Here is a 121,896-nt window from a genome sequence, read left to right as displayed (position 1 = left end):
GGAAAACTCTTTGTAATAAAGGTTAGATAATCTTCTTTCTCCTTTAGAAAATATGACTTCAGAAAAAGATTTTTTTTTTCTCTTGCTTCACATTTCTTACTTTTTACATCCCCTCCTCTGCTTCCCACAGGCCCTCACTACCTGTTGCTGATTTTGTGGACTAGCCATCTTACTTGGCTTATAAACAATCACGTGCTTTTGCCCAAAAGTACTGTGGATGCCAGCAGTGCTGTGAAAATAATACTCTGCTTAATGCCTTATCAGTAGTTATGCCAGACAGAACTAGATCCCAAAAATTAAATGGATGCTGGAGGTGAATATACAAAATACAGTGGCACCTAGGAAAAAAAGGTGACTTTTACAGAGCTCTGCTTGGGATCAGTGGATGCAACGGGTGTGCTTCCCCATGTACACAATTAACACATCTCTCTATGGATGTGATGTGTTTGAACAGGGACTTACACAGCTCTCGTGCCTTACACCAGGTCTGATGCTTGCTTGTGCAACCACTGCCTCTAACTGTGCACAGTGTAAAGATGAGGAAAGGAAAAATTAGATCACTGAATCCAGTGGTACTTTTGAATACTTTCTTACCCTCTCTCTGTGCCACATACCAGAAAAGTTTTCCCCCCCTCCATACTGTAAGGTATTTCTGAGCAATCAAGATCCTTACACATCCGCTGGCTCAGTGTCCAGACTCATCCATTTCTTCGACACATTAAAATATAAAATCACTTGGATCTTGAAGCAGATAACACGCAAATTCAGATGCTGTATCCAATCAGCTTTGATGCCACTGCTGAAGCTGTCAGCAAGATGGTAATTTAATTGATTTTAAGTGTGCAAAATGTTAGAAGCTCTTTGTTCTTGCCTTGGTGTCAAAGCAGATGGGCTTCTTGTTTCCTATGAACTGTATTTAGCCTGCCTCATTGCATGCACACCAACCACTCCATTGCATATGGCTAGGTTTTGCTATTGCTGGTTAACCAAAGCTAGTTTCACAAAATTCTTAGTGCGTTGCCATAATCAAGCACTTTGCAGATGCGCATTATATGTAGTAGAACTGCAACCTACATGAAGAAGCCCCATCACACATGGTGGGTCAAACAGGGCTTCCCAGTAGGTCCTTGTGAAGTAGTGAGATGCCAGTGTGTTGTGCAGAAAATAAATGCAAACAAGAGAGGCAGATCTTTCCTTGAGTGGTGGAAGCTGAGTTTCCTGTTCTTGTTTCAAGGGTCATTATTGTGTTTTAAGCAAACTGCCTTTAGAGCAGAGAACAAAACCCAAGACTTTATGTCTCTTTCCTTGACATAGGACATATTCTGTGGGACATGTTAAAGACATGCGAAGAGCTGGGCTTGAGTCTCTCTGCAAGGGAAGGGAGCTAAACACAAAATGATCAAGAGGACATTTCCCATTTTGTTTTGAAAGACACCCACATCTGCCAAAATATTTTGCGCAGCACCCAATCCTCTAGGCAACCTCAGAGCACACCTAGCAGTGAAGACGCTTGGTATCACAAAACACCTAATATGTTCTCAGAGTTTGACCAGGACCTTACAGCCCTGTAGCTGGATTTTCTAGAGGATTTTCCCTTCCCTCACAGGGGGCACGGTGGAGAAGAGTTGTCAAATCACTTGCAGATGGGGCAGCATGACAGCAGACACAAGGTCATGGGGGAAAGAGGGAAAGGTTAGAGGCCACCCATTGCTCTTTCCATTGATGAGCTGGTGCTGGCCTGTGAAACTCTGACAGGGTGCAGGTCATTCTGGTTGTGCCTGGATGTAGCGTCCCCAGCACTGAAGACCTTCAGTGCTGGAAACTCACCACATGCAGCCTCCTTGTGCCTGTTGCAGAGCAGGGTGGTAGGTAATGGAGGATCCTAGGATCTGAGTTTGGATTGTCTCAATGTTGTTCAACATGTCCATATTGTAGGTACAGTCATTTGCTCACATTTAAATCAGCAGTAGCCTTGTGGGGTTTTCAATGCATTTCACGGACTATAACGTCCTTCCTACCCATCTGTCTTATCTGTGAGAAGACCCCTCCTTTTGAGTGTGATATAACCTGTTCTTTCCCAACAGCTATTGATTACGTTTTTGTCTTCCTTCAAACATTCGCATGTCAGTTGATGCCTGTGCTCTTTCAATTAAGTAACAACAGGCTCTGTTATTAGTTCGGTGACCTGAGAATATTAAAATACATATTGGCAAAAGGTCAGTTGCAATATTATACCACCAAGAGTTTTATGATGCCTAGTTCCAGAGAGTAACTAGGTCTCCCACGGTCTTTATCAATACCTGTTGTTTATATGCCTAAAGCTGTCTTAAGACATACTCACAACTCCACTATCTTTGCAAGATAGTGTATCTAGAAGCCATGCCACACAAGGCAATTTCAGCCTGTTTCTAATCCAATACTGTCTGTAGTACTTCAGCCTCTGAACATAAAACATCCTTTTTTATCTCTGTCTTTAGCTTGCCAAGTACACTGAGTGTTTGAATTCGGAAAGCCACCTCCTTTCCCCCTCGTGTTCTGCTTCTCTGGATTCCTAAATCTTGCAAATGAAAAGCTACAGTTTTCATCTTTGTCTGAACAGTTCTGTAGGAAAGGATAAAGAGGTTAAAATTCACAAGATAACCATTTCATACCACAGCAGAGGGTTTGGGGAGCAGCGGGGAGAAGGCTCTGGAGAATGATATTTCCTAAAGATTCATCTTAGTAGTTGCAATTAACTTCCTCAATACACTTTTGGATAAAAGTTATCTGATAAGAGATCAAGAGAGAGAACATGATTTAGCTCTAGCAAGTCTCGATTTACAATCTGTCTTCTCTGATCTGAGTTCATTTTGTGCAACTCCTGTGTCATGTTCCTCTCTCGCAGAGATGGAAGAAAGAGTTTAAGTCAAAATAGATAAGTGTAGAGCCTCCAGAGGCCAACATGAAATGTCTCTTAATGGCATCTTTATGGCACTCCCAGGATATCACCATATCCTACAGAGCTATTATGAGGGGATTTTCATCTGCTTTACTCGAAAAAGCTTTGGTGACATTCTGAAAAAATGCATAATGCAGCAATTGAAAACAGCTAAAATATTTGGTTCAGGTTTCCTGGATTTCAGCCCTGCGTGAGAAAAGACTGTGTGGGAAGGGAGGTGCAGAAGGGAAAGTAGAGAATTAGAAATAACCTTCTGTCCCTCTCTCCTTTTGCTCTCTTTTCCCTCCACTCTCCGACGTTCAAAACCAACCTGAGGGTCGAGGGGGAGGATGCTGCTGTTGAAGAGCTCTCTCTGCCAAGCGGCTCTATGGAGAGGTCTGATTTTCATAAGCATGAATAGGAGACCTCTCCCTGATCATGTCTGCAGGCCTGGATTATTAATGGTTGTATTTCCAGCCCTTTAATTGCTTTCTGTTCTGCTGATGTGTTTTTTAGTCTTACCTCAGCTAATACATGCTCGGTACCCATTAAGTAATGAAAATGCACAATCAAGGCACACATGCCTTGCAACTGCTGTTTATACTCAAGGATTTAAAACTGGTAACAAGGGAGGTTAATGTTATTCTTAGGAGATAACACTCGTTGCTATGGTGAAGACGTCTTCTGTCACTCACCGTTGGGAAGATGGTGCCTGTGCTATGAATGCTTGACGGTATTTTTTGCTTTCAAGATTAGCAACAGTAATTATTCCAGTGCAGATACTAACCTGCCTGTTTCTGTGGAGATTCTCATATGGAGGTTTTCTATCTAAACAGGCTCCTCTCTGCTTGCTCGGTGGGCTCAACGTGCTGGTATTGAGATGGTTTTTCAATGCCTGAAGAAACAATGGAAAACAGCAATAGCTTGTGTCTGAAGATAACAATAGTCTTGCCCAAAAAATAAAGCAATTTATTTTTTCGTTTTTTTAATGTATGTTACTGTTTGCATCATATTCTGGAGAGCCTTCAGCTTTTTGAAATATATAAGTTTTCATTAGGCCTGATCTGCTCCTCACAACTTCATGATCTGCTGTTCACAATTTCACGATCTGCATTTCCTACTAAAATTTATTCAGGCAATAATCCACAAGAAATTGGTTGTTTTCAGCAGTTTATGACTTGTTATTTAACATTTAACAAAATGGCAGTTTATTTTGGTAACAACCAATACTGAGAGGTTTATTGCCATTGTAAACCATAATCAGCCATTTGTATCATTACTAGTTTTTCAAGATACAAAAGTGGCCAGCTGCATTGGAAAATTGTTTAGCAGCTATAAACATTTGCATCAAAGATTATGTATGGGGTTATTTCACCTTAAAGGTCAAAAGTATTTAGAGAAACCACTCACTTTAGTGTAAATTATTTAGCGGATAGGTAAAACCCAATCCTAGAAAGACAATACTGAAACAATTCCCAGTAATTTTTTCAATTATGGTCAAGAAAAAGGCATCTGTAGGATATGGGCAATAGAGAAGATTGTACTTTATCACAGTATCAGGTCAGAAACTACTGCTTGTTGCCTTTACAGATGTTGCAGCTGTTTTGATGAATAATTTATTGTACTGTACTCACAAATAGCTTAATCAGCAAGGTTTCCCATTTCTCTCTTAGCATCAGGCAACTGGCCACAGATTTCATAACAGACATGTTTAGAAAAAATCAAAATACTTCCAGTTTGATTGGAAGAGGTTTCAAATGAGAGCACATGTTTTATAACGGTATACCACTTCTTCATCTTAACCCATTATAGTGGGCCAAATCTGAGTAATTCACAGTGAATAATTCAAGCACACAAATTAGTTTCTATTTTTGCTCTCAAAAATATATCTACAAGCAGACTTCAATTTCCTTTCATCTACTTATTTCACTAATATTTCTTTTCACTCCATAGTTGCACAAGTAGTTACTGCAGAATATTTGAGACTAGTTTAATCGTAATAGCTCTTCTATTGCCACTATCTTAGTGGATATATACATTTGCACAGTTCATGCAAATGTTTATTTATGGATAATAAAAAAATTGTTTCCTCTTAACACTTGTGCCTGGCTGTAAAGTTAATTTTTCCAAACTGTTTGTGCTAGTAAAACTTTCACTAAGCACAGCCACTGCAGAGAGAGGAAAAATGGATAAAAAACACCCATTTAAACCTTTGAGCAGGTAAGAGGAGTGGTTTGGGTTTTTTAAATTTATGTTTAGTAGTATTCACTCACCTCTTATCTTCAGTGCTGATTGAAATTTCTGGCAGAAACCTTTAGCTCTTTTTTTCCTGCAGTCTTCAAACATTATGAAGCAAATTAATCCCTACCTATAACTCCAGTGAATTTGAGGACATTATAGCAGAGATGACTTTGGCATTGCATTTCTTGTGTAAAGTGCTTACCTGCTCACGCACAGTTTTTATACAGTCGAGAGTGATGGCTGCTGGATTTCATTCTTCACATTCAAATGATGTGAAATACGGGAGATGCCACCGCTGTAACTCTCGGATAATTTTTGTGCGTTTCATCTTCTGTAACTTGGAGTGCGTTATTGGTATTGCCAGATACATGCAGCTCTTGCCACGCTGCCTAACTGGAAACAGAAGTTTTCTGAACTTCCACAAAGGTGCCCAGCAGGCTGATAAAGAAAAGAAAACTGAAGAGACATCCCCCTTGGAAGTGTGGTCCACCATGTCAATCTCTTTTGAAGGGAGAAGAGAATGTCTAAAAAAAAAAATCAAAAGAACAACAAACACTTATTTTTGATTCCCTCACAAGCCTAGAAATAATATATGATGTGAAAGAAACTGAAACAAAGTCCTCAGGAAAAAAATCCAAACCCAAATCTACTACCTAGTCATATTCAGCCTGTCTTTCGTGCTGTTAAAATTCTCTTCAGCCCTGGGCGTTGGTGGCAGAACTGCGGCAGTGAGGATCAGGCAATCTTGCCTGCTTGTCAGAGGCATTAGCAATTTGCTGGTGCAGAAAAACTAAAAATAAAAGCGGAGTATTTCATAAAGCAGCAAAAACAAGACAGCCTTCTTTCTACCAGGCTGCATCAGCATAGCTATAGGCTACCAGGTATCAGAGATGAAGAGCATTTAGGCCCGTTCAACGCTTTTTCACAAGTGCAAGCAGGGATACAAAAGGAGGTACAAAGGTTGATGGAAAGAACCCGTATTCTTCAGTCTACCTTTACTGACTCAAGTAAAACTAGATACTTGCAATCAGAATCATTTCCAGCCTCTGCTGGATTGATACAGTAGAGGAAAACGTGAAACCGAAGGTGGCTTTTCCAGGCATGGATGCGTTACTTAATTGAAACGATGCCTTTGTCTTTTGTGGAATCATTTTCTCCTCCATATTGGTATGAAACACTGAGTCAGTAAAAAATCTGAAAGCATTTATGTTCACACCTTTTGCTGAATTTCAGGAAATATTGTAAACTAGTGATGTTGCCTCTGTCCCACCCTTTTGTAAGTGCTCACTTACTATGGCCTTTTTCTTCTTTGGTCCTGAATCACACAGGCTAGCCATAGGCATCATTAATAACTTTCAAGTTGTTGTGTTTTCAACTTTTAAATTGGGCTTTAAGACTACACTTGCATATTTATTAAGGGCTATTTGTAACATCAGCTTGTATCAGTAGACTAATTTTCAGAGCTGTAAAGTCATTTGCTTACTGAGTTCAGCATCCTCACCTGAGGACATCCCAAACCCATGAGCTCACCAGGCAGCAAGGACATCTCAGCGCTCTGCTTTTTCTGTTAACCTTGTTAACTAATTTGAAATAAGTCTTTAACAGTGTAGAACAAAATTATGTGCCCTCCCCACCTCCACTCTCAGTCCAACAAAACCCGTGTGTTTTTTCAGCTAAGCTTCAAGTCAACCTGAATAAACAGGTCAACTTTCCCAAGCACTGGCTGCTCAGCAGCTAACACTGAAGTAGCATAAGCTAATTTATATTCTGTAGGGTCACTTAAACTCTTGAGTGTTAAGCTAAATTGTCAGCCAGGTCCCAGTGGGGCAAGTCTCTGCAGCTCTTGGAGCACTTTTTCTTAGAGGAGGGTTTTGTCCCTCATTAGAATTCGTTTCATATTATGGATTCCTTCCTTCCTTCCTCCCAGAAGTGGAAGGACTAATTAGGAATAGTTATCACTGCTGACATTCAAAGCATTATTAGAATTGCAGCTCACTGAAACAAAAAGGGAATTCATATCTATTGTAGGAGATCCTGACAATTCGGGCGTTGTTAGATGCCAGTAGGGTCACCTTTAAAGCTTTCCTCAGCTTCAGCTCCAGCAACCTGGCTTTCATTACAAACCAGTGAGACTGAAGTACAACTGATGCTGTCTGGACCTTTGGGCTGGTTGTTTTTTTTTTTTTTTGCAGCGGGGGAAAGCTGTTCAAGCCAGTAGAAAAAGCTGAGGCAAGTTTCTGTGTTTCAGAGCCCACCTCCTCATGCTGTTCTCACTTACTGCTGCGGCACTAACCTCTGCAGAGGTCCTTCATTTGCTTCGGTTACTTGGCTTTTGTAAGGTGTTATCTCTAGTTTTGTCACTTCAGAATTTCACCTGAGCATAAATAGGCAAGCATCCATTGCTCTGGCGAGGGGCTTGAGGCAGGGGAGACATTAAACCCTCACCAAACCTGAAGCACGTGGAGGATGCTAGTTTGTGATTGGCATAAGCAGATCTAAGATGTGCCACTGCAAAGGCAGCTCCTCTCCAGCACCTGTGCGTGCCCCTTTGCATTCACATCAGTGCAAGCCAGAGACCATGTGCTTATGTGGTTCATTGAAATTACAGCCCCATCACAAGCGCTAATGCAAGGAGGAACCACGTGCAAGCCAAGGGGGCCTTCAGTAGCTACATGCTATTAAGTTGGTAGAGGCAGATCATGCTGCCACAACCTGTGTCCACAGAAAATCTGATGGAGACTCCTAGGAAGAGGTCTGACTGTTTCATTCTGCCTTCAGACTCTGATAGAGGCAGAAGAGTCTAGCTTCACACCTTTTAAGCCACATCCCTTTGGGGTTGGGGGGTGTTGCTGAGGGGAAGAAGATAACCCTGTCCTCTTTAATTCTCAGCAGCTGGTAATCTAATCAATTTGCTGACCAGCTTTACATATGCAACTGCAGTGCTTAGCAGTAGATAGATTCACAAGTGTGAGGAAGGGGAAAAAAAAAACCAACCTGAAAATAAGTCACATTTAGAGATTCCAGGCAGGTTCCAGTATCAAAATGGAAACAGGGATAAAGTGTCCAGAAGCTTAGGAGAAAAAAAGAATGCTCCTGAGTGTTGCTGAAAAAGGTTTGTAAAGTCTACAGGAGTCTTCATTATAGTGTAATCCTTCTTTCTATTGCCCCAAACATTTTAAAGTTATTTTCGCTGTTCATGATTGCCTTTATATTGTCATTGACATTACGTTGCATTAAGTCAGTCTCTAATATTAGATGCAATTACGATATGTGACATTGAAATCCTGCTTAAAGTAAGATTCCACTTGAAGGAGTCACCTTAGATCTATGCCTTTGTAAGGCTGTTTATTGCTTTTGTGATTGCTCTATCAAATATTCTTTGTATACAAGTACCAAGGTGCTAACAGTCAGATCCAAAATAGATAAAAGGAACCAAATATTTGAGTAACTTGAATTCCAATGTCTGCAGTTAAGATTTGTACTCTAGAAACCCCTCCACAGTTGCTTCCTCACCTCAGTTTTGAAAAGTACTGCAGCTGTACTTTTGCTTGATTCAACCTCTGGTTCCCCAAAACTGTTTTGCCTCTGCATATTGGTAGAATTAAGTCTATTAGTGTTAACTGCCCCTATGTCCAACAGACATCAAGAAACTTGGAAATTAGATGAGCTACAGATGCTGTTGGAGCCGAAGAGATTCTGCACCCACCACTGAACGTGCTAGCATCTACACTGTAAAGTCCAGTGGAAATTAAGAGTTCAAGTAATTTTGTGGATTTATCTCAGTGTTCTCAGTTAACGATTTTTTTCCCAGACTTACAAGACTGTACCACAGACTGATCTTTTAATCTCAAACATCACACAGAAAGTTTCTGAGGTCAGATTGTGCCTCACTTGTGCCTTCTGTCTTGAACAACTGCCTATAACGCTGCCTCATCAGTGGCAACACGCAAGTGGCAGTTCACTCCACGAGGACTCGCATCCAGCTACTTCATGGTTAAAATCATGACAGCAATACAGTTAACAGCAGAAAACAAATTTAGAAGGAGAAGAAAAAAAAAAATCAACAAAAATAAGATGTGACAAGTGCTTATTTACGTAGTCATTTTTCAGGAGCTGAGCTGCACTTTAACACATAAATGCATTGTACCTTTAGTGAAACCTTCCTCCTGAATAGCTAATAAGTTTTATTTAAGTGCTTTCACCAATGAACTGACTTACTTTAGTTACTGTGAAATCATTTTTATTATCCTTCCACCCAAAAAAGTTGGAGATAGCTAGAATAATTTTGGGGCACCTCCTGCAAACTTATGTATTATTGAAGACTGGAGGTAGAGTGGCTGCACCGAGAAAAAGATGGATAGTGAGGGTATTTTCACCGTTACTGAGAAGACAGCTTCAAGGGAAGGTAGGAGCCCCAGAAACATCTGCAAGATTGTCTTCTTAATGAAGGGGTTCATGGAAAAGACCGAAGCTGACTCACCAAAGATTGAAATATTTAATTGCTTAATATCAGCACATGGAGATGCCAACCAAGCATGTAAGCAAGTTGCAGATGTTGCTTAGCGGCGCAGCACCTGGCTTCTCGCTCGCTCTCCCAGGTATATAAGGCCCCTGTTGAAATGATATCAATGTGCTGTTGAGAGCGATGTGGGCTGGGTCAAATAATACACTAAGAACAGGAGAAACCCAACAAATAGGAGCTTGCAAAAGACTCTTTTCTCAAAGGGGAATCCCACTGCTTCTTCCCCACTTGTGAGTAAAGAAAATGTAACTGGGAATCTTGTAGCCTTCTACTTAATTCAGAAAACCTGAACTGCTGTCAGTAACCTCAGCACTCAGATCTTTAAGCCTCTCTTAGCTGATCAATTTGTCCCCTACAGCAATTCCTACCACAGTAATTCCCACTGACGCCAGCAAGGGAAGCACTAAACAATTACAGGCTGGCCGGCTGTTGAACCCGCTAACTAGGTGCTCATGATTTGAGGAGATATTTCTGTCTGTTTAGGCCACTGGCAGTTTTACAAGGCAGAATGTCTTTGCTCTCGGCCCAGTGCAGACTTGAAGGCTTCCCACCACCTGGTATTAAGAACAAAGGACTGACCTGACCAGTGACACCAAGACCGGACTCAGACCTCTGGAATATTGGCTGCAGGACACCACCATGGAGAGGTATTAAAATACTAATATTTTGTTTTGTGCAGCTCTCCAAATATTCAAGGCTATTTTAACTATGCTTCTAAGTTCAGCTGAGGCCACAAATGTTGTACTTCAGACTTTCTAGAAAGCAAGCAAACAAAATCCACCCATAGAAACTTTTACAGGATACTTCCCTGATATCACTGTTCTGATATTATACCTCTGCCATCTGACTGTCCCACTGGATCTCATAGGACAGGACAACACAGCTTGAGAAGCACCTCCTACCTGGTCCTCAAAGCAGGGCCACCTGAAGAGTCAGAGCAGGTTGCTCAAGACTTTATCCAGTGGCTCTGAAAGACTCCCAGGATGGAGAATGCAGAGCCTCTCTGGGCAACCTGTGTCACTACTGGACTGTCTTTGCGGTGAAAAACAGATTATGCCCAGCGCACACCTCCCGTTCCAATTTGTGCCCATTTTCACTCAACCTCCCACCACGCATGACTCTGGAGAGCCTGGACCCATGTTCTTTATGACCTCCGTGTAGATGCTGGGGAGGCTGTCATGAGGACCCCCAGCAGCTCTGTCTTCTCCACGCTGAACAGGCTTTCTTGGCCTCTCCTCAAAGGGTGAGTGCTCCAGCCCCCAACCATCATGGTGGCTTTTGCTGGACCTGCTGCAGTTGGCCAACATCTTTCCTGTACAGGGGTCCCAAAACTGGGTGCAGCAGCTAGATGTGGTTGGCCAGGTAGAGAACAATAGCTGCTTGTGTTGACCTAGTGACCATGCTCCCTCCCATACAGCCCGGGAGGCTGTTGTCCTTCTCCGCTGCCAGGGCACCCCATTACTGCAGCCTCTCCCGGTCCCCCTGAACATCAGCCCTGCCCTCCAGCATATCAACTGGTTTATGCCATTTGGTGGCATCTGCAAACTTGATGCGAGTGCACTTGATCATTCTCTCCTCCTCCAGATCACGGACAAAAATGTTGAACAGGAGAGGTCCCAGGATAGATCAGCTTCTGGGTAGAGTGCAACTCCTTAACCACTACCTTCTCATCTCAGCCATCCAGACAGCCTTTCACCCATGGACTTGACCACTAGAATTTTGTTTAAAAAAAAATATAATGAAAGAAACCTAAACTGCAATGTTTAAGATCTTTAATATTCTTTGAAACACAAACTGTCCACTCACCTGCCAGATGTGAGGAACAAACAGGTTGCCCACATCAGTTCCAAATCAAGAGAAATCACTATGTCCAGAAACAGGCTCTATGTAGCGTTTAAATCAGACAAACATCTTGGAGAGGAACCATTTTGAAGAAGAACTTTGCCACTATTTAAAACTAGAGTTTATTAGATGCAGTATCTGCTATATTAAAAAAAAAAACAACTAATTAACTTCTCCTTGTATAAGTTAGCATATAAATAAGGAAACTGTAATAGCACAGTAGGGTTATTTTAATGTCACATGAAGTTGTATGGCAATTATTCTGTGTACCACGACTAACTCTTGGAAAAATCTTAGGAGTATTAATCGGATGATGCTACCGTATATGGTAATACCATCAATATGGTATTTCTCATTCTAAGTATAGTTTTGTGATTTCCTAGTATTAAAGGAAGTAGGTGTATTGCTATGTAGGCTGATAATTCAAGTTATTAATGAAAGGAGTTTCCCACCCCCCCATGGATCACCAACAGTCAGCAAGACATCAAATAATGATCTAAAATTCCCTACTTCCTATTCAATGCCCCAAGTAAGTGAATAAACTTACAAAACAGAAGAAAGTAAAATAGAAAAGTCTATTTTAAATGTAGCTGAAATTTTAATAATTTGCAAATAGAAAATTTTATTTGGGCAACATCCCAAAAAGCTCTAGCACTTTTTTTTTTCCCCAGAAAGTTTTATATTCTAATTTAAAAAAAGTTGGAAACATGGATGTTTGTGCAAGCTATTTTTTTGGCTACAGTATGATGCTGGCAGAAGTACAGTGCCACTATTGCTTTAAAAGACTCATAACTACATTGTATGTATTCATACCAGAGCAAAACTGGGTATAAAGAACCCCAATAAAGAACATAAATTGGAGATGTTTAGATGGGGTGTATTGTTTGTTGTTTTTTTTAAATTGGCTTCCTATTTATGCAAAAATAATTAAATTAAGACCTATGAATTACTTTGGTATTATTTTTTCTGTCTTTAAAAAAATGAGAGGTATGGCAGAAATTGCATATACCCATGAAGACGAAAGTTTTTCTCTCTCTCAAATTGCAATAATCCAAAAGTGGGATTAAAAAATAATCGTATTTTTTTCCTTTCAAGGAAAAAATCCATGTCATTTGGACATGCACCAGTGGATGAACAGACAAATGTACGTTCTGGTGGATAATTAATTAAAGCATCCAATCTAATATTAACTGCTCTTAGCCACTTTCTTCTGGCTAAATAACCTAGAAAATGGGATATCTACATTTTATATTTGTAGCACTTCAGCGAGTTGTTTGTTGTACCTCAAATGATATGAGTTTGAATGGATACTAGAAAGTTTTTTCAGTCTTGCAATGAATCCACTAGACTGTCTCATCTCATCATCTTAGGAGAGCTAATTCATCTGCAGCCAATTTACTGGTAGAAATTTGCAGCAGCCAAGTGCCCCAAATAGCATCTACTCTCAGCTGTCAATTAAAACATGTTCTCTTTAAAGTCAGAGATCCATGGCTTTAGTATTCCCTGATGCCAGCACAAGGTTGCTAGGGTGCTACATAAGTAGGTGTGCATGATACTTTGGGAAAAGGAGCGTAACGCAGAGAATTACCGGAGAACTAACCTAGTAAGTCCATCCAGAGCCATAAGCAAAGCGACTATCATCAGTGGTACAGCCCTGTTTGTTCCCTGTTATATCAGTCCTACACCAGGCTGACATGACCGGACTGACCTAGACAACCACAGCCTCTAAGATCCATCTAGACTCCAGGCCACATGGACCTATCTTCTTCAGTTCCACTGCCCTGAAAACCCTTGCACCACCCCAGCTGCTACAGAGTAAATGTACTCTCTGGCTTGAAGTAAAAGCATGTCCAAATAATTACTCGACAATTTCAGAGATCTTTTAATATGCAAAAGAACTAACCAAAAGCAAAACTCTTCCTTCCTATCACCAAGCCCCATAGATACAGCTAATGGAAACTGCAGTCTGTAGTCCTGTTAGTCATTTTGTTCTGAGTTGCACATCTCAAACTGCACTCATGAATAAACCCTACTAATTCACAGATGAACCTTCAAATGTAAGGTGATGCTGAAAACTAGCTGTACAGGGTCTGCCATACTTCCTGTGACTCAATACATTGTCACAGATTTTCTGGCAATGGTCAAATCTTCATCAATGAAGAAAAAACTCCATATTTAAGACTATTTTTTAGATTTTAAAAAGCTCCAGAAGTTTAATGAGAGAAGCAACTACTTCTGAAGGAAAACACAGACAGTAGGAGAACATTTTCAAAGCTTGTGATTCATCATAATTCAGTAAAAATACACTAAAATTGATACATAGTATCGTAGAATATCTTGAGTTGGAAGAGATCCATAAGGATCCTTGAGTCCAACTCCCTGCTCCTTGCAGGAGCATAACTGTTCATAACTTTACATAACTGCAACAGATTTCAGCTTGCTTTTAAATAATCTTAAACTTTTAATTATGACAATAAATAAGAACAATCAATGCAGTGTTAAGAAACTGTGCAGAACAAGTAGATATGAAAGCTGTTGTACAATGTATCTGCTGAATCTCTTCTGACCCAAGGCTTCAGATTTCAATTTTTGGCAGTGGATTCCAACAAGTCTTTTGCTTCATTGATTTTTGTTGCTAAGTAAGGTGATCCACCTGAGAAGAAAAAGGGGAAAGGAATACCATTTACACATCAGTATTAAGTACCAAACTACTTCACTTGCAGCATCCCCTTATTACTCACTTTTATTAGCTCTTCATTCCTAAATATATCCTTTTCATACAACTGATTAAAAAAATGACATTGATATGAAGTAAACTAATTGATAAGGAAACATGAGAAATGTAATCAAAACTGAAGTCACTGAAGAATAACGCTGAAAATTTGTCTCAGAGTGAAGACTGAAATCACTTTACATCGGTGCAAATTAGACTTGTAGTGCAACGTTCCTGCAAAAGTATGCAAGGTCAGCTGTCTTGAACATTCATGCAAAGCTAATAGCTCTTATTTCCACCCACTCTGAAATTTTATAAATAATTTTGACAAAGAATCATTAAGTGTGTGTACATGCTCGCACGCACACCTCAAGCCTCTCTTGTGCTAGATGCCTGGAATTACCAGCCAGAAACCATAACATTAAAGCTATTTAAACATGGTACGCCTTCTAACTTCTAGTCCTGAACACTGTCATTGCTTTACGCTCCATCTAACAATCTGATTACAGTTCAGCAGTCTTTTTGTGTTTGTTTTTTTTACTCTCCCCTTGAGTGCCAACCATCTGCCTACAGTCACCAAAAACAACATTACAAGGTCTGTACCAGTAACTTACCATTCACTATAATACACCTATATTTTTTACATGAAAATATGATTCCAGCAGTGCTGTACACTGAATAACCTTTTCCAAGGCATCTGTTCAATCATAATTTTTCATTCATCATTTCATTCATTCTATTCTATTCAATTCGTAAGAAAAGATAATGATAGAAGAAACATGCAGAACTAGTTGTAGACACATGTGGCAAGGATTGCTTAAAGACTTCCTTAGGACATTCCCTAAATCTAAAACATTATAAAGTCATTTCATGGTGTAATAGAACAACTGGGAAAAGTAATGGAGTTCTCTTGTTCATGTTTTAGTTTTGTTTGAATGTAGCCTTAATAGGTAAGACACACCGGAGGAAGGTGAGGCAGGGCAGGGAAAGGGTAGAGAACTGTCTACCAAAAAAATGTATTTTTTTTTCTTTTTTTTTGAACCAATTGGCTTTTTAGCCAGGAAGAGGAATTACTACATTGCACAGTGCTTCTTTCAAAGAGCGGACTAGAGGAAACGAGTAGAAACAAACAGTAACGACTAAAAACTGCAATAAACAATGTATTCCAAGTAACTTTTAAATGTGCGTTGATCTTCTACATGTCTAGAGTGCAGGATCTTAAAGTAAATTCAAATCTGCTGAAGTGTTTTCACTACATTTACATCTGTAAGTGCCCTATTAATTTTGTAGCCCTCCAACGAAAGAAAAGTCAATCTCATGATCGCCCAAGTGTTTGTTTATAATTAGAGCAAGTCCAAGAGGCTTCTCTCTTTCTCTTTTTCTGTGAGCAAATATTCTTTCATCAAATTAGTAACTGATAAATTAACATGCAATGTATCAATATAAAAACACTTTTCAACTGAACTATATAAAGGTTAATAAGCAACCATTTTAGTAGCACGCAGTGGGGGTGTTATTATGCAACCTTGTATATATTTCTTATTTATTTCTTTCTAATAATTCTCTCTTCAACGTTTGGGATCTCAGATAACATATGTAACTTCTAAAATCTGTAATTATTACACTTCCTTCTATCAACTCCATCTGGTAAAATATTATTTTAAAATACTATTCTAATGTTGAACATTATTTTTAAAAGCACATCTGTGCTACCCACAGCCAGAAGAAATCAAGATATATACATAAGCAAACAAGTCTCTCTGTGATGATGCCACATGTTCAAGATCACTCCAGGCACTAGTTCTGCAGCTGAAGACGTTACACAAGATTTTTTTTCTACAGCCATGCCAGAAGAGCTGCAGGGGCAGCACAGAGGCACAAATCCCTTCAACTGGTATTCCTACTGAGAAAACGCTCCATCTTAATAGCACACAGGAGGGCTTACTACATCCATCCAAACCTACACTGTTCCCTGCTGCAGGTGCATTACAGCTGTAAGAGTGGATCGTCAAAATGTACAATCTTCGTGAAGGGAACTGCCTCTTCAGGTCTACTCAACATCCACGTGGAGATTCACCGTTCTGGCTCACATCTCTAAGCACTGCTACAATAGACTTAGAAGTTCATTATCAAAAAGTTTTGACCCCATCAGCACTCTAGTGGTTGAGAGGCCGCTGACCATCATATTAGAAAAGCAGAAGACAATTTCTTTTCTATGTCTGTACAGCTTATACATTATAAAAAGTGTAAAAAATGGAAGTGTGAAGTTTAAAATGGAATAAGCAGGACAACTTTAGAATTAAACTGAGGAGCGAAGACAGCAAAGAAAAGTACCAACTAAACACTTCCCATGGCCAGTGGTCACAGTTACTTTTTAATTTTCTTAAAACGGGGTGCTGGCAAGGAGCCCTGTAATTCTGTCAAAAAGATATAAAACCCCTCCGCTTTCCCCTTTTGACTTCTGAAATACAGTGCAACTCTTCACCATCTGTTATTTTAAAGTAGAAACAGCAATGAACATATGGGCTTTCTTTCTCAGCCAGCTGTAGTGTAGTTAAAGTTATAATAATAGCGTTTCCGTAAGATAAATTTACATTAAAAACCTGGCCAGTAAAGCAACACTGCCCAGCTTTACATTTATTCCAAGTGAATTCCAGGAAGTCTGAAATTCATCAATGATGTCCTTAGTGACTGCAGAACATTTCCCCACAGAAAGTTACTTTCATACATGTGACTGGTCCATCTCAGTTCAAAACAGGAATGTCAGTTTAATGTAAAAATTTTATTCAGAAAGAAGAAAAAATTAGACATAAGTTTTTTTTAAAGCATAGAAGCCTGGTCCCCAACCTCATAGTTTAACTGAAGCAGCACAAGTCTAGAAAACGACATTAAAGAAAGACAGGTAAAACTGTGGTTCATAAAGCCTAGTTTATCTCAGAGAAGACACACAGAAGCTCCAGTCTATAAATAAACAACATACATTCACACTCAGTGTGGTATTTACACAACCAGTAAAGTTGAAGGATTTAATTTAAGCCTCTTCTTTTCCAGCTCTTATTAAGAATAATAATAGTTATTTACCTTTATCAGGATGATTCAAAATCATGATTCTTCTATGGGCTGTTCTGATTTTGGCCTTGCCAGCAGATGGACTGCAAAAATAAGTTAAAGCGCTTACCATAATTTATAACCTGAGTGCAGTGGCATTTAACAGTTTATACTGACTTCAAAAATTGAGATTTTCACCATCTTGTGGACAAAACATAAAACTGCATCTCTGACGAAGTAACAGTAACAAAGGCGTGTAAGACACAGAGAAGGACATTTTAAAAAAGCCTGTGCATTTGACACATATAAATATCGTTAGCGGTTGTTTTGTGGTTTTGTTGTTGTTGTTGTTGTTTTAAAAAACACAACACATGTACTCATTTAAAAGAAACAATTTTTGGGGGAAAAAGGAAAGGAAAAAACCACCAGCTCTAGGGAGTATCTAGCTGGTTATCCTTATCATTAAATGCAGAAAACATTTTTTTCCCCCCAGAAAATAAGTATTTATATGACCCAGTAACAAAACAACAAATATTTAATATTTAATACATTTTTTACTACTGTAAATATTTTTATAGCTGCTATAAATAATTCTTCTTTCTGCTGGGGCCTGAAAAAAGACCTGCATTTGTTATTTTTGCAAAGCTGCTCAATCTGTTACATTCAGGGACATGCTGATTTACAAGTGCTACATAATGTTGTTTCCTTCAATGACAGATACATGAAATACGTACTTGGCCTAAATTAAATATGTACCTTACCAGAAAAATAACCACTTATGGATGCAGTATGCCAACAGAGTAAGGGTATCGTATGCAAAAGGACAGTTTGAATGGTTCAGTTTTTCAGAATTTATTAGCATGCAGAAATGAAGCAGTGTTTTCCACTTCAGGTGACTTCTTAATCAGTGATGATTCAATTAATTAATCTTTTTGTAGATACTATTTGAATGCAAGGTATCAGCCTAACTACATTCTAGAGGTAAACAACCTCTAATTATTATTCTGTCACAGGGAAATTAGGGTATGTTGCAAAAATAGTTCATAAAACTGCATAAGAATACTTCAATGGAACAGCAAGTGACCCAGAAAGTAAGAATTAAACAGAGGGTGAAAGGTCTTGAACTATATAAATACAAAAAAGAAGTTATTCGTTATCAGGGAGATAAAAAATAACAATCATCTGTATTTTGATTTGAAAAACTGTTTTTTAATAATAAAAAGGAAAGTTGATATACCACATTTAGAAACGCAGATGGCCAAAGTGTAACTGTGCAGAAGTTGCAGTTGCATATTATAGAAAATCATGCAGTTCTGCTCCAAGAAGCAACTGTGAAAATGGTGTTTTACATCAAGTTTGCTTAGTTTATGAGATATTGCTTATTCCACAGGTGATGATATTCCACAACGAGATATTGCTTATTCAGGCTAGTCTCTAAAGATTTTTAATAACTACCAAAAAAAGCCCCATTCATGCCAAAAATCACATTCTTCTTGAACTGGTACATCCTCACAACCAGAGTCACACCAACTTCATGCTAGCTTCTAACATCAACAACTATCTGAAAAGTCTATCACCTCGGTGGGAACAGTTGATATGTTGGAGGGCAGGGCTGGTGTTCAGGGGGACCTGGAGAGGCTGCAGGAATGGGGTGACAGGAACCCTTCACGAAATTCAACAAGGGCAGATGCAGAGCCCAGCGCCTGGGAAGGAAGAGCCCCTGGCAGCGCTACAGGCTGGGGACTGTCGGGCTGGGGAGCAGCTCTGCTGAAAGGGTTGTGGGCACAGCAAGAACAAGAGCCACCAGCGTGCCCTGGCAGCGGAGAAGGACAACAGCCTCCCGGGCTGTATGGGAGGGAGCATGGTCACTAGGTCAACACAAGCAGCTATTGTTCTCTACCTGGCCAACCACATCTAGCTGCTGCACCCAGTTTTGGGACCCCTGTACAGGAAAGATGTTGGCCAACTGCAGCAGGTCCAGCAAAAGCCACCATGATGGTCGGGGGCTGGAGCACTCACCCTTTGAGGAGAGGCCAAGAAAGCCTGTTCAGCGTGGAGAAGACAGAGCTGCTGGGGGTCCTCATGACAGCCTCCCCAGCATCTACACAGAGGTCATAAAGAACATGGGTCCAGGCTTTCCACAGTCATGCGTGGTGGGAGGTTGAGCGAAAATGGGCACAAACTGAAACGGGAGGTGTGGGCTGGACATAATCTGTTTTTCACCGCAAAGACAGTCCAGCAGTGACACAGGTTGCCCAGAGAGGCTCTGCATTCTCCATCTTAAGAGTCTTTTTTCACTAATGTGTGCATATAAATAAATAAATAAATATAGAAAAAAAATTATATGTTACATTAACATATAATTAAATATTTCCTATGGAAAGAAAAAGTATGCATCTTGTTTCACCAAGGAAATTCTACAATACAGAAATTTTTATTCATTTTTATCTAAAATTTTATCTTAAGTCAGAACTTCAGCGTTAGGCATTTGGTAGATGTAAACCATTATACTTAGGACAGCTATATTTTGCTAGCATCTATATTGCCTAACGTTTGCAAAACTCTCCTAACATTTTCACATCCCACGTCACCTCAGATAGTCCCCCATCTTTCCCATCAGCAGTTCCTTCTACAGAGTACATAGTTGTTAATATTATTGCTGTGTGTATACTGAACTTCAGTAATCAATGCTTCATAACAACTAATGCAGAATACTAAAACTTAAAACTAGTCAATATTTCCAATACAGTAGTTTGTAGCTTTAGATACCTTTTACATAGTTTAAATACAAATAATGCTCTTGCATGTCTCTACCAAAATCCCTGCAATCTTACAAGATGGTTATTAGAGAATAACATTTGGAATGTGCAATGGGCCGATATATGTGAAATTTAAAAGCTATCGCTAAATGCTCACCTTTATCATGGCTTGTATTTCTTATTTATACTGCCCAGGCATACTCAGCACTCAAAATAATGAAGAAAGTCTTTGCCTTGAAATTGAATGTGACTTGGAACTGATGACACAGAGGACAATAATAAGAATAGGGCCTAGACAGATACAGTTTGCGCATTCATGCACACCCTTGCATTTTCCAGAGTACTTTTAAAACTCGCTTCCCTTTTTTTGGGTGGCATTTTTATATATGTATTTAATACAGCAAGCAGTTAAAACTGGTCTAGAAAAGTGTGTTTAAACAATGTGAAAATCTCCTATAAAGATGATAGTCATGCTTCTACACAGTTAAAGGCTCAATACTTTAAACATTAAGAACTTTACTCAAATCTGATTAAGTCTTGATACTTGCAAGACTCAGCCCAAACCTAACAAGCAGTGTCACTGTTCCCAGTGCAGACTCAAGCTATTAAAAAGGGACCGATTTCAGACGTGATTAAACTTCAGACATGTACATGAGCAGTGTTCAGGCTAGGCGTTGCCACTGTAAACACACTTTAATAAGCTGCCATGTGCTCCTCCAGAATATCACTGAATTTGCCCTTATAAAGTGAAAATGTTAATACATTATAAAACTTAAAGGTCAAAGGAAATATTTCTGAAGAGCATTCCTGTAATTCTCTTTTTCAGTGTGCAAGCATGAAATATTTCAAATAAATGTAGTGTTTTATTTTAATTTTCTTAAAATGAATGCTAAATCTGCATAATTTCCATTCTGTTCAAAGTAAACACAAACAGCACACTGAACAGGATTTTAAGTTCCAGTTTTCACCATTTGAAATAATTTCTTCTGGGGATAATTAAAACCATCCTCTTTTTTTTTTTTTTTAACCTTAGAATTTAGAACTGATCTAAACCATAAATAAGGAATCTACTACCTAAGGTCAGATCTGCTCCTGTCATCTGGAAAGCCCTCAAACTCACCACCTGCTTTACAGAAAACACTAAGATGTGTGCTACCATTGGCCATCCAAATGTTTTTGAAAAAAAGCCACTGAAAAATCCATTGAATACTCAGCCTGGAAATTATTTCCCATACCTAATTCAAATGACAAGTGTCTTCAAGTATTTGTTTAGAATATGCCACAACTTTTTAAATTCAAACAAATCAGAGTGGAGAAACAAAATAAACAATATTACTGACTTATGGAAAAATGCGCAAAATGGATTTGTTTTCCTCGTTTATTAATATAATCTACAATATTACTTATTTCAAGGGTTTTTTTGGAGACTAGGCCATGTGATAGCACTAATTAGCACAGTATGCGCTATTCTGATTATTTCTAGAGCACCAATTCTCCACTGCAATATGTTACCATGCCTTCAAGCCAAAGACAAGTCGCATGTTTTATTAGCATTTTTATTGTTTGCTTTTTTGCTTGAGCAGAATATTAGAATGGTTTATAAGCCATTACAAGTCTTTTAAAAAAAAAAAAGTTACAATTTTGGCAAGAGTATTCCACATTCTCACAACATGCATTTTCTTCATTCAATACTTACCAAACAAAAACATATTAATGCAACACACCTACCTGACACCTAAAATAAGACTAGCTTCTCGCCTACTCATTTTCTGTTCAAATCCTCCTTTATAGTACAATGAAAGACCCTAAAAAGAAAAGGGAAAACAAACAATAATTAGTTTCCTGTACAAGGTGCCAGGACCTAAATCGTATTTATATGACCTCATTCAGAACATTACATTCATCTATAATTTATTTCAAAGGCATGGAATGACTACAAACCAGATAATATGAAAGGACTTCTCCTGAGTGTTAACACATGCAAAAAACAACTTAAAAATAACTATCGGTGTTTTTACAATCTTCTACTGCTAATAAGATATATTAATAGTTACAACCATTGAAATCCTGCCTGCAGGCAAAAGAGTCCAGAATCAAAGTACATACTAGCACAGAATGGTACAGTGTGTGTGTTGGGGAGAGCAGGGGAGGGAAAAGAGGAAACTTGTTTAGAACATCTTTGGTACCACCACAATGGAAAATGGCAAAAGCGACAATACTTTGGCATCCAAGGAATTACGGACAATCACTCTTAAGTCCAGATATTTCTACAATGACAGTAGGTAAAAACAACAATAAAAGGATAGGAACAGATAAATATAATATACTGACGAAGAGTCAATATGTTTTTTCACATGAAGGAATGTTACTTCAAGAAAATATATCAAGAGTACTTGGAAGAAACACTGAAAAATAAACAAAAAGAAACAAAAAAAAAGGCTTAGCATAAAACCACACCCCCTATTTCAGGAAATCACTGAGCTGGAGAAAACTGGAAAGTAGCAGAGCATATGTGGAAATCCTAACCAAATTTTGCCTTGATATCCTTCCCTACTCAGCTATGACTTATGACAATTAGATACAGGATCTGGGGTTAGTTTTTTTAAACTCACTGGCATGTAAGACTTTAGCCACTGCTTTAAGAAAGAGAAAAGAAACCACAAGTGGGAAAAGAACACTAAAAAGAAAGAGATGGAGATTACAGTAAATCATTACAACAATTAATTGTCATAGGGAATGGGCTGAAAGTATATTTGTCAACCATAAATATATTTTAAATGAAAAAAATGAAATTACTGAACTAGCACTGATGGTTAACAGCGATATCCTCAACGTAAATGTTTCTATAAGAAGAATTAGGGACTAGCACATTCTTACACAAATAATAGTCTAAGCTGCACAAGTCCCAGAGGCAGCAGATGTAGCTCCAAGACAGCTTGACTTTGGGAACTGGCACACAGAAATCACTCAACAAAACTGAATTTATTTCCTCAATGCAAAACCTATCAACTGAGAAAAAATAAGCTTCTTTTGTTGCTATCAAAGGGAAGTCTGGCCTGAGAGCTGAGGTTATTTTTAAGTGTAATTTTACCCCCAAGTAAAAATGTGCCTGGCCCTTAATAAAACACTTTTCTCACTGAATATATCCATTCATATTCAGTGAGAATTTTGCCTTATATTTACATAAACACTCTCATGTAATTTCACAAGCATTAAAGGGCTGTCTATGACATCTAAGCAAAGCCTTTAATTAAACTTAGGAGCATGGTTCAGAAATACTTCACCTATTGCTACCATGAAGTCACACACAGCCACAGAAAAGACTTTTTTGGTGTGCTGCTATGATCTGAAACTAATTTTATCTTCCTCCTTCTACCCCAAACCATACATGAAATAACCACTACCATAACACTACAAGTATCAAAGCTGAAGCAACTGTGGACATGTCATACCCAGAACAAAAGTCTGTTGAGTAACCGCTTCTACAGCTACAGGATAACACAAAACAGGTCTGTAAGAGTTCACACCGACATCACAGGTTAGAGCACATAGCACTACGGGAACACACAGGGCTTCTCCAGTCATCTGAGAGGAAACAATGGTAATGATTTAAAGGCTACCAGGTAGCACCCTTGAGGAGGCAGAACTGCACGTGAACTTGCAACAATGCCGAACAATTACTACAGCCAGGAGAAAAAAGCACACTTCAATGTCCCCTGAAAGATTTTCCAGAACTTCTCCCAAAGCAGATTAGGTGCAGATGGATTTCTGAAAAGGTTAATTCTCTGCCCTTCAGCTCTGGCATACAGCTCTAATACAGGAGGACATAGGTTCACTATTCATGTAGAGAAGAACAGTATTTGCATTATCTATAACAGAGCTCATCTCTGCTCTTGGTAGATTTAATCTAAAATACTATTTAAAATAAGAGACTAGGGAGAGATGGCTACAGGCTTAAACTCAGAAATACTTTTTCACATTTTTAAAGCCTACTTCCTTGACACTGTTCTAACCTCGGGACGTCTTAATTCGGTTCACTTCCAAGAGGAATGAAAAAAGAAATTCTGTCTTTCAGCACATAAGCAAAACCACTTTGTTGAATTGGTCATCAAGAAAAAACATTTTCTTCTCAGAAGTGAAGCACCTAACGAGAATAATAAAGTCTTAAGTTAAAAACTTGATCCTAAACAGAATTTAAAGCAAAAGGAAATTACACCTAAAAGCCATTTTTCCCATTGGTTAGAATAAGGGGAAGAACCACTGAGTCTTCATTTTAGGAAACATCTTGGCAAATTTCTAGTTCCTTAATGAAAAAACTTTTGCACGCTATTCAAACTAAACCAATTTTTTTTCTACCTGTAAATTCTAATAACTGCAATGAAATGAAACAATGTTCAAGATATTTTTCTGTTATGAGAACTCCTCAATGAGCAGAAAGTTCTAGACACTTGATTATTTATTAACTCCAGCTATTGTAAAACAAATTCTGTACTGGAAAAATCATCAAAATGAGTTCTCCATTTCTTCACACTATTTCGGGTGACGGGAGGGGCTCTCATTTAATTTACTTCATTTCATAGAATCATAAAGTATTTGGGTTGGAAGGAACCTTTAAAGGTCATCTAGTCCAACCCCCCTACAAGAAGCAGGGACATCTTCAACTGGATCAGGTTGCTCAGAGCCCAGTCCAACCTGACCTTGAATATTGCCAGGGATGGGGCATCTACCACTTCTCTGGGCAACCTGTGCCAGTGTTTCACTACCCTCATTGGGAAAAATTTCTTCCTTCTATCCAGTCTAAATCCACCCTCTTTTAGTTTAAAACCATTACCCCTTGTCCTATCACAACAGGCCCTGCTAAAAAGTCTGTCCCCATCTTTCTTATCAGCCCCTTTTAAGTACTGGAAGGCTGCAATAAGGTCTCCCCAGAGCCTTCTCCTCTCCAGGCTCAAGAACCCCAACTCTCTCAGCCTGTCCTCATAGGATCAGAGGGATGGAACACCTCTCATTTTTGTGGCCCTATTCAGGACCCTCTCCAATATGTCCATGTCTTTCCTGTGCTGAGAGTGGAGGAGCTGGATGCAGGACTCCAGGTAGGGTCTCACCAGAGCAGAGGAGAGGGACAGAATCAGCTCCCTCGACCTGCTGGCCACGTTGCTTTGCATGCAGCCCAGGAGACTGCTGCCTTCTGGGCTGCGAGCGCACATTGCCAGCTCATGTCTAGCTTTTCGTCCACCAGTATCCCCAAGGCCTTCTCGGCAGAGCTGCTCTCAACCCCTTCATCCCCCAGCCTGTACTGGTACCGGGGGTTGCCCTGACCCAGGTGCAGGACCCTGCACTTGGCCTTGTTGAACCTCATGAGGTTCACATGGGCCCATTCCTTGAGCTTGTCCAGGTCCCTCTGGATGACATCCCATTCCTCAGGTGTGTCAAACGCACCACTTAGCTTAGTGTCATCTGCAAACTTGCTGAGGGTGCACTCAGTCCCACTTGTCTGTGTAATTGATGAAGGTATGAAACAGTACTGGTCCCAGTACAGACCCCTGGGGAACACCACACCTCACCAATCTCCATTTTGGCATTAAGCCATTGACCACTACCCTCTGGATGCAACCTTCCAACCAATTCCTCATCCACCCAACAGTCCACCTATCAAATCCATCTCTCTCCAATATAGAGAGAAGGTTCTTGAGGGGGACCGTGTCAAAGGCCTTACAGAAGTCCAGATAGACGACAAGAGTAGCTCTTCCCTTGTCCACTGATGTGGTCACTCCATCCTAGAAGGCCACTAGGTTGTCAGGCAGGACTCGCCCTTGGTGAAGCCATGCTGGCTGTCTCGAATCACCTCCCTGCCCTCCATGTGCCTTAGCATAGCTTCTAGGAGGATCTGCTCCATGGTTTTCCCATTTTCTTCCATGTTGTTACTCTTTAGCAACCTATGTAAGCAAATTCTGCTTCCTGAACAACTGTTATCAATAGGTTTGTGGGGGGAAACAGAAAATGGCTGGACGTGCTCTGCAAATGCCTATTCACTCTTGCAAATTTTCACAAAAGCAGTCAGCAAAGAAAATTCAATCCATTTGGACCATGACATCTTCAAGATACTTTTCCTGGCATAGCACAGGGAAAGCATAGTCACTGGTTCCATGCCAGGTAAGAGATTCCAAACTCCCTGAGACCATCTGTCACATTAGATGAAGTAGTGAATTTTTCTGAAAACAATATGTGTTGTTCCACCACCAATACAGTCCTCCATTGGTAACAAACACTGGTAGGAAAAAAAAAAAGTTTGTTATTATAGTTTGGTTTTTGCTATTTTGAAGCTCTGTTACAACAGAAATTACAATTTGCTAAGATCAACTTTAACTTCCTTAAATTCACTTAGAAAAAAAAATTATAAAATGGACTGTAAATTGCATTATTCTCTTGAAGCTTTATTTTCAATGAAGTACAAGAGAGATGGATGCTACCCTTACCTCTCAATTCCGAACTCTGTGAGTCTGAGCAGCATCAGATCCAATAAGGGAAGCACAGTGCAAAAATCTCTAATGAAGTGCTACAGAAGACACACTTTTCTTCTGGAACACAGAATTTTCAGGATTGTGGGATTCGAGTATTTTGACAGTTCATTTTGCTTAGAGTTGCTGGTTCTATCTTAAATAGCTTCTATCTATATTTCAACCTTCAATATCACTGATTCAACAAAGAAAGGTAATGAACGCTATTGAAATACTTCCTTTTTTTTAATTTCACATTTTAAGGAAATACTAACATTATAATTGTTAATTAAGGTCTGTCTGAGGAAGAAAAGCCAAATGACTACTTAGTGCTATGCACCTTCTACTGGCAACAGACTTTTGTCACTACACAGAGAAACAAAACAGTGTCATTGGCATTTGTGACACCAGTAACAAAACTAGGCTCAAAACTAAAAAAATTGTTTCTCTGAAAATGAACATTATGACTTGTCATAGAGGGGAAATTACAATGTTTCCTCCTAAGTCTTTCTCCACTGAAAAAAAGACAGTAGAAAACATCAGGACTAAAATAAGAAATGTAAATGCTGCCGTAATTAAGAATATATATTTAACTGCTGTAAGTTAAATGAGAGGTAGAAATTCAGGATAAAACAACACTTTTACTTCCCTTTACTTACTATTTTTAACTAAAAGATGCGTGCAGCTATTGACTGTACATATTATTTATTTAGGTAAGTAAATAGAAAGCGTCAAGTACTCAAGATACAGCAAGCAGGCATTTTAAATGATCGCTTCATAATTGCTGAACTTGACCTTACCCAAGTAATTTATTAGTGAGCAGGAAGAAAGGATAAACAGCATCTGGATTACCTTGTGTGACTGCAACCAACATGAACTGTGATTTCTACTGTAAACAGCGGAGGACGGGGGCGGGGAAGAACTGCAAATGGGGTGAGGAAGAGTGGGGGCTTACAGAGAGAACAAGCGAGCTTTTAAATAGGCAGCTGCCGAGAAGGGCAATGAAGCTGGCGAGGGGTCTGGAGCACAAGTCTGATGAGGAGCGGCTGAGGGAACTGGGGTAGTTTAGTCTGGAGAAGAGGAGGCTGAGGGGAGACCTTATCACCCTCTACAGTTACCTGAAAAGGGGTTGTGGTGAGGTGGGTGTTGGTCTCTTCTCCCAAGTAACTAGCAACAGAACAACGGGGAATGGTCTCAAGTTGTACCAGGGGAGGTTTAGACTAGGTATTAGGAAAAAATTCTTTACTGAGAGTGGTCAAGCATTGGAACAGGCTGCCCAGGGAGGTGGTGGAGTCATCATCACCGGAAGTGTTCAAAAAACAGGTGGACATGGCACTTCAGGACATGGTTTAGTGGGTATGGTGGTGTTGGGTTGATGGCTGGACTTGATGATCTTAAAGGTCTTTTCCAGCCTTAATGATTCTGTGATTCACAGTCTCTCAAAAAAAGGAGGTGATGATGGACAGGGCTTGATTCTAGAAAGCTAGAGCAACCACTGAAAATTATAGCGACCAAGTTAAGTGCCTCCAAACATCATAGGAAACCACACAGTAACACCAAGCCTAGACACTAAATGTCATGAGATGCTTTTTTCAGTAAGAAGAGGTAGAAGTACTAACTGCTTGATTTCCTTTGTCAGTATAGTTGAGAGGGCAGTATGCTGTAAAGAAACATGATGAAATTGCTAATCCACAGATTGTTCTCAGCAACTTCAATTTCCCTAAACAAAATAACTAAATAATTTTCTCCCTAAAATAAGTTTGGACAAGAAGCACTTACACAGGATTTTTGTACCTAATGTTTTCTCTATTGTTTTAAAGAAAAATTATAAATAATTGATTGTTAAGGGGAGAAGAAAAAAAAAAAAACTTGTAAAAAATTACAATCCAAGAAATTGGTAGCTGAAGAGTAGTAAACAACAAATAATCTTAGCTAAAAATTATACAAGGGTCTTAATTTTGGACTGTGATTGTAGAAGAAAAACATTATCACTACCCTCACAAATGTAAAGCTGACAAATACATACAGTTAATGGCAAACAGGAAGAGAGAGTTTTTGCTGCATTCAGCCGATCTCATCTTACCCTGAAAACTTCTATTTTCAACTTCAGAAATAGAGCAGAAGATCAACATACAATTCTGGGCTGTAAGGCAGGTTAAGGCAGACAAAGGATGCAGCTCCAGGGACTAAGAACACTGAGAATGCAGAAGCTCCTGGGTTGCTTTTTATGGTTGTTCATGAATTCTGCAGGACTCAAAATCACTGTGATAAAAATGAGATAAGCCTGTACTGAACTCAGCTCAGCCAGTATACCATTATTGAAGAGTACAGTTTCCTAGGAAAAGACACCCCTTTGTGCAATAGCACGCCACATTTCGATGTGTTAAAAAGAGTCACTGCCTGCTTCCTTACATGAACACGTCTGAATTTAGATTCTCTAGCCTACATCTACAAATGGATAGAGAAGAAATGCTGGAGTAAAACTGCTGGGGAGGGAGGGTGAACATTGAAGCACTCCCTTACTGTGCAGCCACATGTCCTTACTGCTACCTACTTCTAGCAAGCCTGCAAGTCAGACTGTATCCATATCATGTGAAAGCAATTTAATTCACAGTACCTAAAGCCCCTCTGCTGTTTTGGCAGGCAACTTGAGAATATCTCCAAAAATTACTTTGAAAAGAAAAAAAAAAAAAGGTGTTGGTCTCACAACAGCAATTCAATAGAGGGACAGAGAGCAAAAACTGATCCAGGAGCACTGTTTCTGGCTGATGCACATCACAATTAAGAACAAGTGTGGGCCAGCCCCAGCAGGAGAGCCCATCTTTCAAGTCTTTCTGTCTCCAAGAAGCTTGCATTCATCAAGCTTGCACCTTTAGCCCATGAACACAAAGTACAGATGGCAAATGAATTTGGACCCTAGCATCTCTCTATAATCTGTAGACAGGCTCTGTGCTGCAACCAGCCCCACATTAATAGCTACAATGCTAACGATCACTTTAAAAAAAACAAACAACAAACCTTTAATATATTTTTCAGGAAATAATGATCTGCAACAACTGCTCCTTCAACACCCTCACCCATCAGCATCAAGAAGGGAACTCCATTCCTTCTACTGTGGATAAATGTCCATAGACTATGAACTCTGAAGGAATACACTGCCACAAGCAGAAATCTACCTCATTGGGAATTACTTTAATCAAACAGGAATGGAACCTATTTATTTATTTATCACAGGACAGTATAGCCACTGAAGCAAAAAGTAAATGCTCTCGAATATTCCTTGCATGTGGTCCTCTCACAACACTCTACCTCCTGATTTTTTACCTCATTATTATGTTTTTAAATATGTAGGGCAAAACAAAGAACAAAAACTCGGTTAAAAGTTCAAATTAGCTGGGGAAGAAAAAAAAGAGACAACTCATATGTGAACAAGAAAACATGCTCCCCCATCTCTATGGCAACCTTTCCTAGAAGTTTATCAATTTGTCTTCTTGATTTTTAACACTGTAGCTGAACGAAAAACGCCTTCTTTCATTTTTAGCTTCTTGAAATGAAACTGCATGTCATCACTTTGTAATTCCTAGGAATTAGCAATTTTCTCACAGCGCACTTCAACAATTTATCATTCACTTACTAGCAAAGAGTTCTGAAACATGGAACATCACCAGGAAAATCATAACTGTTTATTAAACTCACAAACATCTTTTGATATAGCTTCATCCACAGGGATTTAAAATATACCAGATAATATGCCAAAACATACACAGTAAGGAGCACCCCTATCCTGGAAAAAAACACTAATCTAAGTGGCACTTACCATATTTAACATAAAATGTGTCTTTTCTAAATATCTGAAATATAAAATCATAAATTCATCATAAAGTAACCTCTAAACTTACGGAAGTTGAAATCCTCTTTGCTGTCTCTGTAATTGCCTGCTCCAATGGTTTCCAAAGGTGGAAAGCATAACGACCTGAAAAAGATCAAAGATAAATGAAATTACAAGCAACATTCACAAAAAAAAAAAAAAAAAACAAGTCTCCAACTTACGTTCATCAGCTGACAGCAGAAAGAATTTTGGTTTATAAAAACAATAAAAATCCTTCCTTGTTAATCTTTTTGTCTCATTTATTTGTTGTACAGGACCCCTGCACTTTACTGTTTTTCAGGATGTTCCCTCAATAAGCGGTTTTAGATCCTGCCCAGCCAAAGTCCCCTGGTAAACTTGCTATGGTTTACATTTTTTAATCTTTGTACTATTGGGGGAAGTTTAGTATACTTAATCTAAAAACCTAGTCACGGACTGCAAAGATTCATCGTGTTTGCTCACAAAATAAATAGATTTAAATGCATTTCAGTATGACAAAAGATATCTGCCTTGTGAACTTTAAGAAAATGGGCAGTAAGAAACATTAGCTTTGGATATACATTATTTATTAAATACTGTTCAAAGGTTATGTCTTCAAAAAAAGAAATCTATGTACTACATGTTTCTGGATGTGATGTTGTATGCTTAATCACACATTTTGTAAGTACTGCATTTTTTATTCTGTTACAAAGAGAGGATCTTCTGGGATTCAGAGCCATTCAACTCCCCACCAGCAGTGAATGTCTATAGCTAGGAAAGGCTAGAGGGAACTCTATTTGGCTGTGTTCTCAGAAGTACAAAGCATGTCTATCAACTTCAGAATCAAGATTTGTTACTGGAGGATCTTCCCTGTAAGTCCCCTCTCCCCAGTTACTGTTTTGATTAACTATTCATTAGCAACATAACTTACTATTATACATAATTGAAAAACTTTTTATAAAGTGTGTCTCTGCTTCATTCAAATAGCATGTTGCTTTCATCCTTAAAATACATGATGTTTCCATAGGTTATTTTAGTCATCTAAACCTGTGCCTATGTTAACACAGAAGTTAAAAACACTGTTAGAGTATCACTGCTGAAATGCTGTTATGTACTATTACCTCATCTTCTTCTTAATGCTTTCTGTTACCACTTCTTTGCTAGCTGTCATTAATTCTTCAGCTCAACCAACGGAAGAAATTCTAAGAGCATTCCTCTTCTGCTTCTATACAAGCACATAGATAAACCAACTGCTTAATGAGTGTACATCACCAAAGATCTTGTCTTTCCTTCCCTTAATCAAAAAAACCCACCACAGTTGTACCCATCTGAACACCTGCTGAAGTTTGGTGCAACTTACTCATCTATTGCAGCTATTCTTGGTGTATGCATTTGCACATAGCTACCATGGTTGCTTTTATATGCTGAAAATAATGGAAATACATTTGTGTATTTCAAAACCAGAATAGACCACACTTATCTAGTCTGAGCAACCCAGAGTATAAATCATGTTAAGCCCATGCCCTGTGTTCCAACTAGAACCTATTTTTCAGAAGAACATACAGTCGAGATGCAAAGAGTTTGGGTAACAAACAATGTATTATGGGAAGAGTTTAGTATGATAAATCACTGTAGCCATTAAAACCTCCTATTTTTCTGTTTGAATTTGTTGAGCATCACCTTCACAAGATCCTGTTGCACTCTTCTGTACTACAGAGCCTCCACCTTGCAATACGTTATTCACTGAACAAAGTAAACTTTTCACATTACATTTTGCAGACAAAAAGCAGAGGGAAGAACCTTTTAGCTGCTGCCCATAAAATTTGTTTCTCCAGTTGTGACTTTTCAAAAAGAATTTTGGAAAATATGTCAAGGATTTTGAAGGGACAGGAACTATAACTGGACACAATTCTCCACAATACTCAAGTGACTTTTTCACCATTTATATTCATACGAACTTCATTAATCCTTTTGGAAACAGAGCTCACAAGTGACAGTTCCACACCCAGCTGGTAGTTTAGCTTACCTGCAAATGCAACAGTTGCAACACCAAGTCCAACTGCTATCATAGTTCTGGCCTAAAGCGGAAAAAACAGCAATCAGAATAACATGCTAATTCTTATTCGAATAATATGCACCTTTTACTTTAACAGTGCGTATTTCTAATGTCTGATATGGACATTTAATATATAATTTACAAGAAAGATAAAAGTAAGTTTTGTATCCCACAAGCTACATTAGATTTTATAGTTCAGTCCCATTAACCCATGCCAAATGATCATTACCAAATCAGTGAACGAACACCGACGAAACACCTCACAGTATGTAATGATAAAAACAACGGCTGACAACTATTTGGGATTACTTGAAATTATTTGTGCAGACTCGTTCAACACAGTGCATAACAGAAAGTATCAGTTTATTACAAAAACATAAAGAGCTAAAAAAAATATTATTTTGCAAAGTCCTTCACTACGAATCTCATCATGACATTGATTGAAAACGGTATTGGAATAGTAACTTAAAAGCTACGGCCACAAATGTACATTAGTGTCTTCCATCTTTCACACTCTGACTCATGGAAGCCCCAATAAAGATATGAGACCCAGTAACCTGTTTTCACTGCTTAGTGTCAATCACTGCCTGGACTCTTATAGTACAAATATTTGTAAATAGGCAGACTTCTGACAGATTTCAGACAGTGTTCATTATCAGCTAAAATTCAATTTAAGTTTAACTGGGCTCTTGGAACCAAACCCACAAGAGACCTGAACATCTGATTTAAACAACAGTAACTTCTAGCTTTTACTAACTCAAAAGCCCCAGATTAGGAGTATGTGTTTTCCTACACAGTCCTTGAAGAAAGTCAGACATCTCAAGAAGGACAAGAAGTACCTCCATGTTGAACAAGAAGCTGCTTAGCAGATAGGTAGTAAACCTTGAAGAAAGGACTGACTTCTCACACATTTGCAGAATTCAAGAAGGGCAATGAGCATTGCAAGTCTTGGGGGCATCTCTCCATCTGAAAAGCCTACATGCAATCTTTCAAATGAAATAAAGTCATCTGTGCACTATCTGTCTTATCACATGATAGTTCAATAATGCCTTGAACTTTCCCCAGGAAACATGAGAAATTAGATTAGGCCTGTTTTGCTTGAATTCAAAACATATCAACAGTAAAAATGCTTTTATCACCTGACTGTCTCTTCTCTATATGATTTACTTCTGCATTTATCCAATCATTCATTTATACATTTTCTACCAACAAACCTGACAGCAGGATTTAAAGCCTAAATTTCAATGTGAGTCCACTAATAACTGTATTTGGAGCCAAGTTGCCTTTGCTACTAAGATTCCTGGGTACAAACAAGGAGGATTTTTAGCCCCAATCTCATTTCTACACAGCGAGGGAGCAGGGGAACAGTTGGGAAATAGCAATTTTAAACCCTTCTAGAGCTGGCTTAGTAGGGGCTAGAACACAGGCTGACAACTTTCCCAGAAAATGGGCAGCTGTACAAGATGTAGGCACTGCCATCAGACCCAGGGCTCCTATGATTTCGGCTCTGAAGCAAGTGGCTGTGATTGCTGCTTGTAATATTGAGCTCAGTGTGGAAAAAGTGGTAGCCTGCTCTGAGCTCATCTAGAAGCAGCTGTATTCCTCTATACCTAGCTTCTGGATCCTATGCATTTTAACTAAGTACCTATCTCCCGCCTACCTGGACGAGGCTATTCTAGCTATATGCATAATACTGCAATTGCCCAGAGGTTTCTAGTAGGAAAAAAAAAACAAACCACAAAAGAGACTCACTAAACATACTGAAAGTGGAGCTCCAAAGACAAGACTGGGAGGATTTTTTTGCCTTAAAAATCTGCCTATCCCATTTTAGTAACCTAATTCTTCCATTTCAGTGTAGTCTTCAGTCTCAATATTAGCATTCATATCTGAAAGTAAAAATAACGTAGTAGTTTTATGTCTGTTTTTCCTTTCAGTTCCACAAAATTTCCCCTCATTTTTAGACCATGAAAAAAACGTAAGTATGCTACCTTAAATGGTAGAAGATATAAAATAGCAAAGCATACAGTTCATCTCCTCACTAAATAACACTCTTTTCATTTCTTCTCACAAATCGGTTTTCCCAGGCTCTCAATATTCAAACCTTCCAAAAATCCCTCTAATTCCTCTCTTTAGACACTAACCAGAGACAGCCACAACATTTCTGAAGACATTGTAACCCCACAGAAAGTCTATATTATTCTGTTCTGTGTTTTGTGACCATGCATTTATAATCAAGACACTTTCCTTGACTTGTTCAGAGTGACAGCGAGAATCTTCTACTAAATGGTTACAGTCAATTAAAAGCTCAACAATGTGTGAAATAGATCACACTGCCAAAAAAGAAAAAAAAATATTTATTAGCTTGTGCTTCTCCGAATGAAGTTATACTTGCTTTGCCACCAAAAAGGTGGTTTATATTTGCAGTTTGCAACAAGGCATTAGCAGCAGACACCTCATCACAGGTAAGGCCAAGCACAGAGATCAGGCTAATAAATAACACCTGAACTCTGTTAGTTCAGTGCAGAAATAGCTTAAAGTGTTTTTGCACAGTAGTCTGGGAACACGATGTAGAGACCCCTGAGGGCTTTTGATAGAGTCAGCCATGTCCACTGGGATGCATTATTTCCATCTCAGTGGTAGGCACTAGCAGTTAGTGGAAAGCTAGCGCTGCCTGGAAAACAGCAGGTGAAAAAAGTATGGCAGCAGCTCTAGAATGTGAGCAGTACGCAGGATCAACAGGAATATGACAAGCCAGAAAACTAGGTAAAAGCGATGGAAAGCTCAAGCCAGAGAGGCATGAAAGATTGTCCACGTTTTGAAGTGAGGTACAACCACCAGAAAAGATGAGAAATGTTGGTTTTTGGTTATTCACCTTATTTGCATTATGAGCAGGTTAGAGAAGAATCACTTCCTACATAGTACTAAAGAAGCGGCAACTTGTCATATCAAAGCACCTTGAATGTTTATTATGGTGTGAATATATCCTAACTATACACATACAATAAAAACTGGATTTTAATCAATACCAGAAAGATCGCATGATTTGTCTTTTACCGACACAGCCTCTCTCATAAAATTAGTAGCAACTTCAAGTACTAACCAGTAAGTCTTCTTAAGCCCAGCTTGACTCAGTTTCCTTTTCCATGCTCACTTAACTCACTTGATTATTTAGAAGAACAGGTCAAAGTAAGTTTGGTGCTTTGGAATGTACAGCATAAAGTGCAAAGCTTAAATTAAATGCACTCCTTTCATGTCAATATTAAATAAAAGTAACTCATTATCACTGTGGAAGGGATCAGTTAATTTAGAGCATGCTAATATGACTACCACCACAACCATTTCTGGCTCCCACTGCTTGAAAATGCATTTTATTTCAGACTCATAAAGGCTAAAAAAAATAACAACCAAAACTTACTGACTTCCAGTTATGACAGAATTGACCTTCCCCCGCCTCCAAAAAAAGTCATTAAGAAATTTCTAAGATGTAAGTTTTAAATGAAAGCATTCTTCTAAGATCCAAGAGGGAAAAATAAAGAAACAAAAGATTAAAAAGTAACATCTGTCTTTTTCTTTATTCAATGAATCAGCTCACAAAGGTTAGTCATCAACCCTATGCTATTCTGCTGATCTCAGTATCTTAATTTTACTATGTAGTTCAGTTTTCAGTAATAAACTCTCTTATACAGCAAACAATAAAACAAAGTTTTGCTAAGTCAGCAAAACCTGTTTTTTAATTATTTTCAGGAACGTGTATAAGAAAACACACACACTAGCAGGGCAACAGCAAGACCTGACTTCCCAAAGTGTTTGGTAAACAAAAGAGGATAAAGCTCATTAATTAGCATACATTATGTTTGGAGGTATACAGCATATACTGTTAGCATACACAGATCTGTGGCCTAATCCTTTAATACGTAGTTTTCCAGTAGCCTTAATTTTTTAGCAGAAGAAACCGGGAAGAATGAGATATTCTTTCTTCAAATTTCTAATCCACAGTCTCTGCTAACTTAGCCATACTAAAAAACAAAATATAACAACTTCTGTAATTCCTAGCATTGCAGCTTCTCCTTCTATGAGGTATAAGAAAGCTAAACTTATAAAAAGAATTTCAAATGCGTAATTTTAAAATTTCAGTGCAACACTATTACATCTGACCAGAGGCTACAAGAACCACCTTTACCAATATTAAAACATTCCCGCTTGCATAGGATTTATACACTGGTTCTTTTAACACAATCAGTGAAAACACCCTTCTTGGTCAAATGGAAGGTATTTTACTCATAGTTTTCAGACACACAGCAAGTATTTTGCTCTAGTTTTCAGACACACAGCAAGAGCTCTACTGTCTTTTCCCTCAGACAGCTATAGTGAAATGGAATAAAAAACACAGAGAAAATAATCATTTGTTCTGATGGGTTGGACAGCATTTTGTTATTAGACCATGCTTAACCATGGATCACTAAAATAGCAAGTATATACTTACATTGAAATAAGTACATAAGTGTAAGTTGCTTGCTTAACTAAAAACTTTGAAGAAGATTCCGTTTGTCATTTAAGTGCTTGCCACTAAGAAGTAGGATACACCAGTATATTAACAAAGTGCACAAAAATATTTCTGAAGCTACTTTTTCCCTTAAATAAAAATTCTTGACCTGAAATAAATGATTGTTTGGTATGAAAGCTAGACTAAGGCTTCTATTCCTCAGAAGGGTAGTTCCTACAGCATATTGGAGGACTGTTTCAGAGCAAACCAGCTAATTAACTCTATGTGGAGCCAGATACATTTTGAAGTAGGATTATATTATGAACTATCTGCAATAGATTTCATAACCTAATGTTTGCCTTCCAGTCTCACCTTCCTGTGAAATTTCATTTATTTTCCAATAGTGAATAAAAAGTAATTTCATCTGGATGCTGTTCTCCATACTCACCCAACTCTCATGTCAATTTGTATTATCTATTTTACAGCAACTTTTTTGGTTTGTATATAAAACTATGCCTAAAGTTTCTGACAGTTTTTCATAGGATATGGTACCTCAGCAACAGATTCATTAATAGAAGCATTACCGTAAGGTGTTCAAATCAATCTTCTTCAGTATGTATTAATTAACAAGGGCCTCTGTTAATTAACGCCTATGGGTAGCTTTGAGAACAGACTCTTTATGCTTCTATGTTGTTCTTCTGTTGCTCCAAACTCGAAATGCTTTTGTAAAACAACTACAAGAGTAAAAGTGACACAGATCAAATGACTACAGCTAACGTCCAAGACATGTCACAACCAAGATTCAAGGTAGGATATTGAACAGAGCCCTTTCAGTCCTAAGAGACTGACGCTGCTGTTAGGCTTTGTTCCTCCTCCTACTCTTTCCTTCCACTGTGGCAAGAAGGCCATGTTAAACCTGTGCATCAGAGGAACATATGCACAACACCACAGTTGATCTTGCCGTTTCTCTGTGGCAAAATTTTAGAATTTTCTTATATGCAACTTGACCTCCTTCTGAATTCCTTAGCCAGGAATCCAATAAGCATGGGTACTGTCCTTTTTCCCCACTAACTATCTGCATAATACTATCAAGACAAACTCTGAAATAGCTTCTGCAGCCAACCATATGCTAACAGTTTACAATGTATATATGCCCAAAAATTACTGCATTCTCCACTGAAAGGCCTGGCTAAAGAATAAATTTCAACAGAAAATTCCAGCAATCCAGAACCTAGTCCTCAAAAAACCTAACACAGTCTCCAGGCCTTAGTAAGAACCTGACAAAACAACTCACACCAATAAAGCAAGCCATACTAACCCCGGATGCAATTTTTATTCCAGATAGGTAAGAAGACTCAAAGACTCCACAAAATTCACTAGGAATTTCCCTGCTAGCATTCCACGGGGAGAGTGCATGGACGTGACAATAACAAGTTTCAGAGTCAGCTTCTTAAGATTACACAGCTTGCTGTTAAATACACAGACTCTCTCGGGGGAAAAAAAAAATCCTAGAGTCTAGTGACAATGAATAAATAACTGACAGAGAACCATGATTTCAAAAATTGTATTAAAAAAAAAATACTGTAGAGACAACCACCCACGATGAAGTAAGGCAAACACATACTTAAAACCATTTAAAAAATGTGAAAACTTCACCACCCAGCGCCTTAAGCAGCGATCCATCTATTTTTCCCAGTTCTCAATTCTTTTCCCAAGAGAACTCACTGTCCCATGAACTAGCCAAAGTCTTCATGAACTAGGATGAAGGAATGGGATGTAGTTACAGCACGCAGCTCAGGGCACGGTACGGTATAGGAAATTTTGGAGGCATTTTGCCTCCGCTCCAGACCCGTCCAGCCTCTCCCACATGACAAAACTTCAAGTGAGAATTATTCTTCGAAACAGAGCTCCACAAAACCATTACGGCTCAAACCTGCAGCAGCAAAAACCTCGCACAGTACGTGAAAATTTCACAGGTATCATCATCTCTTCACGGCAGGGGGACGAAATTTTAACGCCTTGCCTGCTCATGCCTGTGAAGGCTGGAGCAGCACAGCGCTTTACGCGGGGGCAGAAGCGCTCCCGTGTATCCGGCTGCCCACGCCGCGGCTCCACCCGCGCCACCAGAGCTACGCAAGGATGGGAAGCAGGGCAGGTGGCGGCCTCACGGCTCGCCCCGGGGGGGTGGGGGCAAGCGCCACCCGGGCCCGTAGGGGGCACCCCTGGCGGCACCAGGCGGGGAGGAGCGACCCCCGCCCTGGTTCTGCGGGCAGCGTGGAGGGGTGGGGGCGGAGGAGCCGAGGCGGCTGTTGCCCTCTCCGCTCCTCTCCTCTAATCGGCCACCGCTGGCGGGATGCGCTGCCTCCCCCTCCCCGCCCCTCCGCGCACTCACCAGCCCTCGGTCCAGCTCGGCTTGGCCCTTGCCGGCGCCCGTAGGGACCCTGGCGTACTCGGCATAGCGCAAGCCCTCGGTGGAGGCCGCGGTTCCTTCCATGATGGGGGGCGGGGAGGTGGCAGCGCTACAGGTCGTCCGGAGGGACAAACCAGTTGGAAGGGCGGACTCCAAAACTCCGCCCCTCGCCTAGCATCCCTGTGAGGGGCGGGGCGTGTGATGCGCCAGCCTCGGTCCCGCCCTGCCGAGTCTTTCGCGCGACATGGCGGCGGTTCGGCGGCGTCGTCAGTGCCGGGGGTGGACTCTCTCACCCGGGACGCCCGGCCCTTACGTTCTCCCCCGTGGCTGCCCTTGCCTACCCTGAGGAGCCCGGCTTCACCGCTGAGGTCACCCCCTCCCCGGTGGCTGACACCTCTCTGAGGAAAGGCGGTCGGGTGGCGCATGGCACCTCAGGGTGGGGAAGAAGCTGGTTGCGGAGGGAGGCTCTCGCTGCCCCCCCGGCTTAATGCTGGGTCTGGTCACAGAACCACAGAATCATTAAGGTTGGAAAAGACCGTTAAGATCAAGTCCAACCATCAACCCAACACCGCCATGCCCGCTAAACCATGTCCTGAAGTGCCACGTCTACACGTTTTTTTGAACACTTTCAGTGATGGTGACTCCACCTCCCTGGGCAGCCTGTTCCAATGCTTGACCACTCTCTCAGTAAAGAAATTTTTACTAGTATCTCATCTAGACCTCCCCTGGCACAACTTGAGGCCATTTCCTCTTGTCCTATCACTGGTTACTTGGGAGAAGAGACCAACACCCACCTTGCCACAACCCCCTTTCAGGTAGTCGTGGAGAGCGATAAGGTCTCCCCTCAGCCTCCTCCAGACTGAACAACCCCAGTTCTCTCCTTCTTTTTGTCCTCCTGACTGGTTAGAGGAGCTGGAAGACTGGAGGTGGCTGCTTGTTCTAAATCCCATGACAACCAAGGAAAGGGGAGTGGGGGAGTGGTGAAGGGATGGGAGAGAATTTATGCATTAAAAAATAGGAAAAGAAGAAGGAGGGAAAACACTTGGGAGAATGAAAGGCCACACAGAAATGATTCGCGTCCATTTTCAGGGTTTTGGAAGGGGGGAAACATGCAAGGGAAAGGATAAAGAAAAATTAATCTGAAAAAAAGCCCAAGCAAAACCACTTTTTAATATTTATACATTTGCACCATAGTTGATGTCTGTATATGTTTCAGTGGTGACACTTAAGGTTATAGTTCACCCTTCCGAAAATCTTCGAGTGATACCTCATACGCAGAAGCTGTTAATCACCCTTAGTCCTGTGCCACAAAATGTAAAATGCTCCGTCTCATTCCAGTACAACAGCATAACAGCTCTTCTTTCGCCTTTATGCTGGTTTTCCTTCTCTCCTGCCTGGTAGTACTGGCAATGGAATTGAATTGTCTGCCATTACTAACTCAACAAAGAGAATTACTCTTCTATTTCAAACAATGATTGCTCTTCTGAGGGATCCTTCCAAGCACATGTTTTTTTACACCTAACTGATACTCATCAATCCTATAACACTGAAAAGGAACTGCTTTAATTCATCTCTAAATATCTTTTTAAAGTACAGCTGCTGTTAACCATAAAGGTGAGTTGACTACATGTAGCGTTTTATTAATCTTAGACAGATGTATGAATTCAACTTCCTCAGCACAGATGTCATTGGAAGTTACATGATGATCCGTTTGGGAAGAAACACATTCCTTTTTACTTCTTCATTGAACATATAACATACAGTCATATATGATTCATTTTTTAAACCTTCAGTGGAATTGAATTTCTTGTGATCTTAGAACCAATAAAAATGTCCCCAACTAATAATTTTTTGTTCATTGACTTGCATAGCAGTAATGCAAAATAGCATGTCACTACTTTTCTGATTAGCAAACTCAGTTTAAAAAATAATAAATAGAAAACATTGGAATGTGGGATTTTTTTCCTTTATTTTCCTCTTCTGCATTTTATTGCAACTTGTTTTAAAAAAACAGGTCTCTCCTGATGACATAATGCTCTTTGTTAAAAGATAATCAGCCATAAGAGAATGAACACTGTATTTGTTTTGGGGAGAAAACTGAAAGGGCAGGAAATAAAAAGCCAAACAAATATGACTAGGAAAAAGTAAGAGGCAAATCTATGAACTGAAGGACTGCAGAAGAAAACATCTAGTTTTTCCAGCTACTGCAACGTTTACTCATACTGAAAAGTACCTACTCATAAGAGTAGCATCTTTGAGTCCAATGAGACAGTAAAGTGGATGAGAGTTGCCCATGCATGCCACCATACCAGCCACCATGCATGTTTGGCCAGGCAACTGTAGGAAGTACACATGGGTGGTTCTACACAAAAACAGCTGCATCGTTTTGAAAAACTTGAAAGACTCGGTGGACAAAAATCAGCAGAACATCAACAATAATGAATTTTAACAGTGCTTTGCAATTCTGGACCACCAAAACCCAAAGTAGTTTAGAAGAATTTCTCTGATATCCAAGTATACAACCATAATTTACAAAATCTACCTAAGTGGTACCACATAAAATCCCTGTGAAATACAGGAGGGTGAGGAATCCCAAACATTTTTCTGGCTTATGGTCAACTTGTCCACCAGGAATTATTTGCTTCACCGCCTTCCCTGAGATTGAGGTGAGGCTGAACAACCTGTATTTCCCCAGATCTTCCTTCCTGTGTGTTCAGACAGTGGCTTTATATTCTTCCCCGGTTACCTGCCCCTGCTCCGACCTCTTATACATTTCCCTTTTATATTTGAGTTTAGTCTTGTTCATCCACTCTTGTTTGAGTTCCTTCTGTCAGGGTGGACTGTTCTTAAACTTTTAGGTAGGGATCCTTGAAAATCAAATAATTCTCCTGGACTCCTCTTCAGTACTGTATCCCATGGGTTCCTTCCAAGCTGATCCCTGAGATCCCTGAACAGGTCAAAGTCTGCTCTCATTAAGTCCAGGATTGTGATTCTGCTATTTTGCCCTAATTCTACTGTCTCATGGTCACTGCAGCCGAGTTCTTCCCCATCAGATCCAGAAGACCGTCTCCCCTTGTCAGATCAACTTTGCAAGGAAGTTATCATCAATGCACGCAGGAAACATATTATTATAAGGGCAACAAAATTTGGCCTTTAAAGACACTGGGTCATACTATGGTCCATCCAAATACATCTAGGCAAGCTCTGAGATGGAAAATATTGATGTGAATGTCTCCCTCCTATCACCAGCTGTGCTACTAGTACAACTTTCTGGACAGGGAAACTCAGGAACAGTATCGATTAAGCACAGCAAGCCAGATAATCAACACAAGGAAAAGAAATCTTTTGCTGGAAATGAAAGACCGTAGGTTGTTTCCCTTGGGAGCAAGGAGGGGAAGAACAAAAGCAGCTGGGTCTTTGGTTATGGTTCTCTCCCAAAGCTCCTCTCAGCATGGCACAGCTGTGCTATGCTATGCGCAGGATGGTGCTGGTGGAGACAATCTGTCCATTACTACTTTAATTTAATCCTAAACACCGGTATGTTCCAGCATATTGTCACTATTAATGTGTAGCAATGTTGTCCATATTTGTTATGCCATTTAAGTTAATTGTCTGCCTACTTTTCCTGTAAATGACTTTCCTAAACAGTCTGTGCTACAGTATTCCATGTTGCAGTCAGGATCAATGCTGGCAAGAATATCTGTCAGGAATGAAGGAGAATCTAGAAGCAGATGCCAGATTAAAGCTTGTAAAATTGGGGGGGGGGGCTTTTTGATTTACTCTTTACCACTGAGAATTTCCAAAGTACCTGCAAGTGTAGCACCTGACCAGTGACATTAAAATGATGGGGACTAAAGTTTCATGCTGAAGATTAAAGTTTCTGAGGTCAGGCAGAGAAGAGAGTATAATTGAGAGTTATCAAGGAGATCATAAGGCGTATCATATAAAATGGAAAGAGTCAGTACTTGAGCCTCGCTGAATTGTCATGTGCATACAAATGAATAAAGAATAAACCTTCACAGCCACTGCACCAGGATTAGAGGATGGAAGAGTTCATTGCTGCTAAAAGCATTTGTATATTCCTTTAATTACCACAATACACTATGAAAGCAAAAAGAGGCATGAGCTGTAGACTTCTAATAATTTCTTTAAGTAACATATTCTGAAACATTAAAGAATGCAATGTTCTTTCTAGATACTATAATAATTGTTTGTATGACACATCTTTGGTTGACTAGGTACTACAGGGAAGTATATCATACAAAATCCCAAGCTGGAACTAATCATGGCCTTAAGGAATTACAAGAGTATATAATTATTCCTTGAAGAAGATGGTGTATTCGGCAAGAGGCTCAGGCATCTTTTGTGAATAAGAGTGTTAAAATAATTTATGCACAAGTAAGTCTTCTCTGCTTTAAAAACTGTTAAGAAAAAGATATATTTAGGTATTTTACAAATACTATTTTAATACTGTTAGACTTCTCAAGCACTTTTTCCTTCTGGTCACAATACTGGAGCAAGAGCTGTAAGAGTTCTTTGTTTCTGATAGCATTCGTGTAGTTTACCGGTTAATTTTGCCTTTACCAATAGATCTGTTGCAGGCATTTTTAGTGGTATAAAACATTCATTTGTAGTCCTGATTGGTTTTATAACATCAGACCTTTAAAATAGCCCTCCTTTATTATTTAGTATTATTTATATAGCAACATAGATGTGCATAGCACTCTCCAGGCATAAGAACACTCCTACAATGTAGCAGTAATTTTCAGGCACTACATCAGGACCTCAACATAGCAAGTTCTGGACATCAGGTCAATTATACTTTCAAGCTCCACTTCCTTTTACTGAAGTAGTATTAGCTGAAGGAGAGGTGGACCTGCTCTAATACTGAAGGATACTGCAGAGAAAGCAAGGGTCAATTTTCTTTTAGCTGGTGGAAGATGGCAGTTTTTGACAGGTACTGTCAATAGCAGCTTTTTGAAGTAAAATGGGAAGAGTATGCAGCATTTACATCCTAAATAGATTACCCAAAACACACACACGCACATGTCAAAGTTAATGGCATTCTTTCTGCTGAGCCTGACAAATTCCAGTCTTAAATCTAAACAATACTAAATCTTGGCCAAATGTTGACATTTCACCCTCCTTCTGGGGCTGTCTCTCCAGGGAGCAGAGAAATTTCTCTTCTCCAGCATCCTGAGCTGTAGCAATTAGTGCTATCAACCCTGCAGAATGCAGTGTCCTTACAACAGAGCAATCTTGCTCCTAACGAAATGTTTTCTGTGCAGAAAAACTAAAGGTGATACTACAGCTTTCATTCACATTAATGTTTTGTGGGCATGGTTTGCAGTGAGCTTGGGTATTTTGCTCTCCATAACCATGTTTCGGATCAAGTATTTCAAAAGTCGAGCAGAACATTACTTGTTCACTTTAAGGTTTTCTGTTCACAACTAATCATACACCAAGCTAGAGTACTGAGCCAGAAAAGGCTGTGTGTCTTACCTATTTAGCTGAAATATCGAGGGAAAAAACTATGCATGTGAGACCTTGAGCATCACACTCAGCTGTAGGACTAAGTATTTTAGCTGACGGCAAAGGAAAAGGCAATTCTCCAGCAGTCAAGGCCTTCTGATACCATTTGCTGGCTCCTGGGGAAAATAGAGACTGGGCTGTAGGAAATCCAGCCTGTCCTGGCTGTCTTTCTCAAAAGTCTCCTGCAGTTTGATGCTTTTCTTCAGGCTTTAGGCTTCTAGTCTCCTTGGATTAAATGAAAATCTTAGCTTTTAATGAAAAGTGTCCATGGCTGTGGAAAAAAACTTTAAAATGTAAAACCTTAAAATCCATGCACGAAACAGTGAAATAATGAAGAATGAACAGGTGTTTTCAGGCAAGGAGAGGTAGGGGATATTACATTGTTATAAATACTTTTTTATTACTATTTATTTATTTATTTTTGTCAAAGAGAGTTTTATCCCATCCAGCATTCCCAAAGAAAGGATGAGGTGGCTGACCAGTGTTATAAATGATTTAGTCCCAAACAGGATTCCAATTCAAATTTACAATTTATTAAGCGAATAGAGGCAAGCAAGCAGCACTGGGTGTGCCAGGAGGCTCTGCTCCACCAAGACGCACGCGGTACAGTGCCTGTTCCTGGTTTATATCGTGTTCGCTAATACATATTAATGAACAGGTGTGTCTTCTTCAGCGCATGCTCTCTTCTCCTGCTAGAGTCTTCTCGAATCTTCCTCGGCGTGCCCCCAGGATGACCCCAAACCTTATGCATGCACTTTCTTTACACAATACTATGCGGTCAGTGGTCAAACTGGTTTGAGCTGAGATACCAGCAAAGTAGTTTAACTTTCTCCTGTAAAATACCCCTTTTTATGGTGCAGGAGAAATCCATGAAGGTACAGAAGATTACGCTTCATCACACGAATCAGATAAACATATTTCACACCAGGATTCTGAGTATCCTTTATATTGAGAAAGGATCTGTGACATCTCTCATTTGTGATATGTTCATGTTCATGGTGCTGCTGAGTTGGAAATGCAGGTTCAATACAGAATGTTCCTTTACAGAAGTTACTTTATTATTGTAATTTCATTAAAAACACAGGTCATGGAGGCAATATGGTGATTCTTAATATTTTACATGTCCACTGAAGGATTTTCTCAAAGCAAAAGAAAGATCATTTTCTATCAAGGACTTTCCTCCCACAAAACAAAATAAAAAATTTGTTAACAGCTGGAGGCAACAGAGCTTTGCAGACAAAAACACTTTATTTTGACAGATTAATTTTCTCACTGCTTTTCCTGTTTTTTTCTAACTTCTTTTCCTGTTTTCTCCCCTGTCCCACTGGCAGGGAGGGGAGGAGCCACCAGCTCCATGGGTGCTTGCAAGTGCCAATGCACCACAGCATCGGACCCAGTTAGGAATGTAAGACAACTGTAAACATAAATCACTGGATAGAATAGGCAGCCAATATTTAGTGGGTCTAGAAAAATGTAAGTACTGGGTTAAAATTCTTATGGAGAATTCAGGAAAGGTTGAGATTTGGTGAGGGTTTGCATGTTTCAGGAGGCTGAATACATTGGCATTCTGATACTTAGGAAGCACAGACTCTTTAGCATCTATTTAACATCTACAACGCTAAATGAAATAGGGCCAGAGACTGAGCCTTTGTCCAAAATCCATCTGGCACAGACTTGTTCATATGTATGCTGCTTAAGACTGGCCTCTACTAGGCTAGGAGGCAATATGCATGTCTTTCCTTCATCTGTCATGCTAAAACTTACTTATTGTTTGGCGGAATATTTCAGCTCAATGTGTCTGACGTAATATGAGGGATGTGTTGCAGCTCATCAAAAGTTCTGTTTTAGTAGCTGTCGCGGCCCGAAAGGAGTCGTTCAGGGCCACCTCCTTCCCCGTGAGACCAACGACCAAGTTCGTGATCCCCCTGGGATGAGTGAAATGACACCAGCCAACCAATTTAACAATTTAATAATACAAAATGCAAGGCATGAGGTTACATGAGACGAAGCTGAGGCGATTCACAACTCCCTGCATCTCACCTTTGTGCTCCGAAACCGATCTAGCCAGGTGATATTTACCACTACACCTGCACCGTAGCTCTGCTCTGCAGGCCTCCGCACCAAGAAATGTTTAAGACAAAGTCTGTGCGTCGGTCCGCCACACCACCCTGTGGCTCAAACATTGATTGAAAGCCTCGTCCACGGGTGTGACATGAAGATAAGATTCTTCATGCACATGCAACAGGCAATGGCACATCTGCAGGCTTTGGTGTCTCTCACCTCCACCGTATCTCTGCTATGCGGGAGCCAGTATCTCGTTCTTCTTTGTGGTTTCCTCTGTTGTACCAAGAAAGGTGTGGTTTCCTTGGAACCGCAAAATGTTTAAGACAAAAACCGCATATCAGTCCACCACAGTAGCATGAAACCTAAGGGCTGATGAATGACATACTGTGCAGTACGACACCGTCATGGTTTAACCCCAGCTGGCAACCGAGTGCCACGCAACCGCTCGCTCACTCCCCCATGGTGGAATGGGGAAGAGAATCGGAAGAGTAGAAGTAGAGAAAACTCATGGGTTGAGATAAAGACAGTTTAATAGGTAAAGCAAAAGCCATGCACACAAGCAAAGCAAAACAAGGAATTCATTCGCTGCTTCCCATGGGCAGGCAGGTGTTCAGCCATCTCCAGGGAAGCAGGGCTCCATCACACGTAACAGCTACTTGGGACGACAGATGCCATAACTCTGGATGTCCCCTGACCCCTTCCTTCTTCTTTGTCCCAGTTTTATAAACCGAGCGTGACATCGTATGGTGTGGAATATCCCTTTGGTCAGTTTTGGTCAGCTGTCCTGGCTGTGTCCCCTCCCAGCTTCCCATGTACCCCCAACCTTCTCGCACAAAAAGCCGTGCAGTCCTTGATGGCTTAGCAACAACTGAAAACATCAGCACGTTATCAACATTTTTTGATCCCAAATCCAAAACATAGCCTCACACTAGCTTCTGTGAAGAAAATTAACTCTATCCCCACTGAAACCAGGACAGACACAGAGGTACATTGGGTGTGTTTGAGGTGCAGAGATTGCTGGGACACTGTTGGAGGGTTGTTTAGGGTGGAGGAAACTAAATCTGGTGCAGCCATATTCATACTTTCTGGGGTCATGTCTGGCATGAACCATCCTCAGAGCCAGGCCTGGATGTTGTCCTGGAGACAGATAGTTTGGGTTGTCCACAACAGAGCTAAGAAATAAACTAGTACTGAAATTATGTAAGCAATTGAGCTTCTACGTGCTTGCATTCATTTTACTTCCCTCTTTTTGAGCAATATAGATGTAAACTATTTCGATTCTACAGTTACTGTTTGCAGCCAAAACTTTCTAAATTTCAACATGAAACAGATATTAGATCTGAATTTTACATAACAATGTGGGATTGAAGGTACAGCAGCAGTGGCCACATTAATTATTATCAATTTTCATAATTAAATTTGGGTTATTGAGACATCAATCTGCATGGGTTAAGAAGAATACAGATGTTGAAGCTGGATTTTTACTAAATAAGGTGCCTGTAGGCACAACTGTTATCCCAGAAATATTTTCAGTCCTCAAACATGACTTTGCTATCATTTTGCACTGCTTCTAGTCTCACTGCACCTCATGTATTTATCCTGCTGTCCTACATAGTGACTAAGCTTGAGGCTTACTTTCATTTGCCAGCATCTTGTACAAAAAAACCCAAAATATATTTGGGAAGCGGAGGGGGAACCTGGGTTAATGATCTTCCCCAGGGCCTGCCTTTAGCAGGTGGCAGCCCACATGAAGCAGAGCAGCAAGCCTTGAGCCTTCTGGCCTACCTGAACACCTTCTTGGACAACTTAAGGGATGACTCAGATTGTCAAGTGCCATGCATTTGATTTCTGGTAAGAGCCCAACCATTATCCAAGACAAAATGTCCGTGTTTTCTACAGAGACCAGAGGTAAAGAACAAGCCCACAAAACTGCTCCACGGCTGTGAGGCCCTTTGCTCTTTTAGCAATTCCTGAAGACATCTGGCGGAGGAGATGCTCTCTCCCCCACCAGCCTGGAACACTCTGAAGCAAGAAACTGCCTTTGTTGGCAACATCAAGAGTTGCCTTGCAGCTGTGACGCAGCAATGTCTTACAAATTAGACATATTCCTTTGCCCACAGTCTGTGGCTTTAAACAATATGGGTCAAAGAGGACTATAGCCTGTTCTGGCCTCCTGGGCAGTTTCCAAACCAAGACAGGGGCTGTGTGAGCAAGTACTCTGATTAATGGCCCAGGCAGCTAAAAGGCAATGTGTATCCATCCCCCCCAACTGAGCCAACTCCTTAAAAAATGTCCCAGAGACTAATTCTTCCCCTAAGAAACCAAAAAGAGAGACTGCACTGCCAACCTGGGATGGCTTCTGCATATATCAATGAATGCCGCATCATTGTCTCAAGAGAGATTGGGATTAGAGAGATCAGGGCTTAGCAGAAGGTAGGCAGAGGGCCTCTGGTTGACTTCTGCTATCTGTCTCCAAGAAGTGTCCATACCAGACTCTCCCACAGTGTTCCTGTGCACTCACAGACTAGACTAGACACATCATGGCCCAGAGCAAGACAGTTCTGGGAGAGGTGCAAGGGACTTTGCACTAGCTCATCCCTTTGCAATGTACTGCCATTGCGCTCCAGTGTCTGCACAGAATGATTCATGTACAAATGCAGATCGTCCATGCTGCAGAGCATGTTAGGAGGGACGGCGCGACCGAGAGACCTCTGATGCTGCCTTCATCAGGCAGCCCTAGGAGATACGTGCTACTGGATGTGGCAGCTCTGGGAGGTGTGCTGCTGGTGACAGTGTCCCATACATCACCCCAGGGAGTGTGGAGAACACCAGAGAGACCCTATGGCTCTCCATGTGGCATTTTGTCTTGCTACTTTCCCAGCATGTGTGGGATGTGCTGCAAGACCTAGACAGTCTGGACCATCAGGAAACCTGGCCACAAAAGCCACCCTTCAGCAATGTGGTTTTAGTGCAGCTTGAGCAGCTGAGGACAAGAAGTGACAGGATCTGCATTTATGGAGCTGAATTTCCCTAGCTCTGCTGCATAAAGTTTGAGTAGCATTACTAGTTCTTTTTTTCTTGGGTTAGGAGCTGCCAAAGATCTTTATTTTACTAGTGATACTAAGAAGGTTGCTGGTTTTCCCCAGCTCTGCAGATCCCATAGATACAGTACCACTGGTCAGATGTGTTCACTTGAAGGGATCTGCATTTTCGGTTAAAGGATCATGTATTTGTCCTCTATTCATCAGGTAGAATTAGGAAGGCCAAAGAAAAAAGTTTTCTGGTTGAGCAGAATTGAAAGGCAGAATTGGAGTTGTGCACGACCATTGCCTTAGGATTTATCTGAGCATTAGTTTTTAGTTTCACTTTCATCTTTCTCCTTGATGCTCCGGCAAAACAGAAACCAGCAACCCCCCTAGAGTTATTCCCCTCTGACATAGGCAAATTTGAAGTGCTGAGGTAAAAAATTGTCAGAAATATGGCTTTCAGACAGACCTCACTATGCTTATCCTGAAGCAGTCAGTTCCAAGGCTGCACAAAGTGTTGTTGACTGTTGTATTAGTTTTTTTAGCATAGATCAGCTTTGCTGTCACCCCATGACTCCTGTCTGACTGGGGGCTGTGGTTGAGACGATCAAACCGAGCTTCGGCTGGAGGATGACTCAGAAAGCCGTGCAGGCATTTGCATGTCTTATAGCTGAGAGTCCAGCCTGGGGTGGGACTTACAGGGAATTGAAACCAACTTGCAAGAACTCAAAGTTTTGAGTTAGCTGCAATACTTTCTGACAAGGCAAGGTACTGCTGTAGTGATGTCTGGGGTCAGTGGATGGAGGGAAGGCAGCAGGTACAGGACGCCCGCTGCCTCCAGTACCCCGTTTTCCTCTCAGGGTTATCTCTGGGATGGCAACAATAGAACAGAGGAGGCTGAAAGCCCTCAGAAGCTGACAACACCTGAAGAGGAGCAAAGCAGCCAAGCATCAGTCTACCAACAACAGCAAGAGCAGTAGTAAGTAGCAAGGAGCCTGGCTGAGGTGGTGTTGCACGTAGCAGGTGCCTGTTCTCCACGTTGAGATGCGCACCTTCGAAGGCAGAAGTACTTTATAGAGAGCCTGTAAATGGGACTGGGCACAAAGGTAGCTTGTCCTTGTCCTCTCAGAGCCACCTGCAGTCAGCCTGAACCTACCTATGAACAACGCTTCCTACACGGCACCCGAGTTGTTCTGGAAGGCTTTGTGATGGCATGGCTTACGCTTCACGCGATAGCAGCGGCCGGTTCTGTGTGTTTGCTATTGCCGTGTCTAGTGTCAGTTTCTTGGCAGCTTGTTTCAAAGTGAAATTTCGAATCTAGTTCTAGCGCTTTGTTTTCTGTCTCCTAATATTTCATCCTGGAAAGTCTAAAAATACTTCTTTGGCTTAGGAGGTGGATATAGGCTGCATTCCAGCACTGATCTGAATGCAGTCCAGGACACAGAAAGCTTCCAACAACTTCATACTGACAAAAGTAAAGCCAAAGCTTCAGCCCTCAATTTTATTTTAGGCTTTATTGAGACCTATGCTCATTCCATCTCTGGTTTTCCAGTGATAATTCTTAGATAGCTTGTATAAGCTCTAGCTTGCAGATATAATACACAATAGAAACGGACAGTAGTGTGTGTGTATTTTATGCACATGTGCTTAATACATATATGCTTAGCTGACCAAAGCAAATTGTTTACAGTCTTTTTCCCCAAATGGGCTTTTTCTAAGCTGTTAGTAACAGTGCATGTCACGCTATTATTATTATGTGCTGAGTTTGCTTCAGCTTGCCTTTTTTTTCCCCTGCCTTTCAAAGTGCAGCCGGCAGAAACTGAAGGCCGTTTCAGTTTCCTTTCCCTTCTTTCTGGCTGAAGAAGGTGGAGCCACGCTGTGAAAGAGGTGGCAGGCTGCTGATCACAAGCAGCAATCAGCAGCTTTCCATTGTAACCCATGAACCTTTGCCTACTAGGTGGTAATGATACAGGGACTGTTAAGAGCTGGGTAGCTCTGAAATCCGTCAGCGCTTTAATGATGGAGCTTCAGGAGAGCAAACAACCATTCCTGAGTTACAGTCTATGTTTATTTTCTGCCACTTCCAAACCTGAAAGACCCTCTTGTCTTCCCTGCCCTTGCACTGGCTTATATCCCCAGGGGAGTGAGAGCAGCCCTAGTTAGCTTATGTACTTGTGCTATGTACATGTTTTTGCCCTTTGTCCTCTGGGGTGGGAAAGGGATAGTGGGAGTTTTCCCATTGGTATAACTGTCTTTACCCAAATTTAGTCAGGGTTATGAACCCCTGGTATAGGTTAGGTAAATACTTAATCTGTTGGAGCTCCCTGGTGAATTTAAAGCTAGAGCAAATATATGCACACATATTCTGACCGGATGATGGGATCCCCCCTAAAACTAGGTAAGCTTTTGGGGAAAGAATAATTTAAAGCCCTGTTCCCTTTTTCATCTTGATATGATGCTTACAGAGAGAAAGCTGTTGTGCATCTACTGCGAGGACTGTGCACTTAGTATTTTTTGCTATGTGATGTGAAAGATTCTGTCTTGTGTCTTCATAGAGCTGTAACAGAGAATTAATTCCTAAACCTGGCGTGTACAAATTAAAGTCTGCATTAGTATGTAGTTAATGAGGAGGAGGGATGAGGGAAAGGCAGGTTCAAACAGAAACCATGTAACATGAGTGGGAAACAAACGATCAAAAAAAGAAGTGGGCAAGACTGGGGTTTGCTCCCTTCCCTCAAGGGTCAGTTTGAAGGAGATGAAGCCACTTAAACTGTGATTTCCTTAACTAACCCAGATTAAAGTGGTAGAAGGTCTCTGAAATGCTGAAGTTGTTATTCTTAAAACAAAAATTAACAGATACTTTCATTTTTCTATCTTTGTTCTGTTATTTCAAGTTATGTTTCAAAAAGATCTCAGATAAAATATAATTTCAGCAATGAAAAAGCTGACTCAGCCTTTTAGCCATCAATCCTTTTGAACATGATGCTTAAAACTAAAATAGTAGGACAGGCTCAGACTCGCCCAGGTTTTCAGGCTCTGGGATGACCAAGGGTTGAACCAGTTTGAAAACTAAAGTCATAGAGTTCCAGTAGAAGAAAAAATGCACAGACTAGCATTAACCTGGAAGGCTTTCTGGGATATGCATAGCAGAGAGAACATGAGGGGCCCAAGAAGGATACCTCTGTGCCAAGGAGTGGCTCTATTCCAACTTGTGTGCTGCTTGCTATTTTCTGGAAGCAGCCAGAATGTGTTTTTTCTGCCAGCAAAGCAGGAGTCTGAGTCTCTGTTGAAGCTTCAGAGTATGTGTGTCATTTGTTTCCACGCAAACTCTCCCAGCTCAGGCTGTGCTTCAGAGCAATCGGGAGTGGGAAAACACCTTAGCAGCACCTTAGGGTGAAATCAGATGACCTTTCATGTAGACTGGACACATGAAATATGTGTGGGACATGGCATGTTGTAGTCTCATCCACTAGTCGATATTCAAGCTTGACTATTAAAAAGTACAAGGCGGGCAACTGGTGTTAGAGGGTAATTTTCCTCTTGCTTTGGAAAAGCCCTTATGTAGTATGTCAAGGCTGAGAAGAGATAATAAAGTGATCCTAATTAAGTTAAGAAAAATACTTGTTCAAATGCAAAATTGAATTGAAACTTTGCACCTCCCCCTCCAGTTCTATATGGGAAGTGGTTTCAGGCTGTGGAGAAAAAATCACCAGGATGACAAGTGCTGGAAACTGCTTATGATAATAAGTTTGCATTTAAGTTACTTCACTTCATCTGCTAAGTGCCATGAAATTAACTTGTGAATTCCCAAATTGCCCCTGTTCATGTCTATTCAGAAACAAAAGTCTGTGCAGGAGAAAAGGTGGAGGAAAGTGGGGAAATTAGACACTGAACTGTAGCTAGTGCCTGAAAAAGAAAATGCTGTCCCTATTCAGCCATCTGTCCTTGGCGCCTGTAAAGCTGGCAAGAGTAATATTGGTTCAAGTAAAAATCCATTAAAAAAATCAAATTCAAAATAATAAAACGTGAAGATATATTGTCACACAGCTGGTAACAATTCCTCATAATTTTGTGTGAAAGAAGAGCAGAGTTACTAGAATGCTTGACTTGTGGAATTGTATTCTTTACCGGCCAAAAGCCAAATCCATCAGGGCTTTCTTTCCTTCCTTTTCCAGTCTTCATCCTGAATGTAAAAAAAAAAAAAATTTACAGTGTTGTAACACCTCTCAATCTTTTGCCGACAGAGAATGCTTAGCAGTTCTTCTGAAAATTTTATTTTCTTTCACAATCTGAGATTTCTTTTTAAAAAGAACAAACTAGTCTACAAAACTGGAGGTGGATGCTTAGCAGAATGCTTTTTTTTCCCACTGCCCTGCCACTGGTGGGATGGAGTAGCACTGGAGTGCTATTTGAATCATTGACAATCTGTTTAGGGTTAAACTCTGCATTTGCTGCGCAGGAGAAGTCTCTCAACTCTCTATCTTTCAGGCTGATGTACTAATCTTTACAGCCCAGTGGGGCGACTCAGAGATGCCCGGCTTCCCTGTGGTCAGTAGCCAGCCTTGTCTGTAGCCAAGTGTTTGGTGGCAGGTTCTATGTGAGAGGATGACTCTGCAGTAAGATTTGTGTTAGTCTGGATTATGGGGGTTGCTGTGTTCCTCATAATGTTTGCAGAGGGGGGGAGGAGGTTCTTCTAACTCCTGTGTTAGAAGGCTTTCTCAGAAAAGCTTGATTTGCACAAGGCCTGCCATGTTCCCTTGGTGCATAGCTTGATGAGGAGCTGTGGTGAGATGATGAGTAAGGAACATATGGGAGGATACTGTGTTTGCGCAGGGATAATAAAAGGACAACAAATACTGTGGTGCAGAGGCAGAGGAGGAGGAAATATATCGTTGAAAAGGTGGGGGAAGCAGAGATGAATATGCCGATAGCTTAAGTCTTAATCTTCATTGTGATACAGCATCTGACCTGCTCAGCTCTCCAGGCATGCTGGCAAGCCTGACTCGCAACACACGGATGCCTCTGCTGGGCATAGCTTGGCTCAGCACTGGCGTTGCCAAGCCCAGCACCTGGGAGGGATGGATGGATGGATGGATGGATGGATGGATGGATGGATGGATGGATGGATGGATAGATGGATGGATGGACGTATGGATGCTCTGTGCTCCTCGCAGCTAGTGATTACCAGGTGCTCCAGCTGGCTCGGCGCGCTCATTGCATCCCTGGCACTGGATGGTACCTGCACTGAGGTAACTGAGCTGCTTTGGGACCTGGGGACAGCATAAACACGGCCACATCTGACTTAATTTGGATCTTCTGACTTCTGACTTTGTTGGGTCTGGCGTCAGTCTGCCACACTGCCACAGCAAACTCTCTCCTGTTGGTGTAGTCTGCCCACGAGCATATGCTGACTAATGGCATGTTAGTGTTTTCAGGGAAGAGAGAATGCTGTGCTGCAAGCCGAGTTCGGGCTGAGAGCTACCCCTTGGCTCCCTGATTTGATCCATCACTGTAACAATTTCCTTGGAGCTTTAGAAGGTGGTTGAGATTGTCCAAAATGGCTGAAGCACCTGCCATTCTTTCTGCTGGGCTGTCACATGCTGAGCCGTCACATGCTGAGCCCAAACCAAGCTGTTGAATCTGAGCCCCATCTTAACTCTTGGAAATTCAGTTTTAAGATTCAGTTTTACTTTTTGGACCAAATTTTAACTTCAGGAATTTCTCTACAAGCTTGTGGGTATCAGAGAATTGAGATTTGGGTGCCAACAGCAGAACCGCAGGTCTGTTGCTTTTCCTGCTTGTTTCTGACTCATGCCTTCTCCTGGGTCTCTCTCTGCTGCTGTTTTCCTTTTCGCTCTTTCCCCGTGAAAGTTCACTTCTGCAGGATTTAACTCTGTTTTATCCCAGGACTTCACTATGGCAAAAATGTTGGCCATTATAATGAAAGCTTTAGCTAACCAGAGGGACCAGATACAGAAGTGAGTTACCCTTGCTTAACAAGCTTCAAGACATCAGCTGAATTGTGGTAATTAAGTGCACTCCTAGCCTGTGGCAAACACGGGACAAAATCCATCTTTGTAGACTTTTGATGATAAACATTTTCTGCTAATGCAGTTTATTTTCTGCCTCTCATGTTAAGAGCACACACGCAGCTAGGATGAATCAGTGTATAATATTAAGTAATTCACTTTTGTCTCTGAGCTGCAAACTGGTGAGATGCTGATGCTGATGAAGATGGAAAGCCAGGGCCCCAAGCCTGCACGCAAGGTTTGTACACCCTCCCAAAGCTCCGCTTACAGCACCGCCGGGGCACAGAGCATATTGCTTGACTGAGTTCTAGAACTGTGGCTGTCATTAGCATCTGGCCGTGTGTGCACTGCGACACGGGGATACCTGCAGGACAGTTGTCTGCTCACTGGGCTTTGGCATCTTGTAGCCTTCTGATTTGGCAGCTTCCATGGAGCTTAGCAGCATATGGCTGCTCCATCAGGCATGGGAGCCTTGGTGAAAGCAATACTTTGTGGTGGCGTGGACCTGACTGCTCTTAAAACAATTCCTGATAATTGAATGCGAAGTTCAGCTTAGTGTATCTTTGAAGGAGATTCAACAGTCGTCTTTGGCAGTTTGGTCCCTTTTCTCTTTTAAATTCAGTCTTAACATATTATTTAATACAGTATTTCACCTGTATCTTCCCTTGAGTCCTCCCTCCAGACTGAACCTGCCCAGGTCTTTTTCCCAAGCTTTAGTCATTTGTATTGCTCTCCAACTACACTCTCCTTGGTTTCTGTCTCTTACACAGAGCACATAGTGCAGCGGAGCGAAATATTTAGCTTTCAGCTTTGTGGCATTCATGTACCGATGCACCCACAGTATAAAACACAGTGGAACTGGAAATAGTTTATAACCGCCATTACTTTTGTAACTCTTTAAACTATTTCACACCTCATTTGGAAAGCTCCCCAGTGGTAGATGGCTGGAGCAGGCTTGCGAAAAAACTGAAGGGCACAGATCTGCAAAAAACGTTATTGGTGAATGGCAGTTCTCATGTGTTCTTTTCCATTTTAGAAATAAACTATTTCATACAAACCTGAAAGAAAGTAGAGCAAAGGTTTCTATGACCTATATCATGAAAGCATTGAAAAGGTGTCGTTACGTGATGCTAGCTAGATGAGCAGAGTTACACAGAGGATTCAGAATTTAAGATTGCACACATGGTGTTCTCTTTGTTGCTTGTCGCTCATACTGTAATCTATCTTTGCAGGTTTTCTATGACTGTATTGCATGCTTCTCCTCACTGAAATGTTTCTATACCTATCTATTTATATATATTGTTATATAGGTATTTATCTTCCCACTACTGTGATATTTGATGTCTATCTGTTAGAAAAATCATAGAAGGTTGCTTTTTGGTTTTATTTCAATACAGATACATTCTCTTATTAGGTTATAACTTTCTTACTCTCATTAATATTTGTTCAGTCTGTGTAATTAGTCAATACGTTCTCATTTTCTCTGAAGAAAATAAACCAAAAAAAGTCTCATCAAGATTAATATGATCTATAAAGGTAGAAGATGATTTGTTTCTCTTCTCTGAAGAGCTATAACCTGAGTAAGGTGTTCTCCCCTACTCCTCCAGTGACTTCTGTATTTTTATTTATAAAACGACCCTACCTCAAAGATAGGCTTAAGTCATATAACAAAAAGAATCATTATTAGGGAACCTGTAAAGTTAAATTCTTTATCATCTCTTCTGGTTGTGGATTTTGAAGCACTTCGTATATATTCGTATAAAGTACAAGAAGTCTGCACACCACTGATAGCTTAAAATCTTCACATTTCCTTAATTGCTACCCAGGTAAGAAGGATAATTTTCTCAAGACTTATGGCTACTGTGGCAACTCCGAAACTGACTGGAATATTAAATTGACAGGCTGTAGTGGGTTTTATAAGCTTTACTAGATCAGAGGTTTTGTCTGAACAAAGAAATGACATGCAATATCCTGCAAACCGGCTAAAAGCACGAGGAGAAGGCCGGAGGTGGGTTTTTGCATTAACTTTCTTTCCTTCAAAAAAAATCTCAAGAAAATAAGGGACAGTAGGTGCGGATTTTAATTTTAGTATTAGAACCAGTAAGGCAGGTGGAGTATCTCAGGCAGCAGCTCATCTGGCTGCTTTCCTGCTGTAGGCTTGAAAAGCAAGGACCAGTTCATACCTTGACTTTCACCCACCCCACAAAAACTTTACCGTGTGCTCACTCTTCCTTCCCCCTGATCCCAGTACCCAAAACTACACTTGTACATATCTATATTTCCAGAGACCAGGGTGAACACTATAAAATTAGATAAGCTCACTAATGCCTTTTTTGTTGTTGTTGTTAACTTGGACTGGAATAAAGCACGTAGTATAAGCAGTACGTAACAGACAACCAAGAGTTGGTATCCTGTTCTCCCTTTCCCTCCCCCACTGGAGACTTGACATCCTCATTTTGTTTTAACTTTGCCTTTATTTCAGTAACATGGAAACCAAATTGGCCTTTAAGTAAGCACTGTTTTAACCACAATGACTCTTAAAATGCTCTTTGGAAAACAGAGCAAAGCTTTCCCTGGCGATGAGTGTAGTGTCACCTCTACCCCTTTCGTAAATTGATTGACCTTCGCTGTATTTCATGTGCTGTCCTGAGCTCCAGAATAATGACCACAGTCAGATGTCAGAAGAGTGGTCCCCACCTGCCCTCCCGGACTCTGAGCCTTCCAGCCAAAAAGCAGAAGCAGAGAAAGGAAATGATTCATGGCATAAGGGCTAGGTTTGATATCTTGATTTCTCATACATGTGCAGACACACAGAGGTCCATGCTTTCTTTTTAATTTCATTCCTAATTTTTAAAAAAATAACCAAACCAACACTGTTTAAGTCATCGAAGTACATCTGATGATACAAAAGCTCATCTGCTCTCTAGTGCTGTGAAGCAGTGGGATGTCTGAGCTGCACTGATGTTTTTTTGGGGGGAAAATATGTAGCCTTGCAACTCACAATTCCAGCCATTTTTTTCACTGACAAAGGAAGGGGAGTGTAAAAGGTACTTAATAATTTTTGTGTATGGACTTGAGAGAAATATGATCTTAATATCTGAAGCAGACAAGAAAAATACTAAAAAAATTCCTTGAAACTAATAAACTGTATGGCAGCTTGTCAAAGGCAGTTTGGGATAAACTGTAAATGCTACTACTCAGTCAAATAAAATTCTGAAAAACCATCACTGATGGGGATTGTTACGCCATAAGCAAGATGGGTTGTCAAAACTTCTTTTAAGTAACTGTTGCAGTTGTGCTACGAATGCCAGGAGGGTGTTGCTGCTCTCTTAGCTCCTGCCTTTGAGGGTCTGGGATTCAGTGGAGAGGTGAAGAACAGTCTCACAGGCACCAGAGTATGCTGTCAGGAAGGGAAAAGATCATATTAAATGGCACCATTAAAGCTCACAGCTCTATCTTTACTAGTTTAATCTCATAAATTAATCCACATCCTCCTAGAATAAGTCTTCAAAGAGAAAGAGGTAATTGGATACAAATACTTTCCTTCCCAAACCCTGAATTACAGTGATACGATAGCAGGCAGCTTTTTGCACTTTCACCTCTTTGCATGATTTTCATTCCCCTTTTTAGTCTTCGTCTCAGGCCTCATCCTCTCATTGCTTTTGCACAGCCAACTGTGCTTTCTCTGCTTCCTGGCTTGTCCTCTAGCCACCCCCTGTGGCCCTTTCTTCTTTTAAGAGGCTCAGCCCCTCATTATTCTTTGTTGCCTGCTCTTCTCCTTGTGCCTTCCCCACGACGATGTCGGATGAGTTATTTGTGCCCATGTGTGCCGATAAAACCCTGCCAAATGCTGCAGAGAGATGTGAGTTTACTCTGATAAATGGAGCCGACTGCTGCTTAGTGCCTTCCTGGTAAACCTGCACCCCTGTGGCTCAGCTTCTGCTGAGTGGGAGCAGTGTAAACAGTGTACACCGTGTAGATAAAACCCTCTGTTTTCACCAAGTGGAACTGACATGTTTTCATCACTCTTTTGATCATCTCGAGTCTTTAATACACTCTGAACCCTGTCCTGCCTCTTTGCCGTCACGTTAGATTGATTGCTCCTTGAGACAGCAACAACATTTTGAATTAAGTCTAGCAAAACAGGGCCTTTGTCCTGATGCAGTGAGTCGCACCTTAGGCATGACAGCAAGATAAATATGCCCAAGGAATTCCTGGTGCCTGGTAAACTCAAGGTTGACAAGGAAACTGAGGCTCAGGCTGAGAGCAAGTCACCTGGGTCCATCACAAACAGTATGATTTTGCACACTCCCTGGACAACTTTTGGGCAGACTGCCTGAATACACAAGGTGCTCGGTGGCCTCGAGGTATGGGGTGGGACTGACAGCACCAGTGCTCTTCCCAGTAGACAGTGGTCTTCCTCTGTGCTTGACCAAGCTGTGGAAGTAGTTGCCTACTGCGTGGAACATTTTGATTCAAGGAAGTGGTTTGATTTGAAATGCATAAGGTTTGAGGCCAGCAATCTAGAGTAAGACTCGAATAAGAAAAGTAAAGGCTATGCTAAAAGTTTCTGAAAATGTTATCCTTGGTCTTCACAGCCAACTCCAAATACAACAATTATTTCTACAGTATTTACCAAAAAATCCCAAAGAACTGGGTCAAAATAAATACTAGTTTTGATATGAAGTTATTTGCTACATCAGCAGAAAACTGACCTTGCTGATGAAGGAACCCCCTTCTAGTCCTGGTTTTTGGTAGACAGGAAAAATAAGAGTGTTTTCTTTCATTTTAGTGTCGGCCCATATGTCTTGATAACTCCAAATGAAGCCAGAAGAAACCACTTGCAGCAAAGTAAGTTGAGTTGTCTAATATGATAATACATTATTTCTAACGGAGTGTTTAGGGTTTTGTGCACTTTATTGCCCTTGCAACTTTTGTCCTTATTTTTACAGTGCTTTTACATGTACAGCTATGACAATAAAGTCAGTGTTACGAGCATTCTCCATCATCATGTAAGCTTTTCTTAAGATTAACTTCTCATCTGGCTAAACTTCATGCAGAATAAGTCTTGTTCAGGTTTTCAGTTAATTCCAGTGCTGGATCTGTTCAAGCTGGCTTTGACAAGACTCAGCTGGAATTAGCCTTATCCCACTTTTACACGATTGAATTCAGATTGGAGAACCCAACTTCGAATGCTCGCTGGGTTAGGGGAAGGAAGAAATAAAATATAAGTAAGAAATATTTTTGAAAATCCTGTGATGTGGAGAGTAAAGCAACTAGTACTGCTGCTGGTTCTCGAACCTCTGTTTGAGGATTATAGGTGGCTCTTCTAATGAAGTTGGTCAAGATGATTTTAGAGGGAAAATATCTCAATATAAGTTCACTTTTGCTTGCTTTGAGTCTTTCTGGTGAAAGTAGCTAAGCAGGAACACCCTGAATCTCTACCAGAAAGATTAGTCATGTGTTAAAAAGCCCTCATTGGCAAAGTCACAGCAAGAGTCAGTCGTGAAAGAAATTCTGTATGCAGACGTGACCAAGCACTGCAGTCCTAAACTCCGGTCTGCTTGTTTGTGCAAGATATGAAAGCTAAAGGAGTGTCAGCACTCCTCATGTTTTGAGCCCTCAAGGAAACAGTATGATTAAATTCTTTCTTCTCAAATGCTGTGAGTTTGGCTGAAATGCTTCACCAGCAGGCTGGTGTGGGTTTCCTTTGGTTGCAAGAAAGAAAATGGACTCTCCTGAACCAAACCATAATCTTCTGTGAAGAGGAATAAAAGCAGGTCATTTTAGAGCTGACTGTGACACTAACAGCGAAGGTTCTGCTACTCCAATGAAGACCTGTTTTCACTTTGTGCCACCAGCAAGCAAGGTCTGAAGCATGCAAAGTATTTCTGCATTGGGTACCGGCAGAAATAGGGCCTCACAGAATCCAGTCTCTACCTAAGTGCTTGTTTTAAAGGTGAAATAACAAGCTAGTGTCTCTCTTGGGGCTCTTTAGAGACTTGCCCAGGAACTGGCTCTATCTTGTTTAGAGGAGAGCAGGTGTTAGCATCTGATAGCCGTAGCCTGCCATTAGAAATTATGGTTCATGTTGGTTTTAGTAAGAGTGAAATGACCTCCTAGAGCAACTGAAGTACTACTGTAAAACACAGCTCCTCTTTCCATGGCTTTGTTGGCCTTGCTATTGAAAGGAATTGTTGGGTTTTTTCCTCTGTCAGTTGATTGGAGAGAGCAGTTGAATCAACCAGCCATCCTAGAGCATATGGCTGGTGCCCCTGGCTGTATTGACTAGACTTCCACCAACTACACTGGGAGCTTGCCACCCATCTCACATGTGGACAGCTATGTTGATATAACTTAATTTGAAGCTGAATCATTCATTACTCCTGTTTTTATTTAGGGAGCATGTGGTTGGGAGGAAAAATTATTTATTCATTTCCCTGCTGGGGAGCGTTACACCACAAGCATTTCCCTCCATGCAGCAGTAAAATCTTAATCGTAACAACTTCTGCTTTACTTGCAGGAGTGAATACTGTGGCATTCACCTACAGGTTCTCAGGGGTTCAAAGCGGTCTATTAGCAGTCCCTTAGCTGTTTTTTGTTTTGGTGTTGCGGTTGAGTCCTAGGGTTTGCTTACCATACAGTCTTGAGTTAGGCAAAATGTTTGCCTTGTTTCCTGATCATTGCGGTGATTGTGTAACCTCGGGGCGGGGGGGGTGTCTGCACCCCTTGAGAACAAGTTTGTCTGTTCCTGGATAGGTCTTCAAGGTTACATACAGTTAGTGATACTGCTTGCTTTTGGGTACTGCCTCTAACTTCCATATATTTGTTTCTTTGTGTACCTGCTCAGTTGCTAAGAAGGAGCTGGATAACCTGGAGCGGTGGAAGGAAGAGCACAGGCCAGGGCCAATTAAGTTGGTTCCACAGAGACTGGGTAAGACATCTTAATCAGCTATTATGAATTGCAAAATGTTATTTTTTAGGACATGAGACATTTTTCACTTTTTCTCACATGCTACTTATTAAAGAGATTCAGTGTCAATAAGGGCTAACATGACCAGTACGTACTGTATGTGCTCCGTGCTTTTTGATGATCATGGTAATGAAGATGTTTCTGAAACAAAACAGCATAGATTGTCACTCAAGAAATCTGTCGAGATCAGTGTAGAAAATCTATGCCAACATTTGGGAAAAAGAGGTGTATTATCCCTCCTGCTGGTGACGTTGTCTCTGGTTAATGTCTCTGATGGGACGCACACTTGGCATTAGTGTGCAGATGGACAGCATGTGTCAGCAACCCTCCAGTTACCCATAAGAAACCTCCGCTGTGTTATGGGCCAGTACATGTGCTTTCCTGATGGCTGGCTTCTGAACAGGCAGAAGTGATCCCTGCAGCTTCAGGCATTTGCAGGCTAAATGTGCAGGAGGCTCTGTATTACCCATTTTATAAAAATAACAACAGAGATAGTTAAATGAAGAACAGGATAAAAAGCTACAGGAACTTAGGTCGCACTGAAAAAAGCCAACTTTTTTTCTAGACAAGTGAGAGGAACCGTAGAGGATCTCTTCAGTTGTAACCACTGTAAAGCATTTAATTTAGTGCTATTTGGGAGTTAGTTTAAAAAAAAATTAAAAAGACCAAAAAGAACCCCAACACCCACCCAGTCTTGTCCAAAGAGTAGGGCTGCAGGTTGTGCTGAAGCAGGAGGAAGGTCATTAGAAGTGCTTTTCAAGTACCAGTCTTCATCCTATCTTGTTTTAATATCTTTCTTTAATGTCTTGGCACAAGAAGTAGGAAAGAGCTGATGAAACTTGCTGACAAGACAAAACTTGAAAGCATCATCTGTATAGAACATGATGAGGATACTGCACAGCAAAAATGGGATGACCTTGAGGAACTGCACTAATGAAAATGGGACAAAATTCATTCTGACAAAGTGAATGATTATAATGATGCCCTTATTAGTTTTGCAAAACTAGCACTCCTTTTCCTTCTTTTGGCCGTCATAGGAGAATTTGGGGTATGCAGTGCAGGCTATTTTCTGTCTGACCTGGGAACTAAGTTCTTTCTTTGCTGTGCTATACAAGGCCTGGTTTACTGTGTATAAAAAGAGATACCAGGTAGGAGAGGGAGCAATTTAAACTGACTCCAACCCAGATTTGTTTCTGGAGTCAAGGTGGTATGGGTCCCACATGTTTGTTTTGCCCTGCAGCCTGAGTCCCAGTTGTTTGTCATGATGAACCTGCCTTTGCAAGTTGGTGTAATGCCCTGTATTCCCACCATCCTGTGGCCAGACTTGCTGTTTGTGAGTTCATATATACTAGCTGCTTCTTGCCTGTGAGCAGTTCCTAGAAGACATGGTTCTATCCCAAGAGGGCCACAAAGCCTTTTGCTGAAAAAAGTGAAATGTGAAGACAGAAAGTTGGTGTGTAGTATCTAGGCGGAACGTGCGCAAACGGGCTGCATGACTGGGGACGTGGTGGCAAACCTGCAGTGACTAAGAGTGTGGGGAGTCTTAACTTTTTCTAATCCCACTGCATTTAAAAATTTTCTTGGGAAAGAAGGAAATTAAGGAGCAAAAACAAAAAGCAAGAAAAAGCTGAAAGAATTCAAGGAGGTTATATGAGCTCTTCAGTCACTGTCTAGCTGCCATTTGGAAAGACCCCTGGAGACTGAGACACATGCACTATGTTCAGTGCCTCTGAAAAGAGGTAGGGTGCAAAGATTATTAGATCTCATCATTCCCACAGGAACAAATTTGGAACAGAAGAGAGCTCAAGGAACGAGAAAAAATATAAGTGGCATCTTCAATTTCACAACTGTAGGTACTCATTAAGGTAAAAAAGTATCCTATGTTATTTTCTCAGAGTGATTTTAAGAGACTACACATCTAGGCCAAATCACCAGAGAATTCTTAAAGTTGAAATTTCTTAACACTTATGCTTTCCATAGGGAAATAAGTATTCTGGATTTAAACTCTGTAATATTTGACTGTCAAACTTTCAGTTACCGTAGGAGGATGAGAGCAATGAAGGATGCAAGTTCCACCTTCCTCCATAAGCAATGAGTGAAGCAACAAATCATGCCTGATAAATGCAACAGCCTCTTTTTCAATTGTATTATATAAAGCCAGTCTGACATACTCTGAATTCAGTGAAACATTCAACACATTACAGACAAGCCAACTTGAATGAATTAAGCCTGGCTGAAAGGCCATAGGCAATGTCTAATAATGATCAGTAAAATACTTGTTTAGAGCCAATGTCCAGCAGTGCGTGGAGAAATGTACAGTGAATACAAGAGTGTTAAATGTTGCCAATAAAAGGCTAGAAATAAAGAAAGATCAAGCATCCAAAAGGTTTCAAAACTTGTTTAGTAGCAATTTTACTTCCTAGACCTGGAGAAGAGACACTCTACAATGCCAGCTGTATGCTTATTGCTACTGTAGGCTTCTTGCTTGTATATTGTATGGCTAGTCTTTCTTCAGAGCTTAATCTAATGGACTTATTGCTGGGCATAGAAATGTTTCCACACTTAGGCAATTGATCTCCCATTCACTGAACCTCACAAAAGCACCTAAAGATTAGTTCCTTCCATTAGTAAGTGGAGAAAGCTACTTTTAGTGAAGGGTGATCCCTCCTGACAGATCTAGTATAGCTGTCTTACATTTCAGGCACCTCAAGTAGCACAGATCAGTCCAGCTGTTTCTGTACAATTAACAGTCACACAGTGGGGAACTTCTCAGAAAATCACTAGGTGAAAATACAGCCCTCACCCTCAAAACGGGGTGGGGGCTGCTGTTGTTTTTGCAACAACTGAGGGAATGAATTAGTGGTTGCCCCAAAGCAAGAGAATACTTTGAAAAATAGTATAGCAGAACGATACACTCAAAACTACTCCCTCCATCCCTGAGGATCTATTATAAATTTCTCTGTGTAGTTGGCTTTGAGGGGGGGCGGGCGTGTCTGTGTTTTGTGTTGTGGTTTTTGTTTTGTTTTTTTCAACTGAAGGCCAAACATTATGGCCAGAGCTTTAGATGTTCTCAAAAGACAGTCTGTGCCTTTGGAAAAGGCACCTTCTGCTACCTAGATATGAATAAGAGGTCTATGGGAAAAGGCTTTGATTTCCATTTCAGAGAGGGGATTCTTCCTCGAGCCCCAAGACATTGATTAGAAGATATTCAAACGATAACGTCCCATCAGAGTTGGCAGAGACTTCAAGCTCCTAAATTTGACAAAAGAGAAACTTTTTGGCAATAAAATTTATGACTCTGTGTGTGACAAACTGAGCAAAGGTGGAGAGAGATGGATCTGAAAATGAAGACTCATCTGCAAAACGTGACTGATTTTCTGAAAATGGAACAGTTCCTCAGTAAACTGTTCATACTGTAAGACGTATTTGCTGGTAGAGTGGATGATACAGCTGATACTCTGTAAATAACAAGCTACTGCCTTTGATGGATGGATAAAATTATCAAAAAGGTCTCCTGTCTGTTCTCTTTAATGTCAGACAGCTACTGTAATTATGAAAAATTTCCTGTATATGCATACATCCAATCTGTTATATTGCTCTGTTCTGAAATGTCTGGCATTTGAACTTAAAATGCTCATGCAAAATGCAATTTATACTTTTTTTTTTTAGGTGGAAAGGAATCAGAGGCTCAAGCAAGGCAAAAACAGCAAATGATGCTCATGCAATCTAAATACCAGCAAAAGGTCAGGAAGAATAAATTTGTTTGTTTATTCTAAGAACTCAAAAAAAAACTTTTCATGAAATGTTTTATATGGCTATAAAATAAACTCACAGCTGCTTGACAAAAGAAAGTCATGAAACCTGAAGGAAGCAGCAGAAAACTAGAAACAAATGTTCTGCACCAAAGAAAATGAGAAATCAGGCTATAAATATGTAGCAACCCATATCAATGATCATATCTAAAACAATAACCAGTACAGTAAAAGTAAAGCCACTTACATGCCTTGCTGTATCTTCTGGCATGCTGCCTACACTTTGGCTAATTAATCAATGTATCACCCCATCCAGTGCTTAGGTAGAAATGTTGTTCCTGTTATAAAAGGTATAAATGCTTGTAAATTATCTATCAGCTGTGTGATTCCTTGCATGGATTACCATTTATCAGTCCTAGATTTCTCAGCCTTCTTAAAGCTAATATTGGAGTAGCTGGTGCACAGCATGCTTTATTCAGTGTCTCATTTTAAGAAAAAATTCTGGAAACTCCTCAAACACCCTTTAGATTTGAAAGATGTGCAGTACAGGAGTCAAGTCAAGTTACCTTATGTGTTCTTTGTATACATACATATGTAAAATAATTTTCTGTGTTTATGTCATACAGCACAAGAGGGAAGAATATGTAAAAGCAAAAAAGGCAGCTGAAGAAGCTGAAAATCTGAAAAAGAAAGCAATTCAGAGAGAAAGGATAAATATGGTTACTGCAGAGTTGAAGCCCTGTAACAAAGTTCATGTCTTGATGCTTGATTTTGCTGAACTACATGAAACAGGCTAATTAAATGAAATGTTAGCCCAAGATTGCATCAAGGAGTTGGGAAATCCAGTCCTCCTTCTCTTAGTAGCTGACTGAAGGATATCTGACCTGGTGTTCTTTGGGGCTTGAGTGTTCCTTTGGCTCTTCAGAAACTCCAGCCTTTTGGTTCCATCCATCCTGAAGAGTTAGCAGTGAGAAAGGAAGAACACTAATGTTGTGAATAGTGATAACAGGTTATATAGCTCACTTTGTCACAAGCTTTCTCTGTAAGACCTGATTATGGCAGATGGCACAAACACCTTCTAGAAATCCATAATTGCCTGCTGTACACATGGGAAGAATACAAGAAAATCCAGCCTGTCATGGTGGAAAAAGCATTCAAATCATGAAAAGGTCAGTGTAGTCTATCTGCGTTGTGCTGAGTGCACCCTGAAATTCAGAAGCCCCTCCAGCCCCTTGCCAGAGGGGAGTGCCACACACAGGAATAAGATCACTTTTCCTTCTGTTATTTGCCATATATTGGCTTGATCTGGACAGGCTGGATCGATGGGCTGAGGTCAACTCTATGAGGTTTAATAAGGCCAAGTGCCAGGTCCTGCCCTTTCATCACAACAACCCCATGCAACGCTACAGGCTTGGGGAGGAGTGGCTGGAGAGCAGCCCAGTGGAAAAGGACCTGGGGTGCTGGTTGACAGCCGGCTGAACATGAGCCGGCAGTGTGCCCAGGTGGCCAAGGTGGCTGACAGCATCCTAACCTGTATCAGAAATATTGTGGCCAGCAGGAGTAGGGAAGTGATTGTGCCCCTGTACTCGGCACTGGTGAGGCCATACATTGAATCCTGTGTTCAGTTTTGGGCCCCTCACTACAAGAAGGATGCTGAGGTGCTGGAGCGTGTCCAGAGAAGGGCAACGAAGCTGGTGAGGGGGCTGGAGCACAAGTCTTATAAGGAGTGGCTGAGGGAACTGGGGTTGTTCAGTCTGGAGAAGAGGAGGCTGAGGGGAGACCTTATCGCTCTCTACAACTACCTGAAAGGGGGTTGTGGCGATGAGGGTGTTGGTCTCTTCTCCCAAGTAACCACCGATAAGGATGAGAGGAAATGGCCTCAAGTTGCACCAGGGGAGGTTTAGACTAGATGTTAGGAAAAATTTCTTTACTGAGAGAGTGGTCAAACATTGGCACAGGCTGCCCAGGGAGGTGGTGGAGTCACCATCTCTGGAAGTGTTCAAAAGTGGATGTGGCACTTTGGGACATGGTTTAGTGGGCTTGGTGGTGTTGGGTTGATGGTGGGACTTGATGATCTTAACAATCTTTTCCAACCTTAATGATTCTGTGATTCTGTGATTCTGTGATATAGAGATATCATCAATAGCTCACTTCTGAATCTTTGGTTTTATTTTGCATTTGTTTGCTTTTTCTAGTAATTCTCACAAGGCATCTCTTGTCCCGTGTGCTGCATGAACTTCTGTAAAAGCTCATTCATGTCTCCTTGGTGGAAACCAAGTTAGCACTCAGTTGAGAATGTAACGTGGCATTTAAGCAAAAAAAGAGAAGAAGGGGGGCATGATAATGATGTGCACAGTAGTAATGAGAAAAAGGGAGATTTCAGGTTTGCAAGTTTTGTCTCCACAGCAGTAAAAATGATCTGTGCAGAAACTGAAGAAGTTAAGCTAAGAGTTGATTAAAAAATCATCACTACTGGATGGTGTACAACAACATGCATAAACAAAAATAGTCTTAACTGCCTCTAGGTAAGGGTTAGTCTGTTCCCAGTCTTTCAGTGGTTAGCATCAGTCTTTGGGGATAAGCCCATACACAGTAGCTCACAGAGGCAATAAATATTATTTGAAAATGTCATTAACACTTACCAGGTCATGTATAGCTCCAGAAGCAGTGATGATAACAATGGTAGAAAGAGGATTAATTATATTTTATTCACCTATTAAATGTATGTTGTTTGCCCATGGGCATTGGACAAGAAAAATGTTGCAAGACTGCTATAATTTATAGTTACACCTAGAAAATACATTGATCTATCAGTTTTGTTTTCATGCTCTTTAATTTCCTTACCTTCACTGCCACAGATTATAAAATCTTTATAGATGTTGTAGATAGTAAAACTGTAACTATCAGATTCTTCTAAAGGAGAATGCAACATGATGGCAAACATCTTTGTCAGTTAAAGATGGCAAACGTTTAATTTGAATAAATAAACATATACTCACAAATCACACAAACAAAACAGAGGAGCATAAAAGTGAACTCTTAATTTGAATTTGTTTATTTGCATTGTCTTCTGCAATAGTGACTGAGATGATGAAGATTTCTGCTTGGAAGATGTTTATATATTAAAAATTCAACTCTGTGTTTAAGAAAAGCATGCTGGAAAACCACTAAAACATGTTGATTTGGCTATCTCACTCTGCCTGCAGATGAAAGGCTACCGAGAGCTAGGGATAACAGGAAAGGGATCTTAAAGAACTGGTACTGAAGGGCCAACACTGGACTCTAGTTACCCCAGGAGGGGAGGGTTTTTTTTAAGTAATAGATTTGCAGGCAACTGCACCTGCAGGGCATCAGCTGAGAGCATGTCTTTCTGCAAATTCACAAGCCTTCTTTTCTTGCTGGCTAGTCCTTCTTTTCCTCAAGTTTATTATTAATGCAATAAAAACCAAATTGTCTGACAGTCTGTGAGGAGATAGTGGCTGGCCAGCTTTATCAGCAGGGGCCCTGAAACTTTCACAGCTGGAGAGGTACTTTGCCAACAAACACGAATGGTGAAGCCCTACAGACTAATGCGCGATGACTAGAACGGGTGCTGGTACTCAGCTTAGTTCTTCCTTGATTGTAAAAATGATGTACTGTAACCAGCGCTGCTTATGAACATAGGATCTGTTTATGTTATTGCTTTAATACTTGTTTTGCAAAGAAAAGCAGTATCTACTCTTCCGTTATCTTTGTGACCAAGAGAAAACTGGGTGCCTGCCAAAGCAGTACCCAAGTGTGGAAGGTCTGCCTTGCCATCTGTACGAGTCCACCTGCCTGTCTATGTCATTCTTTAATTAACCATGAGGTTAGGTGCTGGAATACCAATGCTCTTGGCATCCACCTTGTCTCCTCCAGCTCCCAGAGAGAAGAAAGGTAGATCCTTCCCCCTCATTCTGTATTCAGCAGGACCAATTTGTATGAACAGCTACTCAGGTCGCGGTGTGTAGCAGCGAATGGGATTTGGGATCACCTGCGCTCCACATCAGGCATCTTCTCCTGGGACTGCTTTGATTTATTCATGGGATAACCCTGGGCTGTATGAATTTGGAATTTCTTCTAAGCTAGTTATCTCTGAGTGCTCACTGAAATAATTTTGGAGAGACTTTGTAATATTAGCAGGAGAGTCCCTATTTCTGTATTTGTCCCTAGTTCTGAGATGCGTCTCTGATTTGCAGAAAGTGTGGGAGTACATGGGAAATAGCATTATTATTATTATTATTATTATTATTATTATTATTATTATTATTATTAGCTCATTGGTAGCAGGCATCTGCAGTTGGATATCTTCTGTGCAGTTCTTCACATCACAGATTTTGACCAGACTGAACCATAACTTCCTTTGTGTCTTTTGGGTGACAGGACTGTCAGAGTTCCCAAGGAAATAAACAAGTGGCTGATAGTTGGCTTCTTGTTTTCTAAGCTTTCACCATTTGTGCTGTACACAAAATAGCACTGTGCACTGGATATTTCTGTGCACTGGATATTTCTGTTTCCCATCATTCAATCTCTGTTCCTGTTATCCTGCCTTTAACCTTTCCTTGTATGTTCTAAATCTTGCCTAAGTATTAGAAGATTCAAAAGATTTTAAGTCAAAAGGTTCAGTGTAATTCTACTGTGTGCAACTTTCTTTTGCTCTTAGATTACATAGTAAGAGTCCTGACATCTTTAGAAACTGTCCTATTTAGAATAAGCTGTAATTTCCTTTTATTCTTTATCGAATCATGTGCTCTTTAATTTGACTGTGTTAATCAGCATGAATGGCCTTTTTCGGGAATTTGTTAAAACCAGGCACTTCATAGACCTTCTGTTAATGCTTTTCAACATGTTTACCTTCAATATCACAGCTGTTCCACTCTTGGCTTTGTTTTTGAAGACAGTGCCAAATGTCGAGTGCTTTGGCAAAGTCTATTGATAGATTGTGCTTAGTTAGAGAATGTCCCAGCCCCGTTGCCTGTCCTTTGTACATGTCCTAAGCAGGGGTCCCAATGTAAGCCTCCAGACTACAAAGCAGTTACACCAGCCACACGTAAATAATTTCAATATGCTGGAGTTTTCTCCAGGCGCCATTCTGGTAGTAGAATAGCTGTTGGGTATTTCCTTCTTTTTTATCTAGTGGGGGTGATATGAAGGACTGTATTTAGCAAAGTTAATATCACTGTATTGTTTTAGCGAGGAGCTAGATCACAGCACGTCCCATGAGCTTTGGATTTGAACTTTCAGGAGCCTTTCAATATGATGGTGGATCCCATGTCAAACGCTTTTTCAGAGGTGAAGACATCAGCTTTCAGTGTTGAGCACTGGTGGGGAAAAGCCTGGGAGCTATCACTGGTGTCATGAGGATGTCAACATCACCTTTGACAATAATAGATGCCATCAGATTTCCTTTCTTCCTCTTTCCTTTTCTCCCTGTAAATTGTTAAGTTGTACAGATGGGTGGGAGTCTTTTGCCTAAAACTTCATCTATCTCATCCAGAGAGGGGTTAGGAGCAAACAAGATAACCTGTGAACACCATCAAAATTTAGCTATACTGTGGGGTAATACTCCTTAGTTTAGTTTGGGGTTTTTTTTAAATTATATCAATACTTCATACATTCTACCACTGTCTCAGCATGTCAAATGACTGAGCAATGGGACGCCTTATTCAGATTTGTCTTCCTCCTTTTGTTTGTTTTCCTCTTACCTTTTTCCAAATAACAACCTCTAAGTCATTTGCCTTTCAACAGTTTATATCACCGTTACACAACATAGTGGCTCTTTTCCTATCTGCAGATATCTGAAAGGATTTTTTTTCTTAATCCAATACATGCCGAGGAGGAATTTGCACTTGTTTTGCAAATCTCTTCCAGACAGTCATTCTTTATCCAATTAAAAAATACCCGCCCTGAAATCACTGAAGGCAAAGTAATTGAGTAACTGCCAGTAGAGCTGTAATTTTTCCGAAACGTTATTGATTGCAGGACAGGAAGAAAATTATGAGGGTGGTGGTTACAGCCCCGTTCTTAACACCACCTTCCCCCTTGGTCCCCTTCCCGTTTTACCTGGCCTTGCACAATACCTCCACTCAGATATAGTGTCCTCTCCCTGATCTGGGGCTCCGACCAAGCATGCCATTCCCACTTATGCTCCCTTCTCATCTCTGCAAGGTATTGTCTGAAATTGCCAGGGCACTTAATTTAGAGCAATGTCTAGTTGCTGGGTTACCGAACGATTACTTTTTTCATTTTGAGGGTGGGAGATGAGCACAGAAACAGTCTAACAGTTTGCTAAACACGCTAGTCATTGTCAATGTTGGGTGGGAGCTCTTGTTGGAACATCCCCCCACCAACCGCAGTGTCAGAGTCTGTGCTTAAAATATAGCAGGGCTGAAATCCCAGTTTGACACTTCTGATTTGTGCTTTTAATACACTGAACTGCTTTTTGACTGCTCTTTCCACTGGACCTACCTACAGCTTGTGTATCAAAAAAAAAACTTGGCTGGCCTCCTTTTGATTTTTGAATTTAGCTTGAGCTACATATTGCTGCTGCAGCAAGTTCTCTAGTTTCTGCTTTATTTTAACATTTTATTCTACTTGAATTCAGCAAGTGGGCCATCTTAGACAACACTTCCACTGGAAATTATGTGCAATTTACATTAAAGGACTTAATCACTTGTGTGGTATCCAGATTTCCACAGGGGTTTTGTGTGTCAAGGCTTCAGTTGACTCTTGCATGGGGCATGGTATCTGAGACAGAATAACACTGGCTAAGTACCAACGTCTCCCACCTTCATCTGTTTTGGCGTGTATTCAATTGGCCACTATCTAATGCTTCTGAAGGCCACAGGTCTATGTGCAGAGCTACATGCACTTGTACCACTGTCCTTTCCGTGCTACAAGACCATCATCTGCTTTGGTGCAGTGGTTCACATCCTCTACTTTCTTACTAGAACCAACGTTGCATTAGTTACACTGAGAAATGGCCCCAGCAGTGCTGTGGCGTGAGGACTGTGATGGCTCATGAGGCCCTTTGTGAGGATAGATGGGTCTGCCAGGAGCACAGTGCAGTCTTCTGTTTCAGACTGGTCTGTTGATGAGTTTACTAGGAGCTGTTTAGTGATGACTGAACACTTTTAATATTGGGATTGGGTCACTTTTGTACCAAACTGCTATTATAGTTGTTTTGAAAAACAGAATATCAAAATACTTGAATTGAAATAATCAATGTTTGTTTCTGGCTTACTGGAAATCTCAGGTATGTTTTCCTATTTTTAATGTTGTAGGCAGAAAGACTTGAAGTTAAAAAAAGGCAACAAGAAATGCAAAGAAGAGAGATGTTCCTTGAGGATCAATAGTAGTAAGTAAAATTTGAAACTTATTACTTAAAATTCCTCATCTGCCTGTCCTTTTCGTTTTGGGGGATTGTTTTGTTTGTTTGTTTTTGTCTCGTTTGGGGCTCAGGAAGGGTTTGGCTTCTGCTGTTGGTTTTTTCACTTTTTGACTTGAAACATTTGACTTCACAGCAAGAGGCAATGGGCACAAACTGAAACACAGGCGGTTCCCTCTGAACATCAAGAAACACTTTTTTCCGTGTTGGTAACTGAGGACTGGCACAGGTTGTCCAGGGGTGTTGTGGGGTCTCCATCCTTGGAGATATTCAAAAGCTGACTGTGCACATTCCCGGGCAACTGGGTCTAGGTGGCCCTGCTTGAGCAGTGGGGTCGGACCAGATGACCTCCAGAGGTCCCATCCAACCTCAACCACTGTGTGATGCTGTGAAATATTCCAAGCCTCCTCCATACCTTATTCTGTGAGCAATTTGGTTCAGTAGGTTTCTCTTAGCTTCTCAAAACATACACTTTGAAATGAAGAACTGTGAATTATAGAATGACTTTGTGCTTGCTTTCTCAACTGAATCAATATGTGATCATTCAATCTAAGAACTAATTATTGAAACAGGATCTAAATTACATCTCCTCCCATTTATTTTAGTGACTAGTAAAGACATCTAACCCACATGGAAATAATGAGGACTTCCTATATTTAGCATAGCCCTACAGCTTAAATGTGGAGATCTGCTGTGAAGACCTTTTTCCCAAGAATACAATCTTAATGTCAGATTTAGATATGGCTTAACTCCTGACATAATTAATTCCATTGGCAGTGAAGTTCTTGCCTTGCCAATTCACTCTACCCTATTTATTTATTTTTAACTGATCCAAGCCAATTCTATCACATAATTAACACACAATGCTGTTTATTCACCTTTATCTTTCTTATCTTTGGCTCCTGAAATTACTCACTGGTGTTCTCAGCATGATTGATTGCTCTTTCCTCCTCTGTGACCTTTAAAGGAGTCACTTTTGTCCCATGCTAGTAGTGCCAGTTCCTTCATCATTTGCCCAGACCCTGTTCTCTAATGTTGTGGTGGGTTGACCCTGGCTGGATGCCAGGTGCCCACAAAAGCCACTCTATCAATCCCCTTCTCAGCTGGACAGGGGAAAGAAAATATAATTAAAAGTTTCTGTGTCGAGATAAGGACAGGGAGAGATCACTCACCAATTACCATCATGGGCCAAACAGACTCAGCTTGGGGAAAACTAATTTATTACCCATCATATCAGAGTAGGATAATGGGAAATAAACCCAAATCTTAAAACAGCTTCCCCCCACCCCTCCCTTCTTCCCAGGCTCAACTTCACTCCTGATTTTCTCTACCTCCTCCCCCTGAGTGGCACGGGGGGACGAGGAATGGGAGTTGTGGTCAGTTCATCACACGTTGTCTCTGCCACTCTGTACCTTTTTTAGCTTAGGGTGAAATGAACTCTGTTGATGAGCACTTTTTACATTAAAAGTAAGCTTGGTCTTGTCAAGCAGACCCAAACCCTCTGAAACACCTTCATGTGGGCAGTCGGTAACAACCCAGGTGGTGCAGGAGCTCAGACTACCTGGGCACAGGGAAGGAAACTGACTGGCAGACATTCTGTCCACTGATTTAGGAGGACATTGTGGATGTTCAGCTGGTGTCATCTTAGGAAACCAAACTGACTTAATCAACTGAAAGTGAAGATGGGCTGGTTGAGCTCCATTGCTGAAATTATGTTCAACTGTATGTATTTGTATATACTGTGTATTGAACATACACCAGTAGGGCCCTGTAGATACTGCACCTTGAGGAAGTGAGCTGACCTACCTACAGTGAATGCAATTTTGGTTAACCAAAAACGTTCCATACTGTACGGAGTGACACTAGTGCCTTGCCTGGTCTGAAGGAATCCTCTGGTGGTCAGAGGAAGTGGAATCTTGAACAGTGACAGATTTACCACTGAATGTTGTTGAGGTCACATTGCTAAGATACATTGACGTTATGGAGCACACATCCAGCAGTAATCGGAAGGTACTGTGCGACTGAGATCTTGTAAAGTAGCTCCATTGAAATACTGTTGTTTGTTAGAGACATGTTCACAGAAAAATGCTTGGTATTTAAAGCTGTGCTTTTGCATGCTATGCAAAAAATGAGTTACTCATTACTTCCATCACCTAAGAGCCTATGTCTAGGGGAAAGAGAACAAATATGAGGTTGTGCCCCTTTCCTCACTGTCTCTGCTAAGAGTATTTTGATCCCCTTCCCTGCTTGCTGGGAGAGAAGGGAAGGAAGGTCATGCCCTGCATATAAAGCAGTGGCCTCTGGAGCCTGTGGAGCCATTTCAAAAGATAAGGTGCCTTGTTAGTCTGTCCTCTGTAAGCATCTGTAGCTGCAACATCACAATTTTCCTGAGATCAATGCCTACCAGCATTCTCATTAGCTGGGAAACATTTTAAAATTGATCACCACCTCTAACTGTATCTGCCTCCACAGGGTACAGCCCAATCAGTACCTCTCATGTATGAAGTGCTGCTTCTATTTGACATGGAAAGGCACTTAAGATTCTCTTGTCATTAACATAGTCTAACAATAAAGTATGATGCTGCCCAGAAGTTCACGATTACGATTAAATTTCCATTTACTATTAAAAACAGGAATTTCTCAATGAAATCCCCTTTCAAAAGGTGTAACACAAAGTAAGCGAATGCCTAAAGGAAAAATTGTCTGCAGCCTTGCCCACTGTCTGCAGAATACAATTATTTCCTATCTCTGGAAAGCCTTTTTAGCTTCTTTGTGTACAACTGGCCCTTGAAAGTCAACGGTACCTCTTATCACAGATGCTTGAGTATGTGTTTGTGTCTTGTGAGAATGAGGTCTAGGCACGCATGCAGAGAACTGTGGAAAAGTCTGCAAGTCTCTCTTTTGGGATCGGCAGCCTCTCTGACCCACATGGACTCAAGCTCTATTAGGTGACTAAAATGGGCAAAACTCGCAAGATATCTCCTCCAACAGCTGTGTATAAAAATCCTGAAGAGCACACAGAAGCAGACTTTGGGCTGGGGGAGTTGCTGCATGGCAAGTTTGCTTTAGTTTGTACTAACAGAGGAGAAACACTTATTGTGGGATTTATTGTCAGTATTGTTGCTGTGGTTCTGCCTCTGCAGATACCAGATCTAGAAAACACGGAGTACATGTGCACTTTTCTACCAGAAATTACTTACGCATGAAATGGAATCCTTCCTTCTGAGTAACGATGTCTTGGATACATTGGCCTATGGTAGGGGCTGTGTTTTTGCCAGAGTGCATTAAAAGGTAATGAATGCTTGTGCAGTCCATACTTTGCAATTGCTAAACCTTGTGAGGAAAGGACCGAGTGCCCATCTTTCCAAATGGGAATGAAGAAGAGGTTAGATGGCTGGCTCAGGACTTTTCAGGACATCCCTCTTTAGTTAGGACACAAACAATGTCATTTAAGCAGTAATGAGGGATGGCCACTTCATGACTTGCTTTTCTTTGCAGCTAGTTGTGCAGGCTGTATGAATCTCTGCCTGAACTGTAGCATGTCTCACCACAAGGTTTTAGCCCAGCTCTCTAGTAAGGTGCTTTTATTTAATTTGGATTCGACTTCCCAGAAACTGTACTGTTGGACGTGGTCCACTGCGTTTCTAATAGCTATCTACCTATTTATGTAATGGGAAAAGCAGTCTAGCACATAGAGTTTCTTTTTAATAGTACATGGTGGCTGTTGTATCACTTCCTCTTTCCCTTTGTTACATATTCATGCCTCTGTTTTTGTGAAGGTTGTACTCCTGTAAAAATTCCTGGCACTGCTGCACTCGGCTACATGTGTGCACTCAATATATTCTGCTCAGAATTTGGAGCTGGGAACAGAATTTGCCAGAGTGCCTCTAAGTGCATATTCCAAACACAGTGCAGGAGGTTCACCAAACCGGGCTGATATACACTTGCCTGCCAAAGCAGTTTTCTCAAAAGTCATAAAATGCAAGAAAATAAAACCTGAATCAAAACAGAATTTTTATTTATTTGTCTATTTTTACAGGATAAATACTAGTGTCCTTGCCAGTTTTCAGTCCTCTATGATGTGTGGTTCAAACAGCAGGCTGGTAACAAATTTTCCCCACAGAAGTGCAAATGTGAACCTGAGCAGACTTTTAATACAGGTTGCTAGAGGGAATGAAAGAGGACTCGCACAAAAAGGGTTTGCAGCCTTGAGAATCTTTTGTTTGCTTCTTTTCACCACAATGGTCTTCGTTTTGTTCATTTGCTCCTGATTATTTTAAGCGTTGTCAATTATTTAGCTAACAGGCAGAAAACTAGGCTTTTATAGACATCCAAAGGGACTCTCTTGAGTGTAATAATGAAGGCAGTTTATTGAACGCCTGTGAGGTTGCTTTCTAATTGTACGCATTAATCTGCCCATGCAAGCTGGCTGAAAATACAGAAGCAGATTGCACATGCAGATGGAGCACACAGAATGGAAGATCTATGCAATAGACTTATACAAAACTGCATTTTCCTTAAAACTGGATTTATGCTTATTACTTCAGAAAATAAATGAAACGATGTCTAAAATAACTTCCAAGAATATTGGATGAGTTGGTGGGAGAAAAAAATAGCCTAGCTGTATTATTTCATCCAGTCAGGAAAACAAAAAAAGTAAGTGGGTTGACAGAAAAGATTAGTTTTGGGTGTGGGTGGGAAGTGATGAAAATAATTCTGCTGAGAAAGTTGCCTTTTTTAAAAAAAACCTATTTTTATACTTTCTTGAAGCCTTATAGCTAAAATGAACTAGTACCACATTTTTTGTTCTTGTCCCCAAGAACAGGAACACATGCTTAAGAACTTGCAGACAAGAATGACTACCAGCCAAAGACAGCACAGTTTTGATCACTGTCATTAGATTTGTCCAAGTCCTCCTTAGTATGCTTGTGCACTACTCCCAGTGAAGTCTGTGAATACTGCATTAAGCTTGGTATGTGGCTACTGGCAGGAGTCGTGCTGAAAAGCAAGTGAACTAAATTCCCAGAGGATGGCCTTTCTTCCCAGGAAAGGGCATTGGGGAAGAGCCGTCAACATCATACAGGAATTTTATGGATTAATTATTTCCCATTGTGATTTTTCACCTTATATCTTCCAGCAAAAGATAAATTCCCCACCCACACACCCTGCCAAAAAAATGCACATTAGTTCATGCTGACAGCTTTGCACGTGGCTGACATTTGTTGTTTCTTCTTACCCCAAAGTGGACTTTGTTCTGCAGTTATGGGTAAGAGTTGAAGTAGAGGAAAAGAACCAGAATCCATGCGGAGCTGAGGGCATGTCTGTTGCTGACAGACGGCAGTGTTTTTATTACCTTGCCCCTTGTCATGGCCCAGCTGTGGGAGAGATGGCAGTTGCCTGTAGCCTTCTGAATTTACTTAAACCTTGTAATCTTGTTGCTGTGATAAATCTCTGCGAAGAGGAGCAGATGTGAGAGGAGGCATGTGTAATTGTACACCAGCAAAAGCCATTGGATTCTCCACTCAGTCTACCTGCAACCTTCTTAATGCCTTAATTTTGAAATAAGTGCCTTTAGTGGGATTATTTTCACAAATGGTATTATTGGCCCCCAGTGTCATTCACACTTAAGAAAATGGTTCCCATTTGTGCAAATCCCAACTACACCTCCATTTGGAGTCTCTTTCTCCTAACATGGAATCTATAGGAAACCTGCATAAATGGACAGCAATCTCATCTACCTTTGTGTCAACTTCTTGAATTGCTTCTATTTTAACATTGGATTTTGTTAGGCCATGTGACAGAGGAACAGCAATGGCCCTAGTACAAGCCAGCCTGGCCTGGGGGTCATAGCAAGTGCCTGACCAGGATGAATCATATGACAATGCATAAGGCAGAACATTATGGATTATGCAGAGATGAGGGAGGATCAAGGGCATTAGTAAGAACACACTCACCATGGACCTTTCTGAAGTGAAGGGCAGCTGTTCTTGTGGGTAGGCTTTGGTAGTGTTAAACTCAACTGACCTTAATTTCTGCAAAGGTTGAGGAAGTTGTTAGACTTAGCCAATTAAATATGTTGAAGTGGGGAGAAGTGTGGATATACTTGCTGGTGCTGCAAAAAGATGTCTTGAATTAAATTCAGTTTTGTTTTTGAGAGGGAGAGTTCTGCTGTTGTTTAAGAACCATCGTGAAACTTCTGAGCAGATACAAGAAACTTAATGCTATGTGTGCATTGTCATAGAATCATAGAATAGTTTGGGTTGGAAGGCACCTGTAAAGGTCATCTAGTCCAACCCCCTTGCAGTGAGCAGGGACATCTTCAACTAGAGCAGGTTGCTCAGAGCCCTGTCCAACCTGACTTCGAACGTTTCCAGGGATGGGGCATCTACCACCTCTCTGGGCAACCTGTTCCAGTGTTTCACCACCCTCATTGGGATAAATGTCTTCTTTATGTCTACTCTAAATCTGCCCTCTTTTAGTTTAAAACCATTACCCTTTGTTATATTGCTACAGGCCCTGCTAAAAAATCTGTCCCCATCTTTCTTATAAGCCCCCTTGAAGTACTGGAAGGCTGCAAGAAGGTCTCCCCGGAGCCTTTTCTTCTCCAGGCTGAACAACCCCAATTGTCTCAGCTTGTCCTCACAGCAGAGGTGTTCCAGCCCTCTGAGCATTTTTGTGTCCCTCCTCTGGACCCGCGCCAACAGGCCCATGTCTTTCCTGTGCTGAAGGCTCCAGAGTTGGACCTAGGACTTCAGGTAGGGTCTCACCAGAGCAGACTAGAGGGGCAGAATCACCTATGCATCATTATGCATGTTTCTTAGTTTTTCAGCTGAACTGGAGGAAAATGGTGAAATATCACTTTAGCTGGCAATGAATTTGGAAACTGGTGTGTCTGTGTCTTTCAGCACTAGATGCTACTTTTTTCGTACTGACTAATCATGCTGTTTCCTGTCTGAAATGGCTATAATGATTTACCCGGCTTGGGGTTCTTTATTTTTATTTTTTATTACTGTTTTTGAATGGCTCTTAGCATACTTGTGGATGTTTATTAGGTCAGAATTGTAATGCTGGAGATCATGCAGCTTGTGAAGACAAGGAGTTCAGGAGCTGTCTTGTCTTCAGTAGTAATAACAGTGGCCATTATATTTTAATAAATATATTTATGATACATGCAAAAGTATTGTGCTTTTTTTTTCTCCCAAAAAGCACTGGCATAAAAGCCAGTATATTTTTCTGTATCCTGGCATTTCAATATCCATCAATTAAAGCAAAAGAATTAACTGCCACTGGTTTTATTGGGAAGCAGTAATGAAGATTAGAAGAAGCCTTTTCAATGAATGCATTTTTAATGTTAGTCTGTAAAACAGACTTAAAGCCAAGAACTCTATACGTAGGCAGAAGAATTCTTTTCTTTGCATTTTTTTTCTGAGAGGAATACAGCCTCAGATGAAAAGCTTAGTGCATGTTGCTGTGTGACCCTTGGGCAGAGGAAGATGCTGGGGCCTCATATCCTGCATATCCTTATTCATGTTCCTAAGGATGAATCCTTTTCAGAACTGGCTCTTCTGTTTGCCGTGCCAGGAGTGAAGACCAAATGACACATGAAGTTAAAGCCCTTATTCTGCACAAGGATCATAGACCTCGGGTCCTGCAATGAGATCAGAGTGGGTCTCCAGGCCTGCTGGAGTCAACTGTGGAGCTTTCTGCTTCTTGGCTCTCAGGGCTGGTGACCCTGCTAGAGCACAGGGACTCCTACTGAGGCCAAAGGAACCCAGACTCACTTCTATATCCACCCCCTTGTCCCACCCCCAGTGCGAATGTGAGCAGCACATGAATTTAGTCCCACGCAATTAGAAATGTGTGTGGATTCCCTGATCTACAAGTAGCTTGTGAGTGCAGGGTGCCAACTCTAAATCCCTAAGTTACAGTGTTGTCAGTCAAACACCTAACAGATTCATGTTCCTGCATTTTACATGGACTCGTTGAGCTTCAAGTATATGCTTTTATGTAACAGCGTTTAAGAAAGGACTTTTCCTGAAGAGTAGTTGTGAAATGTAAAGCCATATATCTAAGGACACACAGAAAGCATCTGCAACATGGACTGATTTCCACAGTCTTGCACTGTCCCCTTCTAGCATGTTACTCAACAATCCTGGCAGCAGAGTCAGTATTTTCCCATGACAGCTCGTAAGAGTTTTTCATCCCCCTAATTCAGTGTTGTGCTTCACTCCACTACAACTGCTGCTGTGCTAATAAATTAAACACTGTCAATCACTGTCACAACAGGCCTGAGACTGCCTGCTTGCATTGCTAGCAAACCTTTTTACCTCCCAAAATGGGGAGCGCCTGCTGGGAGTTACTCTGTGGTTGATATTCATACCTGGACAGCAGCCAGGAGTTATTTGGGAAAGTGCTATTTGGAACAGGTCAAAACGATTCCAGGAACTGTTACCACAATATAGATGGCTGAGTTCCCCTGCTAAGAGTATTGCCTGGTGCTATTAAACATACCCGTACAGGAGTAACATATTTTAATTAGCAGAACAAAAGGCTTGTTCCCAACGGTGTAAGGGGAAACAGGGATACTGAGGAAGACAAAAACCCCTCAGGATTGCTCCAGCTTAACCAGTGCTTCTGAACAGCTCTTTTCCCTTCAGATTGATACTTGGGGGTAGTAAGAGCTCAGGTTAACAGCCTGTTAGTAGGGTGCCATCTTCTTGGTTTGTCTAAATTTTGGATCTCCTTTTGCCTAGCTATTTTTGAAGGGTATCAGGATACTGCCGTATTCAAATTAATTTCAGCTCATGCCCTTCTTTTCTTAATATTAATTAGAGGAACACATTTTGTTACCATCTTTGATTAGCCCTTGAAGTTTTAGCAAGTGAGATGTTGCTCCAACTGTCTGAATGTGGAACACCTATGGACACTTTGATATGGTGATTTCCTTCTGGGGATAATGCTTTCCTCCCTGGAACGTTAATTGAACTGTCATCGCTCTGACTTCCCCCTTTCCCTGCAGCATGACTTATGCTATGCTCTGCATTGTTATGACTTTAGGTTTAATATTATGAAAAATACCACTCAGACAATATTTTGACAGTCTGGCAGTTCCAGATGCATTGCTGGGTTTCCACAGAGATGATGCACAACAAATTAACGTATATGACCAACTGGACTGAGTTTGTCTTTAGTCAAATTCAGAAAACCTGAGTCCGTTTCTTGTGATAGGAACACTTTATCAATGTGTTACTTAATGTGGTGTAGTAGGGTGTTTTCTGTATTCAAAGGCAATGCACACTCTTGCTGAGAAACTTTATTTGCTTTCACTGTTGTAATCATATTTTCTAATACCAAAACCCAGTTAGCTTTTCATCTATCAGTGTGCTGATCCTGGGAAGGCAGTGTCTTAACACACCACCCCATTTTTATGCAAATAATGAGAACTTCCATGTATCCCATGACATCCTTTTGCCATCCATAAGGAATTAGGACATGCAGCTATACCCCCAAGTTGCTAGCTATTTCGTTGCAGAGCTGCAACCCTCTCAAATGTATTCCAGATTTTCTGTAGGAGTTCTTAGTCTTTTTGGTGTAGAAATAAATTGTTATTTTAGCAATTTTAGCATAGGTAGAGAAACACAAAATCTGCAATTTAAAACTTCAAGTTCCCCAAATTATTCTGTGCAATCTCACCACTCAACCACTCACCTTTCGTGGAAAAAATGTGTGTACTTAAAGCTTGGGTAAGAAGAGAGTATTAATTCATTTAACCTTGATATACAGGTTCTTTGTAGATCAGGGAATATTATGTTTTACTTGGTCCTTTCTGTATTGCGCCTTGGCTGAGGACCCTGTTAACTGCCCAGGTAATGAAAGAAAGGGAGTGAACTGGGAATGCTGAGACTCTAAAAGCATGGCTTGGTACAGCTTGAGCAAGTACTCTGTACCTGAAGTGATGGGTAACATGGTTTTGTATTGTATAGAGTAGCACAGGAGAACTTGTGCGTTCTTATTCTTTGTCCCGACTTCTCCTCAGTATACCCACTGACCAGCAGGACATTTTCAGAAAATGCATCTACTCACTGTTTCAGAGAGATAAAAACACACTTGGTACTCTGTTTCAGCAGTTAGTCATCACCACTCTTTGGCAGCCAAGGGTTTTTCTCCAAGATTAAGTAACTTGCTTTGGTAGTGGCATCTTCTTACCCACCTAGCTACCCGGTTGCCCTGTTAGCAGAGTAAAACTTTGCATTGAATGCCTCTTGAAGCACTCTTCCTGCTCTCACGTCAGTACTTACATGCTTTTCAAAGCTGTGTACAGAAGGAAAATTGCGTCTTTCCTCTAGCTCTATTCCTTTGAGTGAGCAAAGATTTGAATAGATATGCCTTGGTCTGCAGGTTAGGAAACTGATTCCCGATCACAGCACTGAAACTCCTATTTTTAGCATTTGTTTTTTTTGTTGCTTGTGACTTTGTTTAACTGTACTTGATTGAAACTATGAGCCAAGTGATGCTATTTGAAAATCTTGTTTATAAGGAATGTGATTGGAAAAATAAAATTACCCTTGCCAGAATAAGAAATGACAACGTTGTGCAATTCTGCTTCAAATAAAGACAAGCATTTTTTTTCAGTGCTACAAAATGCTTCAAAGTCTTGCTGCTTGATTAACTAATCTGTTGTAAGGCTGCATTGTGTTAACCATGAACGAAAATTCCTTAAAATAATCTTTTAAATTACTTATCTGATACTTATGATCTGGTAGAAGGATTTGCAACAACTCAATGAAGCAGTTTAATCCTGGTGAAGTCTGATGGTATGCGAGTTTGTGTTTTAGGAGCTTTACAATGAGGAAAGAAGGCATGGCTACTGTAGATCCCAAATACGCAAATGACAATAATTGTTTACTTAAAAATTCCTCCCAGCAATTGTCTTATCCACAATATAGATTCTGTATCTTCTGTCCCATTTCATTCTGTCTGTCTCCATAACCTCTTCCACCTGCAATGTTTTTCAGTAGTCACATGATAAAATGTCTAGGCTAGATTCCAAGGGTGGAATAAAAAGCTGTATTTATTTTTATGGACGCACTAACAACTCTATTTGGATTGGATTTCTTCATAGCAAAACTGATGAATTATTGAACAGATTGGACTTGGGTTTGCCAAAGAGTGATTCCTGTCAGATTGCTAATCGTGGCCCAGAATCTACAGCATGGGTAAGCAAAACCATGGCATGTGCAAAATTTTCTGTCAGCTTTCCAGGTGCTGTCAATAGCATAATATTAGAATATTCTAATTGAGCTTAATTGCCTAGACGTAACTCAGTGAGTTTGAAGGAGTCTTTCTGGGTGAATGAGATTGCCTATGTTGTTGCTTACACACTGGCAGAGTATCCTACATAGTAGAGAAATGCCTTTATTACTCACAAATCTCTCTCTGATAAATGAGGGCCAGATTTATATTCTAAGGTCAAATCAGAATCTTAAATGTGCTCTGTACCCATCCTCTGGTGGCAAGCTTTTATGAAATCTCAACTAGTTTGTGTCAGCGGATGCTTTACTGCATTGAAAATCTAGTCAGAAGAGGAGCTTATTGCTCACTGCATCCTAAAAGTGATTCCACAGACTGCTTGGCGACTTTGTTGCAGTTTGAATGAGCCTGGTAAGTATCAATGTAATTAAGAAATAGATAAAGTATTGCTTAAGTTTCATTATTCTAATTGCCTCAAAAAGGATTTTTCACATATAATTAGTCTCTTCATGTCTAAACCAAGCTTTCCTACTGGTGTAAAAAATTGCAGTGAGAAATATTAACCCTGAGACAGAAGTATTTCTCCTTCGGGGAGGTTTGTAATTGGGGGAAGACAGAGCGCAGACAGCCAAGTGGACAGAAATTGTCATTACAAGGAATAGTCCTTAGTCAGCAAAAACTTGGAATTATCCAATATGGGCAGTCCTCTGTTGTATGCAACCTTAAACACTGAAAGTTGAGTGATTTACCTCCATATTGCCTTGGAAGCCTTGGAAATGTGCAAGACTGCCATTATGGAAATTGCTGCAAAAACAGAATATACGACAGCTCTGTCTTGCCTATAATATCTCTTCCTGGATTTCATTGCATGAAAAGGGAAGGTGATACTGAAAATAGGTTCCTTTCCCCTTTGATTCCTCAGGTCATTCTGTGTCTCTAGAAACCCTAAAGAAATCTTAGCATATGTGGGCAGATATCTACATATATATAGATATAGATATAGATATATATAGCTTGAAGGAGCCAACTTCTGCCCGGCATTGCTGTGTGGAAGGTCAATTGCAGGAGTGGCTTTCAGACTGCCTTTGGTAGTCCCAGGCAGACAAGCAAGATGAAGGACTGTGGGAAAGGAGAAAAGATGTCTTGAAACCACTTCTACCTCCCTCTTGAAGCATCTGATGCTCCAAAGAGTGGGGAGCTTGTTCTTCGGTAGGGAAGACCCAGCTCTGCAGCCCTTCATATGTTGTAAACATTGAACTGCAAAGACAAGTGAGCTCATATCCCCAGGACTGACTTGGATTTCAGCATTTTCTATGGTGTCTTCATGTCTATACAGAAGTGGGTGGATGTCTGAAGGAATACTGAATTCTTTCAGGTGTGCAGGTGCTACTTTTAGCCTTTGCCTTCTACTTCACCTACCTAGGTGTCTGTCTTGTTCCAGTTTTTGAGGGGTTTCTTAATAAGTTATGCCAAATTACATATCGTAGCTCATCTTCGGCTTCACTAGTATCCAAGCAGATAAAATACATAGTTTATCTGTACTGTTCCTTTTTAATACCAACTGATATTATACACGTCTTTTGCATGGCAGGATTTCTATATCTTTGTGAATGTATTCATCATGTGCTCATCATACAGCAACGCAGTTAGCAAAATATCTTCCCAACCAGCTTGGATGAGGTACAGTCTATAGGCATACGCACAGCCTCTGTGCTTTGTGTGAGGAATCTGAAGCACATAACCAATGAGGTTTTATCTAAATAAACTTGGCGTAGTACCAAAATGCTACACCAGTGGGAAAACTTGAACTCTAATTTTGATGTTATCTTGGGCCTGTCCTTTGTCTGGAGTAATTAAAAGATTCAGGAACAATGCATTTGAAATAGGGAAGTGTGATAAGCTTAGGAAGAGCCTGACATGCATGTTAAAAGAGGGGCCTATATAGATGTGATTTTTTAAATTTAAAATTCATGTTCTAAAAAAAGTTTAGGATGATGTAATGTTTATGGAATTTTTTCCCTCACATAATTTCTGTGATAGTGATATTAATTTAGCACACGTAGTTCAAGTATCAGTGTCAAATATTACTTGATGGGTGTGAACAAATGTGACTTCCTTGGAGTGAAGCTGTCATTGGTGACTTTTTTGGCCTGCTTATTTAATCAAGTTCATAATTGATATTAATCCTGTCTTTCAAAGTGTTACCAATCCTGTGTAGATTTTTTCTTCCAACTTGATTAACATACACTCCACAAAATACTCCAAGCCATTACAGAGAGTAATGGATAATATTGGACCCAGGATGAGTCTCCCTGGACACATGTAACAACTCCTCCCAATTCAAAAATGAGCTATTAATAATTGCTTCCTCTAGTCAGTCTTTTTAGCAAATTATATGCCTGTCATTTGAATGGTGTCATTCTGCACGCGTATATCAAGTTTCGAGAACATTATGTAGACCTACAGCAAATTCCTCACTAAAGTCAAACCTGCACACTTCTTGTATTAAATTATACTGACTCATTATTTAGTATGCTCTGTCCCTGCTCAAAGACTTTACAGCATCAGATCCTAGGTATAACATCCTAAGGTTCCTATAAGATCCTAATGGTAGGCTGGCTCTGCTAAGAACTACAACTTCTGAAAGACCAGGGCTAGTTTTTGTAATGAAAACCTACACAGTTGAATACTTTATTCATGATGTGTAGTTCAGATTTTCAGTTCTCTTGACTGCCCCACAAATAATATAACGGACTTGATCTCTCAGCTTCTGTTGCCCTAACTCCATGGCATTAGAAAATGCCTTTCTAATACTCCCGTGGAAATAATCCTAGAAATAATGGCCTCCCTTCTGCTTTGTTAGATCGGTAATATTTTCAGTACTTTTCTTTCTTCCCACAATACCCCATTTCACTATCATATATCCTGATTGTGTTTTCTGACTGCCCAGGGTATCTTTATGCTTGCCACGGGGACATGGAATAGCATGTGCTGTGGCTGCCTTGTTGTGATGTGCAGATGGACATTCAGCCAAATCGAAGGACTGAGAGACTTTAGACCACTTCTTGTTTAAATTCTAGTCTTGAAACTGTTCTGTTTTTTAAGTAACTGGAATCATTCAACTGTTTCTTTGTTAATTACCTGTATAAAGATTTGGGAATAAGGTTTGGGATTTTGGTCCCCCCTCTCCCCACACCAATGTGTTTGTATTCTCTGCTAAACAATAGACTAGGAGCCATACTTATAAACAAGCTCTTCGAGAGGATGAAAACAGAAAAATAGAGGAAATGAAGCAAGAACAACAGAGGAAGGTAATTATACATTAACAGTTTGCATATTGTATCATTTTTGCATGCTGTGAAACCAATTAAACACATTGATTACTTGTAGCCTACGCACAGAGCTTCTCTTTAGCAAAAGTGATTTAGTCACTGTTTTATATTGCGAGAGAGATGAGCCAAGCTGTAAAAGTTGGACAGGGACAGGACAATTATCTTCTGGGTTAAAGGCTATTTGCGTCTGGATGATTAGCTCCTGCTCGCCTCTCCGTTTGAACAATTGTGCAGAGCGTTTTTTGACCATGGTACCTGATTTCATAGGCTAAGGAAACCAATTTCCTCTCTCTCAGGCAGAAGTGATCCTACTGAGACATTCATGACGATCTCAGACTCTGAATAGTTTCTTTCTAGAGAATGGAGGCCCATGTCCCCTGCTTCCCTAAACGGGGATATGGAAGCACTCGGATTTACTGTGAAGTCTCTATGCTTCCCTGTTCTCTTGCTAACCACCTAAATGAAGAGTTCTGAATTGAACTAACTGCGAGTTTGAACTCTGTCTTCCGAAATGCATCTGAACCACTGCAGTCTCTCTGGCATGGATTTGGGTACCATGTCCACATAAAGTTCATCTACACAAGGCGATGGTACTGTGCTGTGTTGTCTGTCTTGGCTCCGGGCCTGACTGTGCAAGTATGAGGAGGGCAACATTGACTGCAAATCATTCGAAAACATATTAGCAAATACTGAGCCTCTTGCTATGCCTCTGCTGTTACTAATATCCAAATTAATGTTAAACCACATCCCCAGTAGCAGAATCTTAGCGCAACAAATTCAACACAGTGAGTTTCTATTAGAGCTGGACAAGTGACTCCGCTCCCCCCTCCCCGATATCTTTCTTTAAATGTTGGGGATGAGTGTCCTCATTTCATAGTACTCTAGCAAGCAGGATGCTGGAAACAAAAAGGTGGGGGAAAAGGAGGCTTTTAATAGCTTTCCCATTAGGTATATGCTTATTCCCAGGAACTATACTGGGGAAAAATCTTTGAAAGCTAGTCCTGACAGGTGTAAGGCCGGTAGCTGTTGTATTTTTATATTTATTCCTCCATAGAGAAAATAACTACAGATGTGAATTAGCATGGCCCTACTTTATGCATTTGTTTTAAGGGACTCATGTAGAGCCTTAGACTCTTTACTGTTTTCCACAGATTGCTAAGAAGGTGTTGGCTGCTTCTAAGGCTGCTCTTTCTTGGTACATGGTTCCAAGCGCTCCTTGCCTTCACAGTTGCCACTACCTGTTGCACAAGAGTAATACACTACTTACAAACCTACTGTAAATAATACGCATTTTAAAGGCTCCAATAATTGTGCCTTAGATATATGTTGGCTCATTTCTACTTCAAACTAATATTTATTAAAGTAATTGTGAATTCTGTCTTGTGTGTACCTCCTAGCACAGTGCAGCTATAAAACGTATAGGTATTGTCAGTTCCTTTTTTCTTTTTTTTCCAGAACAGGGTTTAGTATGTTTTGCTTGATTTAGAAATTTTCAGTATGCTTTGAACACAGCATCATATACACACAATATATTTCAGAACATTACTCCAAGAAAGGACTCAGCATATTGGAAAGTCAGATACTGGGTTTTAATTTTCAGGTTGAATAGTTATTTAAAACAGTGAAAATTAAGGTTGGCTTTTTTATTTCTTAATCCTGTTTCTTCTTTTAGGGCTAGGCAAATATTGATACTCAACACATTCGCAGTTATTGATTTTCGTCATACATTTATTGCATAGTTTTTATTTAATGTCCCACTTAAGTTGATTTTTTTTCTTTTAACTTTTGTGGTTCCATTCGGTTATTGAAGCTTTTATCTACCCGCATCATTTTATTTTACTTTCTATTCCTACTGCTACTCAGTTGCTATGGAAAATACGAAGGATGGGTCTGCTCCTATCCCTTCCCCCTCGCCCTGCAAGCCAAATACTCTTTGCAGAAAAATCTGCATCTTCAATTCTTGGGTGCATTGCAGGGAACAAGAGACAGATAAACAAGTGCACGTGCAGAGCAGAGTCATACAAGCTGTCTTTCCTTCACAGTCCTGGCTAAAATTGCATAAGCAAACTCCCCTCTGAAAAGAATTCCCTTCAACGCTGTTTGCATACCTTAATATTACGTAACGTAAGGATGGTGGGCTGCTGCAGCACTAGGAGCTTGCACACGTTCTCACCACACCAACAGGTACCATTTGCCCTTCCCTCACCCGTGGGGAGCCCCAGGCAGCTGGAGGTGACACACCATGCCACATACCCCATTCTCACCTTCTCTTCATGCTCCATGGAGGCAGGAGGCGAAGAGCGTGACTCCTTCGTACCCTACGGGCACGATGGCTACGTCTGTTCCTGCTAGATGACTTCGGCTGTCTTCCCTCTTGGACCCGCAGGGAAATTCAAACCCATGGGTTGGAGCAAGGGGAAGCAGGCTGGTGTCTGGTGTACCCCTTTAAATGTAGGACTGTAAATGTCTGAATCCTGTAACTTCCCACTTTTTATGGCACAGGCAAAACTCATCCAGTGCAATGCTGAACAGAAAAATGAGCTCAGTTTTTAACGTAATGCTGTCATATAAATAAAATGCTGCTGAGGGAAGTTCTGGGAATGACATGTGGCTCTAGCTGAAGTTAACGCCACGTGGAATTAATTGGGTTTGCAAAATAGGTATGTTAATTAAAAGTAAGTTTGTTTGGTTGGGTTTTTTTCACTGTTATCATTCCCAGGATGAATTAATGGAATTTAAACAAAAGCAGGAAGAGGAAGCCCAGACAAGAGCACGTCAAAAGGAACAGAGGAGGTATGATGCAAAAATTCAGAATACAGTTTAATTGAATTCCTGTCTGGCAAAGGTCTCAAAATTGCAGGCATTCATGCTTTAGAAAACGATTGCAATGAGGATCCCTGACCTCACCTTTGGTTTAACTTTGCCTTTAAATGAACCACTAATATCCATTATTACAACTGCTCGCTGTAATGCAGTATGACCCAGAGTGGCTTTTTCAGTTTATTTATCCTATCAGAGTAGGATACAGCATAGGGTAGAAACTATTAGTAGTTTTATGGGTAACTACTGGTACAGTAGTTTCAAACAAGAAACTTTTATTTTATTTTATTTTATTTTATTTTATTTTATTTTATTTTATTTTATTTTATTTTATTTTATTTTATTTTATTCTATTATTTTATTTCAGAATGGGTTACTCTGTCCATGCCACATTTTGTAGTCGACTGTCACTGAAGTTAACAGAGAGATCTAAACATGGGATTAGATATGGATACAGATAGAAGCTGCAGTGCAGCAAGGCCTTTGGCAGTGGCGTTGCTGCATGCCCTGGGCTGTGCCCCACTGCTGTGCCCTCTCTGTGCTCAGTGGTTCTAATCTTGCACTTCTGTCACTTAACTGACTTTCCATTATCTTGAAGCACAGCTTTATTCTCAGCTTTGGTTTCTGCTGGTAAAAAGAAACAACGCTCAGGCTCAAAAATAAATCCACCATTTCTTTCTTTTTTTGTATCAATAGGGAAACATTAAAAAAAATTACTTCTGTAGGCAACCACTCTCCATACTGTTTTCATTTCTTTTTTTTCCCTAGCAAAGATATTGAGATAATTACCCATAGAAGTTAATGAAGGATTTTCGATTCAGTCCATCTGATGTCCCAAGACAGAAATAATCCAAGATCTTGCATTTTACATCATTCTTACAAATAGCATTCTAAAACATTAAAACGACAGTGATGTCTAAGCATGTGTGTCAGTCCTTAGCATTAATAGGGGGGAAAAAAGAAACGGTTTTCAGAAGGTTTGAAAAATGTTTAAAACAGATTGATAAAAAGTGTATTTGTATGTGTACAGTACAAGAAAATGCTAGAGTAGATTTCAGAGCTGGATGGTAGGGGAAGTTGTCAACCACACAAATTGTCTCTATTAGTAACAAGCTTAAGTGGTTTGTTTTTTTTTTCATTGGCATTAGGAAATCAGTACTTCTAGAAACTCTCCTTGTGTAGTAGGCTGAAAGACTACTTAGGTGAATTGCTGAAATACCTCACCTCCCTGATAAGGTGGGTGGTGGTGTGCAGGTCGTCTTTCTACAGAGAATTTTGGTGCATTTCTCACAGCAGCTGGTCTACGCCTTTTAATCACAATGGACTGATCACAGGATAAGGATGCACCTAGTGAATTGAAAATTAAATCCGCCCTATCTCATGACAGTCCATCGTTATTCAGCCTGGGCTTGAAAAAACATAAGAAGATGGGTATTGCACTGAGAAAAGGGAAAGCCACTCACAGAATGTTAAAATTCAAAAGTTTGTGAACTCCTCAGCTACCTTCAATCATTCTTCATTTTTTGTTGTATTTTAAGGGTAAATAATGCTTTCCTGGACCGACTCCAGAACAAAAGGCAACCTAATAGCATCTACCAACCTGGGTATTCTGGGAGTCTGGACTACCTCAGAAATGGCGCCCGGGTAAGATTTTCGGGTGCAGAACGTGAAAGCAATGGGATTGTTTAAAAGCTGTCTTTCTCCCCAGATACTATTATGTGTCTCTGTGTGTTCAGCCTGCCTGACAGAACCTACAGTCCTGGCTGGCTGTCTACAACATCTTTAAAGAAGAAAACCTGTCTTAAATATGTAAGCTGTTCAAATGGGAGGAGGGAGGAACAGCTGCTCTTGCAGCAGAACTCGATTTCTTTGCATGCAAGGTACTGCAAGGAACCGAAGCCAAGGTACTTCCTTAAGTTCAGAACAAGGGTAGTGAAATCCTAGGGTATTTTTTGAAAGTCTTTACATGAAAGATATTTGGAAATGCTGTAAACATTTTAATATGATATTGAAAGTTGAGGGGAAAAAATCCATGAAAAGTACAGCTGTTCACTTTTTTCACATGTAAAATTATGACAAAGAAGACCCAGCTGCATCCAATTTAAAATATATAGTATTTGTAAGGATTCTTTGAAGAAAAGATATCTTGGCTGTAGCCTATTAAACATCCATTATTTTCTTCAGCCATCCTAATGAGGCATTAATGTGACTGTTATTTAGAATCACACTCTTCAGTGTAAAAAAAAAAAAGTAGCATTCTCATCATGGAAATTTCCATTAGGTTGAAATTCCATTGCTGAGAAAACCCTAGTGCAGAAATGGAAGATTTACAAAGACTGAGCAGCAAAAGGATGAGAGTCTAAGAGAATTTAGTGAATGTGCCAGTATAAAGAAATCTGTTTAGTTGATAAACCAGAAAAGCTTGAATTAGATCAATTGGACTGTCTGGTGAGGATGTGTATCTTGGCAGATGAATGCCAGGAAGACTTGGGTTCAAGCATCTACAAAGTCAAGGCATGATTAAGAAGCAGATACTCTTGCTGCTGGAGTTTTCTATATACTGGAAGTGGAAAAAGAGTGTCTTAATCACTACAAGCTTTGGGCAAGCCCTGGGCCATGGCAGAGGGCTTGAGAACGTTGGACTTGAGGCCATCTTTGTGCACAGCAGTTCTCTCGGCCTTGCTGAGAGGAGGCAGGACCTGTCAGCTCAACCTCTCATGTACGGTCTGCAGACAGCTGCTTGGAGAATCAGTTGGTTGGAGGCTTTACTGGTAAGGCCTGTATCATGTGCCAAGAAATCCAGGAGCTGTTGGAAGCCAAACTACAGATGTCCAGGCTAGTGAAAGAGTGTGAGTAAGAAAGCACTCTGTATGGCAGGCCTGAACCATCTCCTGAAGGATGGCATGTCTGCAGATAACAGAATTAGACACTTCAGGTACAAGAGAGCCAACTGATACCTAGTAAGGGTCAAAAGGTAAAATCTGCTGGATGGGGCCTGGTTAACAAATGCAGCAAGGGCAGAAATTATTATTTTTATTTCACTTTGTGTCCTTTATCTCAATTTGTAAACTCTTTCCTGATAAAAGAAGATGTGTGACACAGCCAAGATCCCCAGTATCTGAACTGGAGCATCTTGATAAGAGGGCCTATGAAAACCTTGCTGTTGTCTGCGGAGGGAGTGAGGTTTTGCCTTTAGCCAGATGCCGTATGTCCTCTTCCACAGGACAGGTGTTGGTACCAGCCATCGAGTGCTCTCAGCCCAGGCACAGTTTTAATGACAGACATCTCTGTGACATACACAGCCCGTCTATGCTTTTTTAAATATATATATTCAAACAATACATCAACACAAATTCAATAAAACCCTGTGTGTAGAAGTAATAATTCTCCTACTCTGATGTTTACTTAATGGCTCCCAAGGAGCCATTAGCCTTTTGTTGAGTAGTGCTAGATTATCCATTTTTCCTCTATGCTATGATGTGAGATTAGAAGACTAAACAAAGCAGGGAAAGAATAAACTATGAAAGTATATATAATCATGGAAAGGAATTAAAAAATAGTATTGGTAACAAGAGTAAGAAAGAAAAATATCTCAAAAGATAGACTGGAGGCTGCAACCTTATTGTCTTTGATTATACCAAGATTCTTCTCCCTTCCCTTGGGGTTTTAAGCAAAAAGAGCTGAACTCCAGGTGGGACTTAGAAGTCGTGTAGTCTGCAGCATGGTGTTTTGCATTACAAGGGAGCTAAGTGAAGCAGGTCAGACTATATACTAAGATTAAAAGAAACGAGGAAGTTTCCCATAATTAAGACCTGCAGATAATTTTTGAGCCTGCTTTGTCTGTGCAGTGGCACTGAAGAGGAAGTATTTGTTCTCTTTCCCATTTCTTTTTTTCCTGTTTGAACTCTTTACAGTCACAATGGCATCACACTTGCAGAAACTGAACAGCGCACTGTGTTATTGGTATACCTGCTGTATTTTTCATTATTATTCCTATTAGCCTGGTTTCCTAAGGAAACAAAGTTTGTATCATCATGCTGTTTACATGTAAAAATGTTTACATCCTGCTGGCCAATATTAGCCAAATTTGAAAGGGATTATAAGTCTCAAAGATAATTAAATTTCCACATATTTCATGAAAAGCAATGGCTGGGCAGGGGAGAGACCCCAAAACTGTGCCCCACTTTGAGGGGCGGTGGGAAGGACCTGTGCACTCTGTGCATTGACCAGCTGCAGCCCTCCGACCGATCAGCATGGGCACAGCTCCAGAGCAGCTGCAGCTCTGACCTGCTTTCCTGGGGGCTAGGAGAGACAAAAGGGGACATGGATATCTCAGGGGACATGGAGATGAAGTGGGGAAGGCAAATTTATTGTGTGTGTCCGGGAAGGGGGGAGGAGAACAGTTGCATTGCCCAGTTGTGCCCTAATTGATAGGAAACAGGTTTGCATTAATTCATCTGCCCTCCAGACATCTTGTGGATTTTTAGGAATATTTATAAGCTGTTATTTCAAGAAGCATCTTCATGAAAGTAGTCTTTTATTCCTTTTTGGTTATAAATGCCAGGGTGCTCTCTGAGCAGTTGTGTGGTTTCCTTTTTTAATGGGAAGACAAATTAATGAATTTCCACTTCTCTCTGTGAGCCATTGCACCCTTGAGAGAACATCAAGTCCTGTATGCTATCAAGAAAGTTTTGATGTCCTTTGGGCTGCTGTTGTCTCTAACGTAAGGATAAAACATTTTAGGATAGGAGGGTAAAAAAATAACAGTTGTCATTTTGACATCAACGTTTAATCAAGAAGATTTAATCCTTACTTGGATGGGACCTATGACTGAGACAGTATCTGTTCACTGTAATGGCACAATTGATCAGTTTTATTTAAGTATTAAAACACTTCCATTTTTACAAAAGAATAACTTTAAAACAGCTGCACATTTTTATATTCACTCCCTTACGAGATTTGCTCATGTTCAAGTACGGAGGGATTTGCAGAGGCCAAGTGCTAATGCATGGCAAGCCTGTAACAAAATCCTTGTTCATTTTTTGTGTGGAAATGAAGCAATGTCAAGGACCCTTTTGTCTGTTCTAAGACAGACAAGAGGTCTTAGAAGAAGAACAGGAAGAGGTCACATGGTGAATAGTTGATATTTTTATGTCTACTTTAATGAAATATAGTTGTCCTGTTGAAACTCTCTGAGGTATAGTAGAATGTACAAGGCAACATGACACATTACACCTTCCCATTTCATGTCTCCATTACACCCAGTGTCATGCTTAAAAATGAGAAATGCTCTCTCAGATGCTGATTCTGCTCTTTCAGTGGATGCATAATTCTAGATATTTGTTGTGAGAAGCAACTATGCTCTGAAAACACAGGTGCAATATGACAGGAAACCACATACTCTTCATTTCCCATATTCAGGAGAGGAACTCGATGGATGCTGGATAAATCTGTTTTGAGGAAACATGATTTGTGGACAAAAAAATTGTAAACAAACATGGTTTGTCGGTTAGCACTTGGTTTAGTTTTTGTAGCATGATCCATGGGAATGTTTCTTTGGAATCTCAACCAGCACTTGGCTTATGCTATTTGCTACCAATTTGAGAGGGAGAATGTGACAAAATTTACTATTGAACCATAGCTCCACGTTCCGTGAAGTTACAAGGCCAGCATGTATGCCTCAGTTTTCCATACACAGTCAGTCTTTAATGCAGATTTTAATGAGCTTTTAGATGGGTAAGGTTGCATTGAAAATGCTGGTTTCCCATCACAAAGAAAAAACTTTTATTTAACATGGGAATATTGGGAATAGAATATTTATATAAGAAGGTTCCAAAGTGCAATCCACACTGCTTACATTTGTTTTAATAAAGAATGTGGTTTGCTAACTTAGCTGTAACCTGGTTAGTCTATGTACAGTCTGGGTTGGAAAGATTATTAATTTTTTTCCTAAAACTGGTTGTTGGGGTTTCTTTGTTGGGGTTTTTTTGGGTTTTGTTTTTAATTGAGAGTAATGTGCTTGTCTTTCCTGGCAGAATGATGGCAGAAAATAAATAAACTACTCAGGCAGAAGTATCAGCATCAATATAGGGACCTCAGATGACTAGGTCCAGGCATGCCGTAGCTGAGTTTAATGACTTGCCTCTGACAAGGCAGTCAAACAGCATATGCAGATATGTTCTGCCTGGCTTCACTTTGAGCTCAATCATTCTTCCCTTTGAAAATCTCATCCTAAAAGAGAATAGTGAGAGTCTGGGGAGGACTGGAAGAAACTTTTCACTCTTTCAAATTGTGTGAGATCAAGACAGGATTGAGGCATCTGAAGATATTTGGAACACTTCTAGATTGCTTTTTTTCCCATCAAAAACAAGATATGTTTATTTCCTGAGTCAATACACTCTGCTATTCATAGTGAGTTCAAATCGAAGAAATATTTACTGCTAGAACTGGAATCTTGCAGAAGGCTTTACTTGTTATTTTAAGTGGAGTTTCAAAAGGCAGGAAAGGGCACCAAGTAATCAAGAAAGTTCCACACAACTGGGTAATCATAATTCCTTGCATAAATATGTCATTGTACTGTACATTGTACATTGTACTGTACTAATGCTTTTTTTTTTCTTTTATCCAGGATTCAAACGACTTGGAGTAAAGGAGGAGAAAGGTAAGAATAATGAGGTTTTTTCATTCTTTTAAGTACCAATACTGGTGTTAACTTAGTGTCATATTTGACATTTGACATTATGACAGCTTGTCTGGTTTAATTCTCAAGTAATAAGAGAGCAGATCTTAAATAAATGCTTTCCAACTCTGTGTTTGGAGCCATACAATGGCATGTACCTATCCTGAAACATGTTCTTTGGTAAAGAACTGCAGAACATGTATTTCAAGTCAGAGGAAGTGCTGATGGCATGGAAGACATCTGCTGGGGGTGCCTTGATATTTAGTGCTAAAACCTCAGTACAGCCACGTTCTCTGCGCCGTGGACTGTGAGTGGATAAACCTGGTCGGCTGAGGAACGTGCCTGGAAATGCAGGAGGTGTCTGCAAACTTTCAGTGGTTTTAAGTGAAAGAGGATGACTTAGTCGTGGGCTACATTCTTCCTGCTATTTCCCATGAGCAAAAGGGGAGACTATTCGTACCAGTGGAGGCTGTTGGTAAAACACCACTTGGAGAAATCAGGCCCTCTGTTTTCAAATGACCTTTTCATAAGGCTCACTGTACCTATCTTCTTTTTCGAAAGGCATTCCATACCCTAATTCCCAGTTCCAATATAAAGATTTGTGCAGAGCCTTTAGTTCTAGGCTTGGAGACTTCTGAAGCAAGTTCAGGTACTGACACACACTATTCCTGCCTTAGGAGATGTCTTTGACATAGCTCTTTTTTTTTGAGAGCTAGGATTTTATAAAGAGGAATTTTAGAAAATCAAACTTAAAAAGGCCCCTGGCTTTCAACCCTTCTCCCACAAATGCAGAAATTCTTCGGCGACTTTCTTCCTCATTTTCTGCTCTAACAGTTATTTTAGTATTTTTTCAGCAGCGTTGTATTGTGAAGATGGTGTCTAAATTAATATTGTTGGCATCCTGTGAGTTGTCTTTTCAGTTTTATGAGGAGTAAATTTGTTATTAAAAATTAACACAAACTCACTAAAGAAATGACAATGAGTAGATAAAGGCAGTTCCCCACAGGGAAAGAAATGACCATCTTTTGCAGCCCACAATACTATTAGGTTTTGTAAACTGTGGGCAGCTGAAGGAGTTCAACATATTGGATTCTTAGTTGTTTTTCACAACATCTACAATACCAATAATATATTTACATATGAACTGTACAAGAATTATGGATGGGTGTACTTTTTTAAGCCTTATTTTACTGTTGTTTTGAAAATACATTTCAGCTTGCTACATTAATATATTGTTCAAAGAGTTATTAATATGTCTGCAGATAATTAGGACATTTTGTGAATTAAATTTACAAAAAGATAGAAATCCCTTCATGAAGGCTTTACATAATTAAAAGCTAAAACCTGTCAGAAGAAAAGGGAGACTTTATTTTCCAGTGGACTTAATCCTAAAGAAGTTGACTTTGATTTTTGTTTTTGCTGCAAAAGATAATTTTTAATTCTGTTTTCTCCCTGTTGTTACAGGGTATTGGAGAAACATTCACTTTTATCTGGCCTTTGCCAAATGACCTTGTAAAAGCTCCAGGAAAGCGCTCTTTTATCATTGTGATTTTTTTCTTACCCTGACTTCAGCTTCACACCCGCTTCATGAGCAATCTGCAGAGGCTGGTTTCTAGTTGTCATTATTCACGCATATTTGAAGCAGCTGATTATGAAAGTCCTATTTAATTTTTAATAAGGCAATGTGTCGTTTGTTTTTTTTTTTCTTTCATAAATTGTTTTGCCTCTTTCAGAACGTAATTATCCCAGTCTTTGGGATCTTGGAAAAAGAAGACATTAGTGGCTGCAGAAACTGCAGTAATATCTGTGTTTACTTGGTGCTCTATACCTAGACAAAAACATCTCAGAGACTTAAACTAAAGAAGCAGGTAGAGGGTTTTCTTTTGGAATGGGAAGGAGAAGTGTTGCTGGTTTGAAGGTTTTTTTTCTTTTGTTTTGGTGGGGATTTTGTGGAATTGTTTTACTATTGTATTCAACAGCAGATACTCAAGAAAGAACAGATGTGTGTATTGTAGACAGGATCTTTTAAATATGTTCTTAGGAAAATACAACACATGAAAGAAATAAAACTTGAAATAACACTGAAATTTATTCTCTCGCTCCCACATCTTTTGTGATATGATATACCGTTTTTCACTTTGCCAGTTTTATCTTGGTAACTTCTGCTACAGGAGTGGGGAAAACTACTGCAAGGGTAGCTTCAGTTTCTTCCTTTACTTTGTCCCTCTAGTCTAACTGAATTTAATTTATATCTCCCTGTTTCTGCAGACAACAGCATTTTAATGCTTTCCAAAAGTCCGATGCATGACCACAATATTTCTAATGGAAAAGAAGGGTCCACAGTACATGCTAGATAAACCCTGCTGACAAGAAAAAGTATCATCTGCAGCATTCACAAGTGCGTCTTAAGCAAAGTTAAAGGTTTCCTGAGCAGTTTTTTTCAGTATGCAGGCATGCCACTGTGTTTTTCCGTTACCCTTGTAATAAGGAAACTCCATAATGGATCACCTGAAGTCTTCTTTTGAACCATGGATGTTGCTATGTTTGCTTTCCCCTCTGGGACTCTCTGCAGTTGCCCTTGGCTCTCTTTGCCTCAGAGAATTATTCAAATCTCTTATACTACTAGCTAGCTGATGTTAATAGGAGATGCTGGACATCTTGCTAATGCTCTGTGGTTTAGCCTTTTTTCAAGTATCTGACACTGGGAAAATTCCTTGGGAAGACTTTTGCATACCTACATGTCCTGGTTTCACCTGGGATAGAGTCAGTTTTCTCCATAGAAGCCAGTTTGGAGCTATGTTTTGGATTTGGGGTGAAAATAATGTTGATAACGTACTGATGTTTTTAGTTATTGGTACCATGTCAAGGACTGTCCAGCTTCCCATGCTCTGGCCAGCCAGCGAGCAGGCGGGGGGTGCTCGGGGAGCTGGAGGGGGGCACAGCCAGCACAGCTGACCCAGTCTTGGCAAAGGGATATTCCATACCATACGGCGTCATGTCCAGTATAGCAACTGGGGGAAGAAGAAGGAAGGGGGAGGACGTTCAGAGTGATGGCATCTGTCTTCCCAAGTAACCATTACACATGATGGAGCCCTGCTTCCCTGGAGATGGCTGAACTCCTGCCTGCCCAAGTAGTGGTGAATGAATTGCTTGCTTTGCTTGCGTGCGCGGCTTTTGCTTTACCTATTAAACTGTGTTTATCTCAAACCATGAGTTTTCTCACTTTTACCCTTCTGATTCTCTTCCCCATCCCACCATGGGGGAGTGAGTGAATGGCTGCGTGGGGCTTAATTGCTGGCTGGGGTTAAACCATGACACTACACAACGGCACTGTATCGTAAGTGGTACTTGTCTGTGCTGTCAGACTGCTGCTTTGAAAACTAAATTCACATCTGCCTCCAAGAACTCCCTCACCCAGCCTCCTTTAGTAGGTATCAGGGCTGGGATTGCATGTCTGCAGCGTGGGATATATGTACATGCATACACATATATTTTAAAGGAAATGTCTTTGCTTTAATCAGAGGTTTGTATTATACTCTAATCAGACTAAAACTTGTAGGTGGTCTTTTTGAAGTAGGGAACCTGCAGCCTCTCTGCACGGCATACGATACCCCCAGGCCCTGCTGACAAAGGCTGAGTGGGAGGGGAAGTCACCATGGTCACTGGCAAGTTAAATTTCAGCGTGATCATGTTGCTGCGCTTCTATATCCAAAGAAAAAGAAGAACTTTTTATTACCTGCTACTTCCATATTCAGGAACAGTGATTTCAAGTCACCTTGAGTAACCTCTTCCATTAAGCTTGTCTACTTTCTTTTGGCTGTCTTCAAAGATGAAGCTTGATCACAATCTTCAAAGTGCTTCCCCTTATCCAGTATTTCAATCTCTTATTTGAAATGCTCTCTACAACCTATTTCAGACATTAACTATTCCAGCCCTTTTTAATGGCAAAGTATCTGAATTTTTCTTCTCCTATCTTTCTGAACAGAACAAACAAATCTATATGAACAGTGGCCCAGGAAACGTCTTTGAGAGCCATGGCCTGAAACAGAGATGATAAGAAGTTACATGTATCCACGAATTGATGTTAGCAGGATGTCTGGAAAATGCTGTTCTTATCCTGTTGGAAAGCTTCCAGTATCTCAGAATTACCACCTCCCCACACACGTCCTGCCAAAATTTTAAGCTTGCAAGCAAAGGGATAGTATAACATCTCTTTAAAGGGGTTATAATGAAATGAACTGGCAATGGACTGGGAAAATGGCTTCATGTCTGTCAAAAGTTAGGAACTGACAGTTGGTTGCATTTGCTATCTAGAGTAAACCGTTGATAAAGGTTTTCAAATACAAATAGGTTACTCTAGTTACAGCCTACACCAACCAAATTAATTATCTATTTTGCATTGGCATAAAACCAGGTATTATTACTATATAGCAGTTAATGGAGGTTCGTTTATTGTTTTGAAAATTGTTGTCTCAATATAATCTGCACTGATGATCTCCTTGCTATTTCAGAAACAAACCTTCCAACAGGGAGTGGTGTGGAGCTGGAAGCTACAGGAGGAAGCCCCCTTGCTTTTTCATTGCTGAGACAAATTCTTTTTAACAAACTGACTAAACCATTATGATCAGCTATTCTGATTTCTGATATAACTTGGCAGCAAGATTCCTATGTTGAGATTTTATGGTCCACCTGAATCAGAAACTACCTTCCTATGAAGAAATGCAATGTTCATTTAAGAACTTAAAAGACTGATTCTCCATTATGAACCTAAAAGTTGTTACAGTGGCTTAACTATAATTATATATGTATTTAAAAATATTTGCCTGACTCCTAGTTGAAACTTGCCAAGTTTCAGGTATCTGGTATTGAATTTTCTTGAGCCACTTGACTGGTAAATTAAGAAAGTTTTCTGTTGTTGGGACTCTTATTTTATCAATGTGCATATATGGACAGCTTCATGCAACTTGCTGTCCTTGTTCAGCTTTTATTTTTGAAAATATCCCAGATTTCAGGAAGCCTTAGGTGTGATAGGTTTTTGTATAAGTGTATCTTCTTTTTGGTATGTGCCCCACTACCCAGACACTGAGGCAGAATATTATTAGCTACTAGAAAGGGAGCTAATCATAGAATCATAGAATAGCTTGGGTTAGAAGGGACCTGTAAAGGTCATCTAGTCCAATCCCCCTGCAATGAGCAAGATCAGGTTGCTCAGAGCCCCATCCAACTTGGCCTTGAATGTTTCCAGGGATGGGGCATCTACCACCTCTCTGGGCAACCTGGGCCAGGGTTTCACCACCCTCACTGGGAAAAATTTCTTCCTTAAATCTAGGTTAAATCTACCTTCTTTTAGCTTAAAACCATTACCGCTTGTCCTATCACTACAGGCCCTGCTAAAAAGTCTGTCCCCATCTTATAAGCACCCTTGAAGTACTGGAAGGCTGCAATAAGGTCTCTGTGGAGCCTTCTCTTCTCCAGACTGAACAACCCCAACTCTCAGCCTTTCTTCATAGGAGAGTGGTTCAATCCCTCTGAGCATTTTTGTGGACCTCCTCTGCACCCACTGCAACAGGTCCATGTCTTTTCTCTGCTGTGGGCTTCATAGCTTACATTGTATGGTACTCATCCATGTTCAGTTCACACCTCTGCTTCAAGAGATCCAAATCCCTGTGTCCTGTCTTGGAGAATATCTTAGCAATTGGGTTCTTTAGCGTAGTTCTCAGCACTCAGGCTGTGATGTCTCTTCTGCTTTATGTAAAAGAATAGAAATTCATGTGAAGTGAGGAGGTACATGTCTTTGACTTAAGAGCTGGGTGTTCCTTCTGTGGCCCATGCCATGACCCTGCTCCCCATGACAGAGTCTTTCCTAAGGGCTCCCTCACATAGCACACTCACTCCTTTACACTTTCAGCTATTATTTGTTTTCTCTAGTCCTGCTCCTGAAAAATAGACTCTGGCAGAAATCCCTTTCACTCCCTCTATTAAGCGTTCCTCCTCCTTTCCATTTAGTCATGCCCCCTTTTTTGTTAAATCCCTCTGCTTCATCAGCTGAAATGAATTGGGTGCCTGTAATCCATGGATTCTTCTTTGGCACTCATGACACTTCAACAGACTCTCTCCTACATCTTACCCAAGAACAAATGGACAAAATACTATTTCTATTTGGTGCTTCAATTTAACTTTTTTTCTTTTGCAATCATTTCTCTCCTTTCTCAGAGGCAGATGTGTTTTCCTGACTTCTCTCTATGCCCCCTACTTGCCCCATACTTTCTCATGTTGCTATGGGGCTGTGTTAGGAAGAGCATTGCCAGTGTATCAAGAGTTGATCCTTCCCCTCAGTGCTGGTGAGACACGTATGGCATGCTAGGTCTAGTGCTGGGCTCCTCAATACAAGAAAGACATGGACATGTTGGAGTGAGTCCAGCAAAAGGCAATGAAGATGATGAAGGGACTGGCGCATCTTTGATATGAGGACCACTTGAGAGAGCTGGGACTGTTCAGCCTTGGAGAACAGAAGGCTCAGAGGTATCTGATATCCATATAGGATATATCCATATTGGAAGAGGGGGAGTAAAGGAGATGGAGCCAGACTCTTGGGACTCTCAGTGCTCAATGTCAGGACAAGAGACAATGGGCACAAGTGAAAATACAGGAAGTTCTGTCTAAACAAACAAACAAACCCCCCTTTTTTTCATTTTTTGGGTTTTGGTGGTGTTTTTTTTTTTACAGTGATTGTTATCAGTCACTGGCACGGTTTGCCCAGAGAAGCTGTTGAGTCCCCATTTGAAGATATTCAAAACCCAGCTGGACAGACCTGAGCAACCTGCTGTAGGCCACCCTGGTCTGAGAGCGAAAATGGACTAGATGACCTCCAGAGGTTCCTGTGAACCTCACCCGTCCTGCAGTAATCTAATCTGCCCGTAGCTGTTTTCATCTTCTGCTTTTGCTCATTTCTTTCCTCAGCCCACATTTTCCGCTTTCAGCTCACAATCCAAGAGCTGTTGTTTCATCCTGCATCCATAAACCAAAATTTTTGTACCCCAGTTCTTTTTAACTGCTACTAACCTTCTTTTTTTTTTTCATCCATTTTGTAATTTGTTTACAGTAATTCTACACTTTTTGAATTCCTTCTTGTGTTCTGTATCTGACATTAGAAATAGTTTAAATCAATATCTCAAATTGTTTGGCTAAATCTTGGAGTTGACCCTTTGGCTTCATGCTCCTTTCTTGTTAGCAATAGCTGGTCCTGGTCTTCTTGAGCTCTGCCCATGGTGGCTTTCCTCCAGCTCTCCACTTGCTCCCTTGGGCAGCTCTGGATAGCTCTGCAGGACCCTGGATGCCAGCTTCAGTGCATCTGAGGTCTGAACTGCTCACTTTGCTCCCTCGCCTTTGGAGGAGGAACCTGTACGTGTCTCATGTTATCTGGAATAAACCCTTTCTCTTCTTCTGGCCTTAAAGGTGTCAGGGGTCAGGTGTCAGGAGTCCCAGGGATCATGAGCAGGCACTCAGCAGATGCTGACACTGTTAGTGGAGGGGGAGCATTCACTGTGGCTGGGGCTGGGTAGAAATACAAGCGTGAAGATGAGAGAAAATTCACTTGAGCTCCTTCAGTCTCTCATTAAAGGCTTTCCAAATTTCAAATTGTTCTAGGGATCTCATCTGAACTCTCTCCAGTATGCTGTCATTTAAAAAGGGTGGGTTTTTTGTTGCCAACGTTAAATTAATTTTTTATTTCACTTACAGCTCACATTCCCTGTTCCTAGTTGTTTGATCTTTGCACCTAGCTCTTTAATTAAAAGACGGCAAGCCCAGATTTTCCTGCAGTCTGGACCTCTCTCTAGAAGCTGTCTTTATCTCTTGTTCAGTTAGTGCCAATCACAGCCTTTACCACCAATTTCCCTTATCTTCCCTCCCAATCCATGATCTCCCCTGAACTACATTTGGATAAGAAAACGCTACCAGAAATGTTAATTCTGAAAGAACACTCACATTTAGCATTTTATTGTAAAATCTCTCTAATAAATTTTAAATTTGCTTACCTAGACTTTGAAGTTTGAATAGTTTGGGTTTTTTTTAAATGAGAAAGTCACAAGGCCTTATATAACTCTTTTAACAAATGCACATTTTGTCAGACTAGTAATCCCACCAAAAATGCAATTTATTTATCTTTAAAGTTTTATCTTTCAATAAACCATGTTGCCTGCTATTAATTATGCTGTTCACCCTTAATTCTTTAGTAAGCCCATCCTATTTTGCCTTCCTGACATTTTGCCCTGCATAAGCATTAAGTTGACAGATGTATAGTTACATTTTCAGCACATTATCCCTTGGAAATATTGAAAAATTTGTTTCCTGGCTTCTCTGTTCAATCTTTTGGACAGTCACCATATCTCAGAGGACTTACCCAATATCCTACTTTGAAAACAGCAGTTTAACAATATCTCATCGGTCAATATATCTACAGCCAATGATCCAAGTTTTCTGCTTTGTTTATATTCAGTAACCCACTGCTTTACTAAAGGAATAAAACCCATACATTTCCCTATGCTAAACTGCAAATAGCCATCTGTCTGTTTCCCAAAAATAAATAAGAATTTATTTCATTTCCAGAAGTGAGGATTTTGCACTTTTGCCTCCTCTTTGGCTCAGTGGTTTTTTATTGAGCTAATCTCTGGGAGTGGCAGAGTTTCTTTGCTGGTGCTCTTTGTCTTAGATACTTTGGTCTCTGCCTAGAGCAGGCTGTTTCCCTGGAGGTAGGCATGTAGTAGCAGTAGCCCCCAAAATTACCCTGGCCCCTTAACAGGAGATATACTCCAGTGCCAGTGATTCCTGAACTCCTCTTGGGTTAGAGATGTTCCCAAAGGCTCTGTTTTCACAAGCCATGGTACATGATTCGTGACTGCTAGAGAAGGAGGGTATCTCATTTTTTTAAAATTTGGTCCTCATAGCAGATAAGATTTAGTAGCCACCCTCCATATTTACTCCACCAAGGAAAATGTTAAGTCTTGGATTACAAAGGAGAAAACAAGGTTATAAAAAGAGAAAAATTACAAATGCAGTCTTGATGTACTCCTGATACCAAAGCTGTCATCTAACTGTCGCTTCAGAGCTTTGCGTAATGCTATGGCCCAGCAGCCAAGAGGAAAACAGTGAGGTCTACTCTTCATTACCACCCTTTCAGTTACAGCCAAAAGTTGTCTGTTTTTTCTATTGCATTTGTTCAATGCAAAACCAGAAAAAAAGCATTTCTCACCTTGCGAATCTACAATTTCGTCCTTTATGTGGAATAACCTATGGTATTTCAGCTTTGCTCTGCTTTTGTGGAGAGACGTTATTGCTATTGACTCTGTTTTAAAAAAACAAATAATAGGTGCAAAAGGCTTGTTGGAATGTTTGTATCTTGATTTGTATTTGTTTTGTTGATCTACACAACTGAATTGCTTCCTCCTTCTTCTTTTCAGACTTTTCAGAAGTTCTGCAGTACCTTGTCACACTGGATCAATTCTGATGAATTCTCTGTTCTCTTGAACTTTTTATGTTTTCTATATGTCAGATCAGAACTCGAAGTGCCAATTACTTTACTCTTTAAATCAATGTCTCTCTTGGCTCTCCTTCAAAAAAAGACTGTATGAAGCAGTGATTCATTCTGCTTCCTCTGTTTAATCTGGGAAAATGCATTGCTTTCTCTTTGTACCTTGGCAGTTGTCTCCAGCAGAAGGCAATGGGAAATACTGGAATTGAAATAGGTTAAACTGATAGGAAAGAAACCCAACCATAAAGATAAAATAATTTAATAAACAGATTCAGTGTAATTATTGCCTTACAAGTTGCAGCTCCTTTTGACTTCTAGTGGGAGAGCCAGCACTTGGGTCTTCTGCAGGTTAGCTTCCGGTGTCACAAAATGGACATGCAAAATGGACAGCTTTTAAGACTTGAAAGTGGGTATGTGGGCTCATGAACAAGTACTGTGTTAGCATTTTGCAAAATCTATTTTCATAGAGAATGTCTTTCTTACTGGTTCTATTTTCAATTTAACATAAGTAACAGCAAGCTTTACAGTGGTCTTTTAATGCTGTGAGGCAGAATAAACTGAAATGGTAGGTGGAATACAAATATGGAGGTGGTATAAATAGACCACATTTGTAGTTTGCATGTGGAGAGGAGAAGCGCGCACAAATTGGTCCTGCAGGAGCAGTTTATTTTCTCTTCCAAGGAGTGTATTTACTGAGGGAAGGATTCAGTTTTCTGAACTGTCTGGAGAGCAGATCTGTTAGGGGATCTCTGACAACTAAGATGAATCAAGCCTCTGAGGATGTCTGTCTGTCTTTGCTGTCTATGCAGATCAGTGGCTATTGGATCTATTGGATCATTGGCTGTAGATGTATTGACTGATGAGATATTGTTAAACTGCTGTTTTCAAAGTAGGATATTGGGTAAGTCCTCTGAGATATGGTGACTGTCCAAAAGATTGAACAGAGAAGTCAGGAAACAAATTTTTCAATATTTCCAAGGGATAATGTGCTGAAAATGTAACTATACGTCTGTCAATTCTGATCACCACAGAACATGTTCCTAATTTTTGGGTGACATAAATCCCAACTATAACAGCCTAAATCACCAAGGAGAGTGATTTACTTACAGCATATTCCCATAGTGGCAACTATATGGGTAGTCCTGGGGCTTTTAAAAAAAATACTTTCACAAATAAACACAAGAGTTTTCCACGAGGTTACAGTACTCCACACTTCAGTCTGTTAATTATCACAAATCGATCTTTAAGGAAAATATAGGGATCAAGTTTAAAATGGAGGCTTTGGTACTCACTGACATCTCTTAGCTGAAATTATATGTTGATATTTGTGGCAATCTAAACTTAAGGGTTGTTGAAAGGTCAACTGAGATTAGAAGCCTATTGTGTGAGTACACAGCGCTGTGCATTGCTGTTCACTGAGAGTCCCTGACCCAAAAAGGCTTTGTTTAAACAGGCAAGGCCAGAGGGTAGGGGAAAAAGGAACATAATGTATGAACAGAGGGATGGCTGGCAAACAACAAATGAATTGTTGGGTAAATTTTTTAATAATTTAATGCTTCAGGAGTTCATTAGAGAGGATTAACTAAACAAAGGAAGTAAGGGAAGGTGAAGAGGAACCTGGGGTGGAAGGAGGGTGATTAGTGTGGGGCAGAAGAGAACAGAGGAGCCTGTAGCTGAAGTGAAATGGTTGTTGAGACAGTATGTGAGCAGCCAGCCAGCTTAAAATCTTTTGTGGTCCCAGGAAGGTGGCATCCCCCTAGAACTGCCTTCCATCAAGTCCACATGGCTTGGGGGGTAGAAAAAAGTTACTCTGGGACGAAATGCATCGAGGCAAATAGCTCAGGGTATCATGATTGTGCTGGAGTTGGAAAGATACCACTCAATAGGCGTGGAGCAGAATTTCCAGGAGGGAGCTCTGACTATGACTAAGTGGCATCTTTCTGTTTCTTCCCTATGGCCTGCAGAAGTGCTTCTGCCATTGACAGGCTTTCATTCACATCCCAACTCGTAGGCACCTAGACAGGGTCAGGCCTCGAGGACATGATGCGTTCTGACTTTACTGTTGCTAAAAAACCTTTTCATCTCTGAGATACCTTGCTTCAGCTGGTAACAACAGATGAGGAAAAGGTTGAGGTCCTCAACAACTTATTTGCCTCAGTCTTCACTGGCAGTCACTCTCCCCTCCCCTCAAGGGGGTGGACTGAAAGACAGTGACTGGAGGAGCAAAGTCCCTCCCACTTTAAGAGAAGATCAGGTTTGAGACCACGTGAGGAACCTGAACGTGCACAAGTCTATGGGACATGACAAGAGGCATCCCAGAGTCCTGAAGGAATTGCCAAGCCACTCTCCATGATATTTGAAAAGTCCTGGCAGTCAGGTGAAGTCCCTGGAGACTGGAAAAAGGGGAACATTGCACCTGTTTTTAAAAAGGGTCAAAAGCAGGACCCTGTGAACTACTAACCTGTCAGCTTCACCTCTGTTCTGGGAAGATCATGGAGCAGATCCTCCTAGAAGCTGTGCTAAGGCACATGGGGGTCAGGGACATGATTTGAGACAGCCAGCATGTCTTCACCAAGGACAAGTCCTGCTTGACCAACCTTGTGGCCTTCTATGATGACCACATCAGTGGACAAGGGAGGAGCTACACATGTCATCTATCTGGATTTCTGTAAGGCATTTGACACGGTCCCCTACAACATCCTTCTCTTTGTATTGGGGAGAGATGGATTTGATGGTGGACAGTTCAGGGGGTGAGGAATTGGTTGCATGGTCACATCCAGAAGGTAGTAGTCAAAGGCTCAATGTCCAGATGGAGATCGGTGACAAGTGGTGTCCCTCAGGGGTCCATACTGGGACAAGTACTGTTTAATATTATCATCAATGACATAGACAGTGGGATCGAGTGCACCCTCAGCAGGTTTGCAGACGACACCAAGCCGAGTGGTGCATTTGACATGCCTGAGGGACGGGATGCCGTCCAGAGGGACCTGGACAGGACAAGCTCGAGGAATGGGCCCATGTGAACCTCGGAGGTTCAACAAGGCCAAGTGCAGGGTCCTGGCCCTGGGCTGGGGCAACCCCCGCTATCAATACAGGCTGGGGGATGAAGGGATTGAAAGCAGCTCTGGCGAGAAGGACTTGGGGGTCCTGGTGGATGAAAAGCTGGACATGAGCCGGCAATGTGCACTCACAGCCCTGAAGGCCAACCATATCCTGGACTGCATCCAAAGAAGCATAGCCAGCAGGTTGAGCTCTGGTGAGACCCCACGTGGAGTCCTGCGTCCATCTCTGGAGCCCTTATCACAGGAAAGACATGGACCTGCTGGAGCAGGTCCAGAGGAGGCCACAAAAATGATCAGAGAGATGGAGCATCTCTCCTCTGAGGACAGGCTGAGAGAGTTGGAGTTGTTCAGCCTGGAGAAGAGAAGGCTCTGGGGAGACCTTATTGTAGCCTTCCAGTACTTAAAAGGGGGCTTATAAGAAAAATTGGACATTTTAGCAGGGCCTGTTATGATAGGACAAGGGGTAATGGTTTTAAACTAAAAGAGGGTAGATTTAGGGTAGATATAAGGAAGACATTTTTCACAATGCAGGTGGTGAAACCCTCGCCAGGATGCCCAGAGAGGTGGTAAGTGTCCCATCCCCGGAAACTTTCAAGGTGAGGTTGGACGGGGCTCTGAGCAACCTGATCTAGTTAAAGATGTCCCTGCTCATCCCTTCCAATCCAAAATATTTTATGATTCCATGATTCACTTGGCTGCTGTTTTTCAGGCATCTGTTTGAAAGGGACGGCAACACCCATAAATACCTAGTACCAGTGCTGAGGTTTATTTCACTTGATACACTATTTTATCATAAAGACAGTATAGACCACACAGGCCTCTAAGACACCTTGAATGTGACAACATTTTAAATAAATATGTATGGTCAGATCATAAAGAGGGGTAAATCAGCATAGCCTCAGTGAAATTGAGTCCTTTAAACTGCACATGAGTTATACCTTGGTGCGAGCAATCCTTAGCAGCTGAGTCGCATGCATTGTGAAGGAGCCGCACAGCTGGCTCCGGGCAGGCTGGGGGGATTTGCAGACACCCCCTATGGCAGATTGGGCTGGCAACATACATAATCCTGGGAATCCTTTCAGCAAGCTGCAGCCTATCGCTACAGCACCTCTTTGCACCTCCTAAACACACCAACCGTGCATCTGCTGCAGGTGCCAAAGCACTGTGGTCGTGCAGATCATTAAAGGAGATGTTGGAGATGCCCGGCAGGGTCAGCGGTATGCCAAGCCACTGCCTCCTCTCAGTTACAGCTAAAACCCACCGATGAAGGCAGAACGAGCTCACTGTGTTTAATTGCAAAAGGACATTAACTGCAGAGCTGTGAGGCCAAATGTTTGGCTTCTGTGTTCAACCCTTCCACATGTCAGGGAAGAAGGCCAGTAGTACTGTGTGCTAATGGCTCCCAGTAGTGACAAGTTAGTGTTTTCTTTGGACACTTCCTTGCTAACGGATCTATGATGCGTTTTCCTACCATAATAAGATACAGTTAGCCTGTCAAAGGTGTTCCCCTGTGCCAAAGCCTATTCAAACAGGTTCTACAAATATTTTATTCATTTCCCCAAGCTCACAGCAAATGGTTAATCATTCATTCACCAAAGGTTGCATTCCTCAAGTGCCAGTAAAAGTCTACCATAAACCTTTAAAATGAGCTTCTATATTGAGTATCTAGCAGTCTCACTTTCTCTGTTACCTGGCCTTGCGTGTGTATGGATCAGACCCAGCCTGTTCTGGCGTGCCCATGTCTGGTGCTAGGAATAGATCACGCTGGAATTTATTAGTCCACTTTGCTCAGCTCTGCCACCCCGGTCAGCGCTGCAGCATTAGTTGTGGTCACTCAGTTCTTCCACTTCTTATTGAGTGATGATTTCATCTGAGCAGCAGGGACTGGTGAGTCATCAAAAGGTATAAATTCCAGCCTCTGTTTAAATGTTAAAAAGGTGGTAAATGCATGATATATGAACTGCTAAAATCTTCCACAGTTGGGAAAGCGGTATGCTATAAACAGGATTTATTTTCAATATATTAAAAATTTCTTGAGTATTCCACTGATAAATATCACAAGAGGCTGTAATCTTATTGTGCTGTAATTAAAATGAATGTTTCAAAAATGCCTGCCCCTAGGCTGACAGTAATGACAGTGGAAACAGGTGAGAAAAATAAAAGTCAATGAAACTGGACCAGAGTTAAGAGATATCACAAAACTGACTTTATTCCATACGTGCACAAGTTCCATTTAGAAATATCTAATAGTAAGCACATAACTATTATTACACTCATAAATTAATCTTTGCCGACAGCGAGTGGTTCATTATCGGTTACTCAGAGTTTAACACCAAGCATACAGCTTGCCAAAACCTTTCAGTTCAGGGACAACAATCTTCAAAAGATGACAATGACAAATATCCCATGCATTTAATCTAAAAGGTCTTTGGATGCAGCTCTGTGATCTTTTGAGAGGCACCTCAAGACAACTTTCCGGTGGAAGCGTGGCCCGGGTGCCCCACAGGGTTACCCCCATAGGGGAGGCTGTGCATTCAAGTGTGCCTGTGGCATTGGCATTAAGTCTGTTGCCAAGCCTCTCTGCCATCGGGGTGGCTGGAAGGCGTCCGTATGCCTGGGAACTGAGCAAGTCAGGGAGCAAGTTCCTGCCCACTCTTAAAAAAAATTTAAAAACCCCAAAACAAGCAAAAAAGAAGTGTTGATCCACTCTTTGGGCAACAATTAGCTTTTAGTATTAATTCTTAGTTCAATCTTGAGCACAAGAAGAGGGCCTAGTTGCCTTTGTTGTAGGGCTCTGCAAAAATGCAAGAACACAGCAGAACACAGAATGCTAACCTAAGCTGGCACAAGGAGCAATTTGATCTTAAAACTGTGAAAGAGAGACACTGGATGCACGACCAAGGAAACCTATCTCAAATTATATTTGTCTTGGAATAAAACATCCAGCTGGTGACAATACCAGAAGAGACATAAAAAATAATTTAAAAAACCCCAAACAAACATAAAACATCATTTGATTAGTTATATGAAATAATAAAATAATCAGATTCTATGGTCTAAAGAAGATGCTTATAAGAAACAAATGCACTTCCAACCTAATAATAACATGAGAAGGAGATCAGGAAGAGGTATATTGCATTTATCAAGGAAGTCCTGAAAGGAAACAAAGAACTGAAAGTTATAAGAAGGTAAAGGAAAGAGAAAGGAGACAAGGTGAACAGCTAGATAGAGATGGAAATTAAGTGCCAGTCAAGCCCTTAATAGCAAGATTGAGCAAGATTGAGGTGTGATGTATGGCTCAGAGCTATTGCAAGTCTTTCTTCCACATCCCTGGAAGATAAAACTTCATTCTGAGGCCCATCTTTGGAAGAAGTCTTGTAAAAGTGATTGCACTAAAAGGAAGTTGGTCAAAAAGCCTATATAATTTCACAAGGCATTTATCCATCTTGTTTTAGTGACCCATAGCATCAACTAGCAAAAGTGCAGTTGTTTACTAAGTGCTGTGATACGGTTCTAAAATGCTATAGAAAGCTTTACAAACTCTACTGATTTCTATATGACTTACAGGAGGACAAAAGTCAAAGAATAAAGGAAGAAGGAAACACCTGGAAGAGAGAGAACCAGCATTTATATTGGTAGCAATGGACTGATACCCAAGTACAGTAAGGAAAGTATATCACTAAGCTGGGACAATGAAGCAGAGGGATTTTTCTCTATGGAGAAAACTTAAATGTCCTCATCTACTTTTACTAGCATGTCAATCCATATACCAACTCTATTGCATAATAATAGGGAACAAGCTAGAGGACTTGTTTTAATGTGTTGTGATCACAATGAATTGTGATGACATCCACAAATCCCAGTCTGATGACATGAATTATCCTCATTTCTTCACTCCATAACAGAAATACATGCATAAGAAGAAGGGAATGGAGTTGCTTTGATTATTGCCAAGTAAAGCAGCAGTGCAGGCAAAGGCAAGAACTATAAGGCATGAAATAGAAAATCACAAAATCACAGAATCACTGAGGTTGGAAAGGACCTTCAAGATCATCAAGTCCAACCATTAATCCAGCGCCACCATGATCCCTAAACCATGTCCTGAAGCACCACATCCACATGTTTTTTGAACACTTCCAGAGATGGCGACTCCACCACCTCCCTGGGCAGCCTGTTCCAATGCTTGACCAATCTCTCTGTGAAGAAATTTTTCCTAATATCCAATCTAAACCTCCTCTGGCGCAACTTGAGGCCATTATTATTATCCTTTGCAACTGTGGCCAGATTGAGCTCTAGCTGGGCTTTTGCCTTTCTAATTTTGTCCCTGCTTGACCTAACGAGATCCTTGTACTCTTCGTGAGTTGCCTGCCCCTTCTTCCAGAGGTGATAAACTCTCCTCTTTCCCCTGAGTCCCAGCAAAATCTCCCTGTTCAGCCAGGCTGGTCGCCTTCCCCGCCAGCTCTTCTTACGGCACATGGGGACCACCTGCTCCTGCGCCTTTAAGATTTCCTTCCTGAAGGCTGTCCAGCCTTCCTGGACCCCTTTGTCTCCCAAGGGACCCTCTCAACCAGTGACCTGAACAGGCCAAAGTCTGCCCTCCGGAAGTCCATGGTAGCAGTTTTGCTGACCCCTCTCCTTACTTCACTCACAATTGAGAATTCTATCATGTCGTGGTCGCTAAGCCCAAGACGGCCTCCGACCACCACATCTCTCACCAGTCCTTCTCTGTTTGTAAACAGCAGGTCCAGCAAGGCACCTCCCCTGGTGGGCTCCCTCACCAGCTGTATCAGGAAGTTATCCTCCACACACTCCAGGAACCTCCTAGATTGTTTCCTCTCTGCCATGTTATACTTCCAACAGATGCCCGGTAGATCGAAGTCCCCCACAAGAACAAGGCCAGCAAATGCGAGACTTCTGCCAGTCGCTTATAGAATGTCTCATCTGTCTCTTCGTCCTGCTTGGGTTGTCTGTAGCAGACTCCCAGCAGGATATCTGCCTCATTGGCCTTCCCCTTATCCTTACCCATAAGCACTCGACTTGGTCTTCACAATCTTTGTTTTCTATACAATCAAAACACTCCCTAACATACAGACCCACCCCACCACCTCTCCTTCCTTGTCTATCCCTTCGGAAGAGCTTATAGCCATCCGTTGCAGCACTCCAGTCATGAGAAGCATCCCACCATGTTTCTGTGATGGCAACTACATCATAGCTGTCCCGCTGCACAATAGCTTCCAGCTCCTCCTGTTTGGTGCCCATGCTGCGTGCATCGGTGTAGATGCACCTGAGCTGGGCTATCAATTTCAACTCTGGCATGCCACCCCTGGGCTCAACTCTAGTGAGCCTGGTTTTATCCCCTCCCCCCTTCAAATCTAGTTTAAAGCCCTCTCGATGAGGTCTGCCAACTCGTAAGCAAGAATCCTTTTGCCCCTTGGAGACAGTTGCACTCCATCAGCTGCGAGGAGGCCCGGTGCCGTGTAAACTGCCTCATGGTCGAAAAACCCAAAATTCTGACGACGGCACCAGCCCCTGAGCCACGTGTTGATCAAATGCGCTTTCCTGTTCCTTTCAGCGTTCTTCCCTGTCACTGAAGGGATTGATGAAAACACTACCTGTGCTCCCGCTCCATCGACCAGTTGCCCCAGTGCTCTCAAGTCCTTTTTGACTGCTTTTGGGCTTCTTAGTGCAACATCGTCGTTGCCAAACTGCATGACCAACACTGGGTAGTAATCAGGGGCCAAACCAGACCAGGGAGTTTCCTGGTGATGTCTCTCACCCAGGCCCTGGGGAGGCAGCAGACTTCCCTGTGAGTTGGGTCTGGTCGACATATTGGGCCCTCTGTACCCCTCAGAAGGGAGTTGCCTACAACAATTACCCTCCTTATTTTCTTAACACAGGATGTCTTGATGCATGGGGCTGGCTGACTCACCCTAGGCACCCCCTTGGACAGACCTTCGTCAGGGTCCTCATGTTCCTGTCCCTCACGTTCCAGAGCCCCATACCTGTTGTGTAAGGGCAGCTGGGACAGTGAGGGAGGCCGGGAGGGGATTCTCCGGCCTCTCCAAGCAGGGATCTGCTTCCATTTCCCCTCATCTCTTAGATCCCCTTCTTCTGCCCAGCAGCAAGAGGACAGGGGATCCCCTGCTGCTTGTGGAGCCTCCACCAGCTGCCCCTGCTTCAGGGATGGCAGGGTGCAGCTCCACCAATCTATCTCCCTTTCACACTCCCTAATGCTCCTCAGCCTCTCCACTTCCTCTTTCAGCTCTGCCCCCAGGCTGAGCAGGTCGCTCACCTGGTTGCACCGCACGCAGGTGGTGTCTCTGCTGGTCTCTGGTACAAGCGACAGGCTCAGGCGCAAATATACCACCAGGAAAACAAATGACAGGTGTCTTATCTTTACCATGAAAGAGAAAAAGGTAAAAGAAAAGAACTCACTGTTTTGACATGACTCCAGCAAGGTGAAACCCAGCGTAAGACAATGATACTAAGCAGCAGTCCTAGATACGCTTTTTCTATACTGAGCCTGGGGAGCAGAGCTCTTAACTGATAATTGCTTATTGCATACATATTATTCTGATTGTGGACAATACTTTTATCTCAGCTAAATTCTTCCATGGAAGCAGCAAACTGTCCCCCTGACCAGTCACTTGAAAAACTTTTCATCATTGTGGGCATTTTTATTTTGTTATGCTGAGATTTATAACAGTTTGAGTAGTAAATTTAAATTTCAATGTTCTACTTCTCCAAAATCTTAATTTTCCATCTTTCTAACTAATCCACAGATAGGATTTGCCTGCTTCTAAAACCAAAACACATCATTCTGACATAGTTACCTGGCTCCTTTTATTGTAGTAAAAAAGTTCATATGACTTATTGTAGTAAAAAAGGTATCTCTGTTGGGTGGTGAATCTTATCCTAAGGGGTCTAATGTAGGTAATTTTAAATTATTTCTGGAGGCCCATCTCCCTCTATCGGCTACAGAAAGATCCTCCTGGGATTTGCTCAACTTTAGACATCCACTCCTGGACGGTGAAAGCAGGCTGACTTGGATCCCTTGAAAATCATGAGACCTTGATAGTTTTCTGTGGGTTATATGTCAATGCAACATGATGAAACTGCATCAGAAATCAGTGGGCAGTGTCTGGGAGTCCAGATGATCCTAGTCCTATAAGGTCCTCTGCTTTGTTCTCAGTGAGAACGAAGTCATCTCAAACAGATGACTTTAAATTGATATCTAAAGGTCAGATCACACCGCAGGGAACCTGCCTTTGTGAAAACCAAGAATCCTACCTGGGGCTGGTAACTGAATTGCTGGGGAAAAAAATTAATACAGTAGGTCATAATAATGAAGACTAGCAAGGATATTGCTTGAGAAATTGTGTGCATTCCAATGTGTGCTTTTGATAGGTTGGCTGGGATGCAATGGCTATATCATATTAGCAAGTGGCTTTGCTCAATAGGATCAGATTTGTAGAGCAAAACTGTTGGTGCTGAGGAACCCAGGTCCACACTATCCTCATTTTCAGTAGTTTGACTATGGACTAACTATGCAGATTGAAAGCCCATTAGTGATCGGAGCATGTTGAAGGCACCACAGGAGTCCTTCCTATAGTTTACCTTCATCTGGAAATAACGTGATCCAAGACTATTCTGAAATTGTGAGCCCAAGTGTGGTGACTGGCACACTGAGGAGATTTGCTTCAAACATACACTGCTGATCTGAATTAAAATACTGATGTAGCTTTACGTTATTTCCAAGATAATACCTTTGCAGGTAGATGTGTTGTCAGGAAAGTGATTTCTCTGTGTACTCTTCCTCCAAGGTGCTGGCAGGTTTTAGGCTTTTTTTCCTGTAAATCACTGTCTCAGAATGATGCCTGCTGGAGCAATGCTGAAGAAGCATTACAGACAAATCAGTAACATCTCCATCATTCCAAGTCATTAAACAAAACTAGATGGCCTTCTAAGAAGATGCGTATCTTACTCCCTCAAGGGAGGCAAGTTTAGTCTTAACATTTACAAAAAAAGATAATGATAACAAATTCCTGTATTAGAGCTCTTAGATGTGGCAGTGCCAACTGGGACCAGTATATTTCCAGTTCCCATTGTAACCATCTATGAGAAATTAGATGAAGATTGAAAAATGTAGCCCTAGTTCAACTGAAAATGTATGGTCTTGGGGGTGGGGGGCACATTATTCGGTGTAATCCTATGGTCTTTGCTGGTATATAGGAACTCACATAATACTTTGTCCCTTAAAATTAGGAATTATTACAGGAAACTGTATGGAGAACTGAGCTGTGTTAATGTGGAGAAGAAAGTCATATGAACTGGAAAAGAGCAGGTGAATTAGGCCATAGCTGCTATGTGATCTATGCTCCTTGCCTTCCAAATCCCTGCCTTCCTTTAACATAAGCATAGAAGGGAAATGCTGGAGTGATCCCAAATTCAGGTATTTTAATGCATTCCCTGGCATTGGTTTATGGATTGGAGATACCTCTCATTCTCTGCTGAAGTTAGCACAGGCCTATGTACCATGAGCAGTGCAATAGAAATAATAAACAACATTAATAAACTCTGCAGTCAGATTTTCTACTGTTTTCAGCCGTGCTAAAATATATGGCACTCCTGCACTGGTGATGTACAAGTAAGTAACATTAAAGTGTGCAATCTGTATCCAAAAATTCATTAGGGTTTGAGTTGGAACTACCACATTTTCACATCCCGATACAAGGCTGACAAAGCCTGGCAAGACAATTTTCTTTCTTCCTTTTTTTTTTTTTTAATTAAATTCCTTTCTCTTCCTTGCTCTGCGTGTGCACAGACTAATCCCACCTGCTCTCCTCACGTCAGTAAATCCATTGACACAATGAGACCACTTTCAAGAGAGCGTTGCCAGCTCTGAGACTCCTGGCGCAAAGCAAAGCAAATTTGACATAATTTAAATAATTTTATGACATTACAGCTGCTTTCCTCTGTGCTGTGTTTATGTCTCCACAAGCTTCTATCTCCCTTCCTCAATTATCCTTGCTGGAGAGCTGACTGCCATCTAGTGATCCCTTTAACCACCTTGTTCCCTATTGTCATTTTACAATATGCTTGTCTTACAGCTCCAATCTTTTAGTTTATAGCCTGCCCTCTTTCTCTTTTTCCCTAGTGTTATGAGTAATATCAATTACAAAGCTTTGAAACACAGCCTACCAATCCCAGCAAAGGACAAACTAAATGTGATATTAAGTCATAATTTTAGTCCACATAATTTTTTTCTCCTTCTGTATTTTATAGAGGGATATTGGATTTCTGTGTTTCACTATAACCTTGCTGTCAAATAAAATTCTTCAGCAAGGGAGAAGGTTGTTTAACCCACCAGCAATGAACCATTGATTATGGTTGAATGTATTTAGCACTTTAATATGCCCATCTACCCTAGTACATGCTGTCCATGCTTTTTGGCTGTTTCTCTAAGTGACTTGGTGCAGCTGCCTGTGTGTTGAGGGAGCAGACAGAGCTCAACTGTTTCCAGTACTATGCCAAGAAAACCTGCTCAGAGCAAACCCTAATGACTCCATGCTGCAAAAGAAAGTCTCCTCACTGCACAAGCCCTTAAATGTCAGCTATCCCCCAGCAGGTACTTCCCCAGCAGCGACAAAATGAGACAGGTACACAGAAATACATTCCTTTTTCTGAGTTGTTTAGTCACCTAGTCCAAATGAGATGCAAACTGTCCTTAATGCATTAACATCTGAGCAAGGCTCAGAGGAGGTAAAGCACTCTCTAACTGCTGAGAATCATGATAATTAATTTCTGAGTCCAATCCAATTAAAAAAGAACTTCAAAGGGACTTCAGGCAGGGAAAACCAAGGTGTAAGCTATTTGAAATATGAGATATTAAACTCTCTTCCTGTACAGTCTTAGATATTCCCACTTAAGCAAGTGAAGGTCTTCCTTGTCTATATACCAATTTGGAAATGGATGGAGGAGGAGGAGGATGATGACGAATTAAAAATTTTACAATGGCAGGCAAACAGCATAATCTGCAAATTGACAGTTAAAAAGTCTGCATTAAAAAAACCAACAAAACCAACAACCATGAGGCTAATGCTGAGCTGGCAAATTTTTCCATGCATCAGAATAGAAATCGTATTAAAAAGACAGGTGCTCAAAAACACTAGAGAAATCAGTGTGATTTATTCAGTGCGTTCAGGGAATCCCAGATGCATGTTGATCCTGGGAGAAGAGCTAAAAGCTGAATTTTTCAGTGAGCAGAGAAAGAGGGGACAATTTGTCTGAAGACCGTGAGGACTCTAGAAAATGCAAATATTATCAAGGCATTATGAATAGATTTGTTACAGGCACAAACATCACTCACGTCCTAGTATCAACCAGCCAAAGCTGCAATGCAATATACCTGGCATAGCCATACTGAGCATCCAAGTCAGCTTCATAGGTCTAGGACTGATGTAAACAAGTTAACTAGCTTTGAAAATTACTCAGGTGAGATCTGTCATTTCTTTTCTCTTAGAGCAAATGACTTCCCAGAAGAATTGAAGAAGCAAGCATGGAGAGATACTAGGAAATAGTGCACCTAGGAAGGATTTTGGAAATTACCTGGATTAATTTTCAGCCTCTGCCATTGCTCTCTTGCTCATAGAATCATGGAATCATAGAATCATAGAATCATAGAATCACAGAATGGTTTGTGTTGGAAAGGACCTTAAAGATCATGTAGTTCCAACCCCCCTGCCATGGACAGGGACACCTCCCACTAGGTCAGGTTGCTCAAAGTTCCATCCAACCTGGCCTTGAACTTTTCCAGGGCTGGGGCATCCACAACTTCTCTGGACAACCTGTTCCCATGTCTCACCACCTCATAGTGAGGAACTTCTTCCTTATATCTGATCTAAAACTACCCTTTTTCAGTTTAAAGCCATTACCCCTTGTCCTGCCTGAGTTTTCCCATTTGGAAAATGCGATAATCGTGGCAGTCTTTGTCAAGCATCTCAAGACCTACTGAGATAAAACACTGTTCAAAAAGAGTTTCCTGCAACCGGACATACTCCAGGTATATCTATAACAAGGTCCGTGCGAGGACTGCAGGTTGTGGTCAT

The 121,896-nt window shown here is 40.9% G+C and overlaps 2 protein-coding genes across 2 annotated transcripts; one reads left to right on the top strand and one right to left on the bottom strand.

Annotated features, from left to right (window-relative positions):
- Positions 1–14,104: 14,104 nt before the first annotated feature.
- On the bottom strand, positions 14,105–39,419 carry DNAJC15 (DnaJ heat shock protein family (Hsp40) member C15; the record flags this gene model as incomplete). The annotated part of the gene is made up of 6 exons (XM_082006953.1): positions 14,105–14,175; positions 17,317–17,387; positions 21,771–21,847; positions 30,439–30,512; positions 32,413–32,464; positions 39,318–39,419. 6 exons carry the CDS (start codon positions 39,417–39,419, stop codon positions 14,105–14,107), a joined length of 447 nt encoding a protein of 148 aa, XP_081863079.1.
- Positions 39,420–50,739: 11,320 nt separating this feature from the next.
- On the top strand, positions 50,740–98,167 carry EPSTI1 (epithelial stromal interaction 1; the record flags this gene model as incomplete). The annotated part of the gene is made up of 11 exons (XM_082014604.1): positions 50,740–50,936; positions 60,779–60,837; positions 62,837–62,920; positions 66,629–66,702; positions 67,338–67,421; positions 74,013–74,083; positions 85,239–85,332; positions 88,594–88,677; positions 91,418–91,491; positions 93,057–93,162; positions 98,147–98,167. 11 exons carry the CDS (start codon positions 50,740–50,742, stop codon positions 98,165–98,167), a joined length of 948 nt encoding a protein of 315 aa, XP_081870730.1.
- Positions 98,168–121,896: the final 23,729 nt, after the last annotated feature.

Source organism: Phaethon aethereus, assembly GCF_964289735.1.
Source record: "Phaethon aethereus genome assembly, chromosome: 1".
NCBI classification, from domain to species: Eukaryota; Metazoa; Chordata; class Aves; order Phaethontiformes; family Phaethontidae; genus Phaethon; species Phaethon aethereus.
This window is presented reverse-complemented; position numbering and strand designations above follow the sequence as displayed.